The sequence below is a fragment of the Schistocerca serialis genome, chromosome 4, assembly GCF_023864345.2.
Source record: "Schistocerca serialis cubense isolate TAMUIC-IGC-003099 chromosome 4, iqSchSeri2.2, whole genome shotgun sequence".
Taxonomy (NCBI): domain Eukaryota; kingdom Metazoa; phylum Arthropoda; class Insecta; order Orthoptera; family Acrididae; genus Schistocerca; species Schistocerca serialis.
In genome coordinates, this window is record NC_064641.1 from 795512802 (window position 1) to 795656980 (window position 144179).

Below are 144179 nucleotides of genomic sequence, written 5' to 3' on the forward strand. Positions count from 1 at the left end.
AAGTTTTTCTAAGTGGTCCTTGGTCAATCCCTCCATTACTCGTAGCAGCTAAAGCTTCCTGTCACCTGCAAACCACAAAAAACTCACTGACTTTGTGAACACGGCCCATCATAGAAATCCACTCATGTGAAGTGGGATTGTCAGTTCCAAGAAAGGCAAGTAACGTACTGCAGGTTGTGTGTCCACTAACATACATACGGGCCTTCGAGTTTTTCCAGAATCTGTTGGAAATATCTGTGGTATGTTACTAAAATCTGCTCACATGTGGCCAGCTGTTGTCACCTGGCAGCATCTGTTTCCATTATTTTCAACAGCATAATTAAGAGAAAACAACTAGTTTGACATTAACAAGGGTTTCAACATTTTCCACAAAATGTGTGAGATGTTACTTCTCCAAACATAAGTGATTTAACTGAATATGACCTAGAATAACAAATTGACAGTAGGCACAGTAGGCAGCATAAAAGAGGGCAGTGGTTGCAGCAGTAACATCTGTAAAGTTCCATACTGCATAAATTCCCACATTCTCTGCTAACACATAATGTTGAGTATGCTTTGCAGGATCGTAATAGCCTGGTCACTTGTCTGCGCACATTCACTACTAGCCTCTGCTGCATAAAATAATCAGCACAGTGAAACAAAGCATGTAACCAATACAATTTACAATAGTAATTTTCTTGGTTACACTTGATAGTGTAACCAACACCTGAGATAGCAGAACAATATTACGACAGTGAACAGAACAGAATGTGTGACTAAGTTATTTTTCTACTTGGCTGTTGCTATTACAGCTGCCCTGTTACTCTGATACAGGGATATTTAAATATTACAAAGTAATATAATATTTACAATGAAATAAATATAATTTTCAGATTTCAGGTAAAATATATTGACAAAATAGTAATTTTATGAACATGCAGTTTTAATAAAAATATGGATAAAACATCAAATCAAACCAAAACTTACAATTATAAACAAAACATTATAATGGTTTAAACCACTTAGGTATTTTATTTGGATGTATGTCCGAAGAAACAGTAGCTGCTCTCTGGCTTGACTTGTGAACTGGGTTCTCTTTAGAGTGATGTGGCTGCGTCCCACTAGTGCTTGGCTTATCAGTATTTACAGTTTCCCGATTCTGGGTGACATGGGGTGTGTCCCTACATGACAAACAATTAGTTACACACTGTAGCATCATCAAATACTCCACAATTCAGAAGTGTTATTTACTTATCTGAAAAGTGTAATGACATAATTACTAGTTGTAGTGTGATCAACAAGAGCACTGGAAAATATAAATGCACTAATATGAAAAAAAATTACACAGAAGTAGTTGGAACATAAAGGCAAATATAAGACTCAAAATACCTAAATAAGTGTGGATAGTGGGCGGTGTTAAAATAAAAGTACGCATAGACACTAGAAAGAATGACAACTTGGGGAAAGGGGGATTTATGTGAAACAGTATGAATCAGAGCCGGATAATAGTAAGAATAAAGTAGGTGGTTTAGTGCTCGTCTCCAACTGAAGAGTCTGCTGTGTGGAAAGAGGAAGGGAAGACATCTATCTCTCTTGTGATGTTGCAACATTTGCTCTGCTAAAGGAGTACTGTATGTTGCAAGCATCCAATGTTTGCCACTGTTTATGGGATTTTTATGAAAACCTTATTCTTCTGTTACTGCTGAATACTTCTCCCACAGTGGGTTCTGTCCTTGGTATATCACAACACTCATGATCCTCATACATGATGGGAGGGTGCACAAGTTGCAATTTTTGTAAAAGACACACTGAAGTGATAAGAAACAGGTTATGATAAAAGCAATTTCCAAGTTATCATAGAGGCTCAAACAGACTACAGACTTTAACAGTGATAAAAAGTTACTTTAGCAGCATGATCACAAGAAATCACAAGCCTGTTGCAGAATTTAGTCAATAAAGCATATGAAACCTGAACAACTTCCAGATCTCCTCTGATGATCCACTAACTGTAAGAGATTGTTTTAGATCTTTCCGTAATATGTAACTAAATGTGTTCAGTGCTACATCACAAGCTAGCAACTTCCTCTCCTTATCAACTGTTAAGAGGAGGAGGAAGTAGTAAAGGTCTAGGTAATCACCCAGCTGCAAATGAATGATGGATGACACACAGACACAGATATACTAGAAACGGGAACGAGGCAGAGGCAGAGGATCATGGAGGCTTTCATTACCTTTAGAAGCTAGTGTTTTGAATAATCTGTTAAAATGATCTTATCTGTCTCTTATTGGAAAAAAACAATTACAATGTAGTATCAAGCATGTCACTGTTAATCCTTAACATACCAAGCTGGGATCTTGAGGGGACCATGCCCCCCCCCCCCCCCCCCCCAACTTAGTAGAGTAGGAGGTTCCCCAGATAAGCTTCTTTGGATATTTAAAGGTATATTTAAATTTAACACACACTGTTGATGTGTTGTTTTATCTTCAAACCTGATAAACTGAATAATATACACAAACTGATTATGTGACATGGCAGCAGTAAAAATTGATCAATGAATATTTTTGTACGTTGTCCACATTTCAGATACTGATTCCTCTAGGCAACAAAGAGCTCCAGCAATCAGTAGCACACCAAAAAGTGCTCTCTTTTTCACAGAATCTGTATGTGCACAAATTCTCATTCTGCTTAGAGCAGCACTTGTACTGTAATGAAAACAACACCTGACATTTCAGCATTGGTGAAGGTGCATATAGTATCTACAATTTGGTCATCACAGGACATGTTCAAAAGTTCAGGCACTGTGGGTGCAACGTCACTTGCACGCATTGTTCCGGGAGATCATTTGACAATGTTATGTTGACAACAAAGGGTTAATTGGGAGCACTGAACTTCTCCATTTTTGTCCCGACTTTCAAATAAACTCCTCTGCTCCACTGGAATGCCCACCAGAATTTTCGATGACGATGTCGAATTCTTCTGAATTCACTTCAAGGTTATCTTCTGATTCTGACACAATAGTTCTGGAATAAAGATCACATCATGTTTTCTCAAGACATCAACTGGATCATTTAGATCACATTCATCCAGCATCTGAAAAGTGTCACCATCTGGGATTTGCTTGCAGGCCATTTTTGTAACTATATGACCATTACGTATAAAAAAATCCATTCAGCTATGTAACATAGTTACATCAAGTCCTGGAATGACGACTACAAGTGTGTTTTCATTTTTTTTAATTTTTATAAAAATGCATTATAGATCTAATTATGCAATATATATCTTAAACGGATGCAGAATACATATAAAAATCAAGAATAAATTGGTTCTTATAGTTGCAGCAGTATCACTGAAAATCACTCTCTGAGGTCCATAGAGGACCCAGCTTGGTATGTTAAGGGTCAAAATGCAGATCTGTTTTTAATGCTCAGTTGACATAACACAAATTAATATTAAACATCTGAATGGAAATCCATATAGCAAGGATAATGGAAGAATATTACCTGTGACGACTAGCTATGTTTAAAGCTGCATTGGGGGATGTCAGCCGATTCATGATGTCAGGTTTCAGATAAGATCCATCCCCAGCAGGTTTCTCTGATCCAAAGTGGATCACTGCACTGGGAATTAGGCCAGCTTCTACTAGATGTAGGTCATCTGAAAGTACTTGCTTTGGAGGAGCTGTAACTGATTTAAAAAGAAATAAGCTACAATATAATATTTGACTAGAATAGAATTGTTGTATAACACTTCCACTGTCAGTATGTTTTCCCGTACAAGCACTACCATTAATAATATCTTATTGTTATGAATTTCATAAAGAAACATATATTTGATGGAATAATGAGTTAGTGTACAAATATTATATTTGTCATTGGCATAAACTGGGTAGGTCACTGACATGGACCATGTAACCTGTGACTATCAAAATCAGCCCTAGAGGGAGAACATTATGAATAAAGTAATGAGAGCTAAATAAGCTGAGCAAAGCCAAAATCATAAAATATAAAATTAACGGCATTCCATTTCAAGTCTAGGCCCAGAAGGCAAGTTAAAAGCACTGCTGAGGGTTCAACAACAAGATACAAAGTGCCAATGCAGCTGTTAGACCTCATATTTTATTACTTTAATGGACCAGTGGCCATCCTTATGCAATTTGTTTGCCACATATGCTGATGATATCGCCATCCTGCTCTGAGTCAGTTTCCATAGCACCTCAGTATTGGGATATTAGATCCCTTCCCCCTTTAACCAGCCCTTATGGCCAGTAATGCTTGGTGTGAAACTAGCACTGGAAAAACAGGGGGGAAGGCAAAGCAGGAATCTCTGCCAATTGCTTGGTGACAACTGGTAGCATGAGGGCAGAACTTCAGTGGGTCTTCAGCATAGGTATAGGTTCTAAGTATGTGTTGGCTGGAGTGGAGATTAGGAGTGTAGAAGTCTGGGAGATGGTCACCTGGACACAGGAATGCTGGATGGCGTAGCCGGCAGTGGGGCAGACTTAGGTAATTACATCAGCCTTAACGATATTGGGGAGGGTGGGGGTTGGCGTAACATCATGCAATCATCTCAGTTGAAGCTGAAGCTGTTCAGTCACTACTTCAAACTGACATCCTCTGTATCTAATGACAACCCATTGGGTCCACCCAGACTAGAGAGCCAGTATTGCAGCACAGATATAGCTGTGAAGACTGCAGAGAGGAAAAATGTATTAAGGCTTTCTCAGAGGTTGCCATCATAATTTTGTTCATTTGTGACTTAAACATTCTGACCAACTGCTCTGCTTCTGTGTTAGACCCAAGATTATAAAGAGGGAGGGTCAGATGTGTTGTATTGTTCCTCCTTGTTGGAACTCTGCTAATAAGCACAATGGGTCATTGTTGGATACAATAATTTGTGGCGCTCCTTTTATGGTGAAGATCATCACTAGTGCCCAGACTGTAGCTCCTGATGTAATTGATAATATACAGATAACATATGGGAAATTATCAAGAATATGTCCACCACAAGCAGCCACAGTCTCCTTGAATGAGCCTGCAAAGTGATATGCATGTAATACCATGCTGATTGGGAACAGGCCATGGGGAGAAACATCACACCTGATTCCAGGTGTTTTGCACATGTCAGGTAGGCCTGAACCTCACATTCAGTCAGCATCAGTACTTCGTCAATATATGTGAAGCCTTGCCAATGCCTCCATCCTCCATAACCCGGTGTACATTATGCAGTACCTTGAGACCAGAGTGTAATAGGGATCATAGTCCAACCCTCAGAATCTTCCATGGCCAGCAGAAATACCCATTAAGTCTGTGCCACATCAAAGAAAAAGTCCATAGTGCAGGTTCCATAGCTTTGTACAGGTGCTCTGAGCAACCAAAAAGTGCATATCATACTACTTCATTAGATACCTTCTGGGCTGTCATGGGGAATTTTTCAAGTGTGTCTGTACTCTTTTCATTAAGCTGGTAGCATGATACAACATCAGTGTCAATGTAGTGGGCAGGGGGGTTGATCTCATAATGATGGTTCTGTTGTATCATCTACCTTTCACTGTCATACAAAACTACAGTCCAGGTACATACTTTAAGAAAAGAATTCTTAATATTTAAAATTATATTACATGCTAACATACTTCCTTTTCAGTTTTTTTCTCAATACTGCATTTTATATTCTCTCTCTCTCTCTCTCTCTCTCTCTCTCTCTCTCTCTCTCTCTCTCTCCTTCAGTTATCATCAATTTATTTTGCTCTGCAAAAGCGAAACTAACTACTTTTAGTTTCTCATTTGTTAACCTAGTTCTCTCAACATCACCTGATGTAATTTAACTACAGTCCATTCCTCTCATTTTAATTTTGTTGAGGTTCATCTTATAATCTCTTTTCATGACACAATTCATTCCTTTCAACTGGACTTTGAACTCCTTCACAAGCCCTAACAGGTTTACAATATCATAGGAAAAGTTAACTTCTTATCCCTGACTTTGTACCATCACCCAATCTCTCTCCATATTTAATACTTTCAACAGACATGTAAAGGGTACACACACACTATCCTAGCTTTTGGAACTATCAGTTTCTAACTCACTGAAGAGAGAGGAATACACAGGGGAAGTTTAAAAAGGAAGAGCAGGTCACTCGTACCCCATGATGGGAGGACCCGCCTGTTGTGAGGACGAAGGGGGAGGAAGACAGGAGTAGTTGTTAATTCAGTGTGTGTGTTAAAAATATTCTGGTTGATGGGTCTGTTTTCTTTGTGCTTATTATTCTTTCTTATGTGTGTTTTACCTAATGCCCCTGCCCCCTCATCCATTTTTATATGAACACATCTTGAAAACTAAATAATACGTTCAGTGACATTGAGGGACTGTGTATATACATTCCATTAAGTGGTTTTTATTGTAAAGGTGTAAATATTGATAACCTCAATAATGGAAATAATCATCATTCTGTTCTGCACTTGTACCTAATGCTTATGATACAAGAAGACAGGCGCAACTGGTAACTATCTTGGTGAAAAAGCACATATGCAATCTTTTCCAGCTGTATTTCACACAATGCTGGAAAGAGCTTGTTCTTCAAAACATCTTGGTAGGATGCACCTGTCAGCACAGTGCCCTTTGGAATACAATGAGTAAGGTTTATGCCATCGCTGTCCCACAACATGGCCACCAGCATTTTTTCAGCACTGGAAATTTCCCGAAATTTTTTTTGTGGTGGTGAGTATGTGTGCACTTCCAATGAGCTGATTGGCACTTCATTTCAGGGTTCAAAGACAGCATCCACATCTCATCCATTGTCACAATAGATGAAAATAATGTCCCATTCATGCTGTCATCACTGCCTGGCAACATGCCACGTGCACAGTCTTGTGGTCATCTGTCAGCATTCGTTGCATCTATCTGGAGGACACTTTTCACATTTTCAGGTCTCAATGCAAGACTCTGTGTACAGATCCAAGGAAATGTCAACTTTGGAGGCTGTGTGTTCCACACTCCTTAAGTGATCTTACACAACAACTTCCTCCATTTGTTCCATCAGGTCATTAGACTGGTTGGTGTGAGGCCAAGATTGTATTGGTTTGTTGTCACACAATGATCTGTTGTCTTTGAACTGTCAAACCCATAAACACTCCTTAGACACATCCATGACACCATCACTGTATATCTCATTCAATTGGTAATGAATTTCAATCTGTATAACACCATGCCTATGGAGAAAAAAATGATTAGACACTTTCCTTGTAATGAAAACATCGCCATTCTAAGTATCAAAAACAGTCCTCACTCTTGCTGCTGCCACTAGGATTCTGTGAGCCATACAGTGCTGCCATCTCTGTCACTCACTCTCAATGAGTGCATGCATATTTTAAAACAAACCACATGTTTCTATTGGTTTCCAATTCTGATAAAAAAAAACAATCTGAGGTGGTGTAACTTGAATGCACTCACATGTAAGATGGAGGATGATAAATGTTACCTGTTATTTTATTTATAGGCTCCTCAGTACTCTACTTGTTAATGTTCAACTATAATTTTTCACTGTATGTTTTGTGTTTACATACATTGTATGTTTAAGAAATATCTTGAAATTATTGCCACATTCAGTTGTGTGATTTTCAATTGTATCCCAAAGAAAATTCACTTGAGGAAACTATAAAATTACTGAATGGCTGCCCAGTACTTACATTCAGAAGGTGAAATACCAGTATTGCTGATGGGCCCATTAAGAGGGACAGAGAAAAAACAGGTCAGGTCACGCAGATTCCAGGATGAGAGGGACCTTTCTGACTTTCCAAAACATACTCTTCATTCCTCCATGGGACAGGAATTAACAGTTTCACAAGTCAGGAACAGTTTTTTTCACTTTTAAATGTGCCTACTGGCAGCATTCGAATTTCACCTCTTAAAAGCAAGTACTGGCCTACCATTATGTTTTTTTGTAAATGTATAGTTTTCCCAAGTAAACTTTCCATTTAATGCAATTGAAAATTAAGTCACTCTCAGTGTAGATAGATCCCAGATATGCAAAGATAACTTAATATGAAATTCTTTTACTTCTAAAATGAAAATTTGCATAGAATTACACAAGACAAAAAAGTCAGTGATTGCAGAAAAGCAGGACACACAGATTCTGGCCACTTATGTACGTGTGAGGTGTGCTTGTTTGTGTAAATGTACAGTGTGCGTATTTTTTTCTGGAGAGAGCTTTGGCCATAAGCTAAATGTGTAACAGTCTTTTTGTTGCACCTATCTGCAACTCAACGTGTTATCTTTATGGTGAATGGCAATCTATCCTTTTCATAATACTGTCAAATCTTAACTCTAAGTTTTTATATGCAGATGTACACAGAATGTCCCTGAGTGCATTTCTGAACGAGTGAGCATGATTGCCTGCTGCAATACATAGCTATGCCTACTCCTACACTCACTACTGTAGAGGCGAGGAGAAGTAGTTAATCTTAAACTACAGAAATCACTCTCTCCCTTCAATGTGTATTTACTTACTGTTCGTGGTGTCATTTGCAAGATTAATGGATATCAATACCATAACAGCAAGTTTACAAGAGATCATAATTAGAGACTCATGTTACTACCAATCTAATATTTTGTGCAGTTACATGTAAATTATGGAAGTGTTTGGTGTTTATAAATTAAACAAGAAGTGTGAGCTGCTGTAACTTACAAAGATAAAACTGTAATTCAGGATCACAAAGGAAGCCCCTTACAAACTGTGCCACAGTGCTGACTGTTTCATGAGGAGCAAAAGTGCCTTGTAAAACTAGCTGGTCTGGGAAGTAAATTCGTATCACAGATTTCTTGTACCGGCCCAAGTTGTTGAGCACCTGCTTTGACGCTTCCAGTTCCCTCATGGCAGATGTTGTGATTGGAGCATCCTCCAGTTCAGCCCTGTGAAAAACACATATTTATTACAACAATATGATCAAAATGTTAGCATTATTGTTTTACAGTAAATATACTAAAAATATAATGGTAATATGAGTATGTTACTATACTTTATACTGAAAAGTGTTCCCTAAAGCTTCTACTTCTTTATTGTGGTAAATCTGCTTGGTTTTGGTTTTGATTTGCTTTAGGGTGCAAAAAACAACTGGGGTCATACATGTAAAAGTCAAAACTAGAAAACACGGCAACAGAAAGTAGTTAAAAAACGACTATACTTCAGGCCCAATTGACATAGTAGAAGACAGCTAAGGGCTAAAAACACAAAACTGAAAATTAAATGGCCTTTGCCACATTGCTTTGGTGTATAAAAAGTAAAACACAGTCGACAGCCCGTGCGACATTTGCTGAAACGGCTGATAAATCAGACGGCAAACCCAAGCAGGAACGTAAATGGTTAAAAAATGGGCATTCCTCCAGGAATTGGCGAACAGTTAAAACTGGGGCGCAATGTGTACAAAGTGGTGTGGCAGCACCACTTCGCAAATTACTATGGCTAAAAAGGCAGTGCCCAATATACAGCCTAGTTAAAATGACTTCCTCCTGGAGGGAGGACCGAGAGGAGGTCGTGCAAGCCGCTGGGAGAGACTTAATAAGCCAGAGCTCATTCCCGTTAAGGGCGGACCATTGGCGATGCCAAAGGGGTACCAGCACCCGACAGATGGCGACACAGAGATCATCGGAGGGAATATAGGTACTTGCAGTCTGAGGTACAAGAACTGCAGCCTTGGCAGCAGCCTCATTTCCTGGCAGACCGACATGACCAGGAACCACAGAAACATCACACTGGCTCCACTGATAGTGAGCAAGTGACAGTTTTCCTGGACCCGCTGCACTAAGGGATGGGTGGTGTACAACGCAAACAGACTTTGAAGGGTGCTGAGTGAGTCTGAGAAGAGAACACAAATGAAAAGGCTTTGTCACTGGATGTACTCCATAGCCTGATACAAGGCGAAGAGCTCAGCTGTAAACACTGAGCAGTGTGCCAGAAGGCAATAGCGAAAGACATGGGTGCCAATGATGAAGGCACACCCAACCTCACTGTCAGTCCGAGAGCCATACAAAGGTACTATCGCGAAGTTCCATGCAAAGGTCATGAAACTGAAGGCAATAGACCGAGGCTGGGGTAGTGTCCTTAGGAAGCGAATGAAGGCTAAGGTTAACATGGGCCACTTCACGAAGCCAAGGTGGTGAAGGGGTCACAACCACCAGGAAAGTTGCAGGTAGTGTGTAGTTAAGCTGCCATATCAAGTGCCAAGCAGACTCCAGGAGGTAACAGAGAAGAGGGACATGCCCCATACTGACGATCAAAGGAATCAAAGTAGGAGACATAGGATAGGTGGCCACACGTGGCAGACAAATAGCATGCATACCTGCTGAGGAGAACGTCATGGCGGTAGGACAGTGGTAGTTCAGCAGCTTCAGCTGGACTAGAGTGAAAGATGCCCGCAGCGAAACGGATGCCACAGTGGTGGATAGTGTTGAGATGGCGTAAGAGGGATGGGCATGCAGATGAACAAAGCACCCATAGTCGAGTTTCGAATGGACGAGGGACCAGTACAAACGAAGGACTGTGGTTTGATCAGAACCCCAGGAAGTACCATTGAGGACATGTAGGACATTTAGGAACCGTGTACAGCAGGCTGACAGATAAGACACATGGGAGGACCAAGAGAGTTTCCTATTGAGCATGAGCCCCAGGAATTTTGTAGTTTCAATGAAGGGAACAGGCCCACAACGTAAGGATGGTGGGAGAAACCACTTGCGTTGCCAGAAATTCATACAGACGGTTTTGTCAGTGGAAAAGTGAACGCCACTGTTGATGCTCCAGGAGTAAAGACGATCAAGGCATCACTGAAGACGCTGCTCAGTAAGACAGGTCCGTGAAGAACTGCAATAGATGGCAAAATCGTCAACAAAAAGGGAGCCTGAGATGCCCAGTGGGAGTCAGGTCATTATAGGGTTAACGGCAATAGCAAAGGGGACAACACTCATGACCAAACCCTGAGGCACACTGTTTTCCTGGGTAAAGGTGTCCGACAAGGAAGAACCCACATGCACCTTGAAAACTCGAACTTTTAAAAATGCCTGAAGGAAACAGGGCAGGTGGCCATGAAAGCCCCACGTATAAAGAGTACGGAGGATACCAGTTCTCCAGCGTGTGTCTTAGGCTTTCTCCAAATTGATAAACACTGCCAGTCTGGGATTTCCGCACAAAACCATTCATGACATGGGTGGACAAAGTAACGAGATGGTTAACCAATGAACACACTAAATCCACACTGTGCATTCGTCAGTACATTGAGACACTTGAGCGACCATACCAGCCGGGCATGAATCATACATTCCATCACCTTGCAAACACAGCTGGTAAGAGAGGTGGAGCGGTAGCTAGAACGACAGTTTTTGTCCTTACCGGGCTTAGGCTTCATGCCAGCACCCAGGAAATGTTCCCTCTGCCCAGATGTAGTTGTATGTGTTAAACAGAAAGTGCTTGCCAAAACAGAAAGGTGCTGCAACATCTGAATGTTGATGGCATCTGGCCCTGGGGTGGAGGATCGAGATGAACTAAGAGCATGATCTAGCTCCCTCATAGTAAAGGCGGCATTGTAGCACTCACAATTCGGAGAAGAGAAGGGTATCACCTGACCCGCCTTTGCTCGTTTCCAACGGAGGAAGGAAGGGTGATAGTGGGAAGGGCTCGAAACTTCCACAAAATGGTGGCCCACGGTGTTGGAGATAGCAATAGGGTCCACAATAACATCTGCTACTTTCAGGCCAGAAATTGGGGACTGGATCTTGGTCCCAGAGAGCCATCGGAGGTTGGCCCACATGACAGAGGAGGGGGGAGGGGGGAGGGGGGGGGGGACTGTTAAAAGAACTAGTGAATTAAATCCAGGTAGTTCTTTTGCTGTCCCGAAGAACGCAATGACACTTTGCACTTTGCACTCTGTTTATAAGTAGCGCAGTTTGCCATCGTAGGATGACAGTTAAAAACACAGAGAACACATTGTGTCATGGCATGCCTCAGTGCACCAAGGGACTGGGACACAACATAGTAAAGAGGAACTGCGAGGAATGAAATGTTCTGCAACAGTAAGGATAATCTTTGTGAGATATTCCACCTGGGCATCACAACTGGGGAAATATTTTTCTTCAAAGGTCGCCTGGCAGGAGTAAAGCTGCCAGTCAGCCAGAGTAAGCTGCCATTTGGGCATGCACGTGGATTGGATAGGAGTCAGCAAAAGGATAGCACACAGGAAATGGTCGCTCGAGTAGGTGTCAGAAAGAACGGACCATTCAAGATGATGGGCAAGCTGGGCAGTGCAAAAGGATAGGTCCAAATGGGAATAGCTGTGTGAGGAGTAGGAAAGGATAGTGGATGCTCCAGTGTTGACCTCTTCTGCCTTACACTGGTTAAGAAGGTCAGCCAAGAGGGCAACTCTCTGACAGGTCCTGGGAGAACCCCCTAAGGTGATGATGCACATTAAAGTCACCGAGTAGCAAAAATGGAGGAGGAAGGTGCCCAATAAGGTGAAGGAAGTCTATCCTGGTGACAGTGAATGACGAAGGTACATAAATGGTACATAGGGAAAAAGTTAGGTGGGGGATAAAAAGGCAAACTGCAACAGCTTGAAGATTGGTAGTCAGGGAGATGGGTTGACTATGAATGTCATCCCGTAGGAGCAGCATGACACCCTCATAGGATGGAATGCCGACCTCAGGGGGAAGGTCAAAACGAATCGTTAAGTAATGCGAAAGCTCAAAGCGGTCATGAGGGCCTAATTTTGTTTCCTGAAGGCAGAGTACAAAGGGATGCTGTGATGCTAAAAGCAGCCGTAAATCCTCTTTGTGGGACCAAAGGCCGCGAATGTTCCATTGGAGGACAGTCATGATGAGGAAGAGATGTAAGGGTGTCAACTCAGCGGCTGCCGAGTGGCAGCTGGTGTAAAGTTGCTACTACAGAGCACAGAAGCAGGAGGCTCCTGCTCCATGGGGTTCACAGAAGCATGGCTTGCTTGTGTGGTTGGTCCATGGAGTCCAATGTTTAAAAACGGTTGGTGGTGCACACTGGCAATACGGAGGTGGGCTGGGCTAAGGTACCATGGGGCGAGACCGCCTAAGAGGATCTTCGAGTTGGCGAAGGAGAAGACCTTTCGCCTTTGGTGGACTACTTCGAGCCTTTCCAGTTAGAGGAAGACTCTGGTGTTGTTTGGCTGGAGGGATGCAGGAAGTCTACATAGGAGTACTCCTCCTGTCCTTTCGGGCCCATTGGTTGTGTAGCTGGTGGCTTCGTCCCTTGAGGTGAGAGTTTGACAGTTTGTTGCACAGCTGGACAGAGGGATGTGATGCTACCTTGACACCGGATGGTTTCACAACCTCAGAGCTGAATTTGAGGTTGGAAGTCTGCATGGCCATGTCCTTCATGGAGCAAGGAGTAACAAGAACAAAACTATAGGTGACAGAGAGGAGCACACAGGGTTTGCAACTAACCAGCGGTTTGCGAGCTACTGAGTAAGGCATTTTTTCCTTTATCAGATCTCTTGGACAGCCCGCTCATCAAGATACAAAGGACAATCCCGAGAGGAGAAGGCATGGCCGCCATTGCAGTTGATACAGCGGAGAGAAGGAGGCGGACAATCGTCCTCAAGCGCATCCCTACCACAGATTACATATTTGGCTGGGTGTCGACAAGACATTTTAGTGTGGTCGAAACGATGACACTGGACACTGGTAGCAGCGCATCAGGTTCAGAATGTGCTGCCAGCCTGTGATAATTTCCTAACCTGCTTTGATCTTGGATGGCAGCACCACTCTGTCAAAGGTGAGGAGAAGAGTGCAGGTGGGCACTAAGGAGGAATCTATCTTTTTCATTACATGATGGATGGCAATGACATCCTGTTCAGAGAGATAAGACTGGATTTCGGCCTCAGCTAGACTGTCAAACAGCCTGGTGTACATTACACCACACAAAGAATTCAAAGTTCTATGGGTCTCGACCCGAACAGGGTAGCCATGGAGAAGCGAGACAGCAAGCAGTTGTTGTGCTTGAGAATCAGAAGCAGTCTCCAAACACAAAGTGTCATTCCATAAACGAGAGCAGGATTTCACAGGGGTGGGAATTGTATCAAAACCTTTCTGAATAATAACTTGATTGACCATGGTGAAGGACTGACGATCTTCAGTACATGAGACTACAAGGAACTGTAGTGCAGCAGGAAGGGTCTTGGAATCATTAGCCTCATTATGTTTACGTATCATAAACTTGGATTGGGAAGATGGTTGACTCATTGCAAGAAAATCTCCATGATTGCCGGCGTGTCTGATGGTGTGCTCCTACCAACTGGGGGCTCCCTTCACAAGGGTGCACACCCGGCTTAGGTGATTGTTCACATCTCCCAAACACCAGACAGAGGGACCAATCAGCAATTTGGGAAGGTTGCAGCTAAGGCAATCATCCCTCCCTGGGTCTGGCCTGTACCAGGGGGTACGTGCAAACTGTACCTCTCAACCCAGCACTGGGAATTATGCGTTACCCAGTCACCTGTTACGCATCAGACATGTGGGCCGTCCTTCAGGAGCGCACAGGGAGGAAGAAGAAAAATGCCAAAGTGGATGAACGAGAAAAGAAGGGAAACAAAGAAAGGAAAAGAGAGCGAAAAACAAAGGTGAGGCTGTTCTTACATCAATGACAGACCATGCAAAACATTCCCAGTAACATCCCAAACATGTTCCCCGAGGGGGTGGGGGGTGGGGGGGGGGGGTTTGGGGGAAGAGACCAAACAGCGAGGTCATTGGTCTCATCGGATTAGGGAAGGACGGGGAAGGAAGTCAGTCGTGCCCTTTCAAAGGAACCATCCCGGCATTTGCCTGGAGCGATTTAGGGAAATCTTGGAAAACCTAAATCAGGATGGCCGGATGCGGAATTGAACCATCGTCCTCCCGAATGCGAGTCCAGTGTGCTAACCACTGCGCCACCTCGCTCAGTGTTCCCCAAGGGAGGGGAAAAAGAATAGCAAGAGGATAGACATGCAGCATGGAAGAGAAAAAATGCTGCAAAGGCTGGGGCCACGTGGTAGCCAAGCATGAACCCGCCAAAGAGTGGTGAGCCCCCTGGGATGGAGGTGGTGGTAAATCTGATGTTTGCAGAAAAAGGGGGACAAGAAGGTATTAATATATAATATAAACAGCCACATACTGTGTAGCAGAACAAACACAGAAGAGACGAAGAGATTCACTAAGTTATGTGCCCAGACACACACACACACACACACACACACACACACACACACACACAGAGACAGACAGACAGACAGACAGAGAGAGAGAGAGAGAGAGAGAGAGAGAGAGAGACAGAGAGAGAGAGAGAGAGAGAGAGGGGGGGGGGGAGGGAGAGGGGGGAAGGAGGGGAGAGAGGGGGGCAATAAAACATAAGACAGGAACATATGACCACTTTGTGCAAGAGTGACATGAACCAGGAAAAGAAGTCAGTGTCAATGTTTTTCCAAGTTATTTGCAGCCATTATATCTTCTTGGCCTAGGCAGTGGCCACGCACACACATTTATGTAGTTACAGTGCTTTGGAAGATGGCACTACATATAAAGTCCAAAAAGTCACTGCATGGCGGAACTTCTAGGCCGTAAATGGCTGGTCGAATGACATGTGGCACTGCAGCTGGTATGCTGGCACTCAGACGTGACAACTTTGCCCTGCAGGCCAGGTCCAGTTTCATGTTCTCTGGCGAGCTTTTGAAACCACTGACCAGGATATCAGATCTGTCCCTCTCCCTGAAATGGAGGTGTATGGCCAGAAGTGTTCTAGATTGTTTCAGGAGGTGAACTAGTGGTATAGTTTGTGTCTCTGCACTTACGCCTGCTGGCTGGTGTGAGAAACTGGGAACATCCACCATCATATTTGGACATGGCAATGTGTGCACATTGGTTGTAGTTGTGGAACCTGCAGGAAGATTCCATCTCCAAGTCTGCATCCACTGAAACTGCCACTGGTTTTCTTGGATGCAAGTTATATCTTTGAACGCGTGGGACTGGCAATGGTGGGCTTTCTAATGCAGTGTGTACCACCGGTAATGATGCCGTCAGTTGGCTATGATGACATTCAAAACACTTCAGTGTGTCAACTGACCTGATGTGCCACCTGTATGTGTCCACATGTCCTTTGTTCCCTACAAGCATGTACACACTGGTGTTCCAGGTGTGTATTACCATGTGTGCCCGGTTCGGGTTTTCTAGGGCCAGAATATGGAGGAGTGTCATGGTTGTCTCCCATGGAGGTGATCCACTAGGCTACAGTCCTGAATGAGGGTGGTACTATATGTACTCAGGAACAGCAGCTGTTATGTTGGTTTGCACAGCTTTCAACATTTGTTGCTGAAACGTCTGAAAATCCTGGATTGCTTAAACTTCATGGCAGTAACTGTTAGTGCGCCACACGTAATAATGATGAAACTGCTGGATTTGATGTGGAACTGCCTGTAGATGTCACCTCTGAACTATTAGTAGTACAGTTTCTGATAGAGATATTATTATATTTTGTGCGTGTGAACTTTTACAGAATATATCAAACAGTTAAAACTTAAAAACTTTTACTTACAGTTATAGGTCCTGATCTAACTGAATAAACAACAACTAGGAACATTTTCTTTCAGTGAGCACAACGAGGAATGTGGGCTTGCAAACTGGAAATTATGGTCAGTATGTTTTCCACTGCTTTCTAGCTGACCACAAAAATAGTTTTCAGGCTCTTGTAAACAGTGAAGGTAAGTGTAAAGCGTGCACAGACCATTCAAGTGTTATGACATAATGAAGTACCGACCATTTGATTATTTACCTGCCACTCCAGAAATGGTTCATTGGCTGACAAACCATACTGTGAAAGTGATTTGTACAAAATAGGGAACTCTATAGACACTAGCAGGATATTGAAATGAAATATGCTGAAACCAGTGCAAGAACAGTGTTAAGATTTGCTCAAGAGTGTGGAAACTACATTGTGAACATTAGCCACTGTAAACTTGAGGAACTGTAAGCTACTGCACACACTCACCAGTGCCCAGTGGAAAGTGGGTTTCACAGCTGTCACATCTGACAGAAAAGATGAAACCAGAAAGGACAAAGGATAATCATGGGACTAGTAGATAAGCTGCTTTGGTATTGGCAGAAAATCATTTCTGCACCTAGACATAATGTGGCTAGGTTAATTGAGTATCTAGAGAAAGTGGAAAGAGTAGTTGCTGTTGTGGAGCAGGTGCAGAGTAGTAATAGGTCCTCTAACAGTCATATAAACAATTGAAATAATGACAGTGTGAACATGAATGTTAGAAGAATGGAATGCCATTTTAGATGAAGAAGAGGTAGACAGCCACTGAGCTTTTGCAGTAATTATTATGACAAAGGCAGAAATATAAATAATGTATAGTTGAGACAAGATGGAGACCAGAATGCTACCCGATCTGAATCTGAATCAAATGAACATAATTCACCATGTGTGAGAAACTACGTCCCCTCTATTAGGAAACTGGTGCTCACCAGGTGGAAGCAGTAACACAGCCAGTAACAAAAAACAGCCCACAGAAAGTTAGCACACACCAACCGATAACAGGACAGTAACAGTAATGTACTAAACCGCTCTCATTATCTAGCTGACAGAATTTTGGACACATCAGAAAAATGGGACAAGAAGGAAAAAGAAAATGCTACAGATAATGGGGAAGAACAAATTACGTGGGATAAATCATATGAGGATGAAGATGACAATAATGGCAATCTGAAGGCTGAAGTTTTGGTAGAGGAAGTAGAGTCAGTTTTGCAAGGTTTTGAGGAAGAGGAATTGTAAAGATGAAAGGAGTAGCAATAATAATGAGGTCAGGGAACGTATTAGCTATAGTGACTTGCCACAAACTGTCAAACTGTAAAAGCAGACAACAGTATTAAAGGTAGCAATGTTGCACAGGGACGCAGTTGCTCAGAGGTAGAGAACAGTTTAGCTGACGTGACAGGAAGTCATCAAGTACTTTGATTTAAAACAGGTGGACAGGTTGGAAAAAAGCAGCTACAGACGTAATGTTTGATGACTCTGTGAATCTACGCACAAATGTACTTGCAACTGAACAAATTTACTTTAGTTGGAGACAATTTCATGAGGAACCTGTTCAAACTAGAATAACTCACACTATTACAAGAACTAACATCTCAGGAATAACGGTGCACTGTCTTCTCGACAGTGGTGGCGAAGCCAGTGCTTTGGCCCCAACATTCTTTGATTCTGTTCCCAATAAGAATGTGTTAACTGTCATGAAAGTAAGCAGTTTAAGGGTAACAGGTGATACTGGAAAAGTTTCTAGGTCAGTGCAACGTGAATCTTTTAGATTAGTTGGTACAGGTAACATAATAATAGATCACTTTGTATAATTGTGTTCAGGTTGTGTGCCAAAATGTTGATTGGTACAGCCCTTTTAACTAAATATCAAGGAAAGATTAACTTTGATCAGAGCCACTTAGTATTAACTTTAACAGAACAGATTCTCAAGGGATTATCGAGCTTTTCATTGGAAATTATGTGGGCAGTAATAATGAAGCATGGGAACTGCCTACCATAGTAGTGAGAAATAAGGGATATGTGCAGGAAGATACTGAATTTAGGAATAATGTGCAAAATGTTAATGCAGAAGAGAACTATATTCTGGAAGAAATAGAGGCTAGGATACAGTCAATAGGTCAGACTTCTGATAAAGAGTAGAATTAGGGGAAATGTTCACCACTCATCACAAAGTATTCTCAAAGACGCTTGGTTAAGTTAATGGATATACATGTCATTTGAATGTAAAGCCTGGACAGAAATTTTTAAAACACTTTATAAGATGTATGTTGTGAGAATGGAAGCTGTTAATGAAGAAGCATTCAGGACAATAGCTAAGCTTCATGCAAACGCATACTGATTGGAATAGGTCTATGAAACCTTGTAGATCTGAAGCCTTTTCAAAATTGATAGTAATTAGATTCTGCAGAGAGTGTGCCACTCTTAAGTGGACACACAGTTTTGCGCACTGTGCAGTCCCACTAGTTGAATCTTTTTCCCCTTTCAAGTTTCATTCTCTTCTTCTATTTACCTAAAGTAAGTAATGAATATGTGCCTTCATGTTGTCCATATGCTTTTAGTTTGTAATATCTTCCTAGTAAGTAAGAATGATTCCTGAAAATGACTATATCCAATTGACGACCTATAAGAGAATAGAAGAGGTAGTTTGCAATAGCAAGTTCTAAATGTTCAAATAACAGTTAACTTCTTAGCATCACTCATTGAAAAATAATGGCTAAAATTAACGAATAATATGAAATATCCGCAAAAATACAGATACTTTGCATTAAAAGAAATAACTGAAGTTGGAAAGTCCTAAAATCTGAAAGAATACGCTCTGCATAAATTAATAATTTTCATGTTGGAAGTAAGATTGTCTGCAGATAGAGAGTACTAATATGGTGCCAATAGAGGCAAGACAAAGTGTTTTGATGCTAACTGAAGAAGATGTACAAATGTGGTGTGAGGATCACACCAAAAATATATACAAATACTGAGGTCAGTAGGCTGACGAAGATAAATGGGAGAAAGAAGCATCGAATATGTAGGAAAGTGAAATATATGAATAAATGAAAATAGGGAGAAGTATGAGAAATGAAGTCAGTAGGCTGATATATATGGTAAAATTGTGGAATTTGGGATTTAATTCCCTCCTGTCTCATAAAATAGGACTGAGAAACGCGTAATCTTGCTTAAAGCAAATGCTCAATTAATAGATAAATACTGACACATACAGACAACAATACAGATAAACGAAGGTGTTAAGAATGTGAATTGTAGAGTACTGGTATGTTATAATGAAAACAGCTTTTAATTATGTGTGTAACAGAGCAAAGTAACTGCTGGTGGACAAATGACTCCTTTAGCGTACTGATCCGTACGATAATTGAGCCATATGAAGACGGAGCTTACAAAGGTTACTCGTTTTGCTAAGTAAAGCAACATCTAAAGTAACGAAGTGAATTGCAAACTAGCCCAAAATGTGACATTTAAAGAGACATATGCTGACTTTCAGAGCACAATGGCTGTAGTTAAAAAAAAGGCAAAGTTAGTGATTCAAGTACAATAATGAAATAACAAGGAAAAGTGAGCTAGAGTTACATCACAATTTTATGAAGCAACATATTGCCAATAACCATTCCGAAAAATTAACAAGTTTCCCAAATAATAAATTTTTTCAAATAATAAAATTTTAAAAAAGAAAAATTCTTTTTGATAACTGTTAAATTAATTATAGAAGGAAATTAGAGTATGGAATGTGTTTTGTCCTCCCTTAGATATAAATTGCGAACAGAAACTTAGGGTATGTTACCTGTTTCTCAGGGATGTGGAGGCTCCATGAAAGGCATCCTACAAGCTGTACTGGAGAACAAAGCTAGGAGGACACCAACAACAGTGACTCTTCCCCTTTCCATTTTTGTAAGACTGTCAGAGGGACACAAACCATAGTGACTTCCCTCCATCTACCTTAAATGTTTTAGTGAAAGTGGTTCATAAGGAGACACACATCACAGCACTTACAGTTGTGGTTAAACGAGTGAGTACTACAAAAATCTGTAAAGGAGTGAAATGTTTCTGTGCGTTCCTCATTCAGGTAAAGTTTGGTTGTAAAAACCCACTATATTATGTTTTTCTATATGGTTAACTTTGTGGGTACATTAATAAGGAAAATTTAGCTAAAATCAATTCCATTTAAAAGCAGTCGGCTATAGTAACATCACTTGTTTACAATGTTTAATTTTGTTCAAAAATAAATTTTTCAAAAAGATAAATGGAGGGTGACAAGGCAAAACAAGCGCTGTATCATTGTAAGAGGTGCAGAGGCAAGCGTGTGTGCCAGGGGTTGCCCCAGTTCACTATTACCAGCACCACACTGTCATAACACACCTGCCTGGGCTTAACATATAAAGGATTGCACCGTATCTAAGAATGAAAATTAAAATTAAAATAACTTTTCCAAACTTCATCAGTGTATGCTTCAGTATATTAATATTAACATTGTAAGGTCTCAGAAAGATCAAATGAATATGTTAGACAAAATATACGAGCTTAAGAAAAAAATAAATGGCATGAATAATAAGACTACAAAGCTAAAAGTTGTTCAGAACATGCAAATGTATGTCACAGTTAAAAGTTACAGGTCTCAGCTTGATTAGAGCAATACTACGTTCAAAATCTGCTTTTGGACAAAAAGTTGAAGCTGTCACATAGATGAAAGTCCGTATGTAACCACAGTTCGACGTAAAAGCATTAAATAAGTAACGTTAATAAGCTACCTATATTAGTTTTCAAGTTACCTGCTAAAAACCAAATTTGGAACGAAAATTTCATGATAGATTAAGTATCATTTGTATTTGTAATAGAAAGTTCTAATTACAACACCCGATTACATGCATGCAATATTACAGCTGTACCAAGTTTCAAGATGCTATTGTAAATGACAGAGTTTACAAGGAGTCTTAAAGAGGCAGTTCAGAGGACATGCTCTACTATGTACTTCATTCTAAAGATTCTAGCTGGCAAAGTTTAAATGCAGCTAAGCTAAAAAATTTTCAATAACTAAAGCAAACTTAACTATTTATATCAAAATTAAGAAGATTGTAAATTGTTAAACAACAGAGATAGTAAGTAACACAGGCCTGAGAAAAGGGCCATTTAAATACTGCTACCTGGGTCTAGGGCAGTTGACAGCAGATGTTCCGTTTGGCAGTCCACTGTGCCCATTTACAAATATGGCCAGTGAGACAGTTCGATGGAGACACTTCACACCGAGATATAAATCTGTTCGTGTCAGTCAAATGCCTGCATATGTTTTGTCTCAGATGACGTCAGAACTGCGCAGACTTGAAGCCATTTTTGGTAAAAGTAGAAAGTGAACTCTTGAGGACTGTATACTGTCCTGGGTCATTTAGATTTCATGGACGTGTCACCCATAATGTTTATTAAACGCATGGCAAGTGGCAAAATTATTTTGCACTTTTAAGGTGAGCAATTAACTTTTGGTATTAGAAGTCAGGGCGACACACCTTTTTACTTGGAATTTCCTGTAAATGTGCCCTCTAAACTGTTTCTGATAGGAACATTATAATGATCATCACCATTAGGGATATTATTATATTTTGTGCTTGTGAACTTTTACAGAATATATCAAACAGCTAACACCAAAAACTTTTATTTATGGTTACAGCTCCTGATCCCACTGACTAAACGGCAAGTAGGAACATTTTCTTTCAGTGAGCACAAAGAGTAACATGGACTTGTAGACTAGAAATTATGGTCAGTATGTTCTCCATTGCTTCCTGGCTGGCCGCAAAAATAGTTTTCAGGCTTTTGTAAACAGCGAAGGTAGGTGTAAAGCACGCACAGATAATATGAGTATCTTTTCAAAATGGCAAAGTACTAACCATCTGATCATTTATCTGTCACCCCACAAAGGGGAAAAAAAAAAAAACATTTTTGATCAGGTACAATGAACATAAAGACTCATTCAGATTAAGTAATTATGACAAATCAGTTGCTGTGAATCATATATATGAAATAGGACATCCCCTTGTGGGAATAAAAAAGGAATTAAAAATCTTGCACACATAAAAGAAGGGGAGGAACCTCTACTTGCTAGAAGAAATAGAGATTCATTAAAAGAAACACAGCAATGTTCCGAAAATACAAGACAATTAAATAAGATTTTTTAGTCGCTTTGTGGAATTATTTTAGGGCATTTACACAATTATAAATTTGTTATCTCTCTTTGATGCATGTCACTTCACAACAACCCCCTAACCCTGCATAAGCATCAACCTGACATTCTGATCCCACACTATAGAAGCAAGACGTAGCCTGGTATAGTGTGTGCTGCAGGATGGAGCAGTCATGGACTGATACCGATTGTAATGTAAGATGAGCACCCATATTCCAATTGTCTTTATACAATTTTATCTTATGAACGCCATAATTATTATTGTTGGTAGATTTTTTTAGTGTTCATGAACAAAGTTTTACAACCCGACAGTGAAGCATCATCTGTGAAAATGCTTTGTTGAGCAGTGTGTAGGACACGAATGCTACTAATTATCACTGTGCAAACTTAACAGCTTCACCTCATACCTGTAAAGGTAATATTAAAAAACAAAATCCTACTATTCTTGTGTATTACTCGAATGTTTGGGATCTGTACCAGATCAGATTGAAGGAAGATATCAAAGCAATTCAGAGGCGAGCTGCTAGACTTGTTAATGGTAGGTTCAAACAACACGCAAGTGTTATGGAGAGTCTTAGGGAACTCAAATGGGGATCACTGAGGGAAGGCAAAGCTCTTTTGAAGAAAATTTAAAGAACTGGCATTTGAAGCTGACTGCTGAATGACCTTACTGCTTATAACGTACATTACACTTAAGGACATTGAAGATAAGATACAAGAAATCAGGACTCATATGGAGGCATACAGTCAGTCATTTTTGCCTCACTATTTGCAAGTGGAACAGAAAAGGAAATGATAAGTAGTGGTACAGGGCACCCTCCACCACACACTGTATGGTGGCTTCCGGAGTCTCTATGTAGATGCAGAAAACTGATGTTCCCACAATTAAAGGAGCAAGTTGGTGCTTATGTAACTTTCATCGGAAGATGCTGTGTTCATAAATGTAGCAGTGATCTCAGTAATAACATTCTGTCAAATTGACAGTCAAAAACCACAATTCTCATTTAACCTTAGCTGCAAACCTACCTTCGACGTTTTATATCTCTCAGTAATATTCGTGCATCCTCTACAGTCAGGTCAAAAAAATCATCTGGGAGATCATCATAAACAGCACTCTGCACGCAAGCAGAATTGAAAGCAATAGCATTTCTATCACCTAACTGAAAAAGAAACAAAACTTAATTTACACAGGTATCACAGTGTTATGAAAAGTCAAAGCACTTCAACAGTGCTGGTAAAAATACATTAAAATTTTTCTCCTCACGGAACATCACAATTGATTTCCACCGAAAACTTATAACATTATTTTATGATATTCAAAGTTTGGAGATTTGAATCAAAAACTAGTTTCATTGTTAGATCCTTATCAATTATTGAAATAAAGTTATAAGGAAATAGCCAACCCATCATTTAAAACAGAGCATGATGATATGACTTTTGAACCTCATTTCACCAGTTCACAATGATAGACATCTTACTAGAATAAGTTCTTCTTCAACAGGTTCAGGACCTGGATCTGCACAATGTGGTGTTGTAGGAGCAGCTTCTCTATCAACAGGAACATCCATCTTCAAAGCATCATCTCTATCAATTTTCTTTGTTTTATTTTCAGTACACCTCTGGGAATCAATGAATATGTCCTGATTTTCTTTTTTCTCTTCAATTTTAGTAGTAGTCACTTGCTGTACATTGGTTACATCTGTGGAATGCACACACCCTTCCATGTCTACACTAGTAACATTCCTTATTGCTGATTCAACTGTCTTTGAAGTTTCTTTGTGGGGTTTTAACTCCTTGGGTGATAATTTTAACTGCTCTGGTGGGGATTTAGCAATCTCAGGTGCCTTTTTAGTAACAGGTTCCACAGATCTGTGTGCTAAAGGAGCTGATACATTGGCTTGATACTGGAGCTCTTCTGGTGCACGTTGAATCAACCTGCAAAATTAAAATGTAATAAACAGAAAAATATAATTTTGAATGGTAGTGGTTACTGCAATGAAAGACTGTTACCTCAACATGGCTCTACCACCAGTTATGCCCAGATTTCTTAATGTTGTTTCTCTAAGTTTCTGTACGCCCACTACTTCTGAACGCATATATATCACCACAGGGTTTGAGCTAATATCTGTTCCTTCTGGACAAAGTTTCTGCACAATGTCCCATAAATTATCTAAAAATAGAGAGTGAAGAACACAGTGAGCGAAACGAAAACTTCATTAGTCTTTCATCCTAGATTACTGTTGAAACATAATCACCTGTTGGCACAAAACTTCCCATGTTCCTGCTTCCAGACTCAGACTGTAGAGCAACAGTAACTTCAGATTCTTTTCGTTGCTTAGCTATTGGTGCCATTTCCAACTGTGCATTGTTTGGAAGACCAGAAAAACGTATTGCTGAGGTCAGGTCCAAGACATGATTGTGATGTCTGAAGGCACAAAATTAAACTAATGTAATTCTTAATCATTTTTTCATAACTGTATTAACCTCTTACAATGAATAAATGTTCACAGTTACCATTCACCATCAAGCACTTACCCACATTGTTTATAAAAGAACAACAGAGACTCAAGAATCAAATGTTTATTAATAAAAGAGGCCTGAAAAGTCAAATAGAAAATAAAGCTGAATAGTTCACACAGCAAATGGAAATGTTTCTTTCAGAGCAGACACACTGAGATTGAAAGATCTAAAATTTACATCATGCATTATGGTCTGCAGAGACGATAATATGCACAAAAACCTCTTCCCAATATCATTTATTTTAACTTCAATCGTAAAATTGCTATAAAGCTGCAGCTCCATTATTTTCAAGATAATGAGTATCTTCTAACTGCCAGCAGTCTCACCCACACTGCAACACTCCATCACCCATCCAATTTATGCAGTTATCCTAGTCCATCACTATGAAGCTACTGCCATTCCGCAATGTACAGGTCATGCTTCTCATCCATAATCAGCTATGCTGTGATTACTTTGTAACATTTTACATCAGTACAAGTAACTAGACATCCACCACACCCCCAAATTTTGCCTGCGTAGCTACAACTCTAGCCCCCCCACCTACTCCCCCCCCCCCCCCCCCTACTGCTGACTATGCCCAACATCATCACACCAGTGACTTTGGCAGCTGCTTCAAAACCCGTGCTATTTTGATTCACCTTTCTTCAGAGTGTGTGTGTGTGTGTGTGTGTGTGTGTGTGTGTGTGTGTGTGTGTGTGTGTGTGTGTGTGTGTGTGTGTATGTAAAATCAACAGCATACTTATTGCAATTGAGAACTCAGTATCTACTTTGTTCATTACAGTCTTCAAATACAATTTGAGTGAAAGAAAGCATTACTAGTAAGTCAAACATTGTGATGGTATGCTTTTATATATCATCTGCCTCAGAAGTCAAAGTGGTGGATAGTCGTGTCAGGCATGCAAAATATTTCAATAACAGAATGAGTTGCTATCATCAGGTATGCATATGGACTTATACCAAGAGGTTGGATCAACTACTACTCACACCTGCAGGCACCATGGGTGAGTCAGGCATTCCGCACGCTGTCTGCACTCCAGTCTGTGCCCCAGTGCAGTATATGGAGAAGATGAAACTCATGCTAAATTAGCCTACCTACAGAAACAACAAACCAACCAGGAAAGTCCATGGGAAAACACTGACACTTCTCCAAGCATTCAGTCTGGCACAAAATATTACCTAGACGTTGTGTACGCAAGGACTGGTACAGTGAAGGTTATACAAACTCCCTAAAATGCATAATGAAGGTGTACTATTTTGCTCCAGCTTAAGAAACGTATGGTATTTCCAAGTATCTGAAAGACATTCTCAGCATGTATGTTGGTAAACATCAACACCATATTTGTAACCCACAGGACTTTCAACAACAGTGCAGTCAATTCAAATTTCAAAACACTAGCATTCTTGTCAATATTGACATTGTTTCCCCTCTTCAGCGCAGGTGCCACTAGAAGAGAATAAAAAGCTGATCAATGAGAAATTCAATGATGAGATGATGGTGCTATTTAGACACATCCCAATCTTTATCTATTTTATCTTTAATGGAGACTGCCATGAAGAGACCAGTGTGGTTGCTAAGGGCAAACCCTTTTCCACCATTGTCACAAATCTGTATATGAACATTCAAAAGAGGAAGTTCTAAAATCAGCTAACTCACTTCTTTTGCTAAGTAGTCAACATGCTTTTGATGAGACCAGGTGGGAAAGACAAACTACACTGACAGAAATGGGAAGTGTTATACCATTAAGCAGCAGTCCAATATTTATTAGACATTGTGGAGATATTTACCACACAATAGGCATAAATTGATTAAACTTTCATTATATTCAGAACTGAAGTCCATCAACAGCAGCTGAGCACAAATACACTCAAACTTGTTGTAACAGGGCAGCAAATAGCCTCTGAATGTTGTCTTGAGGAATTTCTTGCCGTACTTGAAACACATGCTATCTGGAGGCTCACATGGACCTATGTCATCCAATAGTATTCCATACAAGCCTTATGGGCAATGCAGTAGGCCAGATACGGATCCATAGATTCCTAGGAGTTTGCGGTGTGAACTGCAGAGTGGTGTCTTGCATTCCAGTTGGAATATGCCATTTGGTACTGGGATCATGAAGGGTTTGGGAACAGGATTTACCATTATTGCCACATACTGGAAAGCAATCTGACTCCTTCAACAATTACATCAATCTTGTTGTCATATCCAATAGCTCCCCACACCACGGGTCATGGAATTTGAGAGATATGGACTGAATAATTTCTGCTTCCTGTCACCTTTCACTGCAGCTACCCTTCTGGTAGATGTGTGGCTTGTGCTTTCTTACAACCATTGGGCACACAGATTTCTATTCAGGGGTCTATAGTTACTGTTATGGTCTTCAGCCACAATACCAGTTTGCTGCAGCTCTACACACTAATCTATCCTGTGCAAGCTTCTTAAGCTCTGAATGACTAATGTGCCCTCCATCTATTTGAATCTCCTTAGTGTATCCATGCCTTGATCTCCCTCTTCAATTCTTACCCTCCTCATTACACACACACACACACACACACACACACACACACACACACACAAAATGTGGATAGAATATTTACGTTGGTACGAAACAGATTAATTACATCATGATCTAATCCCATAATTGCCATGGAAATTCATTCCAAATACCAATTAAATAGGGAACAGATATCATTCATCACTCCTGAGAACTTTCCTGGTGTGTGCTGCTTGTATATATGAAAGAGATGATATTCATTTACCTAATGCTGTTCTCCAATTTTCATGTATAGCTCTATGCAACATTCGATAACCAAATTACAGCTATGCCAGACAAGTTGTCCAGCCTCAGATACTCAGTGATTACTAAGCAAAGCCAGAACAGGTCACTAGCTGGAGTCAGCATACACAAAATACCCCTCATCCAATCTTCCATGTGATGCCCAATGTCAACAGAAAGTGTCAGTTTGTTTCCTATTACAAACAAAGTTATTTTTAAATTGTAATTTTACGTTCCCATTCAATAGAGCACTACCAAATTAGTCTAGTATGATATTTGTTTTATGTACTAACAGAGACAGCAAAACATGAGGACTTAACAGTAATCAAGCAGCAACTCAGTAGTGTTGCACGTTTGGTGCTAACAACGAGTGCGGGAGCCAGGACAGAGCTATCGCTGCTGGAGTCCTGATTTTTCTTTGTGTTTTACTATCCTTGTTAATACAAACTGATAAAACAGATATCCCACTAGACTAACTTGGGAAAGTTCTATCTACTTTGAAAATAATTTTGTTTGTAACAGGAAACAAACTGACGCTTTCTGCTGACAATGGGCATCATATGAATGACATGATGTGCACTATTCTTTGGGCTGACTAATTACACAATGAAAAAACAAAATTGCAAATATCTGCTGAAATGCTAGTGAAAATGCACCTTACGACTCTTAGGAGTGACCCCTTGTATAAACTGAAGTCCCCCGCCACAGTTCTCTCTGTACATTTCAACTAATCACAGAAACTACTGCTGGGATTTTGATGTGGTTTTCACTAATAGATAGACTGCTTTATAAAGAAAGCTTGTGTATGTAGCTCACAAATATATCAAGCGAACAGACTGAACTATAGTAAATTAAAGTCTCCTCCCCCCACTGCCATCTAGCCAACCATAGGTCATTCCATATCTGGGTGAGCAGAGATCTTATTTGCACCCATAAGTCTGCACCTGAGAGCAGTAAAGCAAATGGGGCCAAGTAATCACTCTAGCCAAACAGTCAGTCTGTTCATTCCCTGGGATACCCAACCAATATGACTTGGGGGGGAGCACAAAGAAAGACAGCCAAGCAGTCAATATGATTAAGTTCAGTGAGAAGGTGATGAATAGCAGAGACCACAGGCTGACAAGATGGTCTGAAGACTGCTCATTCAGTCACAATTAAGTGGAGGGCTCTGTCAATGCTTGTCAGCTCCACTAAAAAAATACTACTCTTTTCTGGCAACAAACATTGTTCCTGACTGGCAGGAGATGTAAAAGCATGTCCTGTCTTATCCACACATTTAGTGCCATCAGTGTAAAAATTGGTAGTACCCTGAAACTCCTGAAGAACTGAATAACAAATGCCAAAAGGGGCAGGGGTGAGGGTTGCATGTGAAAAGAAGGTGGGCAAATCTGAGGGAAGAGAGGCACAGATCATGAGAGAGGGCTGAGAGGCAATGTATCAGGAGGTAGATGCCCACGGTATGCAAAAAGACTGGGATATGTTGGATGATCAGGGAATTGCACAGGAGACAAAGAGTTGGTATCGATGGAACTGAAGAGGTAAGATCTGTGCTTCAGCAAGGATACTGTCCTTGGGACTAGTACGGAAGGTGCCAGTAGCCAGAAAAACTCCATAATGTTGTAATGGGTCCAACAATTTCAAAGCCAAAGGCACCACCAAGTCATAAACCTGCCACCCATAGTCTAGTCAGGACAAGATCATGGTCCAGTAAATACAAAGAAGAGTAGGCTGATCGACACCCCCATGAGGTGTGTGCATGGAAGCAGAATGCATTAAGCTTCTGCATGTTACTACAGGGTATGTCAAAAAATGTATACACGCTCTACACTGTCATAAAAAATTTATTTCCTGTTCGACATGGTTCAGCTACTGGGCAAAAGTAATGTTATATTTCTTCAACAGGTGGCAGCAGAATTGTAACTCTTGCTGTGCAATCCCGGTAGTGACAAGGATGTAACCTCGACGTGGCTGATGTATGTTTGAGCTTTGAAGTGTGGAAGTAAGTAATTAAATGGTACCAGAAGTTTCAGAATGACATTATGGTTCAAAGACAGTGGAGAAGTGAGTATGGTATAGTACCACCTTCAAAGTTAACAATGACATGTCTATAAGACAAATTCAAAGTTCACGGAACAGTGTGTAATGTGCACAAAAAGTGGCACATGAAAGTATTGTTAAGTGTTAGTTGTGTGCTACCCATTCTGAAGAAAGGCATGTTTCATGGGTACATCCCAACGCTTGTGCAACATCTCAATGACAACGTATCAGACTGAAGGTTAGATTGTTCAGAATGGATTCAGGAGATGTAATAAGTGAACCGGGATTTATGGGTAGCATAATTTACTCAGATGAACCCCAATTTACATTTAATGGAACTGTCAATATGGCACAATTACGTATATTGGGCTTAAGATAATCCTCACATTACAGGTGAAAAGGCTGTGAATTGTCCTGGTGTGAATACGTGGTGTGGTTCGTTTGCAAGGGGGCTAATTGGGCCTTTCCACTTTGAAGGCAATGTAGCTGGAGAAAAGTATCTACCACCACTTGTTGATTCCATATTCCCTGCTATACATGAGTTGTAAGATAATGACAAATTTTGATACCAACAAGATGGAGCCTCACCATGTTGTCATAGGGGCGTACCTGTATCAAAATGTGACAGGCCAGTGCATAGGATGCAGGAGGCAACTACGCTGCTCGATTTCTTCTTATGGGACACAGTAAAAGATTAGATGTGCACACAAGAACCACATAACCTAAACCTACTTTGGAGTGAGATTCAAGCAGTTTGTGCAGAAATCACATTGGACACTTTGGTATGATGTACAGAATCAATGGTGACTCATGCTCAGAAATGTATTGATTCCAAAGATCACCGTTCTGGAAATCAATCAGAAAGAAAGTACATTAACTTTTTAAACTTGCCTTTAATCGTTCCATTTGCAGAAATTTAACCTTGTAGAATGGAAAATAAATTTCCTGTGACAATTCAAAGTGTGTATACATTTGTTTGAGGCACCCTGTAGTCAGCTTTTTATCAAAAGTAAGGCTCAAAAAAACAGGACTGTGCAACAACTCTGAAGTATTGGGTACTCAAGTAGAGCTCTGGGTCAGGACGGACTACAGAACGACGACAGAAATGGATGACCTGTATTTTTTCAGGAGAGATCTGGAAACTGGGGAAAGGGACTGATAGCAGTCTTGTGGGACCCAGCAGACCCAATGGAGAATGCTACTGAGCCACACCTCAAGTGGCTCTGCTGTCACAATATAGGAAGCCGGCAGCAGCCACTCAACACACTTGCAATTAGAGTGTCTTTGCTATTACACCATTGTCCATGTTTAGAACAGCAAGCTTCATCCTTGTTCATATTGAGAACTGGGCTCTATTTCTTGTTGCATTATTTGTAATGAGTCTTCATACTCTTGAGGAAATACAAGTTAAGTAAATCTTCTGTTTGCTGTGCTAACTTGCTCACTTATCATTTCTGCTCCCGTCCAACTTTCCTACGAAGAAATCTGCTGCATCACTCTGTAGCCTCTCCTTACCATTGTGTACAAAGTCGTAAACAACAATTTATATGAGCACCAAATATTCCACAATGCTGGTATTCACGCAAATACTGAACAATCCAGAACATATAAAAATTACAAACATAAGCTATTTCAAGAACATTGCTGAAATATAACTACTAAATAATAAGGAATACTGGTGGTGGTCGGGTTTGAACTGGCGACTCGCAGCATGCCAACCAGCAACGATAACCACTACACGGCATGATGTGTGTTATAGCTCGTAGTATTTGTTATATCAAGACAATGGCTGTGTCGGAGTATACCCTCACCGAGGTGAACAGCAACTCTGAACATGCACAAGTCCACCGATGCAGGCCAGTGGGGGTAGTATTATGCTATGAGAGACATTTACATTTGTAGGCCATGGGACCTGTGATAGTAATCAAAATCACTGTGACCACTGAGGACTACATGAACATTACTGTAGACCACTTGCAACCCTTCATGCTTAATGTCTTCCCTGATGGCACTGGCACCTTTCAGGAGTATGATAGTGAACTCCCACAGATGTCTCAGCCAACAAATTCACCTATCTGAACATGATACTATCAGGAGCTAGTTCTACATCCACAAACCACCAGCCCATGATTTACAGCAATTGTGTGACCTGTGAGTAGAAGTCTCGTGCCACACAAGGTCACTGCTGTAGTGAATTCCAAAGATGAAGCAGCATGCTATTAAACTAGTGGTCATAACGTTTTGGCTGGTCATTGTATACAGTAAATTGTGCTGAGGATTACCCCTTGAAGGGGACCCCGTGCTATTCTGCCTGGGTCCACCATCTCATTGCTTGGCCAATTAGTGTGTTGCAGCCCACACATACCTGTGACAAAGGTACAGGTAGATCCCATTACATGCAGATTCATTACACACATTTTCACACGTATACGAATTTAGTTTTAAGCCCACTGATGCCATCTGTTAACAGTACACAAATGCAAAACTGTGTTAATGCATCTCAATGCACATCTTTGGTCATGTCTGTGGATACATGACTCATCGGTACAGGTCAACAGAGCTGTGAAGTTGCACTTGACCATGTCTATATCTAAAAATTTTAGTAAAATGAAATTTAGTGAGCCTGTCGAGTAAAAGAAGTATGTATCAAGGTGGTATTCGTTAGAAACAAAGTGACAACTTTGGATCGCTATGAGAAAAGTGGGTGCATTGTTGACATTCAGCATGCTTTGCGACTTAGTGAACCGACTGTGACAACTGTTTGTTACAATGCAGAATCATTTCGAAAAACTTCATACTGTTAAACTGACTTCAGTATGAGTTAAGTGACTGAATCTCACATGGAAGCAATGGAAAGAATGGAAAGAAAAATGTTAAGCCATTGGACTGAGCACCACGACCAATAGCACATGCCTCTCTCTGGAGCTGCAACTCAAGCTAAATCCAAGAGCTTGTATGCAGTTTTCATAAAAGAAGAGGATGATCCAGCACCTTTCTTGGACAGCTCTGGTTGGTTTGAGCACTTCAAGCATAGTTTTGGCTTTCACAATAATATAATGACATGAGAGGTAGCTGCAGCAGATGTTGGGGGCTGAAGAATTAGAAAGAGGTTTAAAGGAATTGTGACAGAAAAATGCTACACTGCAAAGCATATTTTCAACCTTGCTGAAATGGGCTTATTTTAGAAAGAAGTGCCGAGCCATACAATCGTTTCTACTGAAGAAAAAACGGCACCTGGATTTAAGGCTGCCAAGGACTGATACACCCTTCTTTTCTGAGGAAATGTTGTGGCTGATTGCAAATTAAAACCCCCTTTTAATCTACCAATCTCAGAATCCTAGGGCACTAAAGAATTGTGACGAGCAGGCTGAGAGTTCATTGGAGATGGAATAACAACAACTTCAGTGAATTATTGTGTGTTTCAGTGTTAACTTAGTATGTGTATAAATTTCACATTAAAATGTGTTTCACTAAAATGATAATAGTTATTTTTGGTAAAAATACTAAGAAACACTGCAACTTGAAACTTGATACGTGAGTAGATGAGAACCTAACCCCGTATTTTACACATAAAATAACTCAATTTACGCAAATTCTGCATGTGTGATGACTGTGCAGAATGTAACAAGCACATATAAAAATATTTGCCTGTATCAGGTACTCTAGAATGTTAAGCATATGTTTAGCGACTTTTCCACTGTCGTACACAAATGAGATGTGGAGACTATATTGAGAAGGCTGCCCAGAGACAACAGGACCATGATAATACAGGGCTATTACAAATGATTGAAGCGATTTCATAAATTCACTGTAGCTCTATTCATTGACATATGGTCACGACACACTATAGATACGTAGAAAAACTCAAAGTTTTGTTCGGCTGAAGCCGCACTTCAGGTTTCTGCCGCCAAAGCGCTCGAGAGTGCAGCGAGACAAAATGGCAACAGGAGCCGAGAAAGCGTATGTCGTGCTTGAAATGCACTCACATCAGTCAGTCATAACAGTGCAACGACACTTCAGGACGAAGTTCAACAAAAATCCACCAACTGCTAACTCCATTCGGCAATGGTACGCGCAGTTTAAAGCTTCTGGATGCCTCTATAAGGGGAAATCAACGGGTCGGCCTGCAGTGAGCGAAGAAACGGTTGAACGCGTGCGGGCAAGTTTCATGCGTAGCCCGCGGAAGTCGACCAATAAAGCAAGCAGGGAGCTAAACGTACCACAGCCAACGGTTTGGAAAATCTTACGGAAAAGGCTAAAGCAGAAGCCTTACCGTTTACAATTGCTACAAGCCCTGACACCCGATGACAAAGTCAAACGCTTTGAATTTTCGGCGCGGTTGCAACAGCTCATGGAAGAGGATGCGTTCAGTGCGAAACTTGTTTTCAGTGATGAAGCAACATTTTTTCTTAATGGTGAAGTGAACAGACACAATGTGCGAATCTGGGCGGTAGAGAATCCTCACGCATTCGTGCAGCAAATTCGCAATTCACCAAAAGTTAATGTGTTTTGTGCAATCTCACGGTTTAAAGTTTATGGCCCCTTTTTCTTCTGCGAAAAAAACGTTACAGGACACGTGTATCTGGACATGCTGGAAAATTGGCTCATGCCACAACTGGAGACCGACAGCGCCGACTTCATCTTTCAACAGGATGGTGCTCCACCGCACTTCCATCATGATGTTCGGCATTTCTTAAACAGGAGATTGGAAAACCGATGGATCGGTCATGGTGGAGATCATGATCAGCAATTCATGTCATGGCCTCCACACTCTCCCGACCTAACCCCATGCAATTTCTTTCTGTGGGGTTATGTGAAAGATTCAGTGTTTAAACCTCCTCTACCAAGAAACGTGCCAGAACTGCGAGCTCGCATCAACGATGCTTTCGAACTCATTGATGGGGGACATGCTGCGCCGAGTGTGGGAGGAACTTGATTATCGGCTTGATGTCTGCTGAATCACTAAAGGGGCACATATCGAACATTTGTGAATGCCTAAAAAAACTGAGTTTTTGTATGTGTGTGCAAAGCATTGTGAAAATATCTCAAATAATAAAGTTACTGTAGAGCTGTGAAATCGCTTCAATCATTTGTAATAACCCTGTATTTGTTAGTACTGTGCTACTGTCATATGCTCTCCAACACTGGTGACACTGTGTGTGTTTGGCAGTAAGTAATAGTGTTCTAGCCATTAATTCTTTTGTGCCTGAACAATACATTCTAGAGTTTTTTCTAACAAATGAGTTTGGTGCAGTTAGCCTATAGCCTGGCAGTACTGTGTTCTTTTCCTTGCTTTAGTATGGGCACAATGATTTGCAAAACCCATATCACCAGGAGCAATTCATAGGCCACATTTAATAGAGAATTCATAGATGTTGTAATGGGTTTGATGACAAGTGTGTGAACACAGGTTAAAAAATGTTGTCAATCAAAGAAAGGAAAAGAGTTTTTCACTGCCAGTTGCAGTTCCCTCATTGTAATGAGTGTGTGTTTAGAGAGTAATCTTTCACAGTGAGTTTGAATTAAATTTCTGTAGGCTTCACAGACGATGAAGTGATTATGTCCACAAAGTCCACCGTACAGCCTGTGACTGTCTATCCAATTTTTTGGGTGCATTTTCTGTTTATAGAGCTCCTGATTTTCTGCCATATGTCCATCATGTCAGCACTGACCATCAGTGGGGCACAGAATTACTTCCAAGGTTCAGTTTTGCATAGTTTAAAGATCTGCTTCACTCTAGTGCTGACATATTTGAATTTGAGACACTTTTTTTTCTTTGAACTGTTGTCAAAATACACTTAATTCTGCCCCCCTTTACATCAATAGCCCAAAAGCATTCCAGGTTGCATAGTATCATAAGCAGTTAATTTTGGGAATGGCGAACAGCGTTCCTTGGAATGGTCATTGAAGCTCTTTTTTAGAACATGACCACCGAGCAAAGTAGCACAGCAGTTAGCACACTGGACTCTCATTTGGGAGGATGACAGTTCAAACCAGTGTCTAGCCATCCTGACTTAGATTTTCCATGATTTCCCAAAATCGTTCCAGGCAAATATCAGGATGGCTCCGATGAAAGGGCACAATACATTTCCTTCCCCACCCTTGACACAATCTGAGCTTGTGCTCCATCTCTAATGACCTCGATGTCAACAGGACATCAGACTCATATTTCAATATGCTTGAACAAACTATCTGAAATGGAGGAAATGAATTTGCTGCCAAATTCATTGTAATCATATGTGGGGAAGCGTTCACCAATTTAATTGGTATACTTAATATCAGGAGCATCACAAGACTCAACTGTATGACAAGCACTACATTCAGTACTGCTGATCCAACACTTGCATTGTATTCTGGCATGTGCAAAGTAGAGGCAACTAAAGCACTATCTCATGCAACGGATGTATGGTGCCATCTGGCATCATATTTACACTACTGGCCATTAAAATTGCTACACCACAAAGGTGACGTGCTACAGACATGAAATTTAACCGACAGGAAGAAGATGCTGTGATATGCAAATGATTAGCTTTTCAGAGCATTCACACAAGGTTGGCGCCAGTGGCGACACCTACAGTGTGCTGACATGAGGAAAGTTTCTAACAGATTTCTCATACACAAACAGTTGACCAGCGTTGCCTGGTGAAACGCTGTTGTGATGCCTTGTGTAAGGAAGAGAAATGCATACCATCATGTTTCCGACTTTGATAAAGGTCGGATTGTAGCCTATTGCGATTGCGGTTTATCGTATCGCGACATTGCTGCTTGCGTTGGTCGAGATCCAATGACTGTTAGCAGAATATGGAATCGGTGGGTTCAGGAGGGTAATACGGAACGCCGTGCTGGATCCCTCGTATCACTAGCACTCGAAATGACAGGCATCTTATCCGCATGGGTGTAATGGATCGTGCAGCCACGTCCTGATCCATGAGTCAACAGATGGGGGCGTTTGCAAAACAACACCATCTGCGTGAACAGTTTGACGACGTTTGATGCTCCATCACAGACAGGAGCACCTGCAATGGTGTACTCAACGACGAACCTGGGTGCACGAATGGCAAAACGTCATTTTTTCGGGTGAATCCAGGTCCTGTTTACAGCAGTATGATGGGCGCATCTGTGTTTGGCGACACTGCGATGAACGCATATTGGAAGCGTGTATTCGTCACCGCCATACTGGCATATCACCCGGCGTGATGGTACGGGGTGCTACTGGTTACACGTCTCTGACACCTCTTGTTCACATTGACGGCACTTTGAACAGTGGACGTTATATTTCAGATGTGTTACGACCCGTGGCACTACCCTTCATTCGATCCCTGCGAAACCCTACATTTCAGCAGGATAATGCATGACCGCATGTTGCAGGTCCTGTACGGGCCTTTCTGTTAGACTGCTGCCCTGGCCAGCATATTCTACAGATCTCTCACCAATTGAAAACGTCTGGTCAATGGTGGCCGAACAACTGGCTCATCAGAATACGCCAGTCACTACTCTTGATGAACTGTGGTATCGTGTTGAAGCTGCATTAGCAGCTGTACCTGTACGCGCCATCCAAGCTCTGTTTGACTCAATGTCCAGGTGTATCAAGGCCGTTATTACGGCCAGAGGTGGTTGTTCTGGGTACTGATTTCTCAGGACCTATGCACCCAAACTGCGTGAATATGTAATCACGTGTCAGTTCTAGTATAATATATTTGGCCAATGAATACCCGTTTATCATCTGCATTTCTTCTTGGTGTAGCAATTTTAATGGCCGGTAGTGTAGTAAATAATAACATCACTTAGTTAATCTAAAAATCAGATGTCAGTAACATCTCAACAAATATGATGAGCTGCTAATGACGAACACTTAGCACATAATAACATTAATCTTTGGATAGGAATAACAGTGCAAAGTCACATAATCTCTTTAACTTTAAGTGAGCTGGCTAGCAGACTATGCTTAGGTACGAAGCGCACACACACACTTCTCCAATCAACCAAAATAATTAAATGCTATAGGACACTCATTGCTTGGCAACTGAATATGTGTAATAACTATTTACTCAGCAAAACAGATCAACAGTGGATGTACAAGTATGTACTAGTTAGCACAAATTATCATTCTCTCTTAAAAAATAGGTGTGTATCATCATCAAACAGAAAGCCACAAATACAGACTCACAAAACATGAGTAAGAGACACTACTATATGACGAAATAAAAAGAAGTAGGTATTGTCCAGGGAAAATAAGGCAGAACTACTTTTTTTGGATAATGTTTACTCATTTCTACTGACGGATCAGATTTGATTGAAAACTAACTTTTGACAACATTCTCTGCCAAAAATAGCACAAGAAGAAGTATAAGAAACATTTATTGGTTGATTGGTTTGTGGGATTGAAGGGACCAGACTATTAGGGCCATCAGTCCCTTTTTCCATGAACTTTTAAACACCCACAAAGAACAGGAACAAACAATGGAGATGACAAGAGACGACGCAGAACAAGAAAGACACAGAAAGAGACCAGAAAAAAAGGAATTAAAATCACACCAAGTGTGTCAGTGGTTGGCCGACCATAGAAACAAAAAAGGAAAAGCCTACCACTAAGAAACGCACTAAAAACCCCAGTCTAAAATCGTAGGCCAAAGGCCAGACTCAACACAAATAAAGGACAAACACTTAGATCTAGCGACAAAAACCCCCTGCACGAATAAAAGCCAAAACTAAATCTGCCATCGCAACATCATCTGATAAAAGTGCAGGAAGTGTATCAGGCAGCGCAAACGTCTGCCTGAGCGGAGTTAAAAGTAGGCAGTCCAACAAGATTTGGACCACCATCAAAGCTGACCCACAGTGACATAAAGGTGGGTCCTCTCGGCGCAATAAATAGCTGTGTGTTATCCAGGTATGGCCAATGCACAGCCGGCAGAGGACAACAGAGTCCTTGCGAGAGACCTGCAAGAAGGAGTGCCACGCACTGGCAGCCTCCTTGATGGCCTGAAGTTTGTTGGGTGAAGGAAGGGTGCACCATTCTTCACGCCAGGTGCAAAGTACCTTCTGCCGCAAAACTGACCTGAGGTCATTCTCCGAAAGGCCAATCTCCAAGGCTGGTGCACCGACAGCCTGTTTGGCTAGTGTGTCAACACATTCATTTCCCGGGATGCCAACATGACCCAGGGTCCACACAAAGACCACAGAGTGGCCACAACAGGCAAGAGTATGGAGGGACTCCTGGGTAGCCACCACCAGACGAGAGTGAGGGAAACACTAGTCGATAGCTCTTAAGCCACTCAGGGAGTTACTACAGATAACGAAGGACCCACCTGAGCAGGAGCAGATATACTCTAGGGCACGAGTGATGGCGACCAGCTCGGCAGTGATTGGTTGGTTGGTTTGGGGGATTAAAGGGACCAGACTGCTATGGTCATCGGTCCCTTTTTCCAAAGACAAAGAACACCCACAGAGAATAAAAACAAGGAACAGAAGAGATCACAGACGATACAGAACAAGAGATACTGAGACAAAGACAAGACAAAACAAACTAAAACCACACAGAGTGCGACGGTGGTTGGCCGACCATAGACATAAAAAAGGAAAGGCCAACCACTTAGAAACACATTAAAAAATCAGTGTAAAAGCATAGGCCAAAGGCCAGAATCAACACAAAACAATAAAATAAAACAGAAACACTCAGAGTAAATGATAAAATCCCCCTGCCCGAATAAAACGTAAAACTAAGTCAGCCATAGTGGAGTCGTCTGTTAAAAGGGCAGGGAGCGTAGCAGGCAGCGCAAATGTCTGCCCGACCACAGCTAAAAGGGGGCAGGCCAGCAAAATGTGGGCCACTGTCAAAGCTGCCCCACAGCGACATAGAGGAGGGTCCTCCCGGCGCAGTAAATAACTGTGTGTCAGCCGGGAGTGGCCAATGCGGAGCCGGCAAAGAACTACTGAGTCCCTGCGAGTGGCTCGCAGGGATGACCGCCACACAGCCGTCGTCTCCTTGACAGCACGGAGTTTATTGCGCATTGTCAGTTCGCGCCATTCATCGTCCCATAGCGCCAAGATGTTGCGGCGGAAGACTGCCCGCAAATCAGTCTCTGGGAGACCAACGTCCAGAGATGGCTTACTGGTGGCCTCTTTCGCCAGGCGGTCAACATGTTCGTTACCCGGGATACCGACATGACCGGGGGTCCACACAAAGACCACAGAGCGGCCGCAACAGGCGAGAGTATGCAGAGACTCGTGGATAGCCATCACCAGACGAGAACGAGGGAAACACTGGTCGAGAGCTCGTAAACCGCTCAGGGAATCGCTACAGATAACGAAGGACTCACCTGAGCAGGAGCGGATATACTCTAGGGCACGAAAGATGGCGACCAGTTCAGCAGTGTAAACGCTGCAGCCATCCGGCAAGGAACGTTGTTCGGAACGGTCCCCTAGAGTGAGCGCATACCCGACACGACCAGCAACCATCGAACCGTCAGTGTAAACAACACCAGAGCCCTGATACGTGGCCAGGATGGAATAAAAGCGGCGGCGGAAGGCCTCTGGATGGACTGAGTCCTTAGGGCCCTGTGCCAAGTCGAGCCGAAGGCTAGGGCGACGAACACACCATGGGGGTGTATGCAAAGTAGCCCGGAAAGGAGGTGGAACAGTGAAACCCTGGAGCCCAGGGAGAAGCTCTTTGACGCGGACCGCTATTGTACAACCAGACCGAGGCCGACGTTCTGGCATACGGACGACCGACCACGGGAACAGGAGGCGATAGTTTGGATGCCCGGGCGAGCTTAGAACATGGGCAGCATAAGCGGCCAGCAAACGTTGGCGTTGGAACCGCAGTGGAGGTACACCTGCCTCCACCAGTACGCTGTCCACAGGGCTGGTGCGGAAAGCACCAATGGCAAGGCGTATCCCGCTGTGGAGAATCGGGTCCAGCACCCGTAACGCAGATGGGGATGCTGAGCCATAAGCCAGGCTCCCATAATCCAGACGGGACTGGATTAACGCCTGGTAGAGCCGCAACAGTGTAGAGCGGTCGGCGCCCCAGCGGGTGTTGCTCAAGCATCTCAGAGCGTTTAGATGCCGCCAACACGTCTGTTTCAGCTGCCGGATATGAGGCAGCCAAGTCAACCGGGCATCGAAAACCACCCCCAAAAACCTGTGGGTCTCCACCACAGCAAGGAGTTCGTCGGCAAGATAAAGCCGCGGCTCTGGATGGACTGTTCGGCGCCGGCAGAAATGCATAACGCAGGTCTTGGCTGCCGAAAACTGAAACCCATGCGCTACAGCCCAAGACTGCGCCTTACGGATAGCGCCCTGTAGCTGACGTTCAACAGCTGCAATGCCAGTAGAGCTGTAATAAAGGCAGAAGTCGTCAGCATACAGGGAAGCAGAGACAGAATTACCCACGGCCGCAGCAAGCCCGTTAAAGGCTATTAAAAACAGACAGACACTTAAAACAGAGCCCTGTGGCACACCGTTCTCCTGGACGTGGGAGGAACTATACGAGGCCGCGACTTGCACGCGGTAGGTGCGACACGACAGAAAATTGCGGATAAAAATCGGCAGAGGACCCCGAAGACCCCATCCATGAAGCGTAGAAAGAATGTGATGACGCCATGTCGTATCGTACGCCTTCCGCATGTCGAAAAAGACAGCGACCAGGTGCTGACGGCGGGCAAAAGCAGTACGGATGGCCGACTCCAGACTCACCAGATTGTCGGTGGCGGAGCGGCCTTTACGGAACCCACCCTGAGACGGAGCCAGAAGGCCCCGAGACTCCAGTACCCAATGCAAGCGCCGGCTCACCATCCGTTCAAGCAACTTACAAAGAACGTTGGTGAGGCTAATGGGACGGTAGCTGTCCACCTCCAGAGGGGTCTTCCCAGGTTTCAAAACGGGGATGACAACGCCTTCCCGCCATTGCGACGGAAACTCCCCCTCGACCCAAAGACGGTTGTAAAGATCGAGAAGGCGCCGCTGGCAGTCCACTGAAAGGTGTTTCAGCATCTGACAGTGGATGCCATCTGGCCCAGGAGCGGTATCAGGGCAAGCAGCTAGGGCACTGCGAAATTCCCACTCACTGAATGGAGCATTGTAAGATTCCGGGTGGTTGGTGCGAAACGAAAGGCTCCGACGTTCCAGCCGCTCTTTAATGGAGCGGAAGGCCTGGGGGTAATTCGCAGAAGCGGAACTCATAGCAAAATGCTCTGCTAAGCGATTTGCAATGACGTCGGAGTCGGTACAAACGGCTCCATTCAGTGAGAGCGCAGGGACGCTGGCAGGGGTCCGATAGCCGTAGACGCGTCGAATCTTGGCCCAGACCTGCGAGGGAGTGACATGGAGGCCAATGGTGGACACATACCGCTCCCAGCACTCCTTCTTGCCTTGGCGGATAAGGAGGCGGGCCCGCGCACGCAGCCGTTTGAAGGCGATAAGGTGGGCTAAGGAGGGATGTCACTTGTGACGCTGGAGCGCCCGCCGGCGATCTTTAATCGCTTCAGCGATCTCAGGCGACCACCAAGGCACAGCCTTCCGCCGAGCGGACCCAGAAGAACGGGGAATGGCAGATTCGGCGGCAGTAACGATGCCGGTGGTGACAGATTGAACCACCGCATCAATGTCATCAGTAGAGAGAGGCTCAAAAGCGGCAGTGGAGGAGAACAAATCCCAGTCAGCCTTATTCATAGCCCATCTGCTAGGGCGCCCAGAAGAGTGACGCTGTGGTAGTGACAAAAAGAGCGGAAAGTGGTCACTACCACACAGGTCGTCATGCACACTCCATTGGACAGACGGTAAGAGGCTATGGCTACAGATGGAAAGGTCAATGGCGGAGTAGGTGCCATGCGCCACACTGAAGTGTGTGAAGGCGCCATCATTTAACAACGAGAGATCGAGCTGCGACAACAAATGTTCAACGATGGCGCCTCGACCTGTGGCCACTGACCCACCCCACAGAGGGTTATGGGCGTTGAAGTCGCCCAATAGCAAGAAAGGTGGCGGCAATTGGGCGACCAGTGCAGCCAGGACATGCTGCGAGACATCACCATCCGGTGGAATGTAAAGACTGCAGACGGTAACAGCCTGTGGCGTCCATACGCGTACAGCGACAGCCTCTAAAGGCGTCTGGAGAGGGACAGACTCGCTGTGCAGAGTGTGAAGGACATATATGCAGACGCCACCAGACACCCTTTCATAAGCTGCTCGGTTCTTGTAATAACCCCGATAGCCACGGAGGGCGGGGGTTCGCATCGCTGGAAACCAAGTTTCCTGGAGAGCAATGCAGAAGAAAGGGCGAAGGCTGAGAAGTTGGCGGAGCTCAGCTAAATGGTGGAAAAAACCGCCGCAGTTCCACTGGAGGATGGTATTGTCCATGGCTGAGAAAGGCGTGAAAGGACTGGGAAGGCAATTTACGCCGCTTGTTCACTCACTGCCACCGATTCAGTACCCGTACGAGAGGCATCCATGGCGTCTGAGGGACCAGCGAGATCAAGGTCCTCAGCGGACGCTAGAATCTCGACTTCATCCTCAGACGCAGAGCGCGAAAGGTGCGGTGGGGTTGGTGCCACCGCAAGTTCTTTGCCCTTAGAGGTCTTTCTCTTGAACTTCTCTCGCTGAACCTTGGGTTTCACCGGCTGGGAAGGCTTCACCGATTCAGTCTCCGGGACACAGGAGGATCGTGAAGCCCTACGCCCGGCCGCTGGTGAGGACTTATGCCACTGGTGGCAGTCATCCTTCCCGCTGGTGGAACCCTGGGAAGGGAGAGTCCCAAGGGAACTCTTACGGGCGAGAGTAGCCGAAGAAGTTAGACGCTTCTCCGGCTGAGAAGCGGGGACGGACGTCCCCGACGGGTGGGAGGAGGTTGCTCCTGAGGTAGGTGGTGCAGGAGCAACCGGTTGGGTAGAGCCCCCCACGGGCAAGGGGGCAGGAGGAGTCTTACTGCCTATCGAGCTGGCTGGAAGTCTCGAAACTGATGGAGCTAGCACAGTTGTTGTAGCAGCTGCATAAGTAGATGTCATTCTCACAGGATGGAGTCTGTCATATTTCCGTTTGGCCTCAGTATAGGTCAGCCAGTCCAGGGTCTTATATTCCATGATTTTGCGCTCTTTCTGAAAGACTTTGCAGTCAGGCGAGCAAGGTGAATGGTGCTCCCCGCAGTTGACTCAGATGGGAGGCGGGGCACATGGAGTATCGGGATGAGATGGGCGTCCGCAATCGCGACATGTGAGGCTGGAAGTGCAGCGAGAAGACATATGGCCGAACTTCCAGCACTTGAAGCACCGCATCGGGGGAGGGATATAGGGCTTGACGTCACATCGGTAGACCATCACCTTGACCTTTTCTGGTAACGTATCACCCTCGAAGGCCAAGATGAAGGCACCGGTAGCAACCTGATTGTCCCTCGGACCCCGATGAACGCGCCGGACGAAATGAACACCTCTACGTTCTAAGTTGGCGCGCAGCTCGTCATCAGACTGCAAAAGGAGATCCCTATGGAAAATAACACCCTGGACCATATTTAAACTCTTATGTGGTGTAATAGAAACGTTAACATCCCCCAACTTGTCACAAGCAAGTAACCTGCGGGACTGGGCGGAGGATGCCGTTTGTATCAGTACTGACCCAGAGCGCATTTTAGACAAGCCCTCCACCTCCCCAAACTTGTCCTCTAAATGCTCGACGAAGAACTGAGGCTTTGTGGAGAGAAAAGACTCCCCATCAGCTCTCGTGCAAACTAAGAATCGGGGCGAATAACTGTTACCTCCATCCTGAGACTTACGCTCTTCCCACGGCGTGGCCAGGGAGGGGAACGTTTTCGGATCGTACTTCTGAGCATTAAATTGAGCCCGAGAACACTTAGAGACTGCTGGCGGCTGGCCGCCGGCGAGAGATGATGTACCACGCTTCATTGCGGGTCATCCGCCCTGATGCCACCTACTCCGACCAAGGGCCCTCCCCACGGGCGCCACCCAGCCACAGCAATAGCCACCTGGCAGGATGGCCATTGCCGGGAGTCCTGATGCCCCAGGGAGATGGGCATCTACTCCTTGGCATACGTGGGGAGTGAACGGCGCAGGCATCAGTAGAGCGATCCCTGTGTTGTCAGGGGGCTACAACCAAGAGGGTACATGGCGGCCCCACCACAACGGACTGGCTTCCGTGCTGGATGTTAGGTGACATGTGGTCCATGGGCGTCGTCAGTGCAGAAAATGGCCCTGCACAGTGCTTGGCATAAAGTGCACGCAGGGGCGCATCGATGCCCAAGAGATGGAGAGCGGGCAAGACTGCAATACAACGACGAATAAGATGGCGAAAGTTCTCAACACAACACGGACACAATGCACCAAGTAAGGCGCCCTTCCCCAATCGGCTCGCTCTTCGGAAAAATTTTGAGATATGGAGGTCAAACCCGACAGGGGACCATCACATAAGGCCGAAACGTTTGAGACTCCTTTTAGTCGCCTCTTACGACAGGCAGGAATACCACGGGCCTATTCTAACCCCCGAACCCGCAGGGGGGCAGCTCGGCAGTGAAAACACTGCAGCCAGCCAGCAATGAGTGTTGTTTACAATGATCCCCTAAAGTAAGAGCATAACCGACACGACCAGCAACCATTGAACCATCAGTATAGACAATGTCAGAGCCTTGAAATGCGGCAAAGGTTGAAAGAAAGTGGCGGCGGAGGGCCTCAGGAGGGACTGAGCCCTTTGAACCCTATGCCAAATTGAGCCGAAGGCATGGGCGGGGCACACACCACGGGGGTATACACAGAGGGGCCCAGAAAAGAGGTGGAAGAGGGAAAACCTCAAGCCCAGAGAGAAGAGCTCTGACACTAACTGTGATAGTACACCCTAACCGGGGCCACCGTTCCGGAAGATGGACGACCGACTGAGGGAACAGGAGACGATAATTGTGATGCCCGGGCAAGCTACAAACATGTGTAGCATAAGCGGCCAGTAATCGTTGGCGCCAGAACCGCAATGGAGGGACACCTGCCTCCACAAGTATGCTGTTGACAGGGCTTGTCTGGAAAGCTCCAGTGGCGAATCGGATCCCACTGTGAAGGATGGGGTCAAGCAACTGCAAAGCGGAAGGTGATGCCGAACTGTAAGCCAGGCTCCCATAATCTAGACGGGACTGAATTAACGCCTGGTACAGTCGTAGAAGGGTAGACCGATCGGCACCCCAGCTGACGTGACTCAAGCAACGAAGAGCGTTAAGATGCCACCAGCATGTCTGTTTAAGCTGCCGAATATGAGGAAACCATGTCAACCGGGTATCAAAAACCAATCCCAAAAACCGATGCGTCTCCAACACAACAACAGGTTCGCCATCAAGATAAAGCCGTGGCTCAGGGTGAACAGTGTGTCGCCGGCAGAAATGCATAACGCAGGTCTTGGCAGCCGAAAACTGGAAGCCATGCGCTACTGCCCAAGACTGCGTCTTGCGAATAGCGCCCTGCAGCTGCCATTCAGCAGCTGCAATGCCAGTGGAGCTAAAGTATAGGCAGAAGTCGTCAGCATACAAGGACATTCGCACCGCCGCATTGAGCCCATTAATTGCAATTAAAAAGAGGAAGACACTTTAAGACAGATCCTTGCAGTACCCCATTCTCCTGGACTTGGAAGGAACTATGGGAGGCTGCAACTTACACGCAGCAGGAACGAAGCGACAGAACATTTTGTATGAAAATTGGGAGCGGACCCCGAAGACCCCAACCATAAAGCGTACAGAGGATGTGATGTCGCCATGTCTTATCGTATGCCTTCTGCATGTCAAAAAAGACGCGACCAGATGCAGGCAGGCAAAGGCCATATGGATGGCAGACTCCAGGCACACCAGATTATTGGCAGCAGAGCGGCCCTTAAGGAACCCACCCTGAGACGGAACCAGAAGGCCCCGAGACTCAAGTAGCTAACTCAACCTCTGGCTCACCATGCGTTCGAGCAACTTGCAAAGAATGTTGGTGAGGCTATTGGGACGGTAGCTGTCCACTTCCAGTAGGTTCTTGCCAGCTTTTAACACGGGGATTACGACACTTTCCCGTCATTGCGACGGGAACTCACCCTCAACCCAGATACGATTGAAAAGGTCTAGGAGGTGTCGCTGGCAGTCCACCGAGAGGTGTTTGAGCATCTGACAGTGGGTTCTTGCCAGCTTTTAACACGGGGATTACGACACTTTCCCGTCATTGCGACGGGAACTCACCCTCAACCCAGATACGATTGAAAAGGTCTAGGAGGTGTCGCTGGCAGTCCACCGAGAGGTGTTTGAGCATCTGACAGTGGGTTCTTGCCAGCTTTTAACACGGGGATTACGACACTTTCCCGTCATTGCGACGGGAACTCACCCTCAACCCAGATACGATTGAAAAGGTCTAGGAGGTGTCGCTGGCAGTCCACCGAGAGGTGTTTGAGCATCTGACAGTGGATGCGGGAGCCGTATCAGGACAAGCGGCTGGGGCACTATGGAATTCCCACTCACTGAAGGAGCATTATACGATTCAGAGAGGTGTGTGTGAAATGAAAGGCTCCGACATTCCAACTGCTGTTTCAGGGAGCGGAAGGCCAGTGGGTAATTCGCAGAAGCAGAACTCTGAGCAAAATGCTCCGCCACGCGGTTTGCAATTGTGTTGGAGTCAGCACAGACTGCTCCATTTAGTGAAATCGCAGGTACGCTGACGGGGGTCTGATAGCCATAGAGTCGCCTAATCTTGGCTCAAACCTGCGATGGAGAGGTATACCTTTCCCAGCACTCCTGCTTGCGTTTGCGAATGTGGAGGTGGGCTCGCGCACGGAGCCGTTTAAAGGCAATGAGGTGTGCCAATGAGGGATGCCGCTTGTGACACTGGAGTGCCCGCCTGCGATCTTTAATTGCTTCAGTGATCTCGAGCAACCACCAAGGCACAGTCTTCTGCCGATGGGACCCAGAAGAACAGCGAATGGCAGATTCTGCGGCAGTAATGATGCCGGTGGTGACCGAGTGAACCACCGCATCAATGGAGTCATTGGAAAGAGGCTCAATAGTGGCAATGGAGGTGACCAAGTCCCAGTCAGCCTTATTCATAGCCCATCTGCAGAGGCGCCCAGAAGAGTGACACTGTGGCAGTGACAGAAAGACCAGAAAGTGGTCACTACCGCACAAGTCGTCATGCACATTCCATTGGACAGATGGTAATAGGCTAGGGCTGCAGATCGAAAGGTCGATGGCTGAGTACGTGCCACGCGCCACACTGAAATGTGTGAAAGCACTAGTATTTAAAGGAGAAAGGTCAAGCTGAGCCAATACTTGCTCAATGATGCTACCTTGGCCTGTTGCCACTGATCCACCCCACAGAGGGTTATGGGCATTGAAGCCACTCAGTAACAGAAAAGGTGGCAGCAATTGGGCTATCAGCGCAGCCAAGACATGCTGCGGGAGACTGCAGCCAGTAACAGCCTGAGGCGTCCAAACCCGAACAGCGACAGCCTCTAAAGGTGTTTCTAGAGAGACAGACTCGCTGTAAAAAGAGTGAAGTACGTAGATGTAGACACCACCAGATACCCTCTCATAAGCTGCCCGGTTCTTATAATAACCCCAACAGCTACGGAGGGCGGAGGTTCATATCGCCGGAAACCAAGTTTCCTGAAGAGCAATGCAGAGGAAAGGGTGAAGGCTGAGAAGTTGTCAGAGCTCAGCGAGATGGTGGAAAAAACCACTGCAGTTCCACTGGAGAATGACATTGTCCATGGCTGAGAAAGGCGTGAAGGGACCAAGGAGGCAGATTACACCGCTGGGTCACTTGCTGCCACCGATTGAGTACCGACGGGAGCAACATCCATAATGTGTGAGGACCGACGAGATCTAGGTCCTCAGCGGATGCCAAAATCTCCACCGCATCCTCAGACACAGAGCTTGTAGGTAGCAATCGAGTGGGTGCCATTGCAATTTCCTTTGGTTGCCCTTGCTGGGAGGGCTTCTTTGATTCGGTCTCCGGGACCGAAGAGGACCACGAAGTCCTACGACCAGCTACCTAGGGCTTCTTCAGCCCCTGGGGGGTATCTGGTTTGCCACTGGTAGGAACCTGGGAAGGGAGTGTAGACTTACACTTCTCCGGCTTAGAAGTGGGGACTGGTGGTCCTGATGGTTGGCGGGGTGCTGCTCCCGATGTAGGTGGTGCGGGAGCAACAGGGAGGGAAGTGCCCCCAACCATCATGGGGGCAGGTGTGGTCATTCGGCTCTGAGAGCTGACTGTATGTGGTGCAATGGATGGAGCTGTAACAGGAGTGACAGTGACAGCATAAGATGACTCGTGCGCACCGAATGAAGCCGTTCAAATTTCCATTTAGCCTCAGTGTAGGTCAGTCGGTCCAGGGTCTTGTATTCCGTTATTTTCCGCTCCTTCTGTAGAATCTTACAGTCCAGCGAGCAAGGGGGATGGTGCTCTCTGCAGTTCACACAGATGGGAGGTGAGGCACATGGAGTATCGGGATGGGATGGACGACTACAATCATGACATATGAGGCTGGAAGCACAGTGGGAAGACATATGGCCGAACTTCCAACACTTCAAGCACCGCATCGGGGGAGGGGTATATGGCTTGACATCACAGCAGTAGACCATCACCTTCACCTTCTCGGGTCATGTGTCACCCTCGAAGGCCAAGATTAAGGCACCGGTGGCAACCTGATTATCCCTCGGACCCCAGTGGACGCGCCAGACGAAATGGACATCTCATCGATCTAAGTTGGTGCACAGCTCGTCATAGGACTTTAAAAGAAGGTCCCTGTGGAAGGTAATGCCCTGGACCATATTTAAGCTTTTATGGGGTGTGATAGTAACAGAAACATCACCCAGCTTCTTACAAGCGAGTAATGCCCGTCACTGGGTAGAGGATGCTGTTTATATCAAGACTGACCTGGACCGCATTTTTGACAAGCCCTCCACCTCCCCAAACTTGTCCTCTAAATGCTCTACGAAGAACTGAGGCTTCGTGGACACAAAGGATTCCCCATCAGCTCCCGTACAGACGACATACGGGGGCGAATACGTCTCGCTGCCATTCATAGCCTTTCGTTCCTCCCATGATGTGGCCAGGGAGGGGAACGATTTGGAGTCATACATGTTTGCATTAAAGCGAGCCTTCGAATGCTTAGAGACTGCTGGTGGTTGACCACCAGCAAGATAAGATGTGCCACGCTTCATTGCTTGTCATCCACCCTGATGCCACCTACTCCGACCAAGGGCCCGCCCCATGGGCGCCACCCAGCCACAGCAAAGGCCACCTGGCAGGATGGCCATTGCCGGGCATCCCGATGCCCCAGGGAGATAAAGGCGCAGGCATCAGTAGAGCGATCCCCGTGTTGTCAGGAGGCTACAACCAACAGGATAAATGGCGGCCCCACCACAACGGACTGGCTACCGTGCTGGATATTAGGTGGCAAGAGGTCCATGGTCGTCGTCATCAGCGTAGAAAGCGACACTGCAGAGTGCATGGTGGAAATCGCACCCAGGAATGTATCCTCGCCCAAGAGATGGAGAGTGGGCGGGACTGCAATGCAACGACGAATAAGCTGCCTAAATGTCTCAATGCACGATGGACACAATGCACGAAGTAAGACGCCCTTCCCCAATTGGCTCACTCTTTAGAATAATTTTGAAATATGGTGGTCAAACAACAGAGGGGACCGTCAGATAAGGGCCGAAACATTTGGTACTCCTTTTAGTCGCCTCTTACGACACATTTATTGAAGAATGTTGCTGTGAGGAAGTATTTTCCCATGTTGGCTTTACTTTTTTTACCCAACCGAATAGAAATGGAAAAAATCCAAAGATTTTGGTATACACTAAAAAGAAACAAAGATGTGTATTACTCAGTTGATACAACACTACATTCATGAAGGGAAAAATGCTAATTATGAACATCACCAAATCCCTGTGACTTCATACGAATTTCAACCAATTATCCATACTACACTTTTTATCGAGATTTAGTGCATATGCAGCAGAGATGTGGAGAGTACTGGTCATAGTCTTGTTTAAGGGTTGAGCACTATATTTGTAGTGTGAAACAGCTGAATGACAAGCATTAGACTGTGTATCAATTACCATCCTCCCAATCAGCTGCCCATTTGTTTTTAATACTATCTTATGTTGAACTTGACTGTATAGGGCATAGTGAGCCACAGAAGAGAAGTCACAAACGAACTAATTGTAGCCCGTAAAGTCTAATTTTAAATAACTATGATATCTATTACAAACTGTATAACTAGTCAAACTAGACTATATCTTAAAACACTTGAACATACTTAATGTCATATTCTTCTGCTTGAAATCCATGCTTACGGCATACTTCTTCGAGGACCTATAATGAAACAAAAAGATAATGTCAGTCTGTCACTAACATAAACAAATGAATGTTGCCAAATAGGTAATTTATTTATATTATATTATTTATAATATTTAGAAATATATTAGGATCAGTTAGGTTACTGGTAACTCAGTCTTATGCTTCTACAAGAATTATTGTAGTAGTAGTAGTAGTAGTAGTAGTAGTATTAGCAGTAGCAGCAGCAGCAGCAGCTTTATTCATCCGTAGATCTCTTTTTACAAGGATATAGGACCAGTCAAAGTATTTACAAGTTTAGATCAATTTAAAATAAAGTAACTCGTATGCACATATATTTACAGACTTCCAGTTACAGACAATCATTAGATTTACTCTTGGTATACAATACTTTTTTTACAAATAACTTATTAAATAATGTAATAGCACTCTGTTCACTCATATCTCAACATCAATCACTGCACACACTATACACACATTGTTACATAACACTTCACTCACTACACACACAAACATGCGCGTAACCCCCCCCCCCCCCCCCCACACACACACACACACACACACACACACACACACACACACACACACACACACTCACTCACTCACTCACTCTCTCTCTGGGCCATTTTCTGTACCGCAACTTCCCATTTGCTATCCTGAAAAACTGAGTCAGCATCCCTCCATAATGAGTGACACGTTGAGCTCAGAAAGAGGAAGAGGTGATAGTATTGCGCTATGCGTAGCTTGGCACTCAGTATTTCTAGAAAGGAAAAAAGAAGGGGAAAAGCATGAAGTGAAGATGTTATGGGGAATGTTGGATGTTTTATAATAATAATAATTATTATTATTATTTATTTGTATAACTTTTTTATCAAACCCCTACTTTGTTTTATCTAAGTAATCCTTCAATCTATAAAATGTACTGCATAACAGGTACTTTTTAGCTTCCTTTTTAAATAAGTGTATTTTGCAATTTCTTTAATCTCTTTTGGTAATTTATTGTACAGTTTCATTCCTTGGTAGAAAATGCTGTTATGAGTTTTATGTTTATTTTTTCTTGGTAAATGTAAGCCGAGTCTATCTTTTGTTGCATGGTCATGGACAGAGATGTTTATGCAGTAATTACCAATGTTATTTTTGATGTGTACAACTGACTGGTAAATGTATTCACATGGAGTAGTTAAAATTCCCTTTGTTTTGAACAGATCTTTACAATGAGCTCAACTAGTATTTTTGGTTATTATTCTTATGGCTCTTTTCTGGAATTTGAAAATTGTGTTCATATTTTGTGTGCTTGTCCCCAAAAAAGAATGCCATAGCTAAGAATTGAGTGTACATATGAATAAATTGTAACTAAAAGACACTGCATGTTACACACTGATGATAGGATTGTAAGGGCATAACATGCTGATGACTTCTTTTTGCTAGTACCTTTGTGTGTTCACAACAATTCAACTGAGAATCAATATTTGTTCCTAGAAATTATGCATTTGTTACACAGTCTATATAGGGGTCATCTAAATTTAAGATTTGACAAAAAGCGACTTACGAACAGACAAGAAGTAAGCCAGAGAAAGAACAGTACAGATTTAAACAGCTGGGACCAACTGAAGGAGACTTGTGAAGACGCCCAATGAATTCACCCCCTTCATGAGAAGAAGGAAGCATCCATAATGGAATGAAGACTGTGACAATGCAATAGCCCAAAGACAGACACTCTGGGGGAAGTGGAATTGTAAGAAAACCAAGAAAAATTGGGAGAACTTTTTGGAACAAAGAAGGCTTACAGCCAAGATAATTCAAGGAACCACATGGACCTTCACACAAAACCAAGTAACCCAAATTGAAGAGAGCTTTGCTAGGTATAACTCCTGTGATTTCTACAAAGCCTTCAAGTATACACTCAGAAAATACAATCTGCCAAGCCTCCACTTCACACACTCACAGGGCAAACTGGTTTTTAACAACAAGGACAACTGCCATCTCTTTGCTCAGTACTTTAAAAACCTACTCAACTGTGATCCACCCAGTGAAGACTTTGACTACAAAAAAAACCACACCAAACCCAGACTCGCTGCCTCCTTCATTGGAAGAAGCTGGACAAATCATTCAACTTTGAAAGAATAATAAGGCAGCTGGAGAGGACTATCATTGTTCAACACTGGAAATGCGCTGGAAGAAATGCCTTGGCCAAGCTCACCGAGATCATCCAGGACATCTGGAAAACAGAGAAATTACTACCTGATTGGAACACGGCTCTGATCCATCTGGTTCACGAAAAGGGAAATTTTACTGATCTGAACAACTACCGTGGAATTCCTCGTTTTGGTAACATACAAGATTCTCTCCAAAGTATTAGTAATAAGGGCAGAAGATCGACTCGATAGTCAACTTGGAGAATATGAGGGAGGTTTCAGGAAGACCTGAGCCTGTGCTGAACAGATCCTCAACCTTAAAACAATACTTGCATACTCCAAGATGAGAAAACGCAAGGCGGTAGTCACGTTTGTCAGTTTCAGGAAGGCCTACAACTCTGTTGATAGAGAAACGCTTAACAAAATACTCCAGGTACTAGGACTAGACAACAAAACCTGCAGACTCATTCTAGAAACCTTGATCAACACCTACTTCAAGATCAAATTTAGAGTTGAGATCTCAGAAAGCTTCGAGATAAAACCTGTAGTGAGCCAGGGGGATGGACTCTCCCCACTTCTCTTCAACTGTGGCTTTGAAAAGGTTGAGAGAGAATAGCGTAAGGAACTGACCAATTTGGGTGTTCAGGGTGGTGTCTATCTGGGCCGTAAGAACAAAGGACTGATTGTAGATCGCGGGGCTTTCGCAGATGACATGGCACTGATTGCTGATTCTCTTGAAATGGCAACAATGCAGGTAAACTGCCTCAGCAAACAGGCAGCCAAAGGGGGTTTTCAAGTGTCGCTGGAGAAAATAGTTCTTCACCAACATCAAAGAAGCTAATAGAGAGATGTTACTAGACCAGAGAAACATCGAAAAGACTGAGAAGTTTAGGTATCTTGGCGAACGGATTGAACCCAGCTTATCAGAAAAAACATAATTATCCACGAGAGTCAACAAGTGGAACTAACCTATCAACTAACTACAAACACCTACAACAAAAAATGCCTGTCGGGCAACCTGAAACTTAAGCACTACACATAAGTCATACAAACCAGATGCCCTGTATGCCATTGAATGTCTTTCCACGAACCAGAGAGGTCTGATGGAGAAATTGAAAGTCAGAGAGAGGAGATTCCTCAGGAAGATCCTAGGCCTGGTAGAAGAAGATGGGGAATTGAGAAGGCAACATACCTCTGATCTCTATGAACGTATCAAGAGGCTCTCTGACTGAGCAAGAAAAAGAAGGATAGCTTTCTATAGCCATGTTGCAAGATTGTCTCCAAATAGATTGACCAACCACCTGTTCATCTTCTGGGAAAACAAGAAGGTTCGCACCACTTGGCTGACAGAAACTGAAAAGGACATTAAAGAACTGGGAATAACTGATCTCCAGAGCAGACAGTCTGTGAGATGTACCATGAAGGAAGTCCGAGGATTTCAGGAAAATCCCCGAAGGAAAGGTAACCCCTGGACAAAAGAAAGGAAGGAGTTACATCGGCAGAGGATGCGACAGTACTGGACAAAGATCAAAGCCAACAGTTGAACAAGCATGGTACAAAGTAGGCCCATTTGAAACAAGAAGAAGAAACCGATACAGTGGCTTGATGATAGCTTATAACTCAGAAAGTACTGTGAATTAACTGGGAAGGTAAACACAATGACACAGCAGAAAAATATTACTGAACTGCCAAGAATGTGCCTTGGTTTGAAATACCAATACACATAACTTTTAAAATAATGGTGCTTCATCCACATCTACATACATACCGTACTCTTCAAGTCACCATACAGTACACAGCAGAAAGTCACCATACAGTACACAGCAGAGGGTACCTTCTACTGCAGCTAACCATTCCCTTTTCCATTTTACTTATAACAAAAACTGTCCATATGCTTCCATATGAATCCTGATTTCTCTTACCTTGTATTTATTGTCCTTACGTGAGATACACATTATTGCCAATACAACTGTCCTGCAATCCATCGTAAATGTCTGTTCTCTAAACTTTCTCAGTAGTTTTCCACAAAAATTATTTGTTTACCATCTCCAACCACTTGTCTTCTCACTAAAGCATGATCCAGAGCTCTGTCCAACAAGTACATCATCTCTGCCAGAGAACGGCACACCAAATCCGAACACCTACTCTACATGCTTCCTTGGCTATTTTGACAGCTGCACCTTTTTACCATATCCCAAATTATCATGATACCCAGCATAATACTAGCTCTTTGCCTTTATTTTTGATCTGCTGTATGGCATCTTATGTGGTCTGAATATTTTTCTGCTCAATATATTTGATGAACAGATTTCAGGGCCTGAGTCAGATCATATGAGAAACTTTCTACTGCAATGGCTTCTCACTCACGACTTCTTGTTCCCAGCATTATAATTTGTAGTTGCTCTGGGAGATAAACTCTGAAAATCAGAGAAAACAGCTGAACAGCGGACTCCATTTCCCTTCTTAAAGCAATCCAAATATATAACGAAAATACTTGATACAGGCTTAGAATTGAGGAAAACAAACATTTAAAAATGTAATGTGCAATAAGAGATTTCTTGCACTCCATAAAACTTAATATCACTCTGGGTCTCCGTAGATGCCAAAGTGGCAGTTTGATTCATCCCTGGCTCCTTATCCTGAGGTCTAATACATTCAGATCAATGTTATGTCCTTCAGTGCAGATCCCAAATGACTTCGTTGTACATGATTCATTTCTGATTATGCACTCAAAGCCTCCTCATTAACTCCTGAACTTGCATAGTTGATGGGGAACAGAATTCACAAATTTGTTCCATTTACTGTTGATGGTCTATGTTTGAACTTCCACAAAGTTACGCACCTGGCTCCGATTGCTGTGTGGCATTCTTCATTACACCATGGGGCGGGTTTTCTTCCGATATGATTGCTAGACTTTGCAATGGATCCTTCAGCAATTTGGTGGGTCACACAGCTAATATGGTCTAACCTGTCCTGGCTGTATAGGAATAGTCCATATCAATTCAAGCAGGATAGGAAAAAAATCTTACCTTCATAGTCTCTGATGTTATTGAATTTAGCATATGTTAAAATGAAGGACTAAGTAAGGAACATTTATTTTTTTGTTTTCTCCAAAAAAATTTCTGCTCCGAGATACAGCCCTCCAAAGATGACACACTGCATACTATTTTGACGATGCAAATTTTGGAAAAAAATTTAAAATGCTGTACCTCTGAAGCAGTTCTAGATTTTTTTTTATTATTATGTGAAAGATAATTGCTTTATGATTACAAAGAAATCCCCCATTTGAACTTATCTGTCAAAGTTCTTTTAGTATAGCATTCTTAACTTTTTTTGTAATTTATGGATCTCTTTTTCAAAACTGCCAATCCATAAAATTTGATTTTCTTCTGTTGATTAGTACCATATAATTCTACATTCCCTGAAAAGGAGAGCTTACACTTGTACGTTGAACATGTTTTATAAACAGTTGAAATTTTTGCCATACATAAAATCTGTTTTATTACCACATTATCACACAACAGGCTCATAAAAATCAAACCCTAGTCTTAGTTAACATATTTTTAGTTTTGAAAGATGAGTAACAGACTCATTTTTCATGATTTTTTTAAATGGTTCCAAAATGTATGCGAAAGGTCCAGAGACTTACAGGTTTCAATTTATATAACTTCTGTGCACTCTGTTTTGGATTTAAATTAGCCAGTCAATGAACTAAAAATGTGTTCCACTCCTTCAGTATCTTTCTTTGATATAGAGTGATGCCTTCCTATTGAACCAATAGGAACTGGAGTACTTACAGTCTTCAAAACACTGAACAGGAGGTGAGCACTGGTGGCATTGTTGCTGTCCTTCAGCTGGAAACCTATTTCCAGCAGCAGGTCCATGTGGTAGCATAAAGTAAAATTTCGTTTAACTCACAACTGGAGTCTATAATTTCTGCAATCCACCACACACACACACACACACACACACACACACACACACACTCCCCCTTCTCAGATTACGAATCTGAATGTTATCCTACTGTTTCTGAGGTGTTGGCCAAATGAACGAAATTTCTTCTTTCTTGCTCTTTGAAGTGCTTGCAATATGAGTTCACCCACCATTTTGAGTCCAAAAATGTGTCTTTTAATTCCTTTCACAGGAGTTTGTTTGGACCATTATTCTTTTTTCTGCTCACAGAATTCTTCAAGTTCCTCTTTGGACAAATGATGTGGATGTGTAAGATTTCGTGACACTCTTAAAATCCTCAGCATTCTGAATCACAGATGTATTTGGTGTGGAAAGATTATGTTTTGTAGAAAGGTGCTTCAGCAGCCCGCCCACACTATCACAAGACCCCTTCCCGTGACAACTAGCACTGTATACACAGTCAGTTGGCACAAGTGACTTACTCAATTCAAAGAGCTGGTAATGATTATTAAAGTGACTAGGAGCACCATCAGAAATAATAGAGATCTTCTCTGCCCCTGTTTGCACTTGAAGAATTTTGCACATTGCTGGAAAAGCATGTGCTGAGTCATGTCCTGTGTCATCACTTATAACTCCAACACTTGTGGTCTTGTTTTGAAAACATGTCACTCCAATGATATCCTTGTACTTCTTGTGGTAGAATTACAGACCAGTGCTCTCAGCAAACTCATAGTGAAGCATTAAACATAGTTCTTCAGCCTGTACACATCCTTCCACTTCTGCAATGTTTCGTTGTTGCAATTTCTTCAGAAGCTGGTGTGTTACTCGTTTCACTGACCATTTACCAAGTTCATCAATGAAACTGTCAAAGGCAACAGATTTCTTAATTAGTTTAGTTTCCTCCCATGTCGCACATGTAATTTCTGCAGAGTTACTTGCTACGTCTTCCAGGCCAAGTGTCTGTAAAGACAGTGCTTCCTTTCCATGGCAGTCACTACATTCTTGAAACAAACGTCTCTCACTTTATGTCACAGAGTACTAATGGCCCAACACACCCAAGCAAGGTGTCATACGTCAAGTGTTCCAGTAACATCTTCAAAGTTACCACACAAAGTTCAAAATTTGTGCAGTACATACATAAACAGACATCTCTGGGTGGGTGTGGAACTACCCACTTAGGTTGTAGTGCATAAAACTTTGATCTTCCAATATGTGAAGTTGTATAGTTGCTCTTATAAACTGCAAAAGTGTCTTTAATACTGCGAGTCATGTACCTCTTCACTTTCACAAATTTCTGACCTTCGACTGTTACAGTTATAGTGTCTTTTTTTGTTGGCACTCTGACAAGAACAGTCCCATTTATCTTCCAGATAAAATGACTGCACTATTTGAACTTAAGCTGCTTCTACAGGATGACTATAATAGGGAACTGGTCTTCCAAAGACTCCTTTTACAGACCACACATATCTTGATTTTCCTACCACATACTTTGATACTGATGGAACGTGGTTCAAAATTGTTTTCTTTGAAAATGTTTCAAGAATAATAGCTAACACTTGCACCTTTTCCTGTAGGATGTACAATATTCAACAAAAAAAGTGAAAACAATTAACTGCATCAAAGAAAACACAAATAAACATTGTAAAAAAGAAATTAGTAAGAAACAAATTCAGTGAAGACGTACATTACCCTTGAAAGTAAAAAAAGATTTTTTAAAAATAAACCTGTCCAACTTAAAAGTGGAAGTTCCCCTTTACAGAGAATATAGTACTACATGATATTAATCAACAGAGAAAAATCTTAACTTTCCTGGATTGGCATTTTCTGAAAAAAAAAAAAAAAAAAAAAAAAAAAATCACAAGGTGACAGTAAAAGAACTGTTACAGATATGTCCAAACAGAAGGTACCATTGTAATCATAAAGCAATTATCTTTGAAATTAAAAAATTGTTAACAAAATATCTAGAACTGTTAAAGAGACATAGCATTTTAAATTTTTTTCCAAAAATTGCATAATCAAAATGGTGTTCGCAGTGTCATCTTTGGATGCCTGCACCTTGGGGCAGGAATTTTTTTGGAGAAACCAAAAAAAATGTGTGTTTCTTACATACTCCCGACTTTTAACATATGCTAAATTCAATAACATCCAAGACTATGAAGGTACCCCCCCCGCCCTCCCCGCCTGAAGTGATACGGATTATGCCAGTGTCCAATTTGCCCTGTTAAGTATTGACTTTTGTGGTGTCTTTTCGAGCTCAGCTTCATTCATCAGACGGATACACATTGGAAAGTGATCTCTGGAATGCATATCTACAGCTTCTTCTCACTGAACAGAGTTTGCAAGAACTGGAGAGCCGAGGCAAAAGCCAATAGCTGAAAACAAACTAGTAGCTGTACGAGAGTGTATCAACTGACTGCAGTTCAAAAGATATCTCTTCTACACGAAGAAGCCTCCCAATGACTAAAAACATGGGGCATGTGGTAGCTGAACCTCACAACACATCAAGTGCATTGAACTGCCCCATTGCAAGAAATGGGTGGGAGAAAGGAGTTCTTTAGGAAGCTTCTTCAGTACATTTTCATTCTGAGGATTGTGGGGTGGCAGGTACGTAGAACATACTGTGATCTTGATAGCTGTATGAACTGCCATTGCACTCACCCATATATCCATGGCAAGAGGGAGTGGAAAAGATGGTTATCTGAAACTAACAAAAACAGGTACCCTAACCTTAGACTTTTTCCTGTAATATCATCGTTCTTCTAGAAGCATATCCACTTAGAAAATTGTCAGTGAATTGGAAATGAGTGCTTTATAAACAGGTATAAATTGGTTTTTCCTGCACCAACAGCTTCAATTCTTTCTCCCAAAACTTTCTGAACCTATTTAAGTTCCTCTGTAGTCTAGAAACGTATTGGCGAGAGCCTTAGATTGTTGTGGGTTTTCCTTTCCCATCTCTCAGCCACAAGGACGCACAGTAGAGATTAAGAGGAACATTAGTCCGAGTGTGATTCTCTGGTTCCTCAATGGGTGCATCAATGTCGTTAACATTGCAATCGTCATTGGAAAGTTGAGTGCTTACAAAGCTGACGGTTTTACTGCTATTTTCTTTATCTACGGATGACATTTTGTCAAATATTGTTCTTTGATTGCTGAAAGTGGTGATTGTGTACATGAAGACATCATCTTTTGTGATGATGCATATTTAAGTGAAGTGTTGAAGCTCTTGTTGGCTTCAGAGTGGTTTCCGGATCGGATGCAATCCTACCTTCACAAGTGCTCGTATTCCACATTCACACTCAGCTCTGATGTTCGAGTTGCTACTGATCCGTTTGTTGTGCCTCCACAACTCCCAAATGTAACTCATCATGACAGAACACTGCATTATCACCAAATTTTTGGCATTTGATGCATCATAACAGTTTGGGACATACAATCCAATTTTAAGGTGGATATAACCTATAATAATGTTTCAGGTAGTTAAAATACACGTTCCCATTTTATTCCAGTGTACCAGTGACGTTTTCATGCAGTTTTTCACTACCCCAGTCTTGCACCCTACACCCAGCAATACTCTCCAGATATTGTGAGTATAGTAAGGTGAGGTCTTTTCAAAGATTCACTCCTCTGTCTTCATTACTATGAAGGTATAATGGCAAACCCGAGCCCTATTTATATCTTTCTGATGTTACTTCTCAGTTGGGCTAACTGCCCAGTCTCTCTTTGTTGGTTGGGTGTAGGTGCTGCCTCATGGTACGTCCTTCCCATATTGTGTATTGTTGGCCCCATAGAAATTTCATGAGCAACTAAGGAATTAAATGTCAACTTAGGCAGGGTTTCACTTTCCTGAGCTTTCCACATACAATGGAATTGTGAGAGATGCCCAGAGGTTGCCTACTAGCAACTGTTTCACCTTAACAATCATCCACCCCCTTGGCACATAACACATCTTGAGGGTGTTTTAAGAGAGCTTTGTACCTTCCTTGTGGTTCAGCAAGTTAAGCCATGTTCCCAATCATCCAAAAGACACAATGTTCCATGCCACAGCCGATAATGTTGGCTGTAGTATGCTCAGTATTTACGGTAGAAAAGTACTGGCAGGACTTACTATGAACACAACCGGAAATTTTTAGTTATTTATTCATATTTCTTTATATCAATTCCTGCTCTGGTCGGTATACTTTTTTTGTACAACAAAGGTCGAGGTTTATCTAAATGGTACGCGGGCGTGGAAAAGAAAAATACTGCTACATTTAGCTCTCAAGACGAAAATTCTTTTTTTCTCTTTCCGAACTTCATAGTTTGCAGACTACGTATATTGTGTGGTCCAACTACACTCAACAAGCGTTCACGCGAATATTACTGACAAATGCAGAAGACAAGAAAAAAATCCGTTTATGTGTCGATTGCATTAGCTATTAAATGCGTTTCCACTTCGTATGTCTGTTGAGCCAATGCTAAAAAGTGACAGCTAAAAGTAATCTGACAACTGTTAACACAATCATATAGGATACAGCTCGAAATTTGCTTTTATACCTGCAAAATCGTGGTGTTCGGTGTAACCTTCACTGTTTGGCGTCTGCCGTTCGGTGTTAGTACAATTACTGATTTGCCACCGGACATTATGACACTGAAAGTGTTCACCAGCAATATTTCATTAAGGCATCTCACTTCTTCACGCGTGAAAACACTGACCTGTCACGAATGCATTACTACGCGAAATTCAAACAGACGAAAACAACACCAAAGTATTTTGATTCATGAACATCTGCAATGACTGAAAACGACAGATATTCCTATGAAAAAGGAAGATCGGAGAAAAACAGAAATTTTGAGAATTATAGATCGAAATCAGAAACTCTTTACGCCTAAAAAGATTCGATATAAGCATTGCAAAGTATTAACAGAATATTGAAGACAATATTCTTCATTCAAACGAAATACCACTTTTAGAATTTCATTTCTATAGTGTACAGCAAGAAAACTACTCAAAAGACTACGGATAAAACTAAAATTTCCAAGTTACGAAATGTTTCGCGAGGAAAATGCTTTCGCTGACGTGTGAACCTTGTGGTAGGTCATAGCTGCCAAGTCTCTTTCGAACTTCTATCTTTCGTATGATACTCTCAGGCTTGTGTTTTTGTTTGGTACTGACATATCTTGTTAAGGTCCTGCCAGTCTGCAATAGGCGGTGGGGGGATGCGCTGCGAAGTCCGCGTGTGCTTTGCAAAGTGAGCGGTGTGTGACGTGTATTGCTTTAAATGGTTCGCGTGTTTAATAAATAACATGGAAGGCGGGAATATAAGCGGTGGTCCAGTTCTTGAAGAAACTTTTTACATCCTTTCCAAAAAAAATACGGTCTATAGGGTGAAACTGACAGAAAAGGGACTGAGTTTGCAAAAGGAAAGTAATGGCAATACAAAAACTGAAACAATTAGAATAAATGATATTGTGGGTTGTCGCTGTATGAGAAGTAAAAGAAGATCAGGAAAATCGTGTGCATGTCATCCTAGCTCCAACAAGCGAAATGACTTAAGAGTTGTTGAGGAAAATTCGAGTGAACAAGATGAGACCGACATAAGTGCGTACCTTTACATATACGCCTACGTACTCAAAAAAATTAAAATGAAATCTGGACAGAAGAGAGAACGAATGACAATAACTCTGCGATTCAGATCATTTGACAGGTACGAAGACAATATGAAGGAAGCTCAAAAGTGGCGAATAGCATTGAAGTGTTTGATAAGGAATAAACCAGTGCCACGAAATATCTTGACAAACGGAGAAGGACCTCTCACGCCGGTGGAAACTGGTAAATACCTGCTTTAATATCTATTTTACTATTTGTATGTTTCAATTTCAGTAGGCTACCTTTCCATGCTGTGAACTGAGTTCACCCCTGTGTTCAGGATTGCGAGAAATGTTTGAATTGATCGAGCTGCTGTTTGTATAAAATTTGCCTTTAATTTCATAGCGTGTAGTATTCGTAATGAACTTTTATTTCTATGAATGTAACATCGGCAACCATTATAAGCATGAAAGATGCGCTTTGACTTCCCGTAATGACAAATCCGTGATCAGCGGCATGAGACATCGTTTGTTTTAGGAGAACTATTTTGGTTGATTCTGTTGTCTCGTATTCCACCGAAGTAGACATTAAACTTTAACTCTTAAGCGCAGAATATTGTATAAGTAATGCAGATGAGAAAAGAATAGATATTAAAATAGGTATATTTTGAGAAATTTTTGAAAACAGTAATTTCAGCTATGTTGATCTTATAGAACTTTCTGCCATTCAGCGTTGTATTTGTGTCATAATCGTTGCCGAACCTGCAACATACCTACAATGAGGCGGGAAGTTTATGGAAAAAGGGCATCTCGATACTGACTGACCGTGTGTTGCCTGAACCAATACTAGGAGACGTAGGCGAAAACTGTTTTTCCTCCAGTATTGGTTATCTTAGAAAGCTGAACTGAAGAATTTTCGTCCATGTCAGGACTGCGCAGCACAATGAGGTCGCAACGATATTGGCATAAGTTTTCAAAATACTCGGCGATGAATAATTTTATACACCATGCACATACCAGGGCAAAAATATTTAATTTTTATAACAATGAAATAAAAAGAATCAATCGTTCGTTAGGTACAACTACGTTACTGTAAGTCTTCAAGTGTTTAAGGCCAGTAACAGATATTCATTTTCATCTAAGACGGTTCATTTTCTGCGATGAGTTTATGTTCCTCGAAATTTCGTCATGGATGCGTATTTACGACGTTATTATTTTGCACAGTACGTTCTTGGAACTAGAGGTTATTTTTGCCTTCAAGGATTTAGCAAATTCCACAATAATTACAGGGAACTGATTGCAGCATGGCATACTAAATACCGAAAAGAAAGTAGTAAGTTTTCATGTACTGTGCACGCTTTGTGAATAGAAACTGGCAAATTTACATGGAGCCTTACTTTGCCGTTTAATTTTTATACTATATTTCATGACATTCACACATACAGACAAAGAATATAAAATTTACAGCAATTTAACACTTATCTTACCGCACATTTTTCTAGAGGACTTATTTTAAATGCTGAGCGCTTCACCGGTCGCCGCGGAAAATATCTTATTTCATGTATTGTCGACAATAGGGTGATCTCCCACAAGTTACATTCGGGGGTTGTTGTATTACGTTTGTTGTGTAGAGTTTTTGCGTATGTACTTTGTCCACTAAATATATTTAAGGAAACCTGGTGTGCGCTGATTTAAATGTTACTGTCAGAATAAGATTCAAAAAGCAGCCCTCCCATATTCCTACGACTGTCACAAAGTAGCTACCACTCTTGTATTGTAAAGCGCGCTTGGCCATCTCAGAGTACGCGACGCTATTCATTTCGAGTTGCGCGCCATTTTAACCCGTCAGCGGCAGTATTGACGTCAGCTGTTATGAGCCCGTCCTAAGACGAAGCTGATAGCGGTGCGGGGCCAAGGGATTTCGGACTCCTTACGATCACCGTTCACTACGCGGAGGGTTACTGAGCGCGCATATCAAAATCTGGTGTACTTGCGGCTCCTTTTGTATTATGTTTTAATAATACAGTCTGGTTCAAGTCTTGGTGTAACGTAAACCGAAAATTCATTTGCACAAAATTGCTGCTAAAAGTGTAGATCGAAAGAATGTAGCAAATATGTGAAATATAACAAGTAACAGATAACTCATCTGATCTGCAGGGATAGATATTGCCATGATTTTCGTCGCCTTTTAGGTGCTATGTGACGTAAGCATTAAGTACCAAAAAATTAAGACGTCACCACGGAAATTAAAAAGAATATACTTTCTGAAACAACGTGAACTTCGAGATGAAAGGCGTTGCCGTGAATACTTCTGCCTACAGTATGAAGGTTACCAACAAGACGGCGGCAGCTCCCTGTTCCAGAAACGAGGTTCTCTCGGAGTTATTATTAGGAATGGCCGGCCGTGGTGGCCAAGCGGTTAAAGGCGCTACAGTCTGGAACCGCGCGACCGCTACGGTCGCAGGTTCGAATCCTGCCTCGGGCATGGATGTGTGTGAAGTCCTTAGGTTAGTTAGGTTTAAGTAGTTCTAAGTTCTAGGGGACTGATGACCTTAGAAGTTAAGTCCCATAGTGCTCAGAGCCATTATTAGGAATGCTTATATTTCAGTATAGATTTCATGATAACTGATCACTCGATGAGACTTCCAACTTCGGTTTCCGTAAACCCTCCCAATACCAATTGTAGTTAGCCTTGTATAGTCTATGCTCCGAATATCAGTTCTGGATGTGGAGTTACAGCTGCCGGATTTCCTGTTCAGAGTCGATATTAGCTTCCAAGTAAATGCTCCACCGTCTTTAAAACGTGTGTGGATTATCAAGTTTCTATTTCCTTTTAAAACTACATTTTCAGGAGGTTGTGACCCACAGCTCTTTTATATATGCGCGCGCGCCTTGAACTGCTGGGAAATAACTTCAATTATACAACCAGATTTAGTCGTCTGACAATCAGCAGGTTTATAAAAGTATTCGCAGCATCATGTTACGTGAAATATAGTTATCGCCAGATGGTAAAAGAATGAACTACACACTGTTACATCATAATGTAAATTACATCGTCAATATATAAAAAAAAGATCTATTTTAAAAAGTTGGCTGCTCTGCTCTGATCAAGAGTTACCTTCCTCCATATACAATTCAAGAATAAGGCCTTCGTGCCGAGTGCTGACGAAATCGGGAACCGGAACAGCTGATTTCGGAGGCCTAGAACAACTGACGATCGGAAAACCGGTGTTTGACTCGCTTCATCAACACCTTGACTCGTCCGTTGGAAGCTCTTCGAGAATGCTTTTTATGTATGGCAGTTGCTTCTGGGGCCTAACCGTGTCTACAGTATATATGATTCCGTTCACTTTTGGAAAGAGAACGAAATCTCGCAACGCTGATAAGCCTGTGGGATATAAGTGTGGCACGAAATGTCTTGACTTACATATGTTCACAAAATTTTTGTTTTGGACACCCTGTAAGCAGGAGCACTGGAAAAATTATACAGCCAGACTAACCTGTACTACTTATCAAGGTTTTCTTGATCACTGAGCTCACTATTTTTGAATCTTAAAAGACTTCCAGTTGTTAGTGTTTAATCTATGATCACTGCCAACGTTACAGATCAGACAGTAATAATAAACTTTATATTATCTAAGTAGCCATTACAATAGGTTGTGTGCTGTCATTTACGAAGCATTTCCAAGCCCGCCACTGGCGCTGCATACGACTCCTCAGAGATTTGTTAGAATACAGAGCGAAATGAGGAAAATAGTCGTTAATGTGAATATTGCTACGGTAATAACAAGATAGCGGAATCTTTAGCAATAATTACCGCTCTTCAAAACGTATGTCAATACGCAGTTTCATCAAACAGCTCAATATTTTTTACCTCGTTATATTAATTCAGAATTTAACACACAATAAATCAATGTTAACACATGGCTGTCTGTGTTTAAACCATCGATTCTACATAGTTGAACATGCAATGTAGCACTCATAAAATAAAGTCATTTGGACAAAATTCATTGTTTTACTTCAAAATTACCCACGTATCACTCTGTTTTGTTCCGTCACACTATTGCCTCTTTGCCTGATTGCCTCTTTGCCTGATTGCCTCTTTTTCAGCAGTCTCTCTGACCGCGTGCAGTTATTACACCAAATGACTTTTAGTACGATGGATTATCCAGTGAACGCTAAATACAAAGTGCCATATGACTGCACTGTGCAACTGCGCCCTTTCATTCCAAAGTTAATAACTTGGGGTTATGCCGAAGACATATTTACTTTAGTTATCTGTGATACCTTACACACATCCCCCATTTAGACAAGGGCCTTTTAGTTAAGATACGCGTTTTAGATTATTTGAATTTTAATCAGAGATCTATAAAGGGCGCTACAAACGATTGACCAACTTGGTGGGCGCCGTGCTCTTCAGATTTGCTGCTGCTTGTTGTTTGCACTGAGGTGACAGAAGTCGTGAGATAGCGATAAGCATATACACAGATGGCGGTAGTATCGCGTACATTAGGTGTAAATGCTGTTTGTACACAGGAGATTCATGTGAATACGTTTCCGACGTGATTGTGGCCACACAGCGAGAATTAACAGAGTTAGAACGTGGAAGGGTAGTTGGAGATAGATGCATGGGACAGTCCATTTCGAAAGTCGTTCGGGAATTCAGTATTCAGAGATCCAGTTTCAAGAGTGTACCGATAATACCAAATTTCAGGCATTACCACTCGCCACAGTCAGTGCAGTGGCCGGAAGGCCTTCACTTAACAACCGAGAGCAGCGGCGTTTGCGTATAGAGTTGTCAGTGCTAACATACAAACAGCACTACATGAAATAACCGCAGAATCAGTGTGGGATGTACGACGAACGTATCCTTTAGGTCAGTACGGCGAAATTTGGAGTTAATGGGCTATGGCAATAGACGACCGACACGAGTGCCTTTGCTGACAGCACGACATCGCCTGCAGCGCCTCTCTGGACTCGTTAAAGTATCGGTCAGATGCTAGGCGACTGCAAAACCATTGCCTGATTGGATGAATCCCGATTCAGTTAGTAAGAGCTACTGACAGAATTCGAGTGTGGCGTAGACCCCACGAAGCCATGGACCCAAGTTGTCAACGAGGCACTGTACAAGCTGGTGGTAGCTTCAAAATGATGTCAGCTGCATTTATATGGAATGTACTGGGTCCTCTGGTCCAACTGAACCAGTTATTAATTGGAAATGGTTATGTTCGGCTACTTGGAGACCATTTGCAGCCATTCGTGGACTTCATGATCCCAAACAACGATGTCATGTTACTGGGCCACAATTGTTCGCGTCTGGTTTGGAGAACATTCTGGACAATTCGAGCGAATGATTTGGCCACCCAGATCGCTAGACATGAATCCCATCGAACATTTGTGTGACATAATCGAGAGGTTAATTCGTGCACAACATCCTGCAAGGGGAACTCTTTCACAGTTATGGACAGCTAAAGAGACAGCACAGCTCAATAGTTCTGCAGAGGACTTCGAACGACTTGTTGAGTCCATGCCACGTCGACTTCCTGCGCTACACCGGGCAAAAGGAGGTCCAACACGATATTAGGAGCTGTGCCACGATTCTCGTCACCTCATTGTAAGTAAGCAAAGGAAAAAGCTGGCTTTAGAGATAGATAAAGCACAGTGGATTATTTTCGAGTTGTAAAAGCTACTATGAAGTGAATCAATGAGTGACGTTTATCACTTTGTGTGAGATTCATAGATCCTGCAAAGAATTTTGAATTTGTTTTCACAAAATATGTGCTAACAGCCTAATAGACAATACAATGATTTTTGATTACAGCTTCCATAAACTTCACCAGGGATGTGGGAAATTGAGAATTAAAAGAAAAGTCAGGTCTGGAGAAACTGTATCACCATATTTATTTTTAGCAGTCCCAGGGGAAGTTGTCACATCCTTAAAACTGGAAAACGAAGTAAAAATGTCGGTTAATGGAAGACAATTGTGTGTGCCACATTCGTGTTGCTGACGATGTAGTTCCGTTTGCCACTAGTGCAGATGAACTTCAAGGAGGAGGGAAGAAGGTGACAGAGTAATTTTGAAACTAGATCTGAAACTGAAGTATAGTAAGACTAAAATAATGTACATTTACCACATCGAAAAGAAAATACTTCACAGTGAAATCATAGAACTAGTAAAATATTTATAGTTGAGACAATTGAAGACTACACAACGGACATAAGAGTAATGATGGCCTGGAATGCTTCTTAATAACATACACTACTGGCCATTAAAATTGCTACACCACGAAGATGACGTGCTACAGACGCGAAATTTAACCGACAGGAAGAAGATACTGTGATATGCAAATGATTAGCTTTTCAGAGCATTCACACAAGGTTGGCGCCGTGCTGACGTGAGGAAAGTTTTCAACCGAATTCTCAAACACAAACAGCAGCTGACTAGCGTTGCCTGGTGAAACGTTGTTGCGATGCCTCGTGTAAGGAGGAGAAATGCGTAACATCACGTTTCCGACTTTGATAAAGGTCGGATTGTAGCCTATCGCGATTGCGGTTTATCGTATCGCGACATTGCTTCTCGCGTTGCTCGAGATCCAATGACTGTTAGCAGAATATGGAATCGGTGGGTTCAGGAAGGTAATACGGAACGCCGTGCTGGATCCCAACGGCTTCGTATCACTAGCAGTTGAGATGACAGGCATCTTATCCGTATGACTGTAACGGATGGTGCAGCCACGTCTCGATCCCTGAGTCAACAGATGGGGACGTTTGCAAGACAACAACCATCTGCACGAACAGTTCGATGACGTTTGCAGCAGCATGTACTATCAGGCCGGAGACCATGGCTGCGGTTACCCTTGACGCTGCATCACAGACAGGAGCGCCTGTGATGGTGTACTCAGCGACGAACCTGGGTGCACGAATGGTAAAACGTCACTTTTTCGGATGAATCCAGGTTCTGTGTACAGCATCATGATGGTCGCACCCGTGTTTGGCGACATCGCGGTGAACGCACATTGGAAGCGTGTATTCTCCATCGCCATACTGGAGTATCACCCGGCGTGATGGTATGGGGTGCCATTGGATACACGTCTCGGTCACCTCTTGTTCGCATTGACGGCACCTTGAACAGTGGACGTTACATTTCGCATGTGTTACGACACGTGGCTCTACCCTTCATTCGATCCCTGTTAAACTCTACAGTTCAGCAGGATAATGCACGACCGCATGTTGCAGGTCCTGTACGAGCCTTTCTGGATACAGAAAATGTTCGACTGCTGCCCTGGCCAGCACATTCTCCAGATCTTTCACCAGTTGAAAACGTCTGGTCAATGGTGGCCGAGCAACTGGCTCGTTACAATACGCCAGTCACTCCTCTTGATGAACTGTGATATCGTGTTGAAGCTGCATTTGCAGCTGTACCTGTACACGCCATCCAAGCTCTGTTTGACTCAGTGCCCAGGCGTATCAAGGCCGTTATTACGGCCAGAGGTGGTTGTTTTGGGTTCAGCTTTCTCAGGATATATGCACCCAAATTGCGTGAAAATGTAATCGCATGTCAGTTCTAGTGTAATATATTTGTCGAATGAATACCCATGTATCATCTGCATTTTAATGGAGAGTAGTGTATGTTTGGTTTAGGAAGCGAAGCTTCTGACAGTTTTCACCTCCTTTCAGTTGCTATAGTGAGACATAAACATTTACTGAAAAATCCATTCAAAAACTGAGGGCTTATTGGCTAGGAACGGAGAGATACATGTGGGGAATTGCTAGGAGAGCCAGGAAAAAAAGGCCAGCGGATAGTCTTATGAGGAAGGCAGGATTACAATTCAAATAAAATAGAGGTGTTTTGAACATCCAGGCTATTGGATAGTAGCTGGATTAATGAAGTACATTGTTAAATTATAAGCGAGAAATTTTGCGCCACCTGGTTATGTCAGGCAGGTGTGTTGCTGTTGTGACTGTTTCTGTACCGATCAGAAGGTCACCTCTAACGTTGTTTGTAAACTTTTAGTCAGCTGCCGTGAGCGCAGCGTGGGGTAGAACGCCGCACTCGAATAGACTGCAGCATTTCAGCCGAAAGTAAATCACCAGTAGGGACGCATTGCAGAAGTCTGTGTAACAGTGAAGTGAACATCTGTCATGCCGCGAAGGACAATCTCAACCAATGTTCGGGCCTACATCATCACATAATGTGAAGAAGGCTTGTCAATCAGGGCTTTGCTCGACGTATGCACTGAGATCAAAGTGATGTGGTGCGGACATGGAACTAGTTCGAGTAGGCAGGTAGTGTAAACGACTTACAATACAGGCTCGACAGTTGCACATGATGATAGATACCTACGACTTTCAAATCAAAGTAACTGTGGGTTGAGTGCTCGACAACCGAATCTGCCGTTCAAAGAGGCTGCAGGATATCATGTTTCACGTCAAACTCGTAGGAGATGATTGCATCATGTGACTCCCATTCCTAACGACCATGGCGTGCACCACATCGTACAGCACAGCACCATGGATTCCGTTGCAGATGAGCAAGAAATCGTGCAAGATGAACACCTCAGAATTGTCACCGGGTGTTGCTTATAGAGCAAACTGTGATTTGTTTGTACCCTGGTAACCACAGACATGTTTGGAGACAACCTGGTAATATAGAACGCCACCGACACTATCCTACATGTGCAACGAGTGACATCTGGGTTGGCATTACATGGGACCACCGTACACCTCTTGTTGTTATTGAGAACAATCTCGCTGCTCTGTGGTGCCGGGATGAAATCCTACAACCAATAGTGGGACTGCATTGCCGACATTTTGGTGAATTTCTTCTTCACAGATTAGAATTCGCATGCTCATCGTGCTCTTCTGGTGAACACGTTCCTTCAGCATTCTAGGATCACCAGAATGGAGTGGCCCGCCTGTTCGCCGGGATGAAACCAATCGAGCATGTGAGGAATCGATTGAAACGACCTGTTTTTGGAAGTTGACAGTGACCACATACTGTGCACATCTTACACAGACTCCCCATTGAAGACTAGCACAATTTGGACTACAGCTGGCTTTATGATCACATCGATGGTATTCCACAACGGATTCAAGTAAGCATCTGAGCAAGAGGACATTCCACCATGTACTGAAGTCACTCGGGTGCTGTAAAAACCCCCCGTGGGGTTGTCGTTACACAAACTTTTTTTTATGTTCTGGACACAATCCAACTCAGCTCAGGCTGCAAAAATTGTTTTCTGGTTTATGAATTTCGGAATAAACGGTAGATACAAAACTTTTGTTGATGGGTGTAGTAAAGCAGGCAGAATACAGGTGATTTTGGGGTAACTTTAGTACACAGATATGCCACCTCTGGCATCAACAGTCGTTCTGCTTTGACTGAGCATTAGCTCCAACCAGGCTTGCGTGACAAATACGGATATGTCATTCCGTGCTGCTTCAACTCTATGCCAGATTCATCAAGTGGTGGCACTGCAGTCTCATCGCAACCCATAAGCAGATTTTTTAATTCCAATAGCCTTGCATTATCTTGTAAAATGTCACGATAACCTCGAAGATAGGGCACAGCAAACGGCATTTACACGTCAGAAACGTAACGCCTGTTGTCCACGTTACTGGCTATACAAACCAGAAACGATCATATTGTGTACCCACTGTCACCCCGGACTTCCATGTCATGTTCTCGGCCCGTATTACGAATACGAATTCAGTCCGGCAACGTTCGTTGTTCTCAGAGCCTTCACATTCAGATATGCCTACGCGCAACCAGGACTCATCTCAAAAGACAAGGTGTCACTCCTGTGTCCACTGTTGTCTGTGGGTGCCCCACAGTCGGCTTGCCTTTCTCTGCTGCTGTTGCAGCTCAGGCTGCAACAATAGTCTTAGTGTTGGCAGCCTGTGTTGCTTCTGATGTCGTCGCACTGTCCTGGCATGGCTGTGTGATCCTTCAAGGCCAAGCGGACAATGTCTCGAATTAAGGCGCAAACATAGTAGACCAACGAAGTCCAACCAACGACAGAGACTGGATTCGACCGAACTTTGGTCGCCAGTGCATTGGCGTTCGGCTTCTTATCCGCACTAAACGAAGGGCTTGGGGTCAAGAGATTATTTCATGTGGAATCATAGTTGGCTAAGACAACTTTCTACATTCATTCTGTTTGATAATTGTTATAAAGTAGCGTTTTAGTTACAGTTTCATTGACCAGTATTACGAGAGAAGAAGAGGATTTAGCATTCGTCACATGCGCAGCATATATTTTACTGCAAGAAGCTGGTCATAAGAAAAAGAAGAAACGACGCTCGTGTGCGACATCTCTCTTAAAACACAGGGAGCAGTGCGGTGGCACAAAATTGTCAGCTTAAAGGTGGTCATGAAACAAACACCCAGTCCCTGTCTTCCACATTTAGAAGCTCCTCAAAATTTTCCAACAGTGAGCATACATGCGATAATTTAAACGTTCTGTAATAACTGCAAAAAGGACATTTCTTGATACCTGAGGAAATTTATCATATAACATCGAAATCGTAAATGGTCTGTTCTCTCTCACTTTATCAACTTTTGCACCAAATCAACAGTAATGACTGAAGATCGTCCACTTTGTTCCTCATCGTGCACATTCGTACGGTCATCTTTAAAAGCTCTCATCCATTTGCATACCATCCTATCGCTCATAATGTTTTCCCCATACACTTCACTCATTTGACGATGGAATTTCAGCCGTTTTCACGTCTCTAGTACTAAGAAAACAATTCACAGCACGTACTTCAGTCAACGGGATTCTCAATCGGAGCAGGCATTTCAAATACTCACAAACAAACTTAATTACGCCAAATGACTCGGTAATGGTGTCTGTGGCTTGCCAACAGAGTGCGGTACATGCGACAAATGCCGACCGCGATGCTGCAGCGGCGGAATTTCAAAACGGTACTTACCTTAAAAACACTCCTCGTAGAAGTACTGCATGCGATTGTGCTGAAATGCCAATCATTTACTTATATAAGCATGTAGTCCATTTCTTACTTATATAAGCATGTAGTCCATTTCATGCCAATTTTGATGTCTTTTATATACCGCCTTGATGGTGCTGCAATTTTATTTGCAAGCAGTGTAACTACTGCAGGTAGATTTTCATAATTTATTCTCTAACAATATAGATTCGCTGTTTTGAACGTAGTCTTTCCAAATGTCAGGAGATACCGCAAATGGTTCATTTAGAATCAAAAACAGGTGCGATAAGTTACAACCTTGCCTTACACCCTTCTGAACACTAATTTGTCTTCCTTGATATTTTAGTTTCATTACACCTACTTGATTCTTCCTTCTGAGACGCAGTTTTTTTTTCTTTCCATCTCCCAAGCAAAAGTGAGACTCTGTAGGAGTAAATAACTATCTATATTCAGAAGAATTGTTCTTGTAGTCCCTCTGATTAAACAAAGAACTTCAGAGCTGAAAAGAAAAGCTATGTTTCTGTGCCTTGTGTTTCTCAGCATATGTACTACCTGATCAGAAGTATCCGGAGACGTTAAATTTATTGGACTTTAAATGTGTTGTGGCCGTCCTTTGCCTTTATGGTGGCTTGGACTATTCCGAGGACACTTTCAGTGAGATATTTGTTTGTCTGTTGAGGAATGGCAGCCCGTTCTTCCTCGAGAACTGAAACTAGGATAGGTAATGATGTTGGACGCTAGCAAAGTCGACGTCCGAAACCATTTGAAAGGCGTTCCATTCAGTTCAGGTGGGGACTCTGATCAGGCCTCTCCATTACATGCTACTGTTCACAAACTGTCGCCTCACAGATGCTCCTTCAAACGCAGTACACAGTCGATAATTTTTATCTTAGCTGGAGCCACAATCACTGTAATTTTTTTGAATAATGCTGCTGCAATTTGACTGTAATAATTTTTATTTTATTGTTATACGGTGCAGATTTCGGGGCGGGCCATTTCTTGGTTCATTGTGCTGGCGTGTTGGACCTTTAGGAGCATTTAGGAGCATTCACGTATTGCTGTTGCGATTTGTAACAATGTATATTACTAATCGCCTGTATAGTGCACCATGTTCCCCACAGTCGTTCGATGAACAAAATAAGAGCATATGGGCTATCAGATCAATTGTGTGATTGGATTGAAGAGTTCCTAGATAACAGAACGCAGCATGTCATTCTCAATGGAGAGAAGTCTTCCGAAGTAAGGGTCATTTCAGGTGTGCCGCAGGGGAGTGTCGTAGGGCCGTTTCTATTCACAATATATATAAATGACCTTGTGGATAACATCGGAAGTTCACGGAGGCTTTTTGCGGATGATATCGAGAGGTTGTAACAATGGAAAATTGTACTGAAATGCAGGAGGATCTGCAACGAATTGGCGCATGGTGCAGGGAATGGCAATTGCATCTCGATGTAGACAAGTGTAATGTGCTGCGAATACATAGAAAGAAAGATCCTTTATCATTTAGCTGCAGTACAGTAGGTCAGCAACTGGAAGCAGTTAATTCCATAAACTATCTGGCAGTACGCATTAGGAGTGATTTAAAATGGAATGACCATATAAAATTAATCGTGGGTAAAGCAGATGCCAGACTGAGATTCATTGGAAGAATCCTAAGGAAATGCAGTCCGAAAACAAAGGAAGTAGGTTACAGTACACTCGTTCGCCCACTGTTTGAATGCTGCTCGCCGGTGTGGGAACCGTACCGGATAGGGTTGATAGAAGAGATAGAGAAGATCCAACGGAGAGCAGCGCGCTTCGTTACAGGACCATTTAGTAATCGCGAAAGCGTTACGGAGATGGTAGATAAACTCCAGTGGAAGACTCTGCAAGAGAGACGCTCAGTAGCTCGGTACGGGCTTTGAAGTTTCGAGAACATATCTTCACCGAGGAGTCAAGCAGTATATTGCTCCCCCCTACGTATATCTTGCGAAGAGACCATGAGGATAAAATCGGAGAGATTAGAAGCCACACAGAGGAATACCGACAATATTTATTTCCACGAACAATACGTGAGTGGAATAGAAGGGAGAACCGATAGAGGTACTCAAGTACCCTCCGCTACACACCGTCAGGTGGCTTGCGGGGTATGGATGTAGATGGATCTAGATGGAGATGTTTTACACAATTAACTGTATTAAAAGATGGAAATTCCATGTTTGTTACACTTCACGATGTTTAAATGTGAACTTTAATAGTGGAGTTCCATGTCTTAATACTGTAAACACTCTTATTTATCAGTGTAAGCAAAGATAATCTAATTATAAGGCAAAATAAACGGTTCATCTATCTTGTTCCCTAACACCACAGGTTGCATTGCGTGGTGTCTCTTACGCGATCTTTAGAAGACCGTTTCATCTATGGCTATGCCGGTTGTTGTACAGACACAATAATGCGGCAATGAAAGTCTGCAATATATTTAGGAGTTTTAGAGCTGTTATTACTTTTACTAATGAGATATTTGGCCTATATGACCAGATATGCTTCTTCAACAAGGATTTGTATTTCATGTCAGTCTGATCTCTTTTGAGACATAAATAAAGAACCATTGTATTTATGCACTATTTTTCATGGTTGCCCTGTTTCTTGTTTTTGTGATTTATAGTTCTATTGTTTGTTCTAGTTTTTGCACTTAGAAATGGTCTAAGGCCCAAATCTGGATCGTATAAGATTAAAATCGAAAATATTACAGGCGAATGGTGTCAGCTTCATTAAAAGAAAGCAGTACACAGTGCGTTAAATGTTTTCATATCCTTCCGCATTTAGCGTTTTCTAAAGCGTAAGAATAACACCCCCTTATAACACCACCTTCTTTTTACTTCACTCGTCACACGCCATTATTATTATTATTATTATTATTATTATTACTACTATTGGAACTACACATGATGTCAGATAACGTTCTGTAGCCATTTGCCAAGCCCAAACCCTTCTATTGGAATTGTTACATGTTATGGCATGGCTCAGCACTCCAAATCATTCGTTTCCAGCCATCTACGATCCAGTGGCGTAGCTCTTTACGCCACCTCAGGTGTCGCATAGCACTGTTCACATGAACATGTGTCTTATGAGGAGCTGCTCGCACATTGCACCCCATTCTTTTTAAGTGCCTACGCATAATTATTGTGCTAGCTGTACTGTTGATAGTTCTGTGAAATGATTTCATGCGGTTTTTTATAGCCGCCCTCTGTAATAGTCGGAAGCCCCTGTTCGTCAATACACGAGGTCTGTCTGGACACTGCTTGGGTCTGATTGTCCGTTAGCTTCTTTTAATTCAGAGTCACAAAACCAACAGTTGACTTGGGCAGCTTTAGGAAGGGTTGCAATGCCCCCGATGGGTATGATACTCAAGTGACATCCAATTAGTAGTCGACGTTCGAAGTAGGACTGTTGATACTTTTAAAAATGTCGGGAATTCGACATATCGATATTTAAAACATGTCACAGTTGGACCTCGTCATATCGAAAAATTTCTCGATATACAGGGTGTTTATAAATGTATATCTGGGTTTTAACGCTTTATAATATTTATTCCATTAAACTTACAGTTATAAATGATATGTCAAATGAAAGATCAACTCAAACAGTTTTGAGAACTTTTAACATTGCAGCGCGCTAGCAATCGTGAGTCATTTAATGATTATAAAGAACACGCCTCGATTGCAAATAGAAACCGGATGTTGACCTAGGTTTCGGCGCGGATAACCACGCCTTCTTCGGAACACACTAAACTGCAAACTGCCTAAAGAGGCATGGTCTAAAGAACTAGTGTTGATGTTGGACCATGCCTCTTTAGGCAGTTTGCAGTTTAGTGTGTTCCGAAGAAGGCGTGTTATCCGCGCCGAAACCTAGGTCAACATCCGGTCTATTAGCTGTCAAGTCGGATTCTTAATAATCATTAAAACAGTTTTACCAAGAACCTCATAAATGTTCAATATGAGCACCATTTGTCACACGGCACACATCAAGTCTACAGCCGAGTTTGGTGAACCTACCGTAACTGGCACTTCTTACCTTGATACACTACAGCAATGGCTCTTCCCTCAGTTGGAAGAAGATGAGCCAGAGTACTTCATTTTCCAGCAAGATGGTGCGCCACCTCACTGGCATAGCGAATACGCGATTGGTTGAACTTCACTGTACCCAAGCACTGGATAGGCCGCAAGGGGCCCAATGACAGGGCTTGCTTTGCATGGCCTCCACGTTCACCCGACCTAACGCCATACGATATTTTTTCCTTTGGGGCTTCATCAAGGATCGTGTGTACGCGCCTCTGCTACCAGCAGACCACCTCGAATTAAGAAACCGGATTGAAGCAGCTGTTGCTACAATCACTGAAGACACACTTATCAACGTTTGCGAAGAACTCGGCTATAGACTTGATGTGTGCCGTGTGACAAATGGTGCTCACATTAAACATTTATAAGGTTCTTGGTAAAACTGTTTGAGTTGCTCTTTCTTTTGACATATCATTTATAACTGTAAGTTTAATATACCAAATATTATAAAGCGTTAAAACCCCGATATTCATTTATAAACACCCTGTATTGACGGAAAACATATCGACGTACCGGCAATATATATATATCGGCTGCACATTGTAAATATAGAGCTGGTTTTAGTGCCGTTTGTTTAAGTATTGATTTGATAATAGATATTCAGTACGTCAACAAGCTAGCAGCCTGCTTATGCCCCTTATACAAGAATTGCAAGGAAAACTATGCCGTTCACACTTGGCGATAATCACTTTGCTAATGTCGTTCGGTTTCGTCACATAACGGGTTTGTCTGGAACACTTCATGTCGACTTCCCTGTTTTCTTCGTTTCTGCAAACGCCAGCGACCTAGCAGTTGTAGTGTGAGAATGCGTGGTGAAGTTAAACGTTGCAGGTTCTTTTGGTAGCACCGAACGCCGATTACGTCAGCAATTCCCCTCACACGTCTTGTCATTTAGATTTTTTTCGTCAGTTTCAGCAGCTGTTTTTGAAGAATGCTGATGTGAAGAAACACCACACTAGTTGTGTTAAAATTGTTTTTTAATGCAACTGGTGTGCTATTTCTTCTCAGCGGAGATATTGTTATTCCATTCACACGCCACTCCCCCGCCCCCCTCCCACCCGTGTGCAATGAGACTACTTCTTTAAGTCATCTACACTTGCTTCACACAGTCAAAGAGGAAGACTGGACGTGATGAAGGCTCAAGAAGCAGTAAGACGCCTTCATACAGTGAAAGTAAAATTATGTTCTACTACAGTTTCAAAAGAGCCACATATATTTATCGAATATTGCGAAAAAAATATAAAAAGTATAATTATCGGCAGCCGAAATTGCCATTTCGATATAGATATATCTGTGGAAAAAATATCGCCGACATGCACTACTGGCCATTAAAATTGCTACACCAAGAAGAAATGCAGATGACAATCCGATATTCATTGGACAAATATATTATACCAGAACTGACACGCGATTACATTTTCACGCAATATGGGTGCCTAGATTCTGAGAAATCAATGCCCAGAACAACCACCTCCGGCCGTAATAACGGCCTTTATACTTCTGGGCATTGAGTCAAACAGAGCTTGGATGGCGTGTACAGGTACAGCTGCCCATGCAGCGCCAACACGATACCACAGTTCATCAAGAGTAGTGACTGGCGTATTGTGACGAGCCAGTTGCTCGGCCACCATTGACCAGACGTTTTCAGTTGGTGAGGGATCTGGAGAACGTGCGACCAGGGCAGCAGTCGAACATTTTCTGTATCCAGAAAGGCCCGTACAGGACCTGCAACATGCGGTCGTGCATTATCCTGCTGAAGTGTAGGTTTTCGCAGGGATCGAATGAAGGGTAGAGCCACGGGTCGTAACACATCTGAAATGTAACGTCCACTGTTCAGAGTGCTGTCAATGCGAACAAGAGGTGACCGAGACGTGTAACCAGTGGCACCCCATACCATCACACACGGTGATACGCCAGTATGGTGATGACGAATACAAGCTTCCAATGTGCGTTCACCGCGATGTCGCCAAACACGGATGCGATCATCATGATGCTGTAAACAGAACCTGGATTCATCCGAAAAAGTGACGTTTCGCCATTCGTGCACCCAGGTTCGTCCTTGAGTACATCATCGCAGGCGCTCCTGTCTTTGATGCAGCGTCAAGGGTAACCGCAGCCACGGTCTCCGAGCTGATAGTCCATGCAGCTGCAAACGTCGTCGAACTGTTCGTGCAGATGGTTGTTGTCTTGCAAACGTCCCCATGTGTTGACTCAAGGATCGAGACGTGGTTGCACTATCCGTTGGAGCCATGTGGATAAGATGCCTGTCATCTCGACTGTTAGTGATACGAGGCCGTTGGGATCCAGCACGGCGTTTCGTCTTACCCTCCTGAACCCACCGATTCCATATTCTGCTAACAGTAATTGGATCTCGACCAAAGCGAGCAGCAGTGTCGTGATACGATAAACCGCAATCCCGGTAGGCTACAATCCGACCTTTATCAAAGTCGGAAACGTGATAGTACGCGTTTTACCGGGCAACACCGGTCAGCTGCTTTTTTGTGTATGAGAAATCGGTTGGAAACTTTCCTCATGACAGCACGTTGTAGGTGTCGCCACCGGCGCCAACCTTGTGTGAATGCTCTGAAAAGCTAATCATTTTCATATCACAGCATCTTCTTCCTGTCGGTTAAATTTCGCGTCTGTAGCACGTCATCTTCGTGGTGTAGCAATTTTAATGGCCAGTTGTGTGTCGGTACCTCTTGGGAAATGTATCGATGTTCTATCGACAGGCCTATTTCGAAGTCACTGATTTCTCCAACCGATACATTCTGTTACTGCTGCTTTACTGACAACACAGTATTCGTTGCCTCCTTTAATGCTGGGGTCTGCCTCTCTTGACATGTAGTGGTCCGTTCTGCATTGCATAGTGGTGTCTGGATATTTTTGACGAGATGACATAGCGGCCGTTCCATGTGGGTGTATGTTGGACAGAACAAAGTCTGCCCTGGTATTCTTGGTTACGGGAGTACGCGCTGACCCAGTTCATTTTAAAAATAACCTGCATGCGGAAGGCAGCGCGCACTCCGGATTAGATTGTCAAGTCAACAGCTGAGCCAGTGCCACACTGCAGTCGCGAGCGTCACGTGGCAATCCGGACCTTATCCGCCTAAGCAGCTGCAGCAGCTGCGCGCGGTAATCGGCGAGTATAAACACTGCTGGGTGTTTACGAAGTAATTTATGACACACGCCTAGAACCTCATTATCTTGTACACGCCTTCGTGCCAAGACTTTCTTAAAACCTGGAAATACAATACTGTTGTCCAAGCTGACAGTTGGCAACAAGATATCACCGAGTGAAAGTGAGAAAGGACGATCGAAAAACGGGTAAGCGTGGTGAAGAATCCCTTTAGTTTGTTATGGGGAGTGGGAAGGGGGGTGGAAGGGGAGGAAATAGGCTATTTTCTTATTACGTTTCGTCCATTCGCACTTGCTAATTGTTGTAATTTAGTTGCTGTCATTTCGAAGCAATTGTGGCTCCATCTGTAGGCAGTTCACTACAACTCTACCCTACGAATGTATCCCAGGACACTGTCTTGTACTGGTATAGTATAGCAGTAATAGTACTATACTCTATCGTAAGTTTAACATGGAAATGCACGTTGTACCTGACGGCTCAACACAAAAGTTTTTTTCTCAAGTACAGATAGTGTTGAGGATCAGTGGACAAAGCTCAAAACCATCGTACAATATGCGTTAGATGAGTATGTGCCAATCAAGATCGTAAGAGATGGAAAAGAGCCACCGTGGTACAACAACCGAGTTAGAGAACTGCTGTGGAAGCAAAGGGAACTTCACAGCAAACATAAACATAGCCAAAGCCTTGCAGACAAACAAAAATTACGCGAAGCGAAATGTAGTGTGAGGAGGGCTATGCGAGAGGCGTTCAATGAATTCGAAAGTAATGTTCTATGTACTGACTTGGCAGAAAATCCTAAGAAATTTTGGTCTTATGTCAAAGCGGTAGGTGGATCAAAACAAAATGTCCAGACACTCTGTGACCAAAATGGTACTGAAGCAGAGGATGACGAACTAAAGGCCGAAATACTAAATGTCTTTTTCCAAAGCTGTTTCACAGAGGAAGACTGCATTGTAGTTCCTTCTCTAGATTGTCGCACAGATGACAAAATGGTAGATATCGAAATAGGCGACAGAGGAATAGAGAAACAATTAAAATCGCTCAAAAGAGGAAAGGCCGCTGGACCTGATGAGATACCAGTTCGATTTTACACAGATTACCTGAAGGAACTTGTCTCCCTTCTTGCAGCGGTGTACCGTAGGCCTCTAGAAGAGCGTAGCGTTCCAAAGGGTTGGAAAAGGGCACAGGTCATCTCCGTTTTCAAGAAGGGACGTCGAACAGATGTGCAGAACAACAGACCTATATTTCTAACGTCAATCAGTTGTAGAATTTTGGAACACTTATTATGTCAGAGTATAATGACTTTTCTGGACACTAGGAATCTACTCTGTAGTAATCAGCATGGCTTTCGAAAAAGACGATCGTGTGAAACCGAGCTCACGCTAATCGTCCACGAGACTCAGAGGGCCATAGACACGAGTTCCCAGGTAGATTCCGTGTTTCTTGACTTCCGCAAGGCGTTCGATACAGTTCCCCACAGTCGTTTAATGAACAAAGTAAGAGCATATGGACTATCAGACCAATTGTGTGATTGGATTGAAGAGTTCCTAGATAACAGAACGCAGCATGTCATTCTCAATGGAGAGAAGTCTTCCGATGTAAGAGTGATTTCAGGTGTGCCGCAGGGGAGTGTCGTAGGACCGTTTCTATTCACAATATACACAAATGACCTTGTGGATGACATCGGAAGCTCACTGAGGCTTTTTGCGGATGATGCTGTGGTACATCGAGAGGTTGTAACAATGGAAAATTGTACTGAAATGCAGGAGGATCTGCAGCGAATTGACGCATGGTGAAGGGAATGGCAATTGAATCTCAATGTAGACAAGTGTAAGAAAGAAAGATCCTTTATCATTTAGCTACAATATAGCAGGTCAGCAGCTGGAAGCAGTTAATTCCATAAATTATCTGGGAGTACGCATTAGGAGTGATTTAAAATGGAATGATCATATAAAGTTGATCGTCGGTAAAGCAGATGCCAGACTGAGATACATTGGAAGAATCCTAAGGAAATGGAATCCGAAAACAAAGGAAGTAGGTTACAGTACGTTTGTTCGCCCACTGCTTGAATACTGCTCAGCAGTGTGGGATCCGTACCAGATAGGGTTGATAGAAGAGATAGAGAAGATCCAACGGAGAGCAGCGCGCTTCGTTACAGGATCATTTAGTAATCGCGAAAGCGTTACGGAGATGATAGATAAACTCCAGTGGAAGACTCTGCAGGAGAGACGCTCAGTAGCTCGATACGGGCTTTTGGTGAAGTTTCGAGAACATACCTTCACCGAGGAGTCAAGCAGTATATTGCTCCCTCCTACGTATATCTTGCGATGAGACCACGAGGATAAAATCAGAGAGATTAGAGCCCACACAGAGGCATACCGACAATCCTCTTTCCACGAACAATACGAGACTGGAATAGAAGGGAGAACCGGCAGAGGTACTCAAGGTACCCTCCGCCACACACCGTCAGGTGGCTTGCGGAGTATGGATGTAGATGTAGATACATTCTTTATGTTTGTTGTTACTTTGTCGGGATCTCCTTCCCACATAGTTTAACGGCGCCCTATCGGTACGGTTGCGCTGCAACTCGCACATGGTCTTCCAGCTTTTTTAACCTTCGTCTGCGCTGACCATCTATACTTTGTTCATCGTAAGAATAAACATGATTTAAACAATACAACTGTAGTCTTCCTCGTTTGCTGAGATCTCATTGGATTTCTGTTCATGTGGAACGGAAGCCAAGCTGTCTAGAGTACAGTTAAGTACGATAATACCGATACGTTTTATGCTGGCGTTACACGCACATCAACTGAGCGATAATACGGGACAAAGCTTTACAGTCGCGCTTAACTTGGACAGCACAGGTCAGCCAGATGGTCCAACCAATCTACAGTGATGTAAGCAGCTGCAGTTAAGACGTAAAAAGAGGCGAGCAGAGAAACAATATAGCTTCGAACATCATTTAACTTATAAACAGAATTACATAATATTCGGCAAAATTCTAGAACGCTTCTTAGGGTGCCGTCACATTGGCTCCGATATCGGTAAAGTCCGCCGACGACAGACATCGGCCCGAGACGGCCGATTTTTTCAAATCAGTGCGCAACGACATGCGCGGCCACACATAGTCGTTATCATCTCCGGAACGTACAGACTTCGGACGAAATTCAAATTGCTTTCTTCGGTCAAATCGACCGACGTTCTCGCACCCGAAATTTGGAGCTTGAGAAACTGATAAATTTAGTCCACGAAATAATGAGTTAGTGGCATCATGAGGATGAAAATATCATCGTATTATAATTCGCGAGCTATGGACTGAAATCGCAGGTTTATTTGAAACCTCAAATAGGCAAAATCTTTATTGGAAATTTTAGGCATACGTTATAACCTCAAAAAATAATTTGTTCAAGTGAAAAGGGTGGCGTATCTATATGCTTACAGCGACTGTACTGGATCTTTTTTGTGATAGGTTGTCGTTAGTAGTCTTCAGATTGTTATTACTGCTGACTGGCGTTTTATGCCAGCAGGGTAGTGATTCTGTTAATATGAAATTGTTTACAAATGTGGACTTTCCTTTTCTAAGTGCTTTAGGTTTTCAGATATCTTACGCTACACTTTAGGCTTGTCTTTCACTCGTGTGCTAAACGTCAGTCATTGAAGGGTAATTAATGTACGTCTGCAAAAGTAAACAAATACAGCGCCGCGCGGGATTAGCCGAGCGGTTTAAGGCGCTGCAGTCATGGACTGTGTGGCTGGTCCCGGCGGAGGTTCGAGTCCTCCCTCGGGCATGGGTGTGTTTGTCCTTAGGATAGTTTAGGTTAAGTAGTGTGTAAGCTTAGGGACTGATGACCTGAGTAGTTAAGTCCCATAAGATTTCACACACACTTGAACAAATACAGCGAAACAGAGTGTTTATAACTTGATTTTCAAGGTCACCACCAATTACATCGAGTATGCAGCCGAACGTTTCTCCCGTCATCTCATATTTTTGCAAAACATGTCAGGTTATTCTGATAACTGACGGCAGAATATATAGTACTCGCCACGTACCTTACGAGACAGGAACGCTCATTCACATGCATTCGACTTCTCTTTAAAAGCAGAAGCCGCTATGCAGCACTCGTATCCAAGCACAGATACGTCGTGGTATCCACCCCACCCTAAGAGGATGAAATCTAACCTACTTCTTACATAGAATAGATTCTAACCTAACCTCCTTTGACCCTGTCAATAACTGACGGAGGAGATGGGGCGCACTACCACCACGCCATCGGTCTTAGGGGACCAGACGGAAAGCATAACATGCTCTCCTTCTTAGCTAACATAGTACTGTAATTATAAACAGAGTAGTGAAAATGCCTAACTGAAACACAGGGTAATTTTTCTGCGTGAGCAATGTTTGACTCAATAGTGTATTGCAGGGTTTTCATCGTACAATTAAATATTGAAACCACTTAAGGTGTTACTTGCCGGCCGCGGTGGTCTAGCGGTTCTAGGCGCGCAGTCCGGAACCGCGCGACTGCTACGGTCGCAGGTTCGAATCCTGCCTCGGGCATGGATGTGTGTGATGTCATTAGGTTAGTTAGGTTTAAGTAGTTCTAAGTTCTAGGGGACTGATGACCACAGATGTTAAGTCCCATAGTGCTCAGAGCCATTTGGACCATTTGGTGTTACTTACAGTCAGCCGTCTGATAATTCTGAACTCGTTCTAGATCTGCCACGTTGATAACGAGTCGATCAACAATGGAATCCACGAAGCTATCCTAGCACAACATTTTCCCCTCGTCTTTTATGAACTGCCATTCCGTACCCTGTCGGCGTTCGGCAGTGACGTGTGACAAGTGCATTAGTCCCAATACGTCTGGTACCTTAAATGGCTCCAGATCAGTTCTGTTGGATTCATATTACCGAGGTACTGTGGCAGTTTAAAAGTGCAGCATTTGTATGGTGTGCTCGGCGCCGTGAAAATTGTTTTCCATGTTTCTACAACGCATAATCTCTCCGGCTCGTGTGAGACCACATATGCGATATAAAACAATGAACGTAGACCAAATAGACAATTTGTCCTAAACATTTAATCTGTTAGGTTTCCTTAATTTAAACAATCTCGGATAATCAAGAATGTGTATTTGCAATAAAAACTGAAATTTTGCGAGCAATATTGAGTAGCATATGTTTGAATTTTGTATTTCAAATATGCAGGTATTCCAAAGTGAACGAAAAAAAGAAGACCAAAATGAGATTATTCCAGCTTACGATTTTAAAACGCTACCGTTTCAGCCATACGTCCCGTTTACAAAAACGCCTTAATGTAGTAAATAAATTTCACGAAAAGTTCAAAGCCAGTTTTTCCGTAAACTTGTGAAAAACTTTAAGAACAATCTATTTCTCGGCACTTTTTAACAGTGTTCCACGCTCGTGTTTTACTACGGAACAGGAACCAGCGTCAGCCATTTTCACACTACACAAAAGCTCGACAATCAGAGCACAACAGCATAGAGACTGCGACAGTACACGATTTTCGAAATGAAAACTACGTAGGTAAAGTGTGATTAAGAAAAACGTTGATGGCTGTTAATTCATTAGAAGAGTTTAAAGTATCATTTGCCGTAACATAGTAACAAACTACCGAATACGTAAATAAGACCTACTTCCAAGAGCGTAACAACACCAGTATACATGTGCTACGGCTGCTGACCAATCATCACGGCCGGCCGTTGTTGCCGAGCGGTTCTAGGCGCTTCAGTCTGGCACCGCGCGACCGCTACGGTCGCAGGTTCGAATCCTGCCTCAGGCATGGATGTGTGTAATGTCCTTACATTAGTTAAGTTTAAGTAGTTCTAAGTTCTGGGGGACTGATGACCTCAGATGTTAAGTCTGATAGCGCTTAGAGCCATTTGAGCCAGCCAATTATCACGTTTTTGTTTATTTACATCAGATTTATTCTTATGATGAACGAAGTATGGCCGTTGGAATCAACGACAAGGATTAATTGGGCTACGCTGTAGCATTAACTTGTTGCAACAACAGGGCAACGAAACATTAAATTCCCTGGATACGTGATTCATAAAATGATGAACAGCCGACAGACCGTATAACTTCAAGATCCATTTAGTACAGTTTGTATGCACAGTGAAATAATGTACGGCAAAACTCCGTAATATGCTACGAGAAGAGAGCAAGCAGAAAGTGGAAGCTACGAGAGAGAGGGGGGAGGGGGAGAGAGGAAACGAACCGCTGAAAAACCTATCGCAAACATATATTTCACCTGCGTGAGAAATGTGTAGTATTGTCGAGGTTTACGCGCACCTAATGCACTCTACAAAGAAACACCTGTAAACGCATGTGTTATTTGTGAAATCTGTTGTATCGGTGGCAGCGGACGTTTTTTCCCAAACAAATTTCCCAGCGCCTTCAAACGACAGGACTCCGTGAACACGATGGAGGAGACTGAGAAAGCGACCGTCCAATGAGATTTGAACAAAAGCTACACATTGCGCGCCTCAATGTGTCGTTCGCGTTGGAATAACCACTAAATAACTAGTACTTAAGCACGACCTAGTTTCAATGTTGTCACAACATTTTTGACTTAGGTGCACTGCGCCGGAAGATCAATCGCTGAGCTACCTTAGTGGGCGTTTGTTACCATTAAGTTTAAACTTAGGACGAACAAATAATGCTTTGCTTGAGCATGGTTCGAACAGTTGAACAGATCGAGAAATCTCGGGCTTTGTTCGAGCTGTCGATCGTTGCTCGATCTAAAGTTGGTGGTGGTGGTGGTGGTGGTGGTGGTGGTGGTGGTGGTGGTGGTGGTGGTGGTGGTTAGTGTTTAACGTCCCGTCGACAACGAGGTCATTAGAGACAGGGCGCAAGCTCGGGTTAGGGAAGGATTAGGAAGGAAATCGGCCGTGCCCTTTCAAAGGAACCATCTCGGCATTCGCCTGAAACGATTTAGGGAAATCACGGAAAACCTAAATCAGGATGGCCGGAGACGGGATTGAACCGTCGTCCTCCCGAATGCGAGTCCAGTGTGCTAACCACTGCGCCACCTCGCTCGGTCTAAAGTTGATACTTCCTCCACAAAGGATCAGCATTATTAATCTATTATGCATTGTAATAATAAAAATAACCTTGAGACATGGACAGCAGTGTCTAAAGAGTGCAGGTCATATGTAAAAATGGCAACTAATGAGTAAATAAATTATGGAAGTCACGACTCGGTCTAATAACACAGTTTCCTCTCGTTCTGTGATGTCGTGACGTCTGTTGGTACTATTGACACGTTGGATCTTACCGCTGTAATTTATTCTCGCGATCGCAATCAATTTAATAGTATTTAGTTCGTTTATTAGGCATTCCGTTACTAATTTTCTTCATTTTTCATCTTAACGTTACCGTCTTGTTTCCCGACGATCCAAAACTGGTAACTTTTACGCACGTCATTCTAATCTGTGAACAGCATCGAAATGTTCGTTTGCAGCATAACTTGGTAAATCATTATAGCATGTAATAAGTAAATAAAATATTTTATTGGGTACATGGACGTGTGTGTTGTCCTTAGGTTAGTTAGGTTTAATTAGTTCTAAGTTCTAGGCGACTGATGACCTCAGAAGTTAAGTTGCATAGTGCTCAGAGCCATTTGAACCATTTTTGAGCACAACATTTGCTCCCTTGACTGTAGTTCACCTAAAAATCACCATAAATGTTTATATGTCCATAGAAACCGTTTGTACGGAGTTTGTATTTATCGCTATCTCCACTCGTGCTTCACGTGAACTGTCGAAATATCAAGCAAAGTTGTTGCTCGTTTGAGTTTCTCGCGTATCGCTTGCACTCGCGCCATTTGCGTGAAATGTCAAACGATTGCTCGATCAGCGCTCGATGCCGTATGGAGTTCTGTGGGCGTATCGGGCAATCTCGAATCCGTTGGAACGCGAGTTCCATTTGCCCAGCCCTACGAACAAAGTGTAAGTCATAGCTACGACTCTAGATGCTACGTTTCATTGACAGAATCTACATGCGATGTCGTACCACACTGATCGCAATGCTAAAGTGCGTAAAGATTTAGCCTTAGTTCCGCAAAAACCGATCGCAAATAAATTAAAACAGTAACGCAGCCTCGTGGATGAAAAATACTAAGAAATAGTCCAGTCCTCGACAGGAAAGTCCGCCTGGTTAGCTGAGTGGTGTTTGCCTACCATGCAGCGGGCCCGGGTTCGATTCCGGGTCGGGTTGGAGATTTTTCTCCGCTCGTGGACTGGCTGTTGTGTTTTCCTCATCATCCCTTCATCGTTGCACAATGTGGCTTCACCTGAAATAAGACTTGCATCCGGCGGCCGAACTTCTCCAGATGGGGCCTCCCGGCCATCAATGCCACACGATCGTGGCATAGGAAAATGTTTCACAGATTACTCTCCTACTTCCAGCGTTATGGAAACAACAACAATACCTTCAGTGTTTTTAAAGGATGCATGGTTTTGGTTATGTCGTCGATGACGAGGTCGTTAGTGACGGAGTACAAGCTCGGATTGGGGGAAGACTTGGAGATGGACGAAAGCTGGTCTTGTTCTTTTTGATGAAACCACTGTGTGCGGTTAGCCCATAAAACTAAATCTGGATGCATCAAATGTATTCGCAGCTGCGAATATAGACAGCCATCAATTGTATAATGAAATGATGACAATGCGATTTTGTACCGGACCGACCGTAGTTGCCGCAGTTCCTGTTCCTTCGGAGATGCATGCATGTCCCAAGGAACATTACGTCGGATTTCTGAAGAACACAGGCACTGCAATATCGTAAATCTGGATGGCCTAACGGGAATTTAAACCGCCGTCGTCCTGAATACGAGTGCAGTGTCTTTCTACTGCGCCATCTCGCTCGGTTTCAGAGCTCTTTTTTATAGGGAGTGGAGTGAGTAGAAGAAGTTCCGTGGACCTGGCTCGTTCCAGATGAGCAGTTTTCAGGTACGCAGCATGTCTTCGGCCCCTCATTACCGTAGTCTGCTGCCTGGTTACATTACGCATCCGCACCTAATCTCTGTGAATTGGTATAAAGTGAAAGGTAGGGATTTCTTTTTGTACCCCATATTACAGTTTTCCCCCATTTCATTCACGTGCAGCGTGGGAAGAGTGGTTGTTTACAGGCTTCTGCGCAGGCTGTCGTCAATGTTATTTCGTATCCCTCTTCGCTTCTGGCGCGATACACGAGGATCTGAGAAATATTCACAGATTCTACCTTGAAACCCAGTCCCTGTACGTGGATACACATGAAATATTCGGTACTTTTCTTTATTTCTTAGAGCGGCTGCCATTTAAGCCATACGCCGAAATAATGCAGATTCCCTGTTGCTCTTAATAAGCCTGTGGCCACTGGCCCAGGCCTCTGCGCTCGTTCTCCCCTGTTAATCCGACACCAGTAACCCCACCCTGGTTCTTTAAAGAATCGAGCTCTCACGTATAAAGCAGTTCCGGTTTAAGATAAACCAGTTTTCATGCTTCTCAGTGTTTATGACGTCATATATCCTGAACTATATCTCGTGCAATGATATAATTTTGCAGGTACATGTGTGTGGATACTGTCTACAAAGTGTTTCGCCAATGGAGTTAGTAGTGAAGGAGTAGTATATGAGAACGTCATGCGTGATGTGAAGTTTCAGTACATGAACAGCGGAAATGTAGGAAGCGATAAACATTTTTCCTTTCATTACTTTGTGTGTGTGGTGGGGGGGGGGGGGGGGGGGGAGGTTCAACGAGAAGAGATTTAAAATTGTGAGTGGAGATTGGTGGAATTCGCTAAGTGATCTCATTCTCAAATACTGGATGAATATATTCTGGATAATTTGTGCGCTGTGTATTAAGTTCTCTCGGCACATACACACTATTTCTAGCTTTAATTGGTTGTTAAATCTTTAACGTAAGATTATGCCTCTTATTTAGTAGATAATGACAGAATTATTAAATTCTGTCAATAATTGTATGAACTACTCGAAATCAAATGTTTGTTGCTCTTGGAAGCCACTGGAGAGGCAACCTACAACTAGGACTTACGTTACTAGCCATTTAGTAATATACGAGGGGCGTTTAATAAGTAATGCAACACCTCTTTTTACTCCACCAAGTTCGGTTGGGAAAAAAATGCGGAATTTGTTGTGGGACATCGTAGAATATTCCCACTTCGGTCCCTGTTGTTTCATGAAGTTCCGGTAGATGTACGTAACGGAGATGCGATTCAAGCAGAGTGTTGTTGTTCAGTGGCTTTTGACGGAGAACCAGAGCATCGCAGATATTCACAGTTTAATGCGATTCTGTCTGTTTTAATTATTCGGGAGTAGACCATCTGGTTTTACACTTTCTTTGCTTTTTGCGTTTAATTTGATTGGGAAACCGTTGAGATTGAACTTAACATATACATGGATGGATATGAGAAATGAAAGGTTACAATAAATTTTTCATCTGTGATTATTACTTTACGTATGAAATATTTTGTTGCAGATTAATAAAAATGAATTTCTTTGAATATTCCAAAATAATGATTCAAGTTTTACTTTTATTCAAGTACTAAGGATGTTTGTGCAAGAATGAAAATATTATTGTCCATCGAATTTAGCAAACATTTTCACGTTGCAGTGGATTTTTGTTTAACTGGATATACCCCGACTAGCTTTGAAGCATAAGACTATCTTTGCTATATGAAAATGTTTTCTTTTTTTATATTGCTAAGCTCTCATGAAAATTATCCACTTTTAAATACACTTTACGATATGTTCAGAATTTATCACTTTTTTGAATGAAAATTTACAAAAGCTGCAGCTTGTATCCACTTGTAAATGCACAAGATAAAATCTACTATCTCTTTTTATTCTGCGTCTGGAATGCTGTGAAAAGAAACACTTCATTATTTTTCTTCACCTCTACCTGTACCCTTTTTAGGGTGTGGTCGTTATTGCGATCGTATATTTAAATCTGCCGCTGCTGCAGACTGCTCGCTCGCGGCGCAGCTCCTCACCGCCAGCGATATCCAATAAAATGCTGAAATTTCGTAAATAATAACAGTAATTGTGACAAACAGATTTTACTAGATAAATATATTTTAACAGAAACAATTAAAATCTTTACACACCTTCTACAATCCCAGCAACAAATGGCGTCGATCATCGACTTATGACAAATGAAGACTACCTAAGAGCCTAATGCAATGTCACGGATTCCTCTCCCATTCAGTCCGTGCAGAAGACAAGCGATTCTATTACAATATATTGCCTATTTAGATCTTAACTAATTCTTGTACATTCTTTGTCATTTTTAATTACATATCGCTTTTTCCCCCCCCATGAACCATGGACCTTGCCGTTGGTGGGGAGGCTTGCGTGCCTCAGTGATACAGATAGCCGTACCGTAGGTGCAACCACAACGGAGGGGTATCTGTTGAGAGGCCAGACAAACGTGTGGTTCCTGAAGAGGGGCAGCAGCCTTTTCAGTAGTTGCAAGGGCAACAGTCTGGATGATTGACTGATCTGGCCTTGTAACAATAACCAAAACGGCCTTGCTGTGCTGGTACTGCGAACGGCTGAAAGCAAGGGGAAACTACAGCCGTAATTTTTCCCGAGGGCATGCAGCTTTACTGTATGATCACATGATGATGGCGTCCTCTTGGGTAAAATATTCCGGAGGTAAAATAGTCCCCCATTCGGATCTCCGGGCGGGGACTACTCAAGAGGATGTCGTTATCAGGAGAAAGAAAACTGGTGTTCTACGGATCGGAGCGTGGAATGTCAGATCCCTTAATCGGGCAGGTAGGTTAGAAAATTTAAAAAGGGAAATGGATAGGTTGAAGTTAGATATAGTGGGAATTAGTGAAGTTCGGTGGCAGGAGGAACAAGACTTCTGGTCAGGTGACTACAGGGTTATAAACACAAAATCAAATAGGGGGAATGCAGGAGTAGGTTTAATAATGAATAGGAAAATAGGAATGCGGGTAAGCTACTACAAACAGCATAGTGAACGCATTATTGTGGCCAAGATAGATACGAAGCCCACACCTACTACAGTAGTACAAGTTTATATGCCAACTAGCTCTGCAGATGACGAAGAAATTGAAGAAATGTATGATGAAATAAAAGAAATTATTCAGATTGTGAAGGGAGACGAAAATTTAATAGTCATGGGTGACTGGAATTCGAGTGTAGGAAAAGGGAGAGAAGGAAACATAGTAGGTGAATATGGATTGGGGGACAGAAATGAAAGAGGAAGCCGCCTGGTAGAATTTTGCACAGAGCACAACATAATCATAACTAACACTTGGTTTAAGAATCATGAAAGAAGGTTGTATACATGGAAGAACCCTGGAGATACTAAAAGGTATCAGATAGATTATATAATGGTAAGACAGAGATTTAGAAACCAGGTTTTAAATTGTAAGACATTTCCAGGAGCAGATGTGGACTCTGACCACAATCTATTGGTTATGACCTGTAGATTAAAACTGAAGAAACTGCAAAAAGGTGGGAATTTAAGGAGATGGGACCTGGATAAACTAAAAGAACCAGAGGTTGTACAGAGATTCAGGGAGAGCATAAGGGAGCAATTGACAGGAATGGGGGAAATAAATACAGTAGAAGAAGAATGGGTAGCTTTGAGGGATGAAGTAGTGAAGGCAGCAGAGGATCAAGTAGGTAAAAAGACGAGGGCTAGTAGAAATCCTTGGGTAACAGAAGAAATATTGAATTTAATTGATGAAAGGAGAAAATATAAAAATGCAGTAAGTGAAACAGGCAAAAAGGAATACAAACGTCTCAAAAATGAGATCGACAGGAAGTGCAAAATGGCTAAGCAGGGATGGCTAGAGGACAAATGTAAGGATGTAGAGGCCTATCTCACTAGGGGTAAGATAGATACCGCCTACAGGAAAATTAAAGAGACCTTTGGAGATAAGAGAACGACTTGTATGAATATCAAGAGCTCAGATGGAAACCCAGTGCTAAGCAAAGAAGGGAAAGCAGAAAGGTGGAAGGAGTATATAGAGAGTCTATACAAGGGCGATGTACTTGAGGACAATATTATGGAAATGGAAGAGGATATAGATGAAGATGAAATGGGAGATACGATACTGCGTGAAGAGTTTGACAGAGCACTGAAAGACCTGAGTCGAAACAAGGCCCCCGGAGTAGACAATATTCCATTGGAACTACTGACGGCCGTGGGAGAGCCAGTCCTGACAAAACTCTACCATCTGGTGAGCAAGATGTATGAAACAGGCGAAATACCCTCAGACTTCAAGAAGAATATAATAATTCCAATCCCAAAGAAAGCAGGTGTTGACAGATGTGAAAATTACCGAACTATCAGCTTAATAAGTCACAGCTGCAAAATACTAACACGAATTCTTTACAGACGAATGGAAAAACTAGTAGAAGCCAACCTCGGGGAAGATCAGTTTGGATTCCGTAGAAACACTGGAACACGTGAGGCAATACTGACCTTACGACTTATCTTAGAAGAAAGATTAAGGAAAGGCAAACCTACGTTTCTAGCATTTGTAGACTTAGAGAAAGCTTTTGACAATGTTGACTGGAATACTCTCTTTCAAACTCTAAAGGTGGCAGGGGTAAAATACAGGGAGCGAAAGGCTATTTACAATTTGTACAGAAACCAGATGGCAGTTATAAGAGTCGAGGGACATGAAAGGGAAGCAGTGGTTGGGAAGGGAGTAAGACAGGGTTGTAGCCTCTCCCCGATGTTGTTCAATCTGTATATTGAGCAAGCAGTAAAGGAAACAAAAGAAAAATTCGGAGTAGGTATTAAAATTCATGGAGAAGAAATAAAAACTTTGAGGTTCGCCGATGACATTGTAATTCTGTCAGAGACAGCAAAGGACTTGGAAGAGCAGTTGAATGGAATGGACAGTGTCTTGAAAGGAGGATATAAGATGAACATCAACAAAAGCAAAACAAGGATAATGGAATGTAGCCTAATTAAGTCGGGTGATGCTGAGGGAATTAGATTAGGAAATGAGGCACTTAAAGTAGTAAAGGAGTTTTGCTATTTGGGGAGCAAAATAACTGATGATGGTCGAAGTAGAGAGGATATAAAATGTAGACTGGCAATGGCAAGGAAAGCGTTTCTGAAGAAGAGAAATTTGTTAACATCCAGTATTGATTTAAGTGTCAGGAAGTCATTTCTGAAAGTATTCGTATGGAGTGTAGCCATGTATGGAAGTGAAACATGGACGATAAATAGTTTAGACAAGAAGAGAATAGAAGCTTTCGAAATGTGGTGCTACAGAAGAATGCTGAAGATTAGATGGGTAGATCATGTAACTAATGAGGAAGTATTGAATAGGATTGGGGAGAAGAGAAGTTTGTGGCACAATTTGACCAGAAGAAGGGATCGGTTGGTAGGGCATGTTCTGAGGCATCAAGGGATCACCAATTTAGTATTGGAGGGCAGCATGGAGGGTAAAAATCGTAGAGGGAGACCACGAGATGAATACACTAAGCAGATTCAGAAGGATGTAGGTTGCAGTAGGTACTGGGAGATGAAAAAGCTTGCACAGGATAGAGTAGCATGGAGAGCTGCATCAAACCAGTCTCAGGACTGAAGACCACAACAACAACAACAACATCGCTTTTTCTGTGGCGGTTTTCACATCCTCCGCCACAGATAGTATTTCACAGTCTTTGAATAATCATTTATAATAGCAAAATTCATAAGTATCTTTTTCCTCACAAAATTAAGTGTCCTTTTGAAATTCAATTAACAGAAATACATATAAATTATTTGTTACAGTGAGCATTATACTTCGAAATGTCCTTTTAAGTTTCACTTTGGATGCGTGCTGCCAGAGAACGTCACAACAGGTGCTTGTAGAATGTCTGCGGAGACCAGGCAGTGAACAAAAGCACGGTGAGTCGTTGGGCTAGGCGTTTTTCATCATCGCAACAAGGTCGCGCAAACATGTCCGATTTCCCGCGTGCCGGCCGGCCGCACGCAGCTGTGACTCCTGCGAAGCTGGAACGTGCGGACACTCTCATTCGAGGTGATCGACGGATCACAACTAAACACCTCGCTGCAGAACTGGACATCTCTGTTGGTAATGCTGACTCACTCGTCCACCAGTTGGTGTTCTCAAAAGTGTTTGCCCACTGGGCTCCTCGGTGCTTAACAGAAGGCTATAAAGAGCAACGGAGGAACGTATGTGCGGAATTATTTGCGCGTTACGAGGCTGACCGTGACAATTTTTTTGTCGAACTTCGTCACAGGCTATGGAATATGGGTTCATCACTTCGAACCGGAAACACAGTCCATGAAGTGGTTCCAGACCGCTTCTCCTCCGAAGAAAAAGTTCAAAGACGCACCCTCTGCCGGTAAGGTCATGACGACAGTCATCTGGGATCTGATGGGGGGTTATTCGATTTGATGTCTTCGCTCATGGTGCAACTATCAACTCTGAAATGTGTTATGCGAAATTCACCTTCTCGATGATAATGCGAGGCCTCAAACAAGTATGCGCACCCGAGAGCAGCTCACAAAACTTCATTGAATTGCTCTTCCTCATTGACCCTACAGCCCTAAATTCGCACCGTTCAACTTCCATCTGCTTGGTCCAACGAAAGATGCACTCCGCGGGAATCTGTGCGATGGTTATTGAGAAGATATTGATGCAGCAAGACATTTTCCAGTAGAGTGCCATCCCGCGGGCATACTGGCTCTCCCAGTAAGATGGCTTAAGGCCGTCACATTGAACGGAGATTACAGTGAAAAATAGGGTTTTCTAGACAAAAGAGTGGGTTATAATATGGCTTATTGGAACCCTGAATAAAACCAACCCGCTTACAGAAAAAATGAGTTGCTTTACTTATTGAACGCCCCTCGAAGATAATAGAGATCCCACCCACTCCAAAACTATTGTTTCAGGTCGTAAAAAATTTTCAGTAAGAAACTGAGATCTGTAATTGGTTTTACCTACAACTAATTACGTGGGCTCATTCCACTTCACATGGCCACAGTGTTGCTCCCAGATATATGCAGAATTTGAAGAATGAAGGATTGTAATTTAACGCACCGACGGTGCAAGCTCGGGTAGGAATGGGCGGCGAAGAATATCGTTCGACTCCATTTTAAAAGTAACGGTCTTGGCCTCGCCGTTATTGATTTACAGAAAACACATATAACGCCAGACTGGATGACCTAATGGGGATTTTGCCCGTTATTCCTCCGAATGCGAGTCCGACACCTTACCCACTGCGCCATATAGCTACGTTCGATGTGATTTCATTGACTCCAGTTATAAACGATTGAATACACTCTCTAATGCTACAACATTTTGCAGTAGACAAAACTGAAACCAAGCATCGCAGTCATGCTCCTGATGTCGGTTGATACTATGTGTAGTGTTTCCATTACGAAATAATGTGTGAATAGTGTGTGGGATAATTGGCTTTGAGAAATGAATGAACCGCTTTTTGTGTTACGAAATAACTTCTTTGCAAGTCCCTATAAAGGAGACAATATTGTAGACTACGGATAACACGAGTGATTTTGCGCTTTTTTAAACAGACTGTTTCTTTAAACAGAAGTGTGGAGGTTTCTGCCTCCGTCCGGTCATCCTGATTTAGATTTTCGGTGGTTTCCCTAATGACTTCATGCAAATGACGGGAGTTTTCTGCTGTAAATCCTTGGTCGACTACTTGCCCCATCCTTGTAGAGCCAGATCTGTAAGTATATAAATTTTCTTATCTGTATACTGTGAATGTAAAATTTGTTTTATGTTGGAATCTGTCCTTCGTTAAGCTTATGTGACTTCGCACCACGGTACGACTTAGACTAATATATACTCTCAATTGTCAAAACAATCGGCAGTATAACATCTCGTGTTGAGCCGGCTGTATGGGTACGTTCCGAAAGCCAATACATGAATAAGAAGTATGTAAATGCCGGTATGTATGAATTACGTCAGGGTGCCAGGTCTGGAGATTTAGGTGGCCAAGAGCGGAACACATGTGCTGTACGACCGATCCAGTGGTTTGGAAGATGTGAACCTCAATACCCCATTGGGGAGAGGAGGGGTTCTTCATTTTGCTGAAAAAAGTAATCCATATCAACCTGTAACATGAGCCATTGCTCATATGTGTGTAGATACAGGTTTTTTGAAGCAGTGAAGGAAAAAAAAAGAAATGTGCAATTTTTTGTGTTGGCGTCGCAATAGAACACATTGACCTGCGTGAGATAGGCTGATGTTCGATAGCGCACGAAGGGTTTTCTCTACGCCATATTCGGACGTTATTGCAGTTACCCTGCCACGCACGTAGAAGGTTGCCTTCATCGTTACAAATGAGAATTGCAGCAAATGTTTCTTCCTCCTGACATCCAGAATTGCCGGCTTCCAGTTAACTGTGTTGCGCAACAGGCCAGATTTTGAACTTGTTTCACATCTTCTGTAATTCTTATCGCTATGCGTTAAATACCTATAGCTGTTAGTAATCGCTATGGTCATTTTGAGTTGCCCTGCATATCATCAACAATTACACCATCTTAGTTTTCAGTGGCACACAAGCAAGCACACCGTCCTCTCTATCGAGCACAAAGTACTGCGTTGTGTCTTTTAGGTTCTCTATCCCATCCAGATCCTTCTGGATATCCCGTGCGACCTAGCTTTCTTGCGTAACCGACAACGTAGTATTCGATTTGAACGATGCAGGAGTAGTTCCAGGTGATGGTATCATAGTACAAAGATTTTCAGGCATGTGTATTCTTTCTAGTCATTGACTACTGTGATGACATATTATCCGTGGGGATTATGAATTTTGTGCACCACATCGTAATTCAGTCAGTACCGAACGACTCTCAGATATTAGTTTTTCAGGCTTTTCCATCTCTATCTATCCAAATCACTTCCACAACTTTCAGCATAGACTGATTCTAGTATAATCAGATTAACCAGATGCAATGCAATGATTGTGACTAGAGTTAGTCGACAAAGTCGCCCATCAGAAGCAATTTAATGTAAGACGATTACATAAATCTAGTTGTTGGGAAGGCTGACGCCAGGCTGAATTTCATTAGGTTCGAATCCTGCCTCGGGCATAGATATGTGTGATGTCCTTAGGTTAGTTAGGTTTAAGTAGTTCTAAGTTCTAGGGGACTGATGACCTCAGCAGTTAAGTCCCATAGCGCTCAGAGCCATTTGAACCATTTTGAACCTAATCCTCCTTCCTTCTTCTGCTTGCGACTCCGAACGCAACTGACTTTGGAAGATTTTTGTCAACAGTAGAGTAGCTTGTAACAGCTTTCATTTGCTTTTAATGATAATTTCCGAGTATCGCATTTGTTTCTGACTAGAAAAATAAGTAAGTCTGGAATTAACGAAAGAGATGGAGATGATTCAAAGAGGAGCTGTACCATCTAGCCACCGCAGTACTGAACTAATGACATTGGAAAGATGCAGCAAAGGAGACATTAATTCTCCAGTTATTGTTCTTGTGCGCCACCACGTCGCACTCTGCTTGCCCCGAGACGACTAAAGAAATATACTTTTTCTGACGAGATTATCTTAATCAAATGAAACTTTGGTTCCAGCGACCTTTTCAGGTCTCAAACATCTGTGCTGTATATATGCAGACTGAAGCGACGAATGAAACATTGTACTAAGGCCTGGATGTTGTTCGAGTACAGGAGAATACCAAATGGACTGAGGCGCGAATGGGAACTTGGATTGACGAGGGAGGCGTGCTAGTGTAGTCCGTAGAGTTGTGCAAAGCTACTGTGTCAGGGTGGCGCAGTCGTTAGTGCATCTGCCTAATGAGCGGGAGACAAGAGTTCGAAGCCCGGCCTTGGGACAAATTTTCATTCATCGCTTTAGTATGAATATATACATCATAGATTTCTCTTAGGTTAGAAACATGATACTAAAATTAGAAATTCTGACCTAGGTAGAGGCATATCGTCTCCCGTTCTTCCCACGCAGCATCCGGGAATGGAACAGGAAGTGCTGGGGGAAGCTCTCTCCGCCGCACACCGTTCAGTGTTCAGGCGACTGCTGATGTCGATTGAAGGAATTCCAATATTCTGCACCACTGTTTCTACTCTTAGGTCCGTAGATGGCGTCTTCTTTTCCCTTTTGTCTGTCATATCCCCCTCTAAGGGAAAAATCTTCCACGACGTAACCATGCCCGATAAATTCTAGATCTCTATACAATACACCCCAAACCACCATACGGTGCACGGCGGAGGGTGCCATGTACCATTGCTAGTCATTCCTGTTACACTCGCAAATGGAGAGAGGGGAAAATGACTGTCTGTATGCTCCCGCGAGAGCCATACTTCCTCTTATCCCGTGCTCTCGGTCCTTACGCGAAATGTACGTGGCCGGCAGTAGAACCGTTCTGCAGGCAGCTGAAAATGCAGTTTCTCGAAATTTTCTGTTTAATGTTTCACGAAAAGATCGACGTCACCCTTATAGGGTTTCCCTTTGATTTCACGAAAAATCACCGTAATACTCGCGTGCTGATCGAACCTACCGGTAACAAATCCAGCAGCGCTCCTTTTGATGCCTTCGATTTCTACCTTTAATCCGATGTGGAGGGGATTCCAAACAGTCGAGCAGTTCTCTTAAATCTGTCGCACTAGTGTTCTATACGCGGCCCGCTTTGTAGATGAGCTACACTTTCCTAGAATTGTTACAATAAAGCGAAGCCCGTTATTAGCCACCCCTACTACCGTCCTTATTTACTCGTTCATTTCATACGGCTTTGTAGCGTTACGCGTAGATATTTAATCAACGTGACTGGGTCAAGCAGCACACCGCTAATATTGTATTCTAACATTTGCATGGGGGCTTAATTATTTATAATGAAAATATTTTTAGTTTTTCGTAGCTGTAAGTCCGATTACGCAAGTCTCGTAAACGGTTGGCCCTGACTAGTTTTTGTACGCAATCTGACTGCATAGAATAACAACAAACAATGAAAGAAAATTTTCGTTAACACAATTAATTAATTAAGTCCCCAGCAACTATGAAACCTACGAAACCAAAGCACAAGTATAACTGTTCTGTATGTGGAAGTATGACTCAACGCACATCTGGCAAGGTTCTTCTTCAACAAGACAAGAATTTTTAAATACCAATTTTACTGACGTGATAAAAGAAAATTAGAAATACTATAATTGCGTAAGGAAAGCAGAATTACACTCTAATACAAGAACACACGCCAGATGATTTGTTGACTGAACCTGTAATGACGCATTATTTAGGACACCGAAATAATGAAAAAAAAGAAACGGAGTTTGTTACCTCATTTATATTGAAGAAAATCACTCTAATCCTTACAATATATCTCCACACCGCCTCTCTACTACCACATCTCAACAAGACTCTTCAGTATCACATCTCAACAAGCACAGCCTACTAGCACATCTCAACAAACACTCCTCACTACGAGTTCTTAACAAGCACTGACTACTACGAGCTCTCGACAACCACTCCGTGGAGGCAGCTTAATAATACTCTTTGGCGCAATCTCTGGCGCTGTGGCTCAGTGTAGCCACCTTTCATATGCCCCTCCTCCACGGGCCAGAATTTGATGGTATATTTGCCAGCATTGGTGGTGAAAATACCACCAAATTCGTCCACAAAAATACAGACAAAAATAAAAGATAATATTAATACCTAAATATCACATAATTAGTTAAACTTTTGGCTTTGCACTGACCTTTCAATAACCTAATATATAAAATACAGTAAGCAATACAAATTCTTTTCATACATGTGACTTTACATAATAGTTTACACAATACACAAAAAATCAGTTTATACAAATGTTCACATAAAATGCTTTCAATGATTAGTTCCAGTAGTAGCACCCAGCGATGGTCAACAGGTGCAAACACCAACAAGTGACATCATTTTAGTAAAAGCAGTTTCATCAGTGGCACCCAGTAAAGTTGAGCAGGTACACACAGCAACAAGTGACATTATTTCAGTAGAATCAGTTCCATTAGTGGCACCCAGCAATGCTGAGTAGGTGCAGACAGCAACAAGTCATTATTTCAGTAGAAGCGGCTCCATCTGTGGCACCCAGCAATGCTGAAGAGGTACACACAGCAACAAGTCACATTAGTTCAGTAGAAGCAATCCATCAGCGGCACCCAGCAATGTTGAGTAGGTGCAGACAGCAAGAAGTAACATCATTTCAGTAGAAACAGTTCTAACAGTGGCAACCAGCAATGTTGAGTAGGTGCAGACACCGGCAAGTGACATCATTTCCATAGAAGTAGCTTCATCCGTGCACCCAGTAATGTTGAGCAGGTGCAGACACCAACAAGTGACTTCATTTCGGTAGAAGCAGTTCCATTAGTGGCACCCAGCAATGCTGAGTAGGTGCAGACAACAACAAGTGACATTATTTCAGTAGAAGCAGTTCCATCTGTGGCACCCAGCAATGTTGAAGAGGTACACACAGCAACAAGTCACATTTCTCAGCAGAAGCAGTTCCATTAGTGGCACCCAGCAATGTTGAACAGTTACACACAGCAACAAGTGACATTATCTCAGTAGAGACAGTTCCATCTGTGGCACCCAGCAATGTTGAGGAGGTGCAGACACCAACAAGTGACATAATTTCAGTAGAATCAGTCCATTAGTGGCACCTAGCAATGATGAGCAGGTCCAGAGAGCAGTCTATAATATTCACTATCACTAATCACACTGTTCATCAGCAGAAATTAAACATGTCCTAGTGGCACCAATCATGTAGAAAAAGTACAAGTAACAGTCCATAATATTTACTATCACTGATCACACAGTTCATCAGCAGAAATTAAACGTTTCTAAGTGGCACCCATTATGTTGAAGAGGTGCAGGTAACAGTTCATAATATTCACCATCACTAATCAGACAGTTCAGGCATGAACAATAGTTTGAATACACATACAAATGCTTTTACACACTAGACATATAAATTCTAATAAACACACAAATGATATCAGATAATTGTCATATTAACTATTACAAATACACAAATACCAGTAAACCTATAATATTTATGGGTGTCAGTGCAAGCCACTACAAACAAATAAAATAATATTTAGGAGATAGGTGGGTAGGATTAGTAAAGGAAAACACACAAAACACACTCACTCATCTTTCATCCACATTAAGTACTACTGTGTAATTGAATAGTGTTAACTGTGTAAATGCAATTCTGTCAAAATTTGATGTTCATCATGTGTATCAAGTAGTAGTGGCAGCAATGTATAACAGTCAATAGTTAAGTCAACGTCATAGTCATCATGTCAGGACCAATGTTTGCCAAGCCAGATCAAATGTACTGTTGCTGAACAACTGTCAGTGAGCCAAGATATGCAAATACTTCCTCTCTTCAAAAAAAAGTATATACTGCTTAGTGATTTAACAAAGTGTGTGTATAGACTATCTTCCTTGTTCCATATAGACCAACAAAAAAAATATGCTCCTCACTTACTTTACCTCTTATACACCAAAACTCCAATAATCATTAGCATCACATAATCTCAATACTTCAATAATACCTCTTACGTCGATACATATATACCTTATCATTAATAGCATTTACCTTACCTCTTGTCCACCAAAACTCCAATAATCATCAACTTCACATAATCTCAATAATACTTCTTCAATACGTCGATACATGTAAACCTTATTGCCAATATCATTTCACTTCCATAACAACTCTTTCCTATAGTCAGTCTCCTCGAACAAGTACAGATAAAATCCTAATGCAAACCTCATCATCCCATACAATCCGAAGACACACTGTCAACACACAACCTCTGTGTAATCCATCTGACCCAAATCTTCTACTCATTATGAATTATAAACAAAAGAAATGCATACATGACCTCTAACAGACTTAGTTCGAATAACTCTCAGTAATTAAGTACGATAACGGAGTGTGAATGATCATAATATTTCACAGTGTGTACATCACTTCAAGAATTATGGCAGAAGCAAACATGTGGAGTATTTTTTGTGTCAAGTGTCACTTACTATTTCAATTGCTCACGAAAAATGCAGTGTAATGACTGTCAATGGTCTAAACCTAGTGTTGGTATGTCATGTCGTTAGCTTCCTTCCTATTAGCATAAATTTATTAGCTTCCATAAAACCTCCAGCTCATGTGACTTCAACGAAGTTCTTTGTACCAATGTCGTTCGTCGAATTATAGCAGTTCATTTTCTTATCTTAAAAATATAATATATAAAAATATAAGGCACTGAGCGTAAGCAAAACAAGCAATAGCGAGTAAATATACCAGTAGAGAACAGAATGTCAGCAAGTGGATGCAGCACAATTCTTACAACGAGGCTCTGCCAAGCGAACAATCTATAATTAATACAATAGTGTGACCTAAACTCTATGTTTGTACACAGTGTATCAGCATTTCTATATACCAAATTAAACAGTAGTTGTGACGACAAACAGAAATGTATAAATATGCAATCCATACGCATAGCAGCAAACAGGTCATTAGCATCATATCAGCATAAGCAAATAAATGTTCATATGTAATCTTAATAAGTAAACATGAAGGCGCAAGCAGATAAATCACAAAGTATAACTTACATACATAATCACAGTCAGCACAATTAATCAGGTGACAATTATAATTTAAATAAATAAGCACAGCAGGCACATAATAGAAAAAATATGACATCAGTGAAAAAGCATTGCAGCCAAGCGATGCATAATATATACAAATAACAACCCTGTTCATTAATAATCATTGTCAAAATCAATTAACGTACGCAAGCACGTCGCTTCACAAGTAAATTCATAGAACATGAAATTAGCACAAAGTATGAATCACGTAATCGCGAGCAGCAAATTACATCTAAAGTACGTACCTAAGTGGAAATATGTTACCTGAAAAATGAACTCAATTAATAGTTACCTTTTTTAGTTTATTAGTTTCTTCTTCGAAATTACATTCTTCCTGCAAATTTCTCGATAGCAAGTCGTCTTAACGTCGGACACGCACAGAATTTACGTGAAGTTCTTAAATATTTTATACAACCGTATCCTGAAAAATACTGAACGTTAATAACATAATTCATCAACTCACTATAGCTTTATACTGAATTTAATCGGAGAAATTAAACTGTGTATTTGTTTACGGCTGTCAGTGCATTCGCACTGAGCGCTCGATCAGCTGTAGGCGCGTGACGTAGGAAGCAATTGTTTGCGGTCAACGACTGCCTTGTGCGGCGCGCAGACTTGACTGTTGCTTTGAGTATGTGCCGCCGCCAAAACACAGCGCGGTATCCTTGTATTCTCTGCATGTTTTCATCTAGCTGTTAGTTTCTCACAAGTATGTCATTCTACAAAAAATTTTTAAAAGTATATCATTCCACAAAAATTTTAGAAACTACGAACCTCACGTTTTGTGGTAGGAACAGCATAATTACGAATAGCGTCTAATTTCACTGGATCAGGAAGAATACCTTCTGTAGAAATAATGAGACCGAGGAATTTCACCTGAGAACGACCAAATTCAGATTTTTCTAAGTTCACTGTAATGCCAACTCGTGCAAAAATACGTAACAATGAATCCAAAATTTTGTTGTGCTCACTCCAAGAATATTTAGCAATAAGAATGTCGTCAACATATGAAGTAATATTGTCACGAAGATAAACAGGTAAAATTTCGTTTAAGCTATGAATGAATGCTGATGAAGATACAGTAAGTCCAAACGGTAATTTCCGAAATCACTTTTGGGTAAATAGTCATATCCGGTTATTGTTTATCTACTGTCTAGATAGATTGATAGTCGAAGAGTTGGTTTGACAGATGCAAAGAATAGTAAAAGAGTAGGCAGCGGTGCAGAAAACTAAAAGGGAAATAGCACCACTACAGCTCGGGGCCCTATGCTCGCTACGGCACTTAGAGTAGTGAATCCCCTGAGGACGTTAATAGCCGCACATAATTTCAAGTTTGTGACTTATTGGCAAATCTGGCGGGAGTGCGTACGCAAATTGACCTGACCATGAACATGGATGTATGTCGTTCTTAGAATTGCAAAAGATCTTAAATTTCCGAACAGTCAAAAAGTGTTTATAGTCAAAGTTTTCGCCTCGTGGCGACAAAGACCTACCGCGTCTGTCCCAGTCCGAATGTCGATTATTGTAAAGTTCGCGCGCCTGGCGCTCTCTTGTTGCATCCCGTAAATGAAACAAATTATTTTCTTCAAACCCTTCTGGTATCTGTGATTCTAAATTTCCTTTGCCGTCTTTTCCTACGATTTCGCCTTCAATTTGTTTGACTTGCTTTTTTAATACCTCAAATTCCCTTTTCACGCGTTCATTAAATTTTCCCTGATTTTCAACATGCTTATTTATGTTCTGGTACTCTTCGGTTTCTGCAAATGGTAATGGAGCTGTATCATCCGAATCTCTGTCCCCATGTAAAGTAAGATTTGTCAATTTGTCTGAAATCTCCTCAACTCTTTCCGATAAATCACCTATTTGTTCTTTCTGTTTATTTACGCCTTCCGTAAGTGTCGCGACTCGGGTTTCAGTATTGACACATTTGGTAATTAACTGTTCATATTGTTGTGTTATGTTATTTAATCTGTCATTTGATACGGACTCCTCGATTCTCTCAAGTATTTCTTCCTTATCGTGTGCACATTGTAAATTTAACTCTGAAAATTTCTGTACTATCACGCGATCTCTTTCTTCCTGTTCTCTATCCTGTTCCTTTTGTCTAATTTCTGTTGAAATTAAGCTATTATTGTGAGCCTTCAAAATCGGTTGTACTTCTTCTCTAATTTCTTTATTTGATTCGTCTTTCATGTATTTGAAACATGTCCCTGTTCGTGAGCCTAACTGAGTTTCCATTGTTCCCATATCAGTTTCTAATTCAGATCGTAACTGTGATCCCACTGCTTTCATCTCGGTTTCAATTGTTCCTATTTTTGAGCATAACCGTGTTGTCATTGCTTTTATCTCAGTTCTAATTGTTCCTATTTGTGATCCCAAATTTAATATTGCACTCATTAACTGCTCCATTTCTTCTGTCGTTAACCACGCAGTCTGAGAATTTGTCGATTGTGAAAAATTTTGAACTGGTTCCGGACTGTTGACTGAACCTGTAATGACGCATTATTTAGGACACCGAAATAATGGAAAAAAAAGAAACGGAGTTTGTTACCTCATTTATATTGATGAAAATCACTCTAATCCTTACAATATATCTCCACACCGCCTCTCTACTACCACATCTCAACAAGACTCTTCAGTATCACATCTCAGCAAGCACAGCCTACTAGCACATCTCAACAAACACTCCTCACTACGAGTTCTTAACAAGCACTGACTACTACGAGCTCTCGACAACCACTCCGTGGAGGCAGCTGAATAATACTCTTTGGCGCAATCTCTGGCGCTGTGGCTCAGTGTAGCCACCTTTCACATTACAGGATTGTTTTTCCTACTAGTCAGCATTAGCTTATATTTTTCTCCATTTAGAGCATGCTGCTGTTCATCACGCAAAATAGAAATTCCGTCTAAATCACCATGTATCATCCTACAGTCTGTCAGCGGCAACACTTCTCCATACACTACAGCGTCATCATCAAACAGTCACTGATTGCTGCTCACCCTATCCGTCATATCGTTTACTTACATAGAGAACAGGACTGGAGGTATGAGACTTCCCTGGGGCACTCCTGACGAAACCTTAGTCTCTTATGAACACTCGACATCCAGGACAAAGTATTGGGATCTGCCCCGAAGAAGCATGCGTATTCAAATGCAGAGATACACTATGTGGTCAAAAGTATCCGGACACCCCCAGAAAATACTTTTTTCATATTAGGTGCATTATGCTGCCACCAACTGCCAGGTACTCCATATCAGCGACCTCAGTAGTCATTATACATCGTGAGAGAGCAGAACAGGGCGCTCCGCGGAACTCAAGCACTTCGAACGTGGTCAGGTGATTGGGTGTCACTTGTGTCATACGTCAGGCAGGGTGTAGGTATGGCGAATGTCATCTGCCAGCGTCTGTAGTTCCAACAGTAAAATTCGGAGGCGGTGGTGTTCTCGTGTGGTCGCGTTTTTCATAGAGGGGGCTTGCACCCCTTGTTGTTTCGTGTGGCACTATCGCAGCACAGGCCTACACTGATGTTTTCAGCACCTTCTTGCTTCCCATTGTTGAAGAGTAATTCGGGGATTACGACTGCGTCTTTCAACAAGATCCAGCACCTGTTCGTAATGCACGGCCGTGGCGGAGTGGTTACACGACTGTAATGTCCCTGTAATGTACTGGCCTCCACAGAGTCCTGACCTGAATCCTACAGAATACCTTTGGGATGTTCTGGAACGCCGACTTCGTGGCAGGCCTCACCGACCGACATCGATACCTCTTCTCAGTGCAGCACTCCGTGAAGAATGTGCTGCCATTCCCCAAGAAACCTTCAAACACCTGATTTAACTTATGCCTGCTAGAGTGAAAGCTGTCATCCAGGCTAAGGGTGGGCCAACACCATATCGAAATCCAGCATTACCGATGGAGGGCGCCACGAACTTGTAATTCATTTTCAGCCAGGTGTCCGGATACTTTTGATCCAATAGTTCATGTGAACAAGTAGAATACGGTGCTGTAAGACATCAAGTGTTTGGCGCAGTTGTTTGATCGGTTACGGTTGCTACAATGGCAGGTTATTAAGATTTAAGTGAGTTTTTAACTTAGTGTTACAGTCGGCGCACGAGCGATGGGACACATCTCCGAGGTAGCGCTGATGTGGGGATTTTCCCGTGCGACAATTTCGCGAGTGTACCGTGAATATCAGGAATCCAGTAAAACATCAAATCTCAGACGTCGCTGCGGTCGGAAAAAAATCCCGCAAGAACGGGACCAATGACGACTCAAGGGAATCATTCTACGTGACAGAAGTGCAACACTTTCATTCAACGAATCATCATCGATATTGGCTTTCAGAGCCGAAGGCCCACTTGTGTACTCTTGATAACCGCACGACATAAAGCTTTACACCTCGCCTTCGCCCGTCAACACCGACATTGGACTGCTGATGATTGGAAACATGTTGCCTGGTCGGATGACTCTCGTTTCAAACTGTATCGAGTGGGTGGACGAGTACGGATATGGAGACAACCTCATGAATCCATGGACCCTGCATGTCAGCAGGGGACTGTTCAAGCTAGTGGAGACTCTGTAATAGAGTGGGGTATGTGCAGTTGAAGCGATATGGGACCTCTGATATGTCTAGATACAACTGACAAATGACAGGTACGTAAGCATCCTGTCTGATCACCTGCATCCATTCATGTCCATTGTGCGTTCCGACGGACTTGAGCAATTCCAGCAGGACAGTGCGACTGCCCACACGTCCAGAATTGCTACAGTGTGTCTCCGGGAACACTCTTCTCAGTTTAAACACTTCCGCTGGCCACCAGACTCTCCAGACATGAACATGAACATGATTGAGCATATCTGGGATGCCTTGCAGGGTACTGTTCAGAAGAGATCTCCACCCCCTCGTGCTTTTACGTATTCATGATGTCATTTTCTTCCAGCACAACTTCAGACGTTAGTCGAGTCCATGCCACGTCGTGTTGCGGCACTTCTGCGTGCTCGCGGAGGGCCTACATGATATTAGGCAAGTGTACCTGTGTCTGTGGCTCTTCAGTGTACATCACGTAAGAAATCTTCGAGCCACTCAAAACTCTGATTAATAATTCTACCATTTCGTTTCATTTCAGTACAACACTGGCAGCGACTTCTGTCAATGACAGAATCTGTAGCGACTGCCTTCGCTAGCAGAGCTCAAAGGCGTATAATACTTTCGCTTGTTTCAACTCTCATAAGCCATTATACCATCTCGACTATCTACTTTCTGTCTGCCGAGGCTTGTTTACTTGGACGTTGTACTCAACTCTGCTTATCATAGAGCCGCCAAAAAGAAAACTTCCAGTAACTGATGTACAGGTATTCTTTAGATTAATGTCCCTGTTAGCTGCTGTGGTCGCTATCATGATTTTTTTCGCAATTAGATCACTCCGATTCATTGCTTTCTTGTTTTACCTTGAAGAATAGTTGTTGTTCCAACTGTCAAAGTGGTGTCATAACAGTACATAAGGTTATTTACAATGTATCATCCGGATTTCGCACCTGAGTTTATATCTAAGCCATGTCTGCTTATCGCGATATTACTTGGGAGCAGAGTCTGCGTTAAAGAACAATGGACACAAGTATCTGCCCTTTCTTGTGCTCTGTATAAATCTGTAGATAATGGGTTCGATCGCTGGGCAGCCTAGAAACTTTTTCTGGCAGCTACACCTGTTTCAGTGCATTGTGGACGTCAAAGAATCATGTTTCACTGTGATCTGAATTTAATGGCATGTTGGAAGGGTGACGCTTCTCGTGTCAGTGTAAGACAAGGGTAATCTTTCTGTGATAGGACGTCTTCTATTGCAGCACTGCATTGTTCAAACCAACATTCGGATTGACTATGTCTTTTTTTATTTATCCGCCAGTTCTAATTATTACGTAGAACAGTTAGCTTGAAAAACCAAAGGAGTGAGCCAAAGCTGTTGGGATGTTGTATTAATAGCCTTCAGTGTTGTACATTCTGCAGCCTGGTTGTAGTTTAAGCTATTTTCCGCGCCACTTTAGGTAAATTTCAGGCTGATCAATCATACAAAGCGAATATACCAACAGTTAAACAATACCTATTAGCATACAACAGATTCTTCGTAGACAACATACGCTCTCTCACTCCAGTCTCAAATGACGGCCGATATGAAATGGAATGATCACATAGGCTTAATAGTAGATAAAGCATGTGTCAGACTTCGCTCACTAACAGAAGAATTAACAGTGGTAGCTGTTGGCCTGATACCAGTATTAATTATCTGTATTTTTTTGTCCGTGGACCACTTTGCACAGTGACATGGAAGCTTACAAATTATAAAGACAATGTTATACAGCATGGGAACATTGGACTGTCGGAAAGATAAAAGAAAAAGAAAGAAAGAGAATCTAAGTCATTCAGACGAGGTGCTACAGATTTGTGTTGACGGAAGGTGGACTGGTAAGGTTTAGAAATGCGTAGGGTAAAAAGTGTAGGGGAAGACAGAGACTGGAATATATCAAACCAGCAATTGAGATCGCTGTGTGCAAATGCTGCTCTGGGTTGGCGAGTTTGGCACAAGAGAGGAAGTCGTGGCAGTCGGCAACAAACTAGCCAGAAAATTGACGATCCCAAACAGAAACCAACCCACTACTTGATATATTCCACGTCTACTTGCTACACTTTAGCCCTCTGGCAAACTGATGGGCAGCTATACAAAGCCGGAATACAAAAGACACAACATGATACTGCGCTATTCACTTATATAATTCTTTGTTGTTACTACAGTATCAGTTTCTCAAATTACACTTCTGTATTAAAGTTCAGTATAAACTGTGTTCAAAGTTAGAGTTAAATACCATGTGTCTCGCCTGTTCAAATATTTGGTTCAAATGGCTCTGAGCACTATTGTCTTAACATCTGAGGTCATCGGCCCCCTAGAACTTAGAGCTACTTAAACCTAACTAGCCTAAGGACATCACACACATCCATGCCCGAGGCAGGATTCGAACCTGCGACCGTAGCGGTCGCTCTGTTCCAGACTGAAGCGCCTAGAACCGCTCGGCCGCACCGGGCGACTTCAAATATTTCCTGGTATTTTGTGGGACTGGTGATGCTCGTGCGCTGTGGCACGAACCCCAGAGGATTTGCTGTCATGGTTCTTGTTCACCATCATACATGTATTCATCTTCTTCCGTAAGAGACGAGGAGTGGGATGGCTGTCAGGATCTCCGGAAGTCTTTCTCGTCCTCGCGATAACTCCCCACTGTTTGTGGAAGAAGCTTGTAGTTGAATGTATTCGGTGAAGATGTCCAGGGGACCTGTGTAAATCTCGCCTATATGGAGAGACTGCAGTGTCACTGGGACTATTTTTCCTTTCAATGGAACCCTTGAGGCCAACGTCCGTAAAAAAGCCCATTACATAATGGATGGATGGGTGCGGCTGGTAATCGATTCACACGGGTACAATTGTGCTCACGCGACTGGAAGACGTGATAAGCCAACCTCAACAACGCGGCGTCAGTCCATTGTCCACTGTTTTGTGTGCGTCGTCTGACGCATATGATTCGGTGTACCAGATATCTGAGTGCGCCCAGCTAGCCACCATCTCAAGGTGCCTTTAGTTAGAGGATTGGAGTTCCCCGCTGTGGTAATTATCTTACTCGGTACGGTCTCGAGCAGTCACAACTGCCACACAATTATGAGTCTACAGTCAGTGCCTTTATAGTTGTTATGTATCTATTGGCCGGCCGGGGTGGCCGAGCGGCTCTAGGCGCTTCGGTCTGGAACCGCGCGACCGCTACGTCGTATGTTCGAATTCTGCCTCGGACATGGATGTGTGTGATGTCGTTAGGTTAGTTAGGTTGAAGTAGTTCAAAGTTCCAGGGGACTGATGACCTCAGCTGTTAAGTCCCATAGTGCACATAGCCATTTGAACCGTTTTCATTTTTTTGTCTCTTGTAAACACTTTACGCTGTTGTTCGTAAAAATTCTACACCCGATTCGTCGTACACAGATATTCTGCGCGGTGTCACAGCGTAATAAGCCGTTTGCTGCATTACCTTAATAGAAACAGTGTCGACGCCGTAAAAGACAGTCTCCTCTTTGAACAGTTGGCTCTTAAGTGCAGAAATAATAAACCCCTCCTATGTGTCGCTTGAACCGTTCTTTCTTTTCTCGCTCCTCTTTAAAATTTAGCGATAGTTGTTTTAAAGATGAAGTGCTTGCTTGACATGATATGTAGTGCACTTGTTTATGCATCGGCGAGGTAAGTCTAATACGGTTGGAATCTGCACGTTGGGTTCAAATGGCTCTGAGCACTATGGGACTTAACTTCTGAGGTCATCAGTCCCCTAGAACTTAGAACTACTTAAACCTAACTAACCTAAGGACATCACTCACATCCATGTCCGAGGCAGGATTCGAACCTGCGACCGTAGCGGTCGCGCGGTTCCAGACTGTAGCGCCTAGAACCGCTCGGCCGGCCTGCACGTTAGGTTAAATCTGACACAATGACTTCCAGGAGGCTTATGACGTCATTTTAGGCTGTGTTGGATCCACAGATGTGCCTGACAAATTAAAACACACACACACACACACACACACACACACACACACACACACACACACACACACACACACACAACCTTCAGGGGGAGGGGGGCGGGCGAGCGCACTGCCGTAGTGAATAAGCACACACAACAAAAGTCGTACCATAATTAACGGATTACCAATGTAAGCGATTGCTTACATGGAAACCAGCTAGCAGGTTATATTCAAGGTGAACCGGCAGTGCGAAACGTAACCTGAGTGTAGCGCAACAACTTTGTCATGCTACTCTTCCTCGTCTACACATCGATGAGGCATTAAATATACACTGGGAATTTCAGAGAGTTGCACTTCTTTCATCAGGTGTACTTATGTCAGCTAATAAGAAATGTGTGTACGAGTTGTAAGCATGGCTTTGTGTAACCTGTTGCACCATCTGACAGCAGAGGAAAAAAAGCCATATTAGTACAAGGTTCAAAGTCATGTGGTGGTTACTTGATTGCATAAATAAACAGTAATACAAATGTAAATACCTTTCAGTGGTCACAGGTTGCTTTTCTGGTCACCTTTACATCAAATACATTTTATATAGACAAAACTAAGCAGATATGACATTAGAAACTAGCTAGTGTAAATAACATAAAATAATAATGTTGTCAGCGATAACATTGTATATAACAATTAAATTATCTGTATATGTATTTACGGGAACCTATGGGGGCAGAGTCGTAAAAGGAGGGGGCTCGGATTCTGGGGAAGGACGGTTCAGATGCGCGTCGGGCCTCCCTGATTTAGGTTTTCCGTCATTGCCATAAATCCCTCCAGGCAGTTGCCGGTATGGTTCCTTTGAGTGGATACGACCGATTTCCTTCCCTATCCTTGAAACAATTAGAGCTCTTGCCCCGTCTACAATTACCTCGCTATCGACCGCACTTTATACCCTAATTATCCTTCCTCCCTTTTTAAGACCTAATTTACCTTCCTTACATGTGGGATCGTTCGAGGACGGGTTGAGCCAATGATGACTGAGCCGAAATGAAAGCCGATACAGATTATGAGTTCTTGCAAGATTCTTGTAAAGCGTCACTTTTAAAGTGCCGCTCGTGACATGGGTAGACGTGAAGTGCTAGAGTTTGCGTGAAGGAAGTGCATAGTTCTGGGCCCACACAGCCTGCGTAGCAACCGCATGACAAGGGCCGTTGCATAATGCAGAATGAAACTAACTCAGAGACTGTGTCAGGGAAGACTTCTCATTGTCCGAAACGATCCTTATGAAGCTTATCCCAGGAAACACTTGCAGGAATAATCCAACATGAATACACCTGCATAGTTCTTCCAGGCGTGTCACTTACAAAGGTGTCATACGGACTGGCCCTCTTCCTTTTTTTATGCTTATAGAATTTGAAGGCGAGTGCTTGGACAACAATTTCCTAAAGCAGTACGACGCAATTAAAAAAAATGTAGGTCATATAAGAAAGGTCTCTGGATGTAAAATGTATCCTGCTATATTTGACCATTTTATTATCCTTGTTGAATATGTTGATAATGGTTAATCTGTGGATCAACATTTTTAAAACGTTGTTGTTAATTGTACATAGCCCAACCACATTAATGTGACCACCATCTTCATTCATGCTCATAAATTAAGGATAAATCTGATACATGGTGAAACAACGCCCTGGTGGGCGGTGCATTTGACCTGCGGTCGTCGCATGGTGGCGCTGGCAGCAGTCCACATACTCAGAGGTGTGTTGGTGCATGTCAGAGTACTGTGCAGACATTTCAGACGTGCTAATGGTCACTGTGTGTTGAACATGGCTCAAAGAACACATATTGATGACGTTATGACGGGTAGAATACTAGGGCGACTCGAGGCTGTTCAAATACAGCAGCTCGTAGCTCGGGCCTTCCGTCTGCCACAAAGTGTGATCTCAAGAATATGGCTACGATTCCAGCAGACAGGAAACGTGTCCGGGCGCTACAGTAGGGGACGTCCACAGTGTACAACACTACAAAAAGACCGATATCTCACCATCAGTGCCCGCAGACGGCCACGGGGTACTGCATGTAGCCTTGCTCGGGACCTTAGCGCAGCCACTGGAACAGTTGTCGCCAGACACACAGTCTGCAGACGACTGAGCAGACATGGTTTATTCGCCCGGAGATCTGCAAGGTGCATTCCAGTGATCCCTGGTCACAGGAGAACCCGTAAAGCCTGGAGTCAAGAACTCAATACATGGTTATTGGAACACTGGTCCCAGGTTATGTTCACGGACGAGTCTAGGTATAGTCTGAACAGTGATTCTCGCCGGGTTTTCATTTGGCGTGATCCAGGATCCAGATACGAACCCCTTAATGTCCTTGAAAGGGACCTGTATGGAGGTCGTGGTTTGATGGTGTGAAGTGGGATTATGATTGGTGCACGTACGCCACTGCATGTCTTTGACAGAGGAACTGTAACAGGTCCGGTGTATTGGGACGTCATTTTGCACCAGTATGTCCGCCTTTTCAGGGGTGCAGTTGGTCCCACCTTTCTCCTGATGGATGATAACGCACGGCCACACCGAGCTGCCATCGTGGAGCAGTACCCTGAAACACTAGATATCAGGCGAATGGAGTGGCCTGCCTGTTTTCAAGACCTAAACCCTATCGAGCACGCCTGAGATGCTCTCGGTCGACATATAGCTGCACGTTTTCAAACCTCTACGACACTTCAGGAGCTCCGACAGGCACTGGTGCAAGAATGGGAAGCTATACCCCAGTAGCTGCTCGACCACCTGTTCCAGAGTATGCCAACCCGTTATGCGGCCTGTGTTCATGTGCATGGTGATCATATCCCACATTGATGTCGGGGCACATGCGCAGCAAACAGTAGCGTTTTGTAGCGCATGTGTTTCGCGACGGTTTTCTCAACTTATTACCAATACCGTGGTCTTAAAGATCTGTGTCGTGTGTGTTCCCTATGTGCCTATGCTATTAGCTTCAGTTTTGTGTAGTGCCACGTTGTGTGGCACCATATTCTGCAATTATCCTTAATTTATGAGCGTGAGTGTATGTTCGACGTCAACGTGCAATAACTAGTCATAGAGGGCAGGTCGCAGCACTAACAATGGAGGGTACATAAAGAGATCATCCAGAAACGACTAAGTTTGTAAAATTTTCACGCACTATTGTGGTTAAAATATACCGTGTATGACGAAACGGCGCCATCCAAAACCGGCGCTGAGGCAGTAGTGGTGCACCATGAGCCATACATGCTAGCTGCGAACGACGGCTGCGGATATGTGTTCGGACGAACAGACGTGCAACTGTTGAGCAACTGACCGCCCAGATGAACCAAGGAGCTACCAACGATGTCTCCGTAACGGCCGTGCGACGAACGTTGATGCGTATGGGCCTCCGCAGCAGGCGCCTGGTTCGTGGTCCAACACTGAGTGCTGCTCATCGCTGACGAAGGCTGGAATTTGCACGCCAGCACTGCAAATGGATGTCCACTAAGTGGCCTCCTCAGATAAATCAAATTTTTGCTCTATCGGACAGATGACCGTTGGCGCGTACAGCGTGAAATATCCGAAAGCAAATACCCTGCAGCAATCGTCAGAAGGGTCCAGGCTGGAGGAAGGAGCATTACGGCCTGGAGAATGTTCTCGTGGCACAGTGGATCAGCACAACCATGCATCTATCCTCGGGGACTATGTCCACCCTTATATGCAATTTGTTTTTCCTTGGCACGATGGCACCTATCAGCAGGACACTGCAACACGTCACACACCTAGCTGTGAAGTTCCGTGGTTCGAAGGGCACCAGAGTGAGTTTGTTCAAAAAAATGTTCAAATGTGAAATCTTATGGGACTCAACTGCTAAGGTCATCAGTCCCTAAGCTTACACACTACTTAACCTAAATTATCCTAAGGACAAACACACACACACCCATGCCCGAGGGAGCACTCGAACCTCCGCCGGGACCAGAATGAGTTTACCGTACTCCACTGTCCCTGATGTAAACCTAATCGAGAATCTGTGGGACCAGTTCAAAATGGTTCAAATGGCTCTTAGCACTATGGGACTCAACATCTGAGATCATGAGTCCCCTAGACTTAGAACTACGTAACCCTAACTAACCTAAGGACATCAACATATTCATGCCCGAGGCAGGATTCGAACCTGACCGTAGTAGCCGCATGGTTCCGGACTGAAGCGCCTAGAACCGCTCGGCAACAGCAGCCGGCGGGACCACTTCGATCGGGCTGTTCCCGCTATGGATTCTCAACAGAGAACCCTAGCGCAGCTGTCCGCAGCCCTGGAGTCGGCATGGCTCCACATGCGTATCAGTACCTTCCACTCACTGGCACTCTTCATGCTCGTCACGCAGCAGTTCGCGCTGCAAAATGTGGTTATTCAGGCTTTTGACAGGAGGTCACATTAATGAGACTGGACTCCAACCAGACTGTGACTTACTGTTGGTATCGCGCCGCTATTTGTAGCCGAGTTCGAGTCCCGGCTCTCGCCCTTCGATGCTCATTTGTTTGTCAGGTACCACACTGTTATTCAGCGAAATGAAGGAAGTAGCCCTTAGAATAGTTAGCTAAGAGTAGACAGTAGATCTTACGCATTAAAAAACTAACTCATTATCTCCTGTAGCATGTAAATTTACTAAAAACTAGAAATAAAAAAAGTAAAAATGCTAATATTATTAAAATGTATGTAGGTTTTAAGACCCATTAATGTAGAAGGTGGTGAGTTATGATGTATGATACTATTGGATTGAATAAAGAATTTTTTTTAAAAACAAAACAATGAATATTTTCTCAGCGTGTTCCGGCTCCTGGCGGGTGACGGCCGACGGAATCTTGATAAACCGAATGCCGTACTCCAAACCTGGTTTCAGTTCAAACATCCGCTCCAGTTTGTCATTTATTTCGACGTCTTTATTTCGACTGACTCCTTAATTACGCTGTTCCGGAAACAAATGTTTGCATCACTGTACAGGTCTCCTTGTATTTTATTTCAGTATTATCTTCGAACCACTTCATTGTTGCAGTCGGATATTTCTCTCGTCGACTATGTTATCTTCTTTAAGTTCGTCGAGCTCCGCAGTCAGTGTCAGTTTGAATTAAATCACTTTGAGTGTTAAGTTGCGTCACTTTAAAACATTAAGACAGTTATACAAACAGAGTTTAGACCAGCTTTGCATAGGTTCTCGATAGACCAACTACACTGCTAGATTGAGAATTGTCTTCCCTACATACAGCTGACAACCTACACGAAACAATATATACAGGGTGTTTAATTACCATATAAGGGGCGATTAGAAAGTTTCCATTTGAAGAACTTACAGCCCAGAATTGGTATGCCAGTCACGCACAACTGCCGTGAGCATTGTGGCAATCGTTCCACTGGCGCACCAGGTTGGAGATAACCGTTTGGTATAAGACCACATGCTGCTGCGACATGAAGTCAGTAACTCCCTGCTGCACATCGCCAACGCTTCAAGGCCTTTTTTAAGGGACCGTAGGCGTGATAATAGCATGGGCAGAGATCAAGACTATAGGGCTGGTACTCGGGTATCTTCCTTGTGAATTGAGGTAACTTCTGCGTTACGACATTTGCGATGTGGAGACGTGAAACAGCAGTACCCCTTGTCGCAGTTTTTCTGGACGTTTCGCCTTAATTGTACGCCATAATTTCTATAGCGTTGAACTGCACCATTCCCCAGTGATGGAGATACCAGGTTGCTAGATATAAATAAGCAATGGGCCCTGGTAATCAAAGAACAAGATGAGGATCATCTTTCCAGCAGGTGACTTGCTCTTGAACTTATTGGGACAAGGGGATGACGGATGACACCACTACATGTTGAGCGCCCTCACCCAAAATAATCACCACCACCACCACCACTGATCGTCAACGCTTTCGACTCCTGTTGGTGGCACCAGCTTTCGTCGCTTGCAACAGTGGGCTCAAGGAACGTGTTGCCTTCAACACTGTCGTGTGACTAGGGCCTCCTGTCGGGTAGACCGTTCGCCGGGTGCAAGTCTTTCGATGTGACGCCACTTCGGCGACTTGCTCGTCGATGGGGATGAAATGATGATGATTAGGACAACGCAACACCCAGTCCCTGAGCGGAGAAAATCTCCGACCCACCTGTGAATCGAACCCGGCCTCTCAGGATTCGCATTCTGTCGCGCTGACCACTCAGCTTCCGCGGGCGGACGCCTTCAACATTGAAAGGCATCAGGTGTTTCAGGCAAAGAACCATCCGGTTTGCTTTGTGATCAGCACTCAACGCCTTCGGTATCCAGTAGCTGAAGACCTTACGATAGCATGGCACTTGCCGAATAATGTTTCGCATACTACCGAAGCTGACGTAGAGATCCTTTGTTAGCGTAAGACATGCGCCGATCCGCCTCAATCGCATCAACCGCCTACTTGTTATTCTCCGTATTGGACGAGGCTGACGACCCATATCGATGGGCGTCTTTTATCGTATCGCGATCAGCACGAAACTTGGCGCACCATTCCAGAATGGTAGTTTTCGGTAGATGTGCTGCCCCATACATATTCTTCGTTCTCTCGTGGATGTCTTCCAGTGTTTGTCTTTGGGTAGCCAAGAAAAGAATAACAGCACGTCGGTCCTCTTTGGACGCATTTGGTAATAAAGTCAGCATAGTTCACGTTTCTGCATTTACTGCACGCATGTGAGGAAGATATGAGTGGCACACTAAACCACTACCTACTTGTCGGTTTCAAACGGAAACTTTGTGATCGCTCCTTGTAGCTGCAAACAAAAGGGGCGAGTAGAGAGCAATAAAATAAGCAAATAATCCTACTAAACATTGTTCTGGAAACCGATGCCCCAGTGCTGTCATGCCAATGTTCATATAAAGGCTACTTTTATTTATAAACACCAAAAGTTAGGCGTAAAGTACAAAATGAAAACTTCACTCGTTTCATTTTATCATTATTCTGGATATGCAAGTACTGGTAAACAGCGTTTCGGCTACAGGTGTAGCACCATGGGCTCCCAAATCCCCCGACTTGAACCCGATGGATTCTTTTGTGAGGGAGTATTTGAAATCTTCGGTGTATTCCAGACCTCTTGATAGTGTCGATGAACTCTGGGAATGTACTGTCTGTGATTGTCGGTGCATTCGGAACAAGCGTGGAATTTTGGAACATGTATCGCCATTGATAAGGAGACATGTTGAAGCCAGCCTTCACATGAAGTGTGGCCATGTTGAACACTTGTGGTGTGTTTGTGCTCATGTACATATTAGCAGTTTGCACCCTTAGGGCTCTGTTATATGGTGTTCATGTACTCAGTCGTGATACGTCCCGGACCTACGTTTATTAGGACTGTTTGCTTGTCTCCCTGCCCTGTACTCGCCCTTTTCGTTTTTGCTACAGTAGTTAAACACCCTGTATAGGGAAGACCCATCCCCATAATCTGGTAGTCTAGTCGCCCCGAAGGCAACTGCTGCAATGATGGTCGAATCGTCGATCTTGTAGTCATAAGAGAACGAAGTCTTTCTCGATGGCATTGTTGTATAAAACATTCTTGACTTCTTTCTGCGTCAAGTCAGGGTAAAACCTCGAGCTTTCCATAATTACCTTCATCGTCTTCGTCAGAAGCACTTTGTCTCTTGCTTCTTACGAGACGATGGAGGTAATCCTCGACAAGATGTCAGAGAATGTTTTATACAATTGTTGTATAGTTGTTCTAGTATTTTATACTGTCAGGGCCAAACAACCAGAGTGGTTTCATTAAAACTTTTTGTTTTAGTGGACGGTAGCATCCAGTGTATTTTCGCTCCGTCCTGGACACAGTTTGTGGGTGCAGGAAGACGTGTGAAATTAACGACAACTACACTGCCTGACAAAAAAGTGAAGCATCCAGAAGGCAGGGTCGGTTGTCACTGTAACTCCGTACGCGTACACGTCATCGGCAGCTATGTAAATGATTGATAGTTGCAATTATCTGCGACAGGTAGAACGACCACGAGAATTCATTAGTGTTGTTCGCGTTTAGTGATTTTACCAAGTCTGGCGGGATTTATAAGTGTTATGAAAAGCGTCAGAAGTTGCATGGTCATTATGAAGAACACGGAGATCCCACGTACTCATGTGAGACTGCATTATCATCACCTAACAGAGTCCGAAAGGGACCTCATTATGGGTCTCCATTTGGTCGTCTGCTCAGATCGTGCAATATCCAGATTTGTGGAACATTAGCACGTGGCAGTGAATGGATGTTGGACTGCGTGGGAGCGTGAGGGCAGGCATACTCATCGTCAAGGTCCTCGTCGACCTCGTCTGACGCCCACAACAGAGGATCACCGCAGTATACATCAAGCACTGTGTAACCCCTTCTAATCTGCGCTTGCGATCCGAGAACAAGCAGCGGTCGTCCTGCATTAATCTGTGTCATCCTGCACCACCGAGCGAGCAACTGTTTTTGAAGAATGCCGATGTGAAGAAATAGCACACTAGTTGCGCTAAAAAACAATTTTTAACGCAACTGGTGTGCTACTTTTTCACATCAAATATCTTGTTATTCCAATCACACCGCCAACCCCCAGTGCAATCGGACTTCTTTTGTGGCATCCGTACTTACTTCACACAGCTAGGAGAAAGACCGGACCCGATGAAAGCTGAAAAAGCAGTAAGAATTCTTCACACATTACAGTAATGTTATGTTCTACTATAATTCTAAAAGAATGCTTCAAGTATTTACCGGAAACTGCGAAAAAAATATAAAATAAAAATATCGGCACCCGATATTGTAATTTCGATACTGATATGTTGGTGAAAGTAGGGCCGCCGATATATATCGATATTTTTTGGGAAACGCATCGATATATAGATATTTTGCCAACACCTTTACTGGGAGAGTCATCATAGTTTAGATGTTTACGAGAGGCAGAGGGTTGTTACTCCTGCCAACAGACAGGGTGTATCACTTCAATGCAAGTATGCTCGTCCATATATCGCAAGGGTCCCTGTGAACTGTCCGCGTGACATTGAGGCACTCTCAAGTCCAGCACGATTCTCCGATCTGGCCCCCCAATGGAACATATGGGGCACCAGCTCGAACATAAAGTTCATCCCAGTGTCAGTATCCAGTATATTGGGGACCGGTTAAAGCAGTTGTGTGTTATCTCGCCTCGGGAGGGGGTACAACGGCATTATGACGTCCTTCTCGACTGAATAAGGGCATGCATCAGGGGCCAGAGAGGGTACAACGCGGGCTCATACTGCCAAGTTTTTTGCCAATTTGGCTCGATTTTGTAATCACTGAAATAAAATGACATATCCTCTGAACTTGCGAAGTTTCATTTCGTTTCCTCTTCCCCTTCTGAGTGCTCCACGTTTTTTGTCAGGCAGTGCATGTGGCTCTAGTGTTATCCACGGCGCCGACTCTATTTGTGGCAGTCACGAGAAGTGAGGAACAAGTAGCAAGTAACTTCCTCCGAACGCCGGCGCGGAGAGTACGACGGGGCGGCGCGGCGCGGCGTGGTGCCTAGCTGACTGATCGTTACCGCCGCCGCTCGCCGCCTGGGGTCTCGGCCGGCGTTTTCGCCTTTAACGGGCTCGCCTCATTAATTATGCACTGTCGTTCAACCCCGCCTGATCTGCTGCATTACACGCCCGCTTTGCCTGCCAGTGTAAATTTTGCTAGCGCCGAGTGCTAGTCCATAATCGGGCAGCTGATGCAGTTCGGTGGCCCAGAAGTAAAGTGCAAGATTACCAATCCAGAGATCTCGATCCTCGATTAGTTCTAGGATTATTATCTGTCGCTTTTCACTTTTCTCACCTCTAGCAAAGTTTGTTACTGTGAGACGTACTCAGTGACACCGTGGTTCAGAAGTACGTTGGCATTTTCTTCAGAGTGAAAGACATTAATGCATGGTTATTTTAATTAACGTCGTCGACATAAATATCAGGAGAGAAATACACTACTGGCCATTAAAATTGCTACACCACGAAGAAATGCAGATGATAAACGGGTATTCATTGGACAAATATGTTATACTACAACTGACATGTGATTACATTTTCACGCAATTTGGGTGCATAGATCCTGATAAATCAGTACCCAGAACAACCACCTCTGGCCGTAATAACGGCCTTAATACGCCTGGGCACTGAGTCAAACAGAGCTTGGATGGCGTGTACAGGTACAGCTGCCCAAGCAGCTTCAACACGATACCACAGTTCATCAAGAGTAGTGACTGGCGTATTGTGACGAGCCAGTTGCTCGGCCACCATTGACCAGACGTTTCCAATTGGTGAGAGATCTGGAGAATGTGCTGGCCAGGGCAGCAGTCGAACATTTTCTGTATCCAGAAAGGCCCGTACAGGACCTGCAACATGCGGTCGTGTATTATCGTGCTGAAATGTAGGGTTTCGCAGGGATCGAATGAAGGGTAGGGCAACGGGTCGTAACACATCTGAAATGTAACGTCCACTGTTCAAAGTGCCGTCAATGCGAACAAGAGGTAACCGAGACGTATAACCATCACGTCGGGTGATACGCCAGTATGGCGATGATGAATGCACATTTCCAATGTGCGCTCACCGCAATGTCGCCAAACACGGATGCGACCATCATGATGCTGTAAACAGAACCTGGATTCATTCGAAAAAATGACGTTTTGCCATTCGTGGACCCAGGTTCGTCGTTGAGTACACCATCGCAGGCGCTCCTGTCTGTGATGCAGCGTCAAGGGTAATCGCGATAGGCTACAATCCGACCTTTATCAAAGTCGGAAACGTGATGGTACGCATTACTCCTCCTTACACATGGCATCACAACAACGTTTCACCAGGCAACGCCGGTGAACTGCTGTTTGTGTATGAGAAATCGGTTGACAACTTTCCTCATGTCAGCATTTTGTAGGTGTCGCCACCGACGCCAAACTTGTGTGAATGCTCTGAGAAGCTAATCATTTGCATATCAGAGCATCTTCAATTTTCGGTTAAATTTCGCGTCTGTAGCACGTCATTTTCGTGGTGTAGCAATTTTAATGGCCAGTAGTGTATATCTCCTGCCGTTTCGTTTTCCAGTGCGAGGAGGGTTAGACATGCAGGGTTACTGATACGTCCCTCCGGGGTTTCAGAATACAACTGCACAAAAACTACAAGACATAACAAAAACAGCCACACATCGGCGGATAGAGCATCTCCAAGTTTTTAACATTCAAGGGTACCATTTGTAGCACGGTTAACTCTAATACGTATGATTCATTTATACGACTGTCCGCCACGTCAGCGCGACGGAATGCCGTGCAAAGGGGCCCGGGTTCGTTTCCCGGCTGGGTCGGAGATTTTCTCCGCTCAGGGACTGGGTGTTGTGTTATCCTCACCATCGCCATATCATCCCCATCGCCGCGCAAGTCGCCGAAGTGGCGTCAACTCAAAAGACGTGCACCAGGCGATCGGTCTACCCGCGGGAGGCGTTAGCCACAAGACATTTCATTTCATTGATACGACTGTTCCGAGAAGGCGCAACAGCAGCCCACTATGCAAACTTGTTCGTTGAGTTGCCTATCTGCAGGCGCGATATATTTCGATACGATACTACAGAGCGCAGCGGAGTAGAGGGTTAACAGTGAAAATTGAAGACAGCACAACGCATCTATAAGATTTGTGCAAATAATTAGCAGGCTATCCCTTACCAGTTGGACACTGATAAATAGCAATAATATGCAGAAAATTCCCACTTGTTCGCTGATTCGTGGGACTCATGCGATCCAGTGGTAGCAAAAGGGGTAAACTGTAGATGTCCCTATAATTGGCTAAGTAAGTCAGTTCAAAGGTCAGAGAAAGGAAATGGCATGCAACTTTTTATGTAATCTTAGACCTTCGCCAGTTTTTTTGGAACAAGAGTTGCTGCAGTGGACAGGGTGTATCATAATTAGCAACGAAAATTGACGCAGATAAAAGTAAGTGATAATACGAGGGTTGGAACTTTGATAGTGGCAACTATTTATTTACAGCTCGTACAAGATAGATGCGGCTTTCAAAGTTTTACTGACCTTCAAAGTAGTCACCAGCATTATGTATAACCCGTTGCGAGCGACGTGGAAGTCGTAGAATACTCTTAGCAGTGCCAGTTGTGTTGACAGTTCGAGCGGTGCGGTCTATTGCCCGACGAATTTGTAGCAGTTCTGAAGCGAGCGAATGTCGTGAAGTGTTTCCTTCAGTTTAGAAATCGAGTTGGACTCACGAGGGCTTAACTCAGGGGAGCGCAGTAGATGGTATTGCAGCCCCATCAGTCAAACAAATCAGTAACAGCTTTCACTGTACGTGCTTGAGCATTGACCTGCAAAATGATTGTCAGGTCATGCAGAAAGTGTCATCACCTCTGTCTGTAAGCTGGTGGTAGATAGTGTTCCAAAAATGGACAGCATATGACAATATTTCACAGTGAAATTAGTGGAAGGCTCGTAACTGTAACTTACATTTGCACTTTCCTCACGAACTGCTCGTTTGCTGTCCCGTGTTCCGGATCTGTTATCCTAGGCATTCACACATATCAGTTTTCCCTATTAATTGTAATACATCTTGTGTAAGTGATTGGATCGTTATCCGGTATTCGAGCTGTTAGTAAAATTCTCATTATGACACCTATGGCGGCTAATCCTGATAATGTGCAAATCCTCTTTCCGCCATATTATTTGTTTTTTCCGAGGTTCCCTCAAATTACTTCAGAAATATTACTCCTTGTTTCCGAAATCAAAGCAATGAGATTTCATTTTCCAGTCTCAATCCGCTGAGCTAGCGACCCTGATAACGATGGAACGTGAGGAAGTAGCTTCCATTCCATGACTGCGTCTTTCGAGAACACAATTACTTCAAAAAGTATACGTCTACATGAATTTATGCTTCAGGGTGTATAGATAGGGGAAAATTGTCAAAATGAAATACGAGCTCTGTTCAAAAAATTCCGGAACTTCGAGTACACATTTTTTTTACGCTTACCTTTTACTGATTGTGCATAGTCTCCTTAGATATATTCTTCTCCATACCTCAAACACCGCTCCCAAGGGACCGATCACCCTAGCTGTCTGGTCCCTCCCCCCTCCCCCCCCCCCTCTTTTAAACCAACCAACAAACCGCTCCCAACGCCGTTCCCATTTCCTAAAGCAGTTTGATACACATCTTGCTGGATCGAGCGAGGCACCGTCTGCGAAATTTCTTGTATCTCGTCTATCGTTGCAAATCTTCGTTCTTTGAAAGGGGTTTTCAACTTCGGAAAGTAAACGAAGTCTGTAGGGACCGGGTCTGGAGAGTACGGAGGATGAAGCAGCACAGTGATTTCGTTTTTCTTCAATAATCACGTATCAACAAGGATGAATGTGTGGGTGCATTATCGTGATGCGGGAGCCATGAATTGTCTTGCCACAATTCAAGCCGTTTCCTTCTCACATTTTCTCGCAACACGTCCCGATAGTACCATAAAATCAAATGGCTCTGAGCACTATGGGACAACTTCTGAGGTCATCAGTCCCCTAGAACTTAGAACTACTTAAATCTAACTAACCTAAGGACATCACACACATCCATGCCCGAGGCAGGCTTCGAACCTGCGACCGTAGGATAGTACCATCGATTGTTGTCCCTGTTGCACGAATTCATGATGGACTAATCCTTCAAAATCAAAGAAAACTATTAGCTTCACTTTGACATTTGACCTGACCTGTCGAGCTTTTTTTGGTCTTAGAGAACCTTTCCCGACGCATTATGAAGATTGAACCGTGGTCTCAACATCACAACCGTAGACCCACGTCACACCACCAGTTATGATTCTCTTAAGGAACATCTCGGTCTCATCTGCGAGATGCAAAAGCTTTCCTCAGATTACGAGGAGAAGGGTCTTCTTGGTCTTGACTCATGAGCCGTGGGACGCTCTTGGTGGCAAGACGCTGCATTCCAAGATGCTGTCAGGATTTCATGACATGATCCAACTGAAATGTTACATTCTTCTGCAATCTCGCTGACAGTCAGTCTTCGACTGGCACGTACAACTTCGTTGACGTTCCTGGCATGAGCGTCGTCAGTAGACGTCCTGGTCGAGGGTCATCTATAACTTCCATTCGGCCATTTTTCAAAACGTGCGAACCATTCGTAACACCGAGTACGGCTTAAGTACTCATCACCGTTGGCTTCCTGCATCTTTTGGTGTGTCTCTGTAAAGGTTTTCTTGAGTTTCATGCAAAATTTAATGCAGACGCGTTGCTCCTTTAACTCTGCCATCTCGAAATTTGCAAACTGTGCGACACAACGTTCTAATCAATATACACATTAAACACAGGCGTGTGCAGGGATGCCAACCACATTTCGCTCCAACACATCACTGACGTGGAATTACGAATGCGGTTCTAGGCGCTTCAGTTTGGAACCGCGTGACCGCCACGGTCGCAGGTTCGAATCCTGCCTCGGGCATGGATGTGTGTGATGTCCTTAGGTTAGTTAGGTTTAAGTAGTTCTAAGTTCTAGGGGACTGATGACTACAGATGTTAAGTCCCATAGTGCTCAGAGCCATAGAGCCATTTGAACCAATTACGTATGTTCCGAAATGTTTTGAACAGACCTCGTACAGTAGGGACAGCGACCTGTTTATTAATCAGTGAAAAGGAGAATACAATAAAGAAACACAGATTTCTGTTTACATAAACATAGTTAAACAGTCAAAAGGCAAGATCGTCACTTTGTTATAAAAATAAGTATTCATGAGCAATACTGAAAAATGACACTCCGAACATAGAACATTAGGGTTAGTACTTAGCAGGCCCTGGTTTCCTCTTTGTGATCTCTTGAATTCTCCTTGGAATGGATTTCACCAGAGACTCTGTTGTTTGCGATGTGATTTTACGCCATTCCTCTATTAAAGTGTTCCTTAGATCATTAGTGTTTTATATTTGATGATTCCTCATATTTTTGTCCAGTACATTCCGCAAGTTCTCTATCGGATTAATGACTGGGATTTACGGTGGTGTCGGCCGGCGGTTCTAGGCGCTTCAGTCTGGAACCGCGCGATCGCTACGGTCGCAGGTTCGAATCCTGCCTCGGGCATGGATGTTTGTGATGTCCTTAGCTTAGTTAGGTTTAAGTAGTTCTAGGGGACTGATGACCTCCGATGTTAAGTCGCATAGTGCTCAGAGCCATTTGAACCATTTGAACGGTGGTGTCGGCATCCAGCGGGGAGTGTTGTACAACAGCCACAGGCGTTCATGTGTATGTTTTGGATCATTACCTTATGTGTTTTTGATAGTTATCATCTGGATGTTTATTAAATCGTATGGATCATTATTCTTTGGATAAAACATAAATCCCCCACACCATTTGCACTCTCGCAACGCCAGATAGGTACTCAACCTCTTCCATGTCTAACTGGGGCTGTTATATTTCTCTTTTCAAGTTCACAATAATTTTTTCTTCACAGTGTTACTCGCCCATTTGACTTACCTCTCAAGTCGACTCTTGTCAGTAAGTACACCCATCTTCCATAAATCAAACACACGGGATTTGTGTTCTCTTGCAAATGCATCTAGCGTCCTATAGTTGATTTTACTGATGTAGGATTGTCTTGGGCTGTTCGGCCTTCATACCTGGCTTCATAAAGCACATTTCTTTCAGTCTGTGGTGAAAGAGACTTTTCCGTAAGCATTTAAATTGCAGTAGCAAGTTTTGGAGCGCTTAGTTTTGGATTTTTCTTGACTTCTCTAAGTATTTGACGTTCTTCCGTCTCGGATAGAAGTGCAGGACGACCGCTTCGTGACTGGTTTTCGTGCATTGTGTTCTGATTAAATCTTTGTATAATACTCTTCACTGGTAGGTCTGCTAGTGGTTTCACTGATTTCTTGAAAAGGTATTTGTTTTCGAATCACTCTAATTAAAATTTCTCTATCTTTCATAGTTTCGCGACGTTTTCGACCCATAGTACTCAAAAATCACTGAGCGGCTTTGAAAACAAGGAACTCTCCTCTGCAGTGGATGAAACACGACTGCCAAAGGAAAGGGAGAGGGGTGTGTGTCAGTGCAGCACCGTACCTGAGATCTACATTACTTGACGAATACTTGTTTGACATCAACTGGGACATGGTTTTAAATAACGGGTATTTGTTCACAAATTAAGCAATTCTGGAAGCAAAATGGCGTTCTATTTCGAAATGAAAGTATTAACCTATTTAAATAAATAGTTATTGTTCGTTTATTAGCTATATTTTTATGATTGTGTTTATTATATTCTATGCACTGTGGTCAGTCTAATACTTTTTGGCGTCACTGTATCTCCATCGTGTGGAACGAATTTCCTCGCAGCAGCATTATTGAGCAAAATGTTGCCGGTATTCTTGCGGCGTTTTATTTTTTAAGATTACCTCAATCTTTGTTAGCAGCATCTGACTGTCATGTTGCGAGCGATCGTGTCAATGTCGGCAAAGCTAGTGGCGCCTATTGGGATGTAAACAACTCGGCGAATTTCAGTGTTGTCTCTCAAGGTGGAGAGCTCCCTTCCATGCACCTCTAAGATTTTCGCTGCTGTTCCAGTTATTGTTGCACACCTTGACCTCTACGGTTTCTAAGATGACATCTTCTCAGGAGATCGATGCGTGGGACATGACTTTCGTTTCATTAAACATAATTTGATATTGATTTGTGTATTTGTACTCATGGACCGCTGAATCTACTTTCTCGCAGTTTCTGCTGCACCGTTGGTGTTCTACACGTTTGCGAACAATACATATTCCTTAACCGATTTAATTGCTTCTACACTGACAAGAGGTGCTGCAAACTCCAGGGATTCGGACGACCAGAATACCGAGCATATTTTACACACTTCTTCATCAAGCTTGACGCTTGGGCGTGTTTTCTGAATACCAATAATTGGTTTTGTTTACGTCCTTACTAGTTCTGTTATCGCAGTAAAAGACACTTAGATTACTTCCATTAGCAATAATCTCATAATCTCACTAGGTTTTATCGTCATTGCCTTGATTTCTATAAAACTATAGCTACCTCTTGTGATCAACGTCACTTCCAGTTTGCGTAACTCGACGATGTGTTGCTGCCTACTGAATAGAAGTTGGCGGAACGTAATATTTTCCTTCTGTGAGGTCTAGCATAGTACACCAGTTTCTGTATCAGTCAGTGAATTTTCTGAGAATAGAGTATTTGTACCAGACTGCTGAATCTATTCTCCTTTCAATTCGGAACTGTAAAGCTGGAGATTTTTTTCTTTATCTTCCTAACGATTGTTCTTTATCGACATATCCGTTTCTTTTCGTCCTTCCTCCTTGAGGCAGACAGATCAGTCTGTTTGGTTTCGCTGATCGTCGTAATATCGCTATAGGGTATCCTACGTCGTAAATAGAGAACGTTGGTATTGCCTCTCGAATTTTCTTCTTGCATGGTGTAATACGAGGGCTATCCACAAAGTACATTACGTTTTGGAATTAAAAATAAAGTATTGGAAATTTTTTTTATTATATACAGATGAAAGCCACACTTCAATACTACTTTTCTACATAGTTGCCATTTATATTAAGGCAGTTATCGTAGCAGTGGACGAGCTTGGAAATTCCTTCGTCATAAAATTCGGCCGCCTGCGCCTTCAACCACGTGGTTACCTCTTCTTGAAGCTGTGCGTCGTCATCAAAACGCTGCATAGCCAACCACTTCTTCATTGCTGGGAATAAGTGGAAGTCGCTCGGTGCCAGGTCGGGACTGTACGGCGGATGAGGAAACAACTCCCACTTAAAAGATTCGAGAACTTCACGAGTGGCATTTGTCGTGTGGGCCCGGGCGTTGTCGTGAATCAGCAAGATCTTTGAGCCCAACTTTCCCCTGCGCTTGTTTTGTATTGCTCCTCTGAGGTTGTGCAGAGTTTGGCAATACCTTTGAGAGTTTACTGTAGTGCCTCTTTCCAGGAAATCCACAAAAATCACACCTTTCCTGTCCCAAAAGAGGTAACACGTGGTTGAAGGCGCAGGCGGCCGAATTTTACGACGAAGGAATTTCCAAGCTCGTCCATCGCTACGATAAGTGCCTTAATTTAAATGGCGACTATGTAGAAAAGTGGTATTTAAGTGTGGCTTTCATCTGTATATAATAAAAAAATTTCCAATACTTTATTTTTAATTCCAAAACGTAATGTACTTTGTGGATAGCCCTCGTATAATCAATTGTCCTAGTTGATTTAGAAATATTGTATTATTCTTTCTGTATTACGCTATGAGCGATCCGTAGAAGGACTTAGCAAGGAAGAATTTCATATTACCTTATTTGCGTGAAACAACCAGCTAACCCCCCCCCCCCCCCCACCCCCTCGATCTAACACACACACACACACACACACACACACACACACACACACACACACAGTCTGTGAATATGGAAACAAACTGAAATGTCGAATGTTGCTGCTGCACATTCTTGTTGTTCTTCGCATGAAATATGACGTTAATGTCGATACGTTTTACATGTGTGTAAAGCAGTCGGCATTGTATCTAACTGCGTTCTGCAACCACTGGCTCGTCGAGGATGACCACTGTAAAGAGAGAGAGGGGGGGGAGGGAGGGGGAGAGAGAGAGAGAGAGAGAGAGAGAGAGAGAGGGAGGGGGGGGAGGGGAGGGGTCCATCGTCGATTCTGCATCCTCGACACGACTTTCAAATATCTCACTTAACGTAGTTATCCACTGTTTGCCGAAAATACTGACGCGGTTGCAATCGTTTACTTTTCCCTAGCCGAATAACACAAATATTTTCACTTCTAGCAATGGTATAGGCGTTGCGTACGATAAGAGTCAGTGCCACTTTTAGCACCACTCAAGGCCAACAGTGCAAACACAAATACACAAATATCATATGTCGGCTGGAGAGTGTGTATAGACATTGCGCTGGCGTAAATACTACAGTTGTCCTAGACGAGACGGTGCTTCCGTGACTGTGTGCATGTGTGTGAGCGTGTGCGTGCATGTGTTTCCGTACGAATCACAGTGAGAATACGGAAGTAGAGCAGCCAGTGAAAACGCTGTCGCAGCCCAGTGGCTCATGTTGCACAACCTAATTTCCTGCCCGGCTGCCGGGTAGTCACATTCGAGGTAGTGTGTTGAGAAGCCACCGAGGTCGCAGAATTTTTTAAACCTAGCATGTTCTACATGTCCTTTTTTATGGTAGCCTTGGAGTATTTTATAAACACGTCCGGCAGGGCTTAGTGGCTGACGTTCAGTGTAGAAGCACTGGTCCTTCATTCAGTTCACATGGACGACAGCCGGTCGAAAAGTGTACACAACGAACGGAGATAGTGGAAATAATGAAGTGCTTTCAGTATTGTATTCTACTTGAATATGTTCATCAAATACGTTTTTTTTAACTCGGTCGTCAGATTTCGTGGGCCAAGTACGTACCCAAAGGGTCACCATTTTGCTCAACTTTTACGTGATTGTAGTATGTATTCGGACGTAGGGAATACTGCTCTACTGCGATTCGTTTCTAAAGCGTTCCGGAGAAATTGAGGTACAAGGTTTTAATAAATCTGTTGAATATCATACGGGAGCACAGTCGACGATCAGCAGCATTAGCGCAATCGGCAATGGACGGCAGGCTAGAAGTCTGCCCCGAACTTACTGAGTCTCGCGTTATTTTTATTTTCCTACTCTTTCACTATTCACTTGTATCGCTACAACGAAAAATCTATTTTTCTATTCACATATATCGCTACAACGACAAATCCAGTGTTGCTTGATGAAATCTTTGCGAATGAAAACGGACAAGCAGCCTGTTCGCAGACGATCTTACCATCGAAATTCTCACCGTCTTTTCAATCTTGCAATAATGTTATTGACAGGTCAAAAATTTATTCACTCGATTTCAGAATGCTTGCACATTGTCGCAAGGTTCAAATGGCTCTATGGGACTTAAAATCTGAGTCATTAGTCCCCTAGAACTTAGAACTACTTAAACCTAACTAACCTAAGGACATCACACACATCCATGCCTGAGGCAGGATTCGAACCTGCGACCGTTGTAGCAAGGCCAGAGACAAATATGCGTATCATCTAATGAGATATTGGTACTATGCCGGTTGACAGTTCTGGTATTCGAACGCACGGTTTTCGTGAAAAATTGTTTCTAAACTGCCATTCTCCTTAAATATTAATGGCATGTGTTTTCCGCTATCATTGTTAAAAATCAAAAGTGCGTGTCAGGAAGTGCCACTCATAAAAATGTGTATATGTTAGGGCCGTCTGTTGTTTCATGCATTTATGATAGATACCGCTCTAAATGCAGGCCTTGCGACTCTCGTCGGAGGAACCATAGGACCCAAAATTCTTTCGGAAATCAGTTTGCAAACTGCTGGCGTAAAGAGTGCAAAGGATTACTCTGCTTCTAAACATTGCACAGACTCAACAGACCTGTCACTTCCGCTGTTATCTTTTACCGATAAGATTGTCGTGAGAGGCTGCAGGTCTCAGCAGGAAACTAAACTCCTCGTCAGCGAGGAGTAGTGAAATTTTACAAACCGCGTCGGGTGACGTTTTCGAACAAGATTTGTTGACTGTGTTATTAGACACCTATCCGGACGGAGTGAGACATATAGAATCACTTGTGACAAAACAATCACTGTTGTCCATGTGCTGTGCTAGCATTTATCAGAATGAGAGGGAATGAGCTGCCTGGACTGATATGGGCCAACCGTGTCGTATAAATAAATCGGATTCCAAAGCGTAAGGTGCGTCGATTAAAACCTGAACTATCCCCCACGTTCTAAACATTCAACAGATATGACGCATTACACTTTTCAGTTATTGTTTCGCAACATGTATCTCTGGAAGATCAGACATTGTAACATATGTTTTGCACCACGAAAAACTGATGTCTCGTCTGTTCGTTTACGCGTCTCGAGCGAGGTTCCTTTGCTACTGTCTACTGCAGATACACGTCGAAAAAATGTTGGAATATTCGATCCGCCGGGGAAACTCCAGGAAACACATCTGACTAGTTTCCTTCTTAAAAAACAAAAAAAAAAACAAAAACAGCTGAGTTTACTTGTCAATTATTCTTATTCCGTTCTAGTGTTCTGTACGTAATCGGTACGTTGAAAGACATTGTACATATTGTGCTTCAGTGACGAAACGTGCCATTGATGTGCTTATAGTTTTATAGTTTTCTCAGTTTTTCAGTAATTACAATGATGAAAAATGTACTAGTATTTTGTAATTGGTTCGGAATTCCTGAACTCTGGTCTACGTGCACACTCAGCTTAGTTGACAGAAGGATTCAGACAGAATCACGTCACGCGATTTTTACTGTGGTTCTTTGTATATACCACTTTTCGCCCTGAAGGAGCAGAAATACTCTAAACAATTACGCAATACTTTACAATTGTGTTTTCATTCTTAACAGTGCAGACTTTGTTTGTACTGAACATTATACTGCCAGAAAAAATCGCAACACCAAAAAGTAATCAGTGTAGAGTAATGAAATTTCGGGAATACAACTATCTGGGTAACATATTTAAGTGATTAACATTGCAAAATCACAGGTTGAGGTAAGCGACAGTTAAGCCATTGCAAATGTGAAATGCAGATACATTAATAACCGGTGTAACCGCTAGAATGTTAAATGCAAACATGCAAACGTACATGTATCGCATAGGTGTTATATGTCAGTTTGTGGGATGGAGTTTCATTCCTGTTGCCCCTGGTCGGTCAATGCAGGGACGGTTAATGCTGGTTGTGGATGAAGCTGGAGCTATCGTACGATGATGTCCATTACGTGCTCGATTGGAGACAGATCTGGTGATCGAGCAGGGCAAACCATGTCAATACTGTGTAGAGCATGTTAGATTACAACAGCGGTACGTGGACCAGCATTATCAAAATGTGTGTGAAATCTTACGGGACTTCACTGCTAAGGTCATCGGTCCCTAAGCTTACACACTACTTAACCTAAACTATCCTAAGGACAAACACACACACACACACCCATGCCCGAGGGAGGACTCGAACCTCCGCCGGGACCAGCCGCACAGTCCATGACTGCAGCGCCTTTGACCGCTCTGCTAATCCCGCGCGGCTCCAGCGTTATCCTGCTGGAAAATGCTCCCTGGTCGAATCACCACACTGACTTACAAATTTGCAATCAGGGTGTGTGTGGAAGAACCACGAGGGTGCTTCTTCTACTTTCATACGAAATCGCAGACCATAACTCCAGGTTTAAGTCCACTGTGTCTAGCACGCAGACAGGTTGGTTGCCCTCAACTGGCCTTCTTCTAACCAACACACGGTCATCACTGGCACCGAGGCAGAACCAGCTTTCATCAGAAAACACAACAAATCTCCACCCTGGCCTTCAATGAGTTCTCGCTTAACACCACTGAAGTCGCATATGGCATTGATTTAGGGTTAATGGAATGCACGCCACAGGACATCTGGCTCGGAGGTGTCCTCGAAGTGACCGATTTGTAACAGTTCATTGTGTCACTTTGCCAACTGCTGCTCAGATTGCTGCTGTAGATGCAATACGATGCGCCAGAGCAATATTCCAAACATAATGGTCTTCTCTCTATGCATTTCCACGTGGCTATCCGGAGCCCGATCTTCTTGCGACCGTACATTCTCGTTACTGCCGCTGTCAGCAATCATGTACAGTGGCTTCATTCTTGCCAAGTCTTTCTGCAATATCGCAAAAGCGAATTTCTCGTAGCCTCATTACACAACCTCGTTCAAACTGAGTGCGGTGTTGATAATGGCGTCCTTGTCCCTTAAAGACGTTCTCGGCCAACATCAACTCGCCACGTCCAGTGTCAAAGGTAACTAGCGCTCACGACCGTTACAGCGTGTATTTAAAGCAAACCTAATTTGCATCCTCATAGTGGCGCTGCTAGCGCCACTCGTCTGCCACTGGCGTGAAATCTGAATAGACATCATCTTTCAGATGTAGAAGCACGCCAACCAACTTTCGTAATATCGCACAACTCCTACTTCGCGATTTTTTTTTCGTCAGTGAATTTATGGAATGACACGTTGTAGAAGACAAACATATTCGAGTTACGGTTCAAAAATGAAACATCTCGTGCGACACAGGAAACACTGTAGTCTTCTTTCATCGTCATGACGAAGTTTGTTTTGGTATCGCCGGCCGCTGTGGCCGAGCTGTTCTAGGCACTTCAGTCCGGCATCGCGCGACTGCTACGGTCACAGGTTCGAACCCAGCCTCGGGCATGGATGCGTGTGATGTCCTTAGGTTAGTTAGGTTTAAGTAGTTCTAAGTTCTAGGAGACTGATGACCTCAGATGTTGAGTGCCATAGTGCTCAGCGCCATTTGAACCATTTGTTTTGATATCACTAAGATGCGCACGTTATCTTCTGGATAAAATAGATGCAGTTAGCGCTGTGTAACGTAGTGAATATCAGTTAGAGAAAGAAGCAGATTCCACTACGAAAAGCGATCTACATAGTTAAGACAGTGGACTATAATTTAGATGGACCGTTGTTCACATTCCATGTGGCCATACCGAATTGTTTGTCTTCTTACTATAAATCGCGTCAGGCTAGTGTCAAGATGGTTTCTTGCTGAAGGCCAAGTCTGGTTTCCTTCCCCAACGTTGTCCAATCAGGCTCGCGCCTTAATGTCCAAGATGTTGAGCTTTAATGGCCAAGACGTTGACTGAACACTGAGCTCCTCGTGGTCGTTACGGAAGATAACTTAGATTTACGTAGTTGGGCATGAAGGAAGAACACAAAAATTGTTCAAATGGCTCTGAGCACTATGGGACTTAACTTCTGAGGTCATCAGTCCCCTAGACTGAGAACTACTTAAACCTAACTAACCTAAGGACACACATCCATGCCCGAGATAGGATTCGAACCTGTGACCGTAGCAGCAGCGCGGTTCCAGACTGAAGCGCCTAGAACCGCTCGACCACAACGGCCGGCAAGGAAGAACACATCTAACCAGTTTCAAATAATCTCTCTTACAGTTCGATGGTCATATAGCTGTCATTTCGAGTTGTGTGGAGAGAAAATTTAATGTGATTTAAATGCGCGGAACCCCGCCCTCATTTAACAACAGTTGCATGCAGAAAATTTTATGGCAAATGTTTTAAAGTCCCGCTGGTAAGGTGGCCTATATTAATCGAGCACAATACTATTGCACTTGGCAGCGAGGACGTCTCTGCCGGCTCGTCATGAGTCAGCGTGTAATCGGGATTGATAGTATATGCGCAGCTGACCTGAAAGCATTGAGAGTATGAGGTTTTCCTTAGTCAGCACTGTACTTGTTTACAATTTGTAACGTCACCGCGTGTTAGAGATGACGGCCAAGTGCATCAATATCATGCTACAGTAGTACGTAGGACTAATAGTAGGTACTACAAACAAATACATTCTCGTCACTTTTTACGTTTTCCATCATTCCTTAGGTGCTTCAAAATTCACGGAGGTATGTTCCCTCTTTGCATCTAAATGAAAGGCAGTCTGTTTTCTGCCAAACGAATTTCGCTTCTTTTATTTATGAAGCATCTTCAGTGGCTTGTAATACATGCTTGTTTTATATTGTAAAATTAGTGGGAAAAGGAATTGGAAATAAGGCATATTATTTAATAAATGATTTTTAAGATTGTTCTGGAATATGTAATCGGATAAAGGAGGGGTTTCGTCTATCCGAAAAAAATGTAACAATAAGATTTCGTTGTAGATACAAAAAGTAAAAATGTTCTTATGTCCCTTCTTGAAACGATTTCTTATACCTCTTCAACGCTGCGGTAACACGTTGATGTTTCCCGTCCATTATTACTGGTGTCCTTGCAGGTCGTCACAATCGTCCAAACATTTATTACGATGTACTTTCGTGGACTAATAAATAAATATATATTCAAACAACTTTTTAAAACTGTCCCGAATGTATTTGCACACACAACGTTCACGTATTATATTCACAAGGTTAATAATACTTAGGCGTGCTTACATTTTTTACACAAGTCATAATATGCGTCTGGTCTCTTTCAGATCTCAACACAGACAGCTACTAATTAATTAATGAACGCTGGATTGCTCATTAACAATCATCTCTGACCTCGCTATCTTTTATCGTTGTCACAGATGTTATCGCTATCTAGCGGCTAGAGAGCGCGTGTTTTAATCAACTTAAAAATTACCGTCTCAATATATATAAATGCAATACGTAGTACTTAACAAATATGTTACTACGTTAACTTTTCTCGTGTTCTCTTGTTTTTCAAATTGCAAAACAGCTTTTTAGCACAAGTTTCGCAGTGTCAAATTATCGTTTGGTGTTTCTTACCATTTCCATTGTTGCTAGTCCACTCAGAGCATTTGCCGGATGCTCGAAATTGCGTCAATACAGTGTCGCTATTCATCTCCTCTCTGTTAGCTAAAGGCTGCAATATTCATTGCAATTCGTCTGCGCTTTATTCATCGTAGTTTCAGATCCGACAGCATTTGCAAATTTATGTCGGTTTCTGGAGCGCTCCCTGCAACTGTCGAAGTAAATGAAGTTTTGGATTGAAGAACGTTGCTGTTCGTTTTTACCTGAGAGTCTAATACTAATAAAGCGGGCGTGTATAATACACTTGATTTCGATACTAAATTAGATATATTATCACCAATTATACGCTGATAACTAAGAGGACTTAAAATGCAGGTAATGCTCAATATTTTCGAAATGAAACTTACTGCTTCCGTCTTCAAGACTTTTCTACACTTCAGCATTGTTTTACATAAGGTTCTAAGTAGGTATAGCAACATACATAAAGAACATAATTAGTGGCACACTTCAGTTCTTCGGCAGGATAATGGGAAAGTGCAATGAGTTTACAAAGAAGAGTGCACACAATACACTGGTTTGAACCATTCTAGAATATTGTTGAAGCGTTTGAGAGCCATATCAAATACGACTAATAGGAGATACAAGGAAGGGCAGCGTTAGTGGTCACAGGTTTGTTGGGCTCATAGGAGAGCCGACGCAAGGGTGCTGAAAAACCAGATGTGGCTGACTAAGCTCGAAGATAGACGCCCACTAGCTATTGGGCAAAATGTGTTCACAAAGTTTCAAGTACAGTTATAAATGGTAAATGTAGGAAGGTATTGCGACACTCTTCCAGTAGGGACCACGAAGATTGATTGGTTGGTTGATTTGGGGGGAGAGGGGGACCAAATAGTTGAGTCATCGGTCTCATCGGATTAGGGAAGGAATTCGGCCGTGCCCTTTCAGAGGAACTGTCCCAGAATTTGCCTGAAGTGATTTAGGGAAATCGCGGGAAACTTAAATCAGGATGGCCGGATGCGGGTTTGAACCGTCGTCCTCCCGAATGTGAGTCCAGTGAGCTAACCATGCGCCACCTCTCTCGGTGGCCCACGAAGACAAGATCAGGCTAATAGTAAAACGCACAGAGGCATTCACGGTGCACCTCTGTAGCTGAGTGATCAGCGCGGCTGAGTGCCATGCGGAGGAGCCGGGTTCGATTCCTGATGCTGCTAGGAATTTTTCTTTGGTGAGAGGACTGGAACAGGGAGCTCTTAACTTCGTGATGTCAGTTGACGAACTACTTGACCCAGTAGTAGTGGCTGGGAGAGTGGAGTGCTGACACCACGCCCATCCGTAGCGCAACCAATGACACCATTGGCAGAGGATGACACGGCGTTCGGTCGGTGCCGGCGGGCTGGTCAGGGCGAGTTGACGGAATTTTTACTTTTTAGAGACATTTAAGCAGCCATTCTTCCCACTCTCGTTACACGAATGGAACGGAAAGAAACCTTCAGGCAACGTGCAGTGCCCTCTACCGTAAAATTCAGTGGTTTACAGATTACAGATGTAGATTTGTATTGGTTATTAGGGACCGTGGACACTATGTGACAGACTAGATCCTCAATACTGTATCACCGCCACTCTCAAGGAACGTCGCCTACAGTGGCTAGTGTACTTATGCCGTACGGACCACTCCCGTCTAGAGAGACGGCAGATGCCAATAGACCCCCTGCAAGTCCTACATTGCCCTTTAAAGATTTGGTCAAGCGCAGCATGAACGCATTTAATATTGACTAGCACAAATCAGAGGAGCTGGCCGAAGACGGTAACAGATGAAGGAAACTCATCAAGGGTGGCAGCAACTTCCATGACGGCTTCTGGCTCAACAACTTATCTGCGAAACGAGCTTGTCAACAATCGCCTCCGACCAACCGCTCTTCCGGGATCATAAACGCTTACCCCCCCCCCCCCCCTCAGGGTGCCCTATGGGCTCTCGTATTGGACTCATAAGTCACCAAAGAAAGTGCCTTCGTGTTGTTACTTGAATCTTCCAGTTGGAAGTATAGGCCATTAACTGGTTGATAATAAATAGTTTATCGGTCATAATTAACGGGACCCGCAAATTTTAGCTCAGGGGTCCAGTAATTATTGGTGTTATTTACTACCTTATTTCCCTAGGCACCAAACTGAGTACTGAAGGGACTCTCAGAAGTTTGAGCAGAAGTATAAAGTAGGTCCAAGGAAGTTAAGTCATTTGAGGATTAGACTTTACTGATGACTTTTCCTAAGCTCACATTGGTTCAGAAACATGCAGGACAAAGTATTGAAGTTAGAGATCAAGCGCATGTGTGGTTTAAGGTCACCAACAATTCGACTGGATGAAGGGATTAACTCAGCATTTCTCGAAACCCAAGTGGTAAATTTTGAGAGGTAGTTAGTGAAACTGATAGGATGGTAGTCTCAATTGCGTATACAAAAACTTACTGGTGCATTTATCCAAGTAAAATAAATGTGGTAAATCAGTGACATTCCCAGGGAAGAAAACGATGTCTGACTATTCAGAAGTGGTGTGAAATCTTGCTATGTGAGTGTGAAACATGTAAGCAACCAAACGTATCACCAAATAACTCCATCATATTAAGCGACCTGACGGGGCAATGAATTCAGTCGACACTCATGCTGTACGATTGGAGTTCAGATAGCCTTCTGGCCACCTTGATTTAGGTTTTCTATATTTTCCCTAAAAGAGTTAAAGAGGGTTTCGGCTCGATTCCGTGGAATAGGCTACTCTCTGCTGTCTTCCGAGGTGTTCCTTAACATTGGATGGTCAGAGGTAAGTTCAAAGGAAATTCTGGGGCAGTTTATCGAGTCCAGTCCAGTGAGTCTAGATCCCGCAGAATATGGAAGTGATTAGCACAGAGGCGGAGATAATAGAGGAGACACGGCCGTGACGCTGCACTAGAGTGAAACAGGTCGGAGACAACTTGGGTGTGAACTACATGGAAATATACTACTGAAGAGTAATAAATAGGGGCAGGGATAAAGTATTTGGCTATAGGAGAAGCAGCTAGTGCTAGGTAAAGTTCAGAGGTCGCAGCTGTAACCGTTTCCTTTCTCCTTTACTACGAGGATTCTGCTCATGTCTGCCGAATTGCCGTTTCAATTCACAAGACTGCCGTTTCCACTAAGATAAGCATTTAATTTCACTATAAGTAAGTCACAAGGGTAAACTTTAAAATAATTTGGCATTATTTTGAAAGAATCGTTCTTTTCTCGCTATCAGTTACACGGAGCTTGATGCAGAATGGGAAACCCAAATAATATGTGATCACCAAATAATATGACAAATATAATTCATAAGCAAATATTGTGATAGAATAGGTTTAGGTGCATTTTAAAAGAAACGAACCAGAAGTTGTAAAACTAAAATGGCTGATGAGAGCGTAATGACATAACCTACGGAAGAAGATGCGGGTCCTACAAACTAGTCGCCAGAGGGGCACGAGCGCACGTGGACAGAGAGAGCACGCCCATGCGTTGATCGTTCACTGCATTCAGTCGTTCTGACATCCGAAGAAGAGTGGGGAACGGAAATTCTTCAAAGACTGGCATAAGTTTACTGAGAGCACTGCATGCCCGTTGCAGGTATCGAGACGTAGTACAAACGATCCACGGAAGGACGGATGTCGTTGATGTTAAAATTTCACGAAGTGTGTGCCCCAGTGGATACGTCATAGTCTTCAACCAGGACAGGAACCATGTCGAAGGAAACGCTCTCTTGAACATCTGAAGTGTAATGTAAATGTCGTGTGACGAGGGCCTCCCGTCGGGTAGACCGTTCGCCTGGTGCAAGTCTTACGATTTGACGCCACTTCGGCGACTTGCGCGTCGATGGGGATGAAATGATGATGATTAGGACAACACGACATCCAGTCCCTGAGCGGAGAAAATCTCCGACCCAGCCGGGAATCGAACCCGGGCCCTTAGGATTCACATTCCGTCTCTCTGACTACTTTTTTATTGTTATTATTATTATTATTATTCCCAAAACCAGTAACAAAAATGGCTAGCTCACAATGAAATGACATAAATAAGGTGCAGATAATTGCAGTCATAAATTACAGCATTCATAGACTGAGGACTGATGTTCAGTCTTTAGAGTCTTTAGCAGTAGCACACATTTAGCACCTTCAGTGTGACCTTCAACTGGTGGCAGTTCAGCATGCACATTTTCTTCTTCTGCAGCCTGAGGTTCCTCATTATCATTTCCCAGACCCAAATTAATCATTCAGTAAATCCCTGATGTGTGTTCCTTCCAGGGTAAATTACGTAGACAGAAGAGCAGACCCGAACAGTGACATCGGAAAGTCCTTCACTGCCTTGTTATTTTTGTCAGTTCCAGCCTTCTAAACGCATCCTTAAGAAGTTCAAGATCTTCCTTTATAACAGACACCAGATGTTCGCCATCATCTTCTTGTATCAGCTGTACTACTGATTTATTTTTCATGTGTGACTTGCAGGTGAGTTTAGGGTCGGGAACGTGACACAACCCATCCCCTCTCCACGATGAATCCAGTTCCTAACCTATACCCATTCTGTTGAAGACAATTCGGAGCATGTTACCATATTTATTATTGTGATTCTGATACTTAAGTGTTTTCTCGAATTCATTTTCTATATACATATTGTATTCAATATGTTCATCGCTCCCGATATTGTTACAAATGTAACTTGTATATTTGCCCATTAACCAAATCACTGCGTTATTTTTTGCCTGAGGGTAGTAACTTTCTTGTGATCTGAAGAAAATGTTAGTCGGTACATTGTTTGCTGAAGTTCTTGTTATTTGAGCAATTTTCTCCCTGGTCCACCTCCAGTTGATAATCCGATCTCCGCATGTGTAATGATGAGGCACACTATCAACGAGGTTGCATCTGTTGCAGAGGTTAGTGTCACTTAAACCGATGGCAAAGAGACACTCATTAGTTCAAAATGGTTAAAAAAAATGGCTCTGAGCACTATGGGACTTAACATCTGAGGTCATCAGTCCCCTAGAACTTAGAACTAATTAAACCTAACCTAAGGACATCACACACATCCATGCCCGAGGCAGGATTCGAACTTGCGACCGTAGCGGTCGCGCGGTTCCAGACTGTAGCGCCTAGAACCGCTCGGCCACTCCGGCCGGCGTGATTTGGTTCCTTCAATTTTGACAGCTGGGGTTTTCTGTGATAGATACAACTTTGCTTTCGGTAACAAAAGCCTTCAAAATCCTTATTAAATTTTGTTGCATACTATCGAAAGCTTTCTCGGTGTCTTTGAAATAAACGAAGTGACAAAACTCACATTCTGACTGCGGTGGAATGGAATTACCGAGCATTATTCATGAACTTCGTACTATGGCATTATTCATGAAGTTCGTCGCACTCGAACGGAATGGCTGTTTAACACGTGCACTGTAATTGCAACAGTGTCTAACACCGAGCTGAGTGTAAACAGTTGACAAAATGATAGACTATATCGTTCTGATCGTTAAGAATCGTGTCGTGGGATTTT

General features: G+C 43.1%; 1 protein-coding gene across 1 annotated transcript; it reads right to left on the minus strand.

The window, feature by feature from the left end:
* Window positions 1-337: 337 nt before the first annotated feature.
* On the minus strand, window positions 338-62196 carry LOC126473385 (tether containing UBX domain for GLUT4). The gene is made up of 9 exons (XM_050100393.1): window positions 61951-62196; window positions 51333-51388; window positions 24984-25153; window positions 24739-24898; window positions 24207-24663; window positions 23755-23888; window positions 8658-8881; window positions 3481-3664; window positions 338-1160 (listed from the first exon to the last, which is right to left on the minus strand). Exons 1-9 carry the CDS (start codon window positions 62035-62037, stop codon window positions 983-985), a joined length of 1650 nt encoding a protein of 549 aa, XP_049956350.1. The 5' UTR covers window positions 62038-62196; the 3' UTR covers window positions 338-982.
* Window positions 62197-144179: the final 81983 nt, after the last annotated feature.

What these genes read in the sequence shown, in the direction of transcription:
- LOC126473385 (XM_050100393.1), bottom strand. Translation starts at nt 62,037, where the DNA reads ATGTCCGGTGGCAAATCAGTAATTGTACTAACACCGAACGGCAGACGC. An exon ending in GCAGAAGAATATGACATTAA is followed by an intron (nt 25,154 to 51,332) that starts GTATGTTCAAGT and finishes TTGTGCCTTCAG; the next exon opens with ACATCACAATCATGTCTTGG. An exon ending in AACATAGCTAGTCGTCACAG is followed by an intron (nt 1,161 to 3,480) that starts GTAATATTCTTC and finishes TTTGTCATGTAG; the next exon opens with GGACACACCCCATGTCACCC.